The sequence below is a fragment of the Esox lucius genome, chromosome 24 (genome assembly GCF_011004845.1).
Source record: "Esox lucius isolate fEsoLuc1 chromosome 24, fEsoLuc1.pri, whole genome shotgun sequence".
Taxonomy (NCBI): domain Eukaryota; kingdom Metazoa; phylum Chordata; class Actinopteri; order Esociformes; family Esocidae; genus Esox; species Esox lucius.
In genome coordinates this window covers 575536-701441 of record NC_047592.1, presented here as the reverse complement: position 1 = coordinate 701441, position 125906 = coordinate 575536, and the positions used below count along the sequence as shown (strand labels likewise).

Genomic DNA, 125906 nt, shown 5'->3' with positions numbered 1-125906 from the left:
TGTTTTTATCCCATTTTTAATCTTTATATGTTTTCTTATTGTATTTTTTATTATTATGTTTTCATTTGTTTTGATGTTTTCATTTGAGTATTTGTTATTTGTTTTTATGTTGTTGTACTTTCATATATTTTTCTTTGTAAAGCACATTGAATTGCTTTGATTTATGAATTGTGCTATATAAATAAACTTGCTTGCTTCCTTGCTTTAATGCACACAAACACCCACACTACTGTTTACATTTTTGGGGTCACTAAAAATGTGTTTGTTTTTGAAAGAAAGCACATTTTTTGTCCATTAAAATAACATCAGATTGATATGAAATACAGTGTAGAAACTGTTAATGTTGTACATGACTTGTAGTTGGATACGACAGATTATTAATGGAATATCTACATAGGTGTAAAGAGGCCCATTATCAGCAACCAGCAGTCCTGCATGGAATGTAATAATTTTAGGGGCAAGGTCATTTGGCATTCATTGTCACAAAAATGTTTAGGGCACAAAGGCTACAAACCAGGGTACAAAGGCCGCAAATCAGGGTAAAAAGTCCACAAACCAGGGTACAAAGGCTACTAACCAGGGTACAAAGGCTACAAACCAGGGTGCAAAGGCCACAAACCAGGGTACAAAGGCTACAAACCAGGGTACAAAGGCTCCAAACCAGGGTACAAAGGCCACAAACCAGGGTACAAAGGCTACTAACCAGGGTACAAAGGCCACAATCCAGGGTACAAAGGCTACTAACCAGGGTACAAAGGCCACAATCCAGGGTACAAAGGCTACAAACCAGGGTACAAAGACTACAAACCAGGGTACAAAGGCCATTGAGTAAAATTGGAGCTTACAAATAAACACTTGAATTGTTGATAAGAAAAAACACACAGGATATAAAACATACATTATTCACATTTTAATATCATACTTTGAATAATAACATTATATTTTTCCACATAAAAAGTAAAATTATCATGTTTTAATCCTTGAATTTACATCTACTCCTCCCACAAAATGTGTTTAGATTCTGGAATTTTATTTTCAGAAGTTGTAGTTGAGAGTGTTCATATGTCCACACCAGACAAGCAATGGTATTGACAGTTAGGTAACGTTTAGGCTAGCTATCCTTCATTTCTCAGCACAAGAATAGACTGATGAGTTTCAGAAGAAAGTACTTTGTTTCTCGCCATTTTGAGCCTGTAATCGAACCCACAAATACTGATGCCCTAGATATTTAACTTGTCTATAAATGTCCAGTTGTATAGGTTCTTTAATCAACACAACAGTTTCCAGCTGTGCTAAAATAATCGCAGAAGGGTTTTCTAATTATACCTTTTAGAATTATACAATTTACGTCAAGGCAGAATGTTTTTGGTTTTCTATTGTGATGAGACACCATATTGTCAGAATTATTCAGAACAGTTTATAAAAATATATTGTTATGATATTCATATGTATGACCAATTCATATTTGACCATATGTGAAACGACAGGTAAGATTCAAATGACACAAGATATTAAAGTCTGGCTATAAGACCTAAGAACCTCTGTGTGGAATACTGTGAATGTACCTCATTTGAAGACAGAGGAAAATGGATTGGATTGGCACATGGAAACATGTCATTTTGAGAAAAGGAATGATGAAGGCTAATGCAATTAGAATGTAGAATTATGCATCTTTCAGTACAAAACACCACATCTACAAAGGATATAGACATGTATGAACTAGCTAACAAAATGCTCTACTGCCTAATGTATAATATGTTAATCTGTTTAAACTATATAGAACCTACTTTATTTGTTCATCTATTTAAACTATATAGAACATACTGGATATGTTGATCTGTTTAAACTATGTAGAACCTACTCGATATGTTGATCTGTTTAAACTATGTAAAACTTATTGGATATGTTGATCTGTTTAAACTATGTAGAACCTACTGGATATGTTGATCTGTAAAAACTATGTAGAACGTACTGGATATGTTGATCTGTTTAAACTATGTAGAACCTACTGGATATGTTGATCTGTTTAAACTATGTAGAACCTACTGGACATCTTCATCTATTTAAAATACATAGAACCTACTGTATTTGTTCATCTGTTTAAACTTTAAAATACCTACTGTAGGTTCATCTGTTTAATCTATATAGAACCTACTGAATATATTCATCTATTTACAGTCTTTGTTAGTCTCTCTCTTCCTTTTTACCGTTTCTACACCACCTGTTCCTCAGAACAAACAATATATTTATGGAAACTCTCTTCAGCAGTTGATAACCACAAACCCTCTCTGTCCATCTCTCTATACTTCTCTCTCTGTCCATCTCTCTCTGTCCATCTCTCTCTAACACTTCTCTCTCTACACTTCTCTCTCTGTCCATCTCTCTCTGTCCATCTAGCTCTACACTTCTCTCTCTGTCCATCTCTCTCTACACTTCTCTCTCTGTCCATCTCTCTCTCTATACTTCTCTCTCTGTCCATCTCTCTCTATACTTCTCTCTCTGTCCATCTCTCTCTACACTTCTCTCCCTCCATCTCTCTCTGTCCATCTCTCTCTATACTTCTCTCTCTGTCCATCTCTCTCTACACTTCTCTCTCTCCATCTCTCTCTGTCCATCTCTCTCTACACTTCTCTCTCTGTCCATCTCTCTCTCTGTCCATCTCTCTCTGTCCATCTCTCTCTACACTTCTCTCTCTGTCCATCTCTCTCTACACTTCTCTCTCTGTCCATCTCTCTCTCTGTCCATCTCTCTCTCTCCATCTCTCTCTGTCCATCTCTCTCTATACTTCTCTCTCTCCATCTCTCTCTGTCCATCTCTCTCTACACATCTCTCTCTGTCCATCTCTCTGTCCATCTCTCTCTACACTTCTCTCTCTGTCCATCTCTCTCTACACTTCTCTCTCTTTTCGGTCTGTCTCACTCAATCCCTTTTTTACACTTTTTAAGTCCATTTTTCATCATTGACCGCTATCAGAAACGGAGGTTAAAAAACATCATCAAAAGAGAAGTGTGAAGTTTCCACAACATCTTTCATGTTCATCACATTATCTCACTAGTGGAACCAGTTCATGATATTGCCTAAGCTGTTTCACACTGTGACGGGGAGAGTTATATTGTTATGTCCATGATAAATGTTTTCAAGACTTTAACTTGTTTTAAAGAGCAGCCAAATGCCTGGTGGTGATATGCTGATATGTCCACTAGATGGCAGGACATTTCTCAGATCATAACTAAAATTCTCAAATGTTTTGTTCAACCTCCACATCATCTAGTCACTTTTGCACATCATGAAAGCAGTTTCTCATTCTTTTGAGCAAATTTTCAATACTTTGATACATTCATGCAATTGATTATGTTCACTTGTTTCCTACATTATCAATTGTTTATGTCATGTTGATCTAAAGATATGATACTTGTTCATCAATTGTTTTGGCTCATTTCTCGAATGACAATTATTTTTTTCAAAACAATAAGTTCAAAACTCTGAACAGTTAGTTTCTTGTTCACACCAGATTAGAATTTCTCATAAATTTAAGGAAATTGCACATGTTTTTCCACGTGTGTAAAAGTGTAAGTACAATTGTCTACAATAGGTACAATACCTACATGCACATGGTTTTCTGATCAAAACTGATGAGTTCATACTCAGTGAAATAGTGTGAGCCATCACATGCAAAATGATCCATTCAATTATCAAAATCTGTCAGACATACATGTATATTCCATAAATATCTATGACATTAAATGTTTGTGATATCTGCTATATTTGCTACATGACCAGCCAGGTGACACAGTAATGAAATAAGGATCGTCGGGACATTTTCCCCGACTGCATCCCAAGGGAAAACATCAGATGTGATGTTGATGAAGATCTCTGGACAGACCAACAAGAGCGACAGGATGTCCACCATGAAGACTGGAACTTGTGTAGTGTTACATACAGTGAGGAGGCACAATTCAATGTTTTTTACAGAACTACCAAGGATTTTTCATTGCTGTAGTTCTTTCATTTTCATGGATTTCATTTTGTGGCGAAATTTCAGCTCACTATATATTAACTTGAACCTACTGTATATTATGCAAAAGTGAATTTTCTGTTAACATTCTAAATTTACTATCTACATACAGATGTGCATATCCTTTTTCTGTGTAATGCAGTGTTGTACATTATTCACTTTTCCCAGTAAACTTTTCCCACTGTTGAAATTGGTATCCAAAAAGCTCAATCTAATACACACTAGCATTCAGCTAGACAAAAAAGTAGAACAAAACAGACATTTGTATATAACAAACATTTACAGGGTTGACTCCCATCGTGAAAAAACATCTAAACATTTTGATCAGTATAGCTCACACGATTAGAAAAATACTTTTCATTTTGGTGGCACTGGCCAATTTGCTGACACAGTAACTAGGTTTTGAAGCATGAATTAAATGTTTTGGGTGAGTTACTACATTTTACAGACATGCAATAGAGTTGTGATGTCCCATGAATCAGTTATGATGATTGTACAGTTTAGAGAATCTTAAAGCGAAAAACTGTAATCATGGCCTTACAAGGGCTAAGGCTGGTCGAAGGGTGCAGCCGAATGTTAGGAGAACAACTGTCCTCAAACATTCAAATGTATGTAATCCAACAATGTGCACTCCACTGTAGTACTGTAGGCTTCATATTACAATAATCCAGCTGTATTTTACAGTACATTGTAAATATACTTTATACAGATACATACTGCAACCCACAAACAGGCACATATACATACTGTATATACAGTATATATATATACAGTTTGCAAAGTGACCTTTTTTAAATGTTCCTCGATCTTGTGTTTTGCATCACTGTATTCTTCCCACATATGACTGCAAGACTACCTCAACAGAGTTCACTCTGTCACCCCTCTGTCACCACTCTGTCACCACTCTGTCACCCCTCTGACACCCCTCTGTCACCCCTCTGTCACCCCTCTCACCCCTCTGTCACCCCTCTGACACCCCTCTGACACCCCTCTGTCACCCCTCTGACACCCCTCTGTCACCCCTCTGTCACCCCTCTCACCCCTCTGACACCCCTCTGTCACCCCTCTGTCACCCCTCTGTCACCTCAGCAGGATGATGCTATTTGCACCATTGTCAGAGTCAATAATGCCATTAGACTAAGGGAGATACAGAGTGCCATTAAAGAAGACAACAATGCCTTTGAAAACATCCAATCTGTTAGCGTCTCAACTATCAACAGGGTGCTGAAAAAACACCACAAGAGCATTAAACAACTGGACCATGTAGCATTTGAAAGGAATGATGTGATGGAGCTTTCGGTACCGGTAGGTACAGGTAAAACATCTATGTGCATACAGCCACTACTTTACAGTAAACAGTACAGTAAGTGTGACCTGTACATATTTGCTAAGCCTCTAGAAAAAAACAGACAATATGTACACATTTGATGTAACTGTATCTTGTCCAAAATGAAAACACATGTAATTCATAAAACACATTTTGTATCTTCTTGGATGTAGCGTAAAATGGAACTGGAATCCAGACTGGTACTAGTTAGCACATGAGGCTATGCCCAGGATCCAGACTGGTACTAGTTAGCACATTAGGCTTAGGCCAGGATCCAGACTGGTACTTGTTAGCACATGGGGCTATGGCCAGGAACCAGACTGGTACTAGTTAGCACATGGGGCTATGTCCAGGATCTAGACTGGTACTAGTTAGCACATGGGGCTATGGCCCGGATCCAGACTGGTACTAGTTAGCACATGGGGCTATGGCCAGGATCCATACTGGTGCTAGTTAGCACATGGGGCTATGGCCAGGATCCAGACTGGTACTGGTTAGCACATGGGGCTATGGCCAGGATCCAGACTGGTACTAGTTAGCACATGGGGCTAAGGCCAGGATCGATGTTGCAATGTAACCATGAACAGGATTATTTTAGGGTTACTATAACGCAGCAACTGAAGGTTGTGCTTTGACTGTGACAAGAGTCATATAGCCTATGTCAGTCACATGGGCAACGCCTAGCAGGAGGTATGGACAGGATGTGTGGGGCCCATCAGTAACAGGCAAAACGTCCTATCTATGGTCCTTTGTTCAGTTAGTCAGCCCATCTGTGTTGTGTTAAGTTTCTCATGCCCAATTCCTATCACAATGCAGCACAGAAACATTATCTTGGAATGTCTTATCAGCCTCTACGGGTGTCTGCAATGATGTCCTCACATGCTGCATCCAAGGTAGCCAGCAGGGTCATCTGAGTATTGACCTTTGACCTTGCACCTCCATGCTGTGTAGAACTCCTCAGTTCGGATGAGGAATGGGGATACAGGTTGGTTAGGGTGAGTCTGTCAGAATAGACTGCCATGAGGAGGACACCTGTCTGATACAGGTTGGTTAGGGTGAGTATGTCAGAATAGACTGCCTTGAGGAGGAAACCAGTCTGATACAGGTTGGTTAGTGTGAGTTTGTCAGAATAGACTGCCATGAGGAGGACACCTGTCTGATACAGGTTGGTTAGAGTGAGTCTGTCAGAATAGACTGCCATGAAGAGGACACCTGTCTGATACAGGTTGGTTAGAGTGAGTCTGTCAGAATAGACTGCCATGAGGAGGACACCTGTCTGATACAGGTTGGTTAGAGTGAGGATGTCAGAATAGACTGCCATGAGGAGGACACCTGTCTGATACAGGTTGGTTAGAGTGAGTCTGTCAGAATAGACTGCCATGAAGAGGACACCTGTCTGAAACAGGTTGGTTAGAGTGAGTCTGTCAGAATAGACTGCCATGAGGAGGACACCTGTCTGATACAGGTTGGTTAGGGTGAGTATGTCAGAATAGACTGCCATGAGGAGGAAACCTGTCTGATACAGGTTGGTTAGAGTGAGTCTGTCAGAATAGACTGCCATGAGGAGGACACCTGTCTGATACAGGTTGGTTAGGGTGAGTCTGTCAGAATAGAGTGCCATGAGGAGGACACCTGTGTGATACAGGTTGGTTAGCATGTCTGTATATGCATTTGATCCCTGACAGCAGAGTAGTAATTTAATCTGTCACTAATTTGGATGTGGATGGTTTAAAAAATATAATGCTCCCTCAGATGGACAGTACATTTAAATGGTGATAGACTCATCATTCCTCTTTCCAAATTCTAATTTTCCCCCATTACTGTATCAATTACACTAATACATGACTAACGATAGCATGTTAATTAACATAAACATTAGACAGATGTTTTAATAACTGAGCAAGAGAAGCAGAGAAAATGGGAGAAGGTGCCACTGGCATCTGCTATGATGTCCTCATAGCAGACATGATGCATCCATGTCTTATCCAGCCTCTGTAGGCATCTGCTATGATGTCCTCACATAATGCATCCATGTCTTATCCAGCCTCTGTAGACATCTGCTATGATGTCCTCACATGATGCATCCATGTCTTATCCAGCCTCTGTAGGCATCTGCTATGATGTCCTCACATGATGCATCCATGTCTTATCCAGCCTCTGTAGACATCTGCTATGATGTCCTCACATGATGCATCTATGTCTTATCCAGCCTCTGTAGGCATCTGCTATGATGTCCTCACATGATGCATCCATGTCTTATCCAGCCTCTGTAGACATCTGCTATGATGTCCTCACATGATGCATCCATGTCTTATCCAGCCTCTGTAGACATCTGCTATGATGTCCTCACATGATGCATCCATGATTTACAATCTGAAGTGATTACATTTTCATCTCCTCTGTTCACAATTGCATTTCGCTTCACTATGTCCACCAAAACGAAACAATTTAACATCAGAATATCTGATTTTCAGAAACTGCCTTAGCATGGAAAATAATTGGAGTCATAGTTGTTTCAGGCAAATCTGAACGACATTGTTCTCAGAGTGCTTGTCACATCTCTAGTTGTGTTGATGGCATCAGTAACAGCAATTAGACCAATGATAGCCATCTTAAATTCTTTCACAATCTTACATTTTTCGATAATCTTAAATTCTTCTCCAGGGCAGCAGATAGGCCAGTTGTAGGCTTCACATGTAATACTTCTGAAATGGGTCTGAGCCAAGTCTTTCCTGCCTCTAAAAGAATCACTGGCCATCACTCCAAATAATCTGTTTTAAATTACGAAAAAATACATGCCACAAGAGGACTGATAAAAAAAAGTTGTTTAGGTCATTTTGGTAAAGAATTCTGGAACTACTGTTATAATCCAATCAACTATGGGAGCAGTTGTCCTCTCATTTTATCTTATTGTTTTGACAAGGTGTAACTGTACAGTTGGAAGGAGATTTCAGAGGGATGTTCATGTGACTGTAGTTCCCTTGTTATTTTGGAACGTATGTTTTAATCTGCTTTCTGTCTCGTGCTTTACCAACTCTACAATCTCTATTCCTCAGAATAAAGGATGTGTTTTAAGAAGCTCTTTGTGAAGTGGTTATTAACCACAAACCCTCTCTGTCCATTTCTCTATTTTAGACTTCTGTCGGCTCTCCCTCCATCTCTTTCTTCACATGAACACTACGTTCTTATTTTTAGATGTTCTGGCCTTGACCGCTATCAACGACATCAGAGAATTGAAACGGCATCATCAAAATAGAAGTGTGAAGTTTCCACAACAGAGTATGAAGTGTTTATCATGAGAACATACAGACATCACTGGTGGACCCAGGTCAGAGTATCACATTATCAGCTACACTCGTCAATGTGTCATTACTAACAGGAGCGATTTGGTCCCATGTAGCTTAGTTGGTAGGGCATGGCTTTTGCAAATCAAGAATTCAAAAGTTTAATTCCCATGGGGCCAAGTTGGAAATAAAAAAAATTCTAAATAATCACAAAAAAAAGGTTATAGAGATTTATAGAAAATGTAATTTGTGGTAATATATTTTTTATCATTACGATGTATTCATTTGCTTTGATGTTTTCATTTGAGTATTTGTTTTTATGTTATTGTTTCATACATTTTTCTTTGTAAAACACATTGAATTGCTTCGATGTTTGAATTGTGCTATATAAATAAACTTGCTTGCTTGCTAATAGTGGAATGCTGCCTCTCCAATGTTTTGTTTACAAGTGTAATTTTACAAATACTCAATCAACTTTATTTTATTTGAAGCCTACCAATTACAATGCCTTGATTTCTGTTGTTTATTTATTGTCACCTCTATATCAGCAAATGCAACATACTGTAACTCTGTAACACCTTCAACTGCTGTACTTACAAACTGCTCCACGAACCATAGATATTTCATGTTTTGTTTTAAACTAAAACACCTGATCTAATGAGTCAATGAATCATCATTGATGTATTTTCAGGGTTGACACAAAAATAGTAGTTTAGAAGACCCTGGTCTACACAAAACATACATTACTTGTATTTAGTGTCACACACTGACAGAGAGACTCTTTATGTGGGAACATCTTAAAACTAGCAGCTTTACACCCTAATGGTGAATACATATGCTGGTATTTGTGGTTGTTTAATTTTCCCCTTATTAACAACATTTTGTTAAAATGGTTCTTTGCACTATGGTGCAGATTTGTCCTGTTGATAAAGACAAAACTTTGATAAAGGTGCCAGCAAATATGACCATAAATTAGAACAATAAGCATGCAGTAAAAATATGATTTATTTAGATTACAGTATATCTGTGTGTACAATAAAATGAATAAATAACTTAATATAGTAAAATTTAGATTGATATAATTTAGTACAACAGTATTGTCATATAGTGCTACTAGAATTTCTGTTGACTCCAAATTATTATTTTGGTTTTGACATATTACATTTCTCATGGAAAATGTCTTACAGGCAACTACATGTTCACCCATGTGAAAACTTGACTTTGACCTCAAGTGCACATTAAGGACTTTATTAAAATATACGTTTTTGCCGGATCGCGTAAGCGGAGCCTCAAATGTAATTAGGCAAATTAATAAAATTTTCACTTTAATACTTTGTCGAGAATCCTTTGCAGGCAATGACTGCTTGAAGTCTGGAACGCATGGATATCACCAAATGCTGGGTTTCCTCATATGCGATGCTTTGTCAGGCTTTTACTGCAGGTGTCTTCAGTTGATGTTTGTTCGTGGGTCTTTCTGCCTTAAGTTTTATCTTCAGCAAGTGAAATGCATGCTCAATTGGGTTGAGATCAGGTGATTGACTCGGCCATTGCAAAATATTCCACTTCTTTGCCTTAAAAAACTCCTGAGCTGCTTTCGCAGTATGTTTTGGGGAATTGTCCATCTGTTAAGTGAAGAGCCATCCTATCAACTGAATTTGGCTGAATCTGAGCAGACAATATATCCATATACACTTCAGAAATAATCTCGTGGCTTCTGTCTTCTGTCACATCAATAAACACTAGTGACCCAGTGCTACTGGGAGCCATGCATGCCCATGCCATCACCCTGCCCAACCCCATGTTTTACAGATGATGTGGTATGCTTCGCATCATGAGCCGTTCCAAGCCTTCTCCATAATTTGGTCCAGGTTAATCTTAGTTTCATCTGTCCAAAGAATGCTGTTTCAGAACTGGACTGGGTTTTTTAGATGTTGTTTGGCAAAGTCTAATCTGGCCGTTCAATTCTTGAGGCTAATGAATAGTTTGCACCTTGTGGTGAACCCTCTGTATCTACTCTTGGGAAGTCTTCTCTTTATGGTAGGATAATGACATGCCTACCTCCTAGAGAGTGTTCTTCACTTGGCTGGATTTTGTGAAGCATTTTTTCTTTCCGTAATGGACTGGATCCTATGAACATCCACCACTGTAGTCTTTTGTGGATGTCTATGTTTTTTGGTGTTGCAGAGCTCACCAGTGTGTCATTTTAGGGGCAAGGTCATTTGGCTTTTGGTATCACAGAAATGTTTAGGGCACAAAGGCCATTAAGTGAAATAAGAGGTTTTACAAAGAGGATTTACAAATAAACATCTTGAATTGTTGATAAAAAAAACATGCACAACATAAAAAATTGTTAGTTGAGAGCATTCACATGACGACAACAAACAGGCTACGGTATTGACAGTTGTAACGTTAAGGCTAGCTAGCCAGAAGGATAACATTACATCAGTTAACCAAAAGAAAACCACTAAGTATCCTTCAACACAATCACCTGCGCTAAAGAGTACGACCTAAATAAACAAATATATTGAGTCATTTGTCTTTTAATCTTTCACCACAAACACTGCCATGTCGAGTAATGTCAAACTTAAAGGAACCGTATGTAAGAAAACTATTTCAATTAATCATAAAATGGCCCTGATGTGTCACTAGACATTAAGAAATCATGTTCATTTCAAATACTTAAGTAAACAAACCACAAAAGACAATGTGGTATTTATATTTCATTAAAAGTACCAAAGATGCTGACATTGATTAAACTGTTGACATCTTATTACAAGCCCTAATTTTACTGGAGTCTATCAAATGTGTAGCATACTCTGGAAACAAACCTCTGTCCGAACCCTTCGGTCATTGTGGATCATCTGAACTCTGTTCTCTTCCTCTGCATCTCTGCCTCCTCTCCCTCTCCTTCCTCTGCCGCCAACTCCTGCACTTGGATCTGCATTATCTCCTCCTCTTCCACCTCTCTGGTCTCGTCCACCTCTCTGGCCTCTTCCAACTCTCTGGTCTCTTCCACTTCTCTGGTCTCTTCCACCTCTCTGGCCTCTTCCACCTCTCTGGTCTCGTCCACCTCTCTGGCCTCTTCCACCTCTCTGGTCTCTTCCACTTCTCTGGTCTCTTCCACCTCTCTGGCCTCTTCCACCTCTCTGGTCTCTTCCACCTCTCTGGTCTCTTCCACCTCTCTGGTCTCTTCCACCTCTCTGGCCTCTTCCACCTCTTCCACCTCTCTGGCCTCTTCCACCTCTCTGGTCTCTTCCACCTCTCTGGCCTCTTCCACCTCTCTGGTCTCTTCCACTTCTCTGGTCTCTTCCACCTCTCTGGCCTCTTCCACCTCTCTGGTCTCTTCCACCTCTCTGGTCTCTTCCACCTCTCTGGTCTCTTCCACCTCTCTGGCCTCTTCCACCTCTTCCACCTCTCTGGCCTCTTCCACTTCTCTGGCCTCTGTCACCTGGTGCAAGGCCCACACTCTCTCCTTTTCCACCTGATCCATCTCCCACCTCTAAATTCTCTCCTTCTCTCTGCTCTGTGTCTCCTGGACCAAGACCTGCACGCTCTCCTCTTGTCCCTCTCCCTTTTGCTCTTCTTTTCCTTTGCCTGCGCCTCCTCTCACCTTCCCAGCTCTCATCAGCCTCACTTAGGACAGCGGGCACCTCATAACTGAGGTCTGAATCAGGCTGAAACAAGTGAAAGCAGTACAAGTGCTAACTCAAAATAAACATTCTCTACCTTTTGGGCTATGCACTATGTTAGTGTTGATTTGGAAGCACTAGTCGCAAATACAAGGTAAAATAACTTTTTCTAATGTCCATAACACTAATGAAAAGCACAGTGTAGCCTATGATGTTAAACAAATTTGGCCCACTTGGAATGTTTTGTAGCCTACTTGTTTTTCATGCAAGTTCTACAGGCAAAAATAGTAGAATGTCATGTAATCTTTCACATCACATATTTTAGCGTTATGGACGTGTGCTGCAGGGTAAGTAAAAAAATACAGCTGGCCGCTTTCACTTATAGCGTCAGCTAAATGAATAGCTGTATCTTTGATATCGGTTACACATAGTGACATAGGCTTGTGCTTGTACTTACGTTAATGACAGATACCTAACGTTACAAGTTAGACTAACAACTACTGTTCTAACAATGTACTGTCACATACGAGCATACATCTTTACGATTATATTTGACTAATGACAAATAGTAAATTTTTGCAATACATAATTACTAAGCAAAATATCTCTTTTTATGTTAATTAAGCATAAACATAATTAACAGGAAAAAAAAATTACTGAGTACGAGTCGTTGTAACTTGCCATTGGAAGCTCGTAGAAGCAGCCTACGTTTCTGCCCAATCCTGCAGCTTGTCTGGCAACCTCGAGCCAGGGGGAGGGGGAGGGGATACACCGCTCTACAGTATTTTTAAAGTGATTGCAGTACCAGTTTTGGCCACAATCCTAAATACGGTTCCTTTAAAGTTTCTTCTCAGAGTTTTCAAAAAGCGTTCAAGTATATTTTTCTACTCTGAGGTTGGATCTTCCCCATTAAGTCAGCAAACTATCGATAACTAGCTAGCTTGCTTACCTGCATGTAGTCCGTTCTTGTTGTTGTTCTCAGTTGCAAACTATAAACAAACTGCTGACTGTGAGATTTTGACTGTAGCAGGGGCACAAAGGCCGTAGGGTAGGGCGTACAATGATTTTTGGTGCATTACGGCCAGAGCGAAGGGCAATGATGCCCATGGTCATCGTGGCTGTTGACAAATTCCTACGCTGTACCAAAATGTGGATTTGTCCACTCCCAATGTTCCTGCTATCTCTCTGATGGATATTTTTTGCAGCCAATATCCTCAATCGTGCCTCATTCACATTAGATTAATGCACTCCATTACGTTGGAGTGCGTTATCTTTCATTGTCATTCATTCAAATGAAGTCCATCACAACGGCTTAAGTCTCCGTGGAGAAACGGACACATCATACTTTGAAATATTTTGGGTTGTCTTCGCAGCAGCAGAATCCGTGAGGAGGGTATATCTGCAGACCACAAGTCGGGGGCATAACTTAATATGGGGGTTCCTTAGTATTAAGTTATGCCCATTGACGGTTTCCATTGGTGTGGTGTTTTTGATTTAGTGCATGCATTTATGAAGGAAGAATTACAGGGTCAAATACGAAGATTTCGGGATGTGCTACCATATGACAACCTCTAGCTATATATTAAGGAATAGGTACGTGTTCACTAAGATCGCTTATCTTCTAAATTAGGGCCCAACAGGCAGGAAATCAATCCACCCACATTGCCAGGCATCAACCAAAGGGACACCCACCAACCGCAACCCCCCTGAATGAGGGCATATTGCCAGCAGCGTACAGCCCAATGGCACAAGTGCGCAACAGAGAGTGGCGACGAGATTCCCACCTGGCAAGACAGCAAGGGTGGACAGTATCAAGCCTACTGGTCACCTTCACGCCCCCGGTCCAGGCTACACCTAATTATAAACCGTGCTGTAGAGATGAGTTTTTAGTAGACACTTGAAAGTTTGCACTGAGTTTGCATTTCTAACCTTAATTGGCAGATCATTCCACAGTAGTGGAGCTCTATGAGAAAAGGCCCTGCCGCCAGCTGTTTGTTTAGAAATTCTAGGTACAATTAAAAGGCCTGCATCTTGCGATCGTAGGTTACGTTTCATTTCAGCAAGGTAAGTAGGAGCAAGTCCATGTATTGATTTATAGGTTAAGAGTAAAACCTTAAAATCAGCCCTAACCCTAACAGGCAGCCAGTGTAAGGACGCCAGGACAGGAGTAATGTGTTAAAAAAAAATGGTTCTAGTTAGGATTCTAGCAGCCGTGTGCAGCACTAATTGAAGTTTATTTATTAATTTGTCTGAATAACCAGAGAGAAGAGCATTGCAGTAATCTAGTCTAGAAGTAATGAAAGCATGGATAACTTTTTCTTCATCAGTTTTTGATAGAGTTTCAAATTTTTGCAATGTTTTGAAGATGAAAATAAGCAACTCTTGGGACATATTTTATATGTTCTTCAAAGGAGAGGTCAGGGTCAAGGGTAAAGCCAAGATTTTTTACAGTTTTTTGGGATACGACCATGCAGCCGTCGAGGTTCACAGTGAGATCTGCTAACAACGCTCTTTGTTTCTTAGGTCCTAAAATGAGCATTTCTGTTTTCCTTGAGTTTAAGAGCAAGAAATTCTCTGTCATCCACTTCCTTATATCTGAAATGCATTCTTCCAAAGTAGCTCATTTAGGGGCTTCTCCATGCTTCATTGAAATATTTATTTCAGTGAAAGTTTACATTGTGATTTCGGATTACATCGCCCAGAGGGAGCATGTATAGTGAGAACAATAATGGGCCCAGAACCGAGCCTTGAGGAACACCAAAGCATACCTTTGACCTGTCAGAGGATATGCCATCCACACTAACAAACTGATATCTTTCAGATAAATAAGATTTAAACCAGGCTAGAACATGTCGCCCAATATGGGTTTCCAGTTTCTCTAAGAGAAGGGAGTGATCAATAGTGTCAAAAGCAGCACTAAGATCAAGAAGCAACTGGATGGATGCGGAACCTTTGTCATAGGCCATTAGAAGGTCATTTTTTACCTTCACGAGCACAGTCTCAGTACTATGATGGGATCTGAAACCGGACTGGAGTATTTCATAAATGTTATTTGTCTTTAGGAAGGTATTCAGTTTCTAAGATTTTTGAGAGAAATGGTAGGTTCTGTTTTGGCCTTGGCTGACTTAGCACAGAAAATAGCTCCTTAAATAATTTTGTTGGAATCGGGTCTAGCTGAGAGTTGGTGGGTTTAGAACTCATTACAAATTTAGTAAATGTGTCGAGCAATACGGTATCAAAAAAAAAAGTGTCCCCATTGACACCTAGTCAGGGAGGTTCAGGACATTTTTGGGACAACTGAGATTTTGAGGACCATAACTATTTAAGGAGGAGTCAGTTATTTGTTTTCTAATGGTGATGATCTTTTCATCAAAGTAGTTCATGTATTCATTACAACTAAAGTGAAGACCCACAGGTTTCTTGTTGTGTATTTTTTTTGTTTTCAGTGGTGCATACATCTAATGTATTTCACAGTGTTGAGTTTAGATCATCAATTTGATCGTTTACAGATTTATTTACTCTGTCATTAATGAGCGAATATCAAGGAATTTATTTGTACTCCGAGAATTTATAGTACAGCTTTTGAAACTCATTGTTTGCGGAGCAAGTGGATTTCTTGTTTTAACGGTAAATGTAATAAGACAGTGATCCGATAATTTGGACATTTAATGGCAGTTTGGATGGTCTTTTCCTTGCGTTTCTCATTTCCCGTAGGCTGATTTTCATTGGAAGTTGATTGCTTTTCTGAAGGAATGATTTCATCAGCTGAAGTAGTGCTGTAATGCTGTTTTAGTTTGCACCATCGGTTTGCTCGCTACTGTAGCTCTGCAAATGTATCTATTGTATGTGAACCCTATCAACATAAAAGAAACGTACTGAATTAACCTCACGTTAGCTACGTGCAATGAGTGCCTTTCAGACAGTAGACTTTGTCACCTTTCAGAATACATACACAGCACTGTAAGCTCCGCTCATTTACTCAAAATCCAACTGTTGCAAACACTGTTTGAATTCTGTAGCTTGCTAACAAAGTTAATCTAACCACTAGCTAAACTCTGACCTGTAATTCAATGCAGCGTAAATGAAGGCTGGTCATGTTTAAAAATGATTTTTATTGTATTGAGTGGTAGAAGTAAAGAAATGTCTAACATATCCTTTGTGTGAAGTAGTTACTGAAAGTCACTCACCAACTACACTGTCAGATTCCCGCCCATGCACTGTACCTGCACAATGTGCCGTGGGTCAAACCATTGTGAGTCTATAGACTGGGGGACGCAATATTTAGAAATGTAAAAACGTGCTATTAAGTGTCTATAATCAGAACAAGTGCTTTCGTTGCATCTTATTAATACTGAAATTGTATGATTATGTTTACAGTGATAAATTGGGGGGGGGGGGGGTTTGGGGTCATCGCCCCCCGAGCCTCCCCGGGATTTCCACTTATGAGTCTATGTTAATTTGCTAGCTAAGCAAGCAAGTTTATTTATATAGCACAATTCATACATAGAAGCAATTCAATGTGCTTTACAAAGAAAGAGAAAGCTAACTAAAAAGCACAGAGCAGGAAAGTGTAACTCCATAGAAAGGCTACAGTAACCCACTCAACAGATTCAACCAACCTCTTTACGTTCTGTGATGACGGCATAAATTAAAATATATTCATATTTGACATATTCTAGTTGTATTCCCCTTATATGCAGTATAGTAGTTAAAAAAATGTACTTTAATTTAAATGTATTTATTCTTGAAATCATCTTGTGACCCCAAAAATCATCTGGTGACCCCCCGGGGGGGTCACAACCCCCACTTTAAGAACCACTGCACTAGAGGATGTCATCATCCAGCTCTCCTACTCCGCTAGGGTGTGTCATCATCCAACTCACCTCCACTAGGGGATGTCATCTTCCACATCTCCTTCTCCTCCACTAGGGGGTGTCATCTATCACCTCTCCTTCTCGTCCACTAGGGGGTGTCGTCTTCAATGTCTCCTTCTCCTCCACTAGGGGGTGCCATCTTCCACCTCTTATCCTCTACTAGGGGGTGTCAGTGTGTCAGAACAGGAAGGAGGAGGGTCTAGAAGTCTAGTAGAGCTGCTGTAGATCACAGAGAATCACTCATCATCAACCCAGGATGGAAGTGACACCACTCTATTGGATACTCTGTAAGTACTCCTCTTCCTTAGTTTACTCAACAGGAGGTTTAGGGAAATCAAGCAATATTACTCTGTTCATGTGTACAGCACAGTAATGGTTCATTCAAGAGTTTATATTACCAGAAATATACAAGTTCATTACATTTCCTATATACAATATATGTGGTTTAAGTCATTTATATTTACACTGATTCCCCATAACTACACTGTTTGGACTCATTCCATGATTTTAAGGTTCTGGATGTAAATGTGGAGCTGTTGAGCCAAAACATGTTTGCAAAGATTGTGTTAAAAAAACTTTTTGTCAGCTATTTTGAATTACTTGTATACCAGCATTAATGCCTCCCAAAATACAATAGGCTCTTCGTCTTGAGCCGTAATAAAAGTGTGTTTTAACAAACAACACATAAAAATGTTTACTCTTTATTCGAACAAACTGCATAGGCTGGAAAATGATGTGAACCTCTAGGATATTGACTTCTATCAAAGTGGGTAACTGAAGTCAATTGTTCCAATCAATATGATGACATTCAGGTGGGGGTTAGAGGTTCCCTGTCATAAAAAAACCCACAAAGTTCATTGACCAACCATGTCTGCCCCTAAAAACAGAGATCTGTTGAAGTGGAATACGACCCAGTCAAAATAAATATCAGCAGACCTCAGAAGAGATGTTGAAGCTCATGTTGTATAATGGTCAAGGAGGTGACAAAGAACACAAAGGTGACAACTTGGGATATTAGAGATTGGAAGAGATCAAGTGTCTGTTTTGTTTAATGTCTTTCACCACAATAAGAAAGACACTAATTGACAGTAAGATTTATTATACTGCTCTCCAAAAAAAACATTGATTTCTAATTTCCAAAATGCCACAATTTCCAAATGCCTGAAGGTACCACGTTCATCTGTACAAACAATAGTACATGAGTATAACCACCCTGGGATCACACAGCTGTTATACCACTCAGGAAGATGTATAACCACCCTGGGATCACACAGCCATCATACCACTCAGGAAGATGTATAACCACCCTGGGATCACACAGCTGTCATACCACTCAGGAAGATGTATAACCACCCTGGGATCACACAGCCATCATACCACTCAGGAAGATGTATAACCACCCTGGGATCACACAACCATCATACCACTCAGGAAGATGTATAACCACCCTGGGATCACACAGCCATCATACCACTCAGGAAGATGTATAACCACCCTGGGATCACACAGCCATCATACCACTCAGGAAGATGTATAACCACCCTGGGATCACACAGCTGTCATACCACTCAGGAAGATGTATAACCACCCTGGGATCACACAGCCATCATACCACTCAGGAAGATGTATAACCACCCTGGGATCACACAGCTGTTATACCACTCAGGAAGATGTATAACCACCCTGGGATCACACAGCCATCATACCACTCAGGAAGATGTATAACCACCCTGGGATCACACAGCTGTTATACCACTCAGGAAGATGTATAACCACCCTGGGATCACACAGCCATCATACCACTCAGGAAGATGTATAACCACCCTGGGATCACACAGCTGTCATACCACTCAGGAAGATGTATAACCACCCTGGGATCACACAGCCATCATACCACTCAGGAAGATGTATAACCACCCTGGGATCACACAGCTGTTATACCACTCAGGAAGATGTATAACCACCCTGGGATCACACAGCCATCATACCACTCAGGAAGATGTATAACCACCCTGGGATCACACAGCTGTCATACCACTCAGGAAGATGTATAACCACCCTGGGATCACACAGCCATCATACCACTCAGGAAGATGTATAACCACCCTGGGATCACACAGCTGTCATACCACTCAGAAAGATGTATAACCACCCTGGGATCACACAGCCATCATACCACTCAGGAAGATGTATAACCACCCTGGGATCACACAGCCATCATACCACTCAGGAAGATGTATAACCACCCTGGGATCACACAGCCATCATACCACTCAGGAAGATGTATAACCACCCTGGGATCACACAGCTGTCATACCACTCAGGAAGATGTATAACCACCCTGGGATCACACAGCCATCATACCACTCAGGAAGATGTATAACCACCCTGGGATCACACAGCTGTTATACCACTCAGGAAGATGTATAACCACCCTGGGATCACACAGCCATCATACCACTCAGGAAGATGTATAACCACCCTGGGATCACACAGCTGTCATACCTCTCAGGAAGATGTATAACCACCCTGGGATCACACAGCCATCATACCACTCAGGAAGATGTATAACCACCCTGGGATCACACAGCTGTCATACCACTCAGAAAGATGTATAACCACCCTGGGATCACACAGCCATCATACCACTCAGGAAGATGTATAACCACCCTGGGATCACACAGCCATCATACCACTCAGGAAGATGTATAACCACCCTGGGATCACACAGCCATCATACCACTCAGGAAGATGTATAACCACCCTGGGATCACACAACCATCATACCACTCAGGAAGATGTATAACCACCCTGGGATCACACAGCCATCATACCACTCAGGAAGATGTATAACCACCCTGGGATCACACAGCTGTTATACCACTCAGGAAGATGTATAACCACCCTGGGATCACACAGCTGTCATACCACTCAGGAAGATGTATAACCACCCAGGGATCACACAGCCATCATACCACTCAGGAAGATGTATAACCACCCTGGGATCACACAGCTGTTATACCTCTCAGGAAGGAGATGTGTTCTGTCTCTTAGAGATTAATGTACTTTGGTGCGAATAGTAAATCACAGAACAACAGTAAAGGACCTTGTGAAGATGCTGGAGGAAACCGGTACAAAAGTGTCCATATCCACAGTAAAACGAGTCCTACAATGACAACCTGAAAGGCTGCTCAGCAAGGAAGTAGCCACTGCTACAAAACCATCATAAAAAAGCCAATCTACGGTTTGCAATTTCATATGTACTGTAAAAAAAAATCTGTAAATGTATGGTATATTTTTGTCAGCTGGGACACCAAAAAAAGACATTTAAAAACAGATTCATAATGTTAAACAAAATGACATTATTAATCTGTAGGAATACAGTATAATAAATAAAGTATATTCCTGTAATTTCACAGCAAATTCTCCCTTTTGTTCCTGTCATTCATTGCTTTTAAAAATGTTTGTCTTTCAAGTTCATTGTATTTATACATCAGTTATTACTATTTTGATGACGTACCAATGTCTACCAGGCACATGGTTGGCAGAGATATGCAAGAGTCAGAGCGCCGCTTGGTTAGAAATCACAAAGCAATTTCTAAAGCAGTGAGGCACACCAAACAGAATCATCTTCAGTTCTATGTTCAAGAGGTTTTGAATCAGAATTTTGGAAATTAATCTGACTGCATCCAAAAAGTCATATGCAGTATTGACTGTATTGAAACTCAATATATATGTATTTAATTTTTATTAAAATGTAAATTGAATTTTCCTGTACACTTATCAGGGTACATACAAAATCCCAGCAAACTGGTCTCCCTGCAAATATTTTATATGTTAGTTCACTGCCCTTCAATCCCACATCAGGTCTTGATAAAGAAAATATTTTAAAGATGAAACTCTTTAATGTACATTGTGTAATTTACCTGGAACAAAATGACGTAACAACAGTTAATGGAATCCAAAATCACCAACCCATTGAGGGCTGGATTCAAACTCACTCTGAAAATCAAACAATTGAAATCACAGGCTGTTCCAACTTGCGTGAATTTTAACAGGGCAACTCAATTTGTGACTCAGTAGTGTGTATGGCCCCCATGTGCCTGTATGCACTCCTGACAACGTCTGGGCATGTTCCTGATGAGACGGTGGATGGTGTCCTGGTGGATCTCCTCCCAGACCTGGATCAGGGCATCAGTGAGCTCCTGGACAGCCTGTGCCACACCTTGGTGGCGTCGTATGCACCGATACATAACGTCCCTTAAGTTTTAATTGGATTCAACTATGTAATGGCAAGTCAATGGCATCAATGCCTTCTTCATCCAGGAACTGCCTACACACTCTGGCTACATGAGGCCGGGCATTATCCTGCACCAGGGGGAACCCAGGGCCCACTGCACCAGCGTAAGGTCTGACAATGGGTCTGAGGATTTCATCCCGGTACCTAACAGCAGTCAAGGTACCGTTGAATAGCATGTTGAAGTCTGTGCGGCCCTCCAAGGATATGCCTCCCCAGACCATAACTGACCCGCTGCCAAACTGATCATGCTGGATGATGTTGCGGGCAGGATAATGTTCACCACGGCATCTCCAGACACTTTCACGTCTGTCACATGTGCTCAGTGTGAACCTGCTGTCATCTGTGAAAAAGGCGCCAATGACAGACCTGCCAATTCTGGTGTTCTCTGACGAATGCTAATCGAGCTGCATGATGCTGGGCTGTGAGCACAGGTCCCACTAGAGGACGTTGGGCCCTCATCCCACCCTCATGGAGTCTGTTTCTGACAGTTTGGTCAGGATAACATGCACACCAGTAGCCCACTGGAGGTCATTTTGTAGGGCTCTGGTCGTGCTCCTCCTGTTCCTCCTCACATAAAGGAGCAGATACCGGTCCGGCTGCTGGGTTGATGCCCTTCTATGGCCCTGTCCAGCTCTCCTCGTGTAACGTCTCCTGGTATCACCTCCATGCTATTGAGACAGTATTTGGAGACACAGCAAACCTTGCGACACCATGTATGGATGTGTCCTCCTGGAGGAGGTGGACTACCTGTGCAACCTGAATGGGCTGCAGGTACCGCCATCATGCTACCAGTAGTGACAAGGACACTAGCAAAATGCAAAACTAGAGAAGAATCAGTCAGGATGGATTAGGAGAGAGCAACTGTTGGCCACTACCTGCAAAACCATGGATTCACAGTGGTTTATTCTTCCTAACTGGACAGATTGATATCCCTGAGGTTTAATTTATTTGGTGTAATACTGTGATGATTATGTGTTCCTTAAATTTTTTTGAACAGTGTATATTGCTGTCCAAATAGCCTCTAAATGCATTTCTCTCATTGAAAATGAATAGGAGGTGGACTCTTGCTAATGTATCTTAACTAAAACAACAACACTGATCCAGATGAAGAACCTTTCACTATTATATCTTCTTTCTAGATGAATTGTCTTACAACCAGCTAGTTTAATGTGTTAGGTATGGAAAAAGATTTCAACACTCACTCTGAATTTCTCTGTATTTCAGTGCTTTTCATCTCCAGAGTGGCTGCAGGTGATTATTTACAGTATTTTTGTTTCCTCTCTCAGATCATTGTCATGATAATATACTATAAACTATTTACTACTTACTAATTACTCTGTCATTGTAATGCAGATGTGAAATCCACTCAAATCATGTTCACAACTCAACTGGGAGTGTTATTTTTGCAGTGCAGGAGAAAATCATATCTCTATGAAGATTTGTATAATTGACTGAATATAATCCCCTCCCCTTACAATCTGTTTTCTTCTCAGGTCAGTCTCCAGGTTCTCTGATTGTCAGACCCAACAGATCTCAGTTCTTTGAATATGAGTCTGTCTCTCTGAGCTGTGAGGTTCAGGGTGGTTCTACTGGAAGGAGAGTGGAGAGGAACCCAACAAGTGGAAAGCTTACAGAGTGTGGTGATGGATGGGGAAGGTTTGATGGAACCAACTGCATCATCTCCTCAACCAAATCAACAGACAGTGGAGTTTACTGGTGTGGCTCTGGAAAACACAAAAACACTGTCAACATCACCGTAACTGGTATGTTCATTACAACTAAATGTTTTTTAATGTTAACAATATGTTGACATCATGAATATCTATTATTTGACATGTTAAAAAAATGACACCTACTGTGTGAAAGGAATGACTATATATTCTGTAGTGTGAAACTACGGCGTAGGAGCTGGGGGGTGGGGACGGAGGAGGGTGGTATGTCCCACCCAATATTAGAAATGGTTTAGTGTCCCCACCAATAATGTTAGGGTTTTTTTATTGACTTTTATTTTGAAAAAATGACGCTTTGGAACTTTTCACGTCTCAGTCGCAACCGAATCCAACACACTCCTTCATTCTTTCATGACAAGCAGTGTGTGTAGGCAGGCTAAGTGGATTACTGTAGCTGTAAGTTTTGTTTTCACAGTTAGTACATCGTGTATAAATGTCAATACCTATTCATAGCTAAAGAACGAACAAACGTTATAAAATATAAACATTCAATTGGCTAAAACAAGAAACCAGACAAGCCTAGTTCAGCTGGCCCGCAATAGAAAGAGTTGACGTCTCCAGATTTGAACCCAGGTCGCCTACGCAAAAGGCTGCCTTTTTAACCACTACACCACAGATGTGAATATTTGTGTGGCATCTTGTGTCTATCCTGAACAAATCCTCTTTTGCCACTGGCCATTTTAACAGTTCATTGGACATTTGTGAATGAAATTGATACAGTTAAACTAACTTTTCTTACTAATTTTACCTCCACCACAAATAGCGGCTATGTATGGCGTTTGCCACGGGCCGTTTTAACAGCTTATTAGCCAGTAACATGCTTTACCGGTATCCACTAACTTACTGGAATAGTCACAAGAATTGAGCAATTGCTAGCGAGTCTGACAAAGCTATTTCATTTTAAGGCATAAGAAAAAATAAATAAATAATGGCATTTAAATTATTAAAATTTAGAGTAGGTCAAAAGTATGAGCAGATAGCCAAGGACCCCCAAACCAGGTACTCTGCAGGTGTGGACCAGGACCTCATGTCCTCCTAAAGAGACTGGGAAAATTCAGAAAATGCATTCCTCATATCAACAATGATTTATAGTGGAGAAGGAGAACTTAGTGGGGAAAAAGAACTGACCCAATCCCCCAGCACAATAAAATAGCAGCGTAAGACCTTGGAACTGAGACGGGGGGGTCCAGCGACACTGTGGCCCTACCCGGGGGAGACCCCGGACAGGGCCCAACAGGCAGGAAATCAATCCAACCACATTGCCAGGGCATCAACCAAAGGGACACCCACCAACCGCAACCACCCTGAATGAGGGTCGAGTATTGCCAGCAGATTTGCACAACTGCGCAACAGAGAGACAACAAGAAGCCAGTGACTCTTCCCCCGAAAGGCATTGGAGGGAGGGCATCCCAGTGGCGAAGAGAGCACACCTGGCAAGACAGGTGTTGGGATCCAGATTCGACATTTTTAGAAGAGGCTTAATTACTGTGAGTTTGGTACACATCCGGAGGAAAGGGAGCAATTTATTATGTTCAACATTGGCTGATCTAGCACAGGAAATAGATCCATCCATCCATCCATCATCTTCCGCTTATCCGGGGCCGGGTCGCGGGGGCAGCAGTCTAAGCAGGGATGCCCAGACTTCCCTCTCCCCAGACACTTCCTCCAGCTCTTCCGGGGGGACACCGAGGCGTTCCCAGGCCAGCCGGGAGACATAGTCCCTCCAGCGTGTCCTAGGTCTTCCCCGGGGTTTCCTCCCGGTGGGACGGGACCGGAACACCTTCCCAGGAAGGCGTTCCGGAGGCATCCGAAATAGATGCCCAAGCCACCTCAGCTGACCCCTCTCGATGTGGAGGAGCAGCGGCTCTACTCTGAGCTCCTCCCGGGTGACCGAGCTTCTCACCCTATCTCTAAGGGATCGCCCAGCCACCCTGCGGAGAAAGCTCATTTCGGCCGCCTGTAACCGGGATCTTGTCCTTTCGGTCATGACCCAAAGCTCATGACCATAGGTGAGAGTAGGAACGTAGATTGACCGGTAAATCGAGAGCTTCGCCTTACGGCTCAGCTCTTTCTTCACCACGACAGACCGATACATCGACCGCATTTCTGCAGAAGCTGCACCGATCCGTCTGCCAATCTCCCGTTCCATCCTTCCCTCACTCGTGAACAGTACCCCTAGATACTTAAACTCATCCACTTGAGGCAGGCACTCTCCACCAACCTGAAGTGGGCAAGCCACCCTTTTCCGACTGAGGACAGGAAATAGATCCTTAAGTAATTTTGGATTGTTTTTGTTCACCTCAATCAGGTTGGAGTGTCACGGTTAGGTGAGCAGCAGCGCACCCGGACAGTCACGTTTCCAATCTTTCACACCAGGTCCCAATTGACATAATTTGTATGTGTATAAATGTTTCCCCTCTGCTCCCCACATTGTTGCTGTTAGTGTCTCGGTGTGTGTTGCTTGTTTGTACTGTCTGAAAATTACCTGTTAAGACGCGTTGTTGCGCACTTTGATTTCATTCAGTCTAGAGTTATCGTTTTCCGTTCGTGTTCGGTTTGTTTTGTATGTTTATTAAACCCCACGAACGCGATATATGCCTGCGCCTGGTTCCTTGCCAACACTACACCACACGACATCATTACATGGAGAGATAAGCTGATCGAGCTGACGTGAGTGATTTTCGGTATTGTAGTGTACTGTCTATCCAGGCTAGTCTAAATACTTCCAACTTGATGGAGCGCCCCTTTCGATCCAATTTTCTGGAGGCTTGCTTAAGTGCTCTAGTATTGTCTGTACCAGGGAGCAAGTTTATTGTTGCGTATTTCTTTTGTTTTTAGTGGTGCAACCGTGTCTAATGTATTACGCAGTGTTGAATCCTCGATTTGATCGTTTACAGGTTTATTTACTCTGTCGTTAATAAGCGAACTTAAAACTCATTGTTTGCGGAGCAAGTGGATTTCTTGTTTTAACGGTAAATGTAATAAGACTGATCCAATAATCCAGAATTTAGAGAGAGGGGGGGTTTATTAGATCTACAATATCTATTTCTCGTGACAGGACTAACTCTAAGGTGTGATTGTGGCAATGTTGGACCTGAAACATGTTGGATAAAACTCAATGAGTCAATTATTGCTTCAAAGGCTTTTTGAGGAGGATCATAGGACTTTTCCATATGAATATTGAAATCGCCAAAAATGTGAATATAATCTGCCATGACTCCAATGTTAGACAAGAATTCTGGAAACTCATTGAGGAACATTGTGTATGGCCCGGGGGGGCCTGTAAATAGTAGCTATGTAAAATGATTTATCTGCCTGGTTAACTTTCATGAACCTGCTTAACTTTCACATAAACCAATAACTTCTAGTTTATGATCAGAGATTAATTTATTTACCGCAACTGCCTTTGGAGCAATTAATCTAACATTTAGGAGTCCCATTTTGAGATGCGAGGTGATAATCATTTTTATTTGTGACCGAGGCGGAGGAAGGCTTTATCTTAATAAGGTGGTTTTTGTTAGCACTACCTTGTTTAACTTTTCTCAGCCTGGAACGAGTCACAGTGGCAATAGGTAAAGCTGTACTAAGTACTCTGGCTATGCTATCGACAGACTCCACTACGCTAGCAGGCTGGCTAACAGCCTGACCTGCACCCTATCTCATGTTAAGGCTATAGGAGTGAGACTCCTGTCAATGTTCCTAGGTAAAAGAAGAGCACCACTCCAGCTAGGATGGAGTCTGTCGCTCCTCAGCAGATCAGGCCTGGCCCTATTTCTGGGAGAGTCCCAATAAGAGAGCCAGTTATCTACAAACTCTACCATCTGTGATGGCCAGAACTCCGTTTTCAGCCAGCGATTGAGTTGCGCAAGTCTGCTGTAGAGCTCGTCACCACCCCTAGCTGGGAGGGGGCCAGAGACAATTACTCGATGCCGACACATCTTTCTAGCTAATTTACACGCTGATGCTATGTTCTGCTTCGTAACCTCTGACTGTTTCATCCTAACGTCGTTGGTGCCAACATAAATAACAATATCTCTGAACTCTCTATACTCGCCAGTTTTAGACTTCGCTAGCACCAACGCCAGATTTGCGGCTCTGCCCCCCGGTAAACAGTGTTCGATCGCCGGCTGATTCTTTAGTCTAATACTGCGGGTAATGGAATCGCTGATGACTAAAGTTTTTAGTTTTTCAAGGCCACCAGTAGAACATGCCTGCCAATCATTCCCCTCTTAAGACGGCTCTAGCCTTGACTCCGACTCCAGTGGGGAAAACCATAGACTGTATATAAAATGGACGACGCCCTTTCGCTCTTTTCCATTGGTGAAAAATGAAGCCGCCAGTGTCCCGATACGACGCTGACATCTTGGACTTGCGTCTGCGCAGATAGCGATCTTGGGACCAGTTCTGCGCAGTAGTTATGCGCAGTAGCGAGCAGGAAGTAAAGCCGTAAAGCAGCGAAATCAACGGCCCCACCCCTGTGCCCCGCCCTCACTCTCCCTCGCAGAATGCGCATACCGTAATCAATCGCAAGTCCAAGTACAGTACAACCCTTGCTTGTTAAACCTAGACGATATGTTATAGCCTAACTTACATCATGTTTAACCTTAATTTAGAATAGGCCTAATACAAAAATAATTGGTAACTTCTAGCTAACAATCCCCTGATAGCTATTAACATGGCTATTAATGAGGCTTGTTGTCTTTTAGCTAACGTTAGTTAGCCCATTACATTTATTTACTAATTAAATAGCTTATACATTTAACTTACCGAAAAAAATTCAAAGATCGATTGGAAATGCCAGATCGGTTAGCACAATGTACTGCAGAAAAACCCATTATGTCCGTGTGAAATTATATCAATTATAGAAATTTAGAGATTAAATGTAAAGTTCCAATCTCCTCAGTCCTCCGAAGATTCAGTGGCTCCTCGGCTCAGATAGCTGTCAATCACAGCTGTGAATCACGACGTCACACCACCGTTTTTAGAGCATTAAATAACTAACTAAAAACAAACTCTTGAATTTACATTAGCGTGATACAAACTACAGTAAATGACAGAAACCAGCTTCGGAAAAAAGATATTTGAAGGGTAATTTAATTGTTTAGTTGGTCTTGCGTCCCATTAAATAACATGGGGAGGGCGGGGTTTATGACCTATACTGGGACCACTCACCAGGGGGCGATCGAGACGTTTTGGCTTCACTTTTCAGGGCTTGTGCGGCACGCTTGGGGAAATCCTGTTGAAAGTCTCAGTTGGTTTTAGCAATGATTCGGGTTTAACTGGTCGACGGCATTTCTTCCCAGTGACCAAGAGAAAGTTCTTGCCCGGCTGCAGGAGCTGTCCCGGGGGGCTAAAAAGACTATTGTTTCTACCTGGTGGCACAGACGCAGTTTTTCTCATTTCTACACTAACATAATCCTTGCCTGACATTTGCATCTGAAGCCGAGACTCTAACTCTGCTATCTTTAACTGAAGACGATAGTTCTCCTCCGTGTTGTTGCTAAAACAATTACAGTGATAAGGCATTGTAATGCTACTTAGCCTCTGGTGTTCAGGGGTGAGTAGTTCTGTTAATTATGTCCAAAAAGAGTCCTGGTGTAGTTAAGTTGGGTAAGAGGTCAACAGATGAAAAATATGGCATTGGTAAACTCTTATAGTAGAATTTGATCAGGTAGGTAACAGCAGGCAGCGTACAGCACGTCAACAATCCCACAATTCAATTGGTAAGTCACGTTGATTTACCCTAATACATTAACATTCACACTAGTAAAATGTGTCCCCCAATATCAGTCACTCCTACACCCTGAAACTGCATTGTGTGAAACTACACTGACGTGCCAGAAAAACTGGTACAGCAGTCTTATACTTGGTAGGCCTCCAATGGGAGTACTGAAGAAATATGACGGGGCATGGACTATGAATGTATTACTGTATATTGTTCTGTGTGTAATACTGGACATGTCATCTACCTGCTCCTGTGTTGTACAGATGGTCATGTGATCCTGGAGAGCCCCGCCCTTCCTGTGACTGAGGGATTTAATGTGACTCTGAAGTGCAGAAATAAGACCAATCCCTCTGACCTCACAGCTGATTTCTACAAAGATGGATCCCTCATCAGGACTGAGTATACAGGAGAGATGACCATCCCTGCAGTATCACAGTCAGATCAAGGACTTTACAGCTGTAGACACCCTGAACTAGGAAGATCACCAGAGAGCTGGATGACTGTGACAGGTGAGAATATGAACTAGGAGAATCACCAGATAGATGGATGACTGTGACAGGTGAGAATATGAACTAGGAGAATCACCAGATAGATGGATGACTGTGACAGGTGAGAATATGAACTAGAAGAATCACCAGATAGATGGATGACTGTGACAGGTGAGAATATGAACTAGAAGAATCACCAGATAGATGGATGACTGTGACAGGTGAGAATATGAACTAGGAGAATCACCAGATAGATGGACGATTGTGACAGGTGAGAATATGAACTAGGAGAATCACCAGATAGATGACTGTGACAGGTGAGTCATATTTAAATTTGTTGTTATTTAATTATATTAAATAGAGGTATACAGTATCTAAGGCATGTGTTGCATCCTGTGTAATGGTATATTGAAAATACAGTGTTAAGTCACTATAAAAAAAAGTAAATTAATTGTAACGTAAATGTAGTATTCAGGAGCATCTTTTTAATGGATATATTTACTCTGGCTTCCCAGTTCAGATCTCATTATATTCACCACCATCTCCTGGACTACATTGTGGTGTCCTGTTTCCTCCCTAATTCCAGTTGAACTACAGATGTGTTTGTGTGAATTGTAATGGTTATGTTGTGTTATTCTGTCCCAGCTGCAGCTCTGTCTCCACCCCTCTAACTCTCCTGACATGTAATCCAGGACCTCTTGTGTCAAAAAGTCTATCTGCTCTGAGTGTGTTGTTGTCCTGTTATTCTTTCCCCAGCGGCAACCCCATCTACATCTCCATCTCTACCTCCACCTCCTTCTCCACCATTTATCTCTCCGTCCAGACTGTTGTGTAGTCTACTGGTGGTGTCTCCATACCTGGTGGTGACCACTGTACTGATGGTGAAATACAGCAGGAACAGGAACAGAGCTTAAGGTGAGAACCCTACTTTTATACAGCAAAGAAAAATAATTATTGGAAAGAAGGTCCAACCAAAATCCAACTTCCTCTTTAAGGTTGGAGAAGCTTGTCAGGGCATTAGGAGTTAATTGATCAAATTCAGAAAAATAATATTTGAATTACCTCTTTGGCTCTGGGATTTCATCCAGAAGTCTTTTGGTTCAATTCTCTCTGGTTTGCTTAATTTAAGAGACAATAATATTCCCATATTTGTAACATCACAGCTCTATCTAAAGAAGAGAACTTTTGATGTCATCACAAGATCAGGTGACTAACAGTCACATGTAAAGTGTTAGTAGAGATGAGTGGGACAGTCACATGTAAAGGGCTTTAGTAGAGATGAGTGGGACAGTCACATGTAAAGGGCTTTAGTAGAGATGAGCGGGACAGTCACATGCAAAGGGTAATTTAACTTTAGCAAAATCAGTGTATTTCTGAAATCGAGTCAAATAAAGCTTCCAAGACCTAGCGATTCTATGTGTAGCTCCTGATTGGTCCACTAGATGTTCCATGTGTTGTCATGATTTAGTATTGAACAATAATGTTTTGGATATTCTATTGTAATGTTAAACTATCACACTACCTGGCTGTAGAAATGGAGGATATATTAAATAGATATTGCTGCTAACCAGAGATGTAGGATCAGATTCCTCCAGTCTTAAAATGTGTTGGCATTTTATATAGTAAAACTAACACACACATAAAAAATGACTTAAATGCTGAGAATCATAATTCATCCTCAGTGTGAAATGGTTTTCTTAAGGTCAGAAGACTGTGAAGGCCACTCCAGATCCTTCAACTTCTTCTGCTGTAACCACTGGAGGGTCAACTTGGCCTTGTGCTTAGGGTCACTGTCATGATGGAAAGTCATAGTGTCCCATGCACAGCTTTTGTGCAAAGGAAAGCACATTTTCACAAGATTATCTGGGCCTCTAGAGCGCATACCCACCCCACCTCCCAAAACATCAGTGGGTCACCACCATCCTTCACAGTGGGGATGGTATTCTTTTGACTATAGGCCTTGTTGACCCCTCTCCAAACAAAGCACATATGGTTGTTACCATAAAGCTCTATTTTGGTCTCATCACTCCAAATTACAGTGTGCCAGGACCTGTGAGGCGTGTCAAGGTGTTATTGGGCATATTGTAACAGTCTATGTGGGAAATTCCCCTTTTAATTGCCATTTTAACCTGTGTGTGTCACCTTGTGTGTCTGTAACAAGGCCAAACATTCAAGGGTATATACACTTTTGATCAGGGCCATTTAGGGTAATTTCTCTTACCATTATTATTTATGGAGCCCAACAACTGTGATAATAAATGGCTTCATATGATCACTATCCATACATAAATGTTTTTATGCATGATCAGTCATATTTTCAATATCAATGCTAAAATTTCATAATTTCTTCCAGGGTATGCAAAGTTATGAGCACAACTGTACATACACAACCCTCAACTGGACAAATCTATAACCCCTCCCCACATACACACACACACACACACGCGCACACAACCCTCAACTGGTCAAATCTATAACCCCTCCCCACATACACACACACACAACCCTCAACTGGACAAATCTATAACCCCTCCCCACATACACACACACACACACACACACACAACCCTCAACTGGACATAATCTTGCACCTTACATATACTTTTTAGTTATTTTTAGTAATTAATGCACAATCTACTATTTTCATACTCAGTTCACTGTTCTTATTAGACTTTATTTCCCTTATTCCTTTTGTATTAATTGTTGCACCAACAGCCAGAACAAATTCCTTGTTTGTTGTGAAACTTAGTTGGCAATACATCTCTGATTCTGATATAAGGTCACACACACTGAAATTCAAAACTACTGTGGTTTGCTCCTTTGGGTTTAAGGCCAAGTGTCTCTGTAAAGCACTTTGTGACAACTGCTGATGTAAAAAGGGCTTTATAAATACATTTGACTTACCAAATTCCTGTCATTCATCTATCAACATGAGGCAGGTCAGAGAACACAGAAATGAAATGAGACCGAAGGTTGTAGACTTTCATAAATTCGGTGACAGCTATAAAAAATAACTAAATTTAATAACCTTTTCAACTATTAGTTTCTAATTAGGAAGTTAAGATCAACTGTAGCTGTAATGTCTTCACATGCAGTGAGGAGGATGATTTCAGAGTTATCAAGTGCAAGGATCACTGTCAGCAAACTGCATAAGTTGGTGGATTCTTCCAGTCAACACGTCTCCAATAGTACAGTTAGATGCAACCCTGGCTTGAAGACACCCTCTCATCAAGATATAATTCATTAGCACCTGAACGAAAACCTGTATTGGACTTGATGTGAAAAGAGTCATTGTTATTCAGGAAAAAAAGTATCCCCACTGTGAAGTTTGTTTGCGGGTCTGTGATGTTGTGGGGCTGCTTTGCTTCCAAAAGAACCGGAAACCTGGTTATGATACATGGCATCAAGAAATCTGACCCAAGCCAATCGGCCTCTGTCAGGAGGCTAAAACTAGTGTGGAGAAAACATAATCAGCAACATTTTAATTATCTCCTGACCCTTAACCCTAACCCAGATCCTAACTTTTACCCTAAACCTTCTAAACGTAATTCTAACCATAGCAAGCATTTGCTAATCAGTCATTAAATCTGCCGGTAGAACAATGATCAAAAGCATTCCACACAAAACAATTTAGTCATTCTGATGCTTATCATATCCTGTTGTAAAATGTGGATATTGGGACAAAAAGTATCCAAGATGGTGTTTGCTGTCCTGTGAATGTTGTGGCACAGACCTTAAATATAGAGGTAACCTTGAATGACTACTGCTTTCTGTCAATCTCTCTTTCACTTCTCTGTTCTTTTGGGCTCAAATGTTTCTTTTGAGACATCAGTTCCTCAATCTAGATGTGTTAGACTTGACAACAGAGTGATGCAAAAGAGATGCAAAAGTTTTCTCATCAAAGTTAGATGTTTATGTTAAACTTTACTGGTAGAACCAGATCATAGCATCAACTGAGTTAGTATTAGATCATAGTATCAACAAAGTTAGTATTAGCTTGTAGTATCAAAGTATGAACAGAGTTAGTATTAGATTATAGTATCAACAGAGTTAGCATTAGTTTGTAGTATCATACTCTCAAGAGAGTTAGCATTAGGTTGAATGATCAAATCAGTAATGTTTAATTAACAACAGGATGTTAGTGTTACATTCATGATATACATGCTTGTTTTGAATGGCACTGTTAATTTATTTTGATCTTTAAAATATATTTCTGTGCAAATATTTTTTATTAGAATTTTTATTGTAACATTTGTAACACCAGTAAATGGGTGAAAACCTGTCAATTAAACACATACTTGGTTCTGGTTCTGTGTGTTTTATCTTGAATCATCCACTAGATGGCAGTGCTCCATGTGTTGTTTCAGTTGTAATGGTCTGATAAAACAATAAATTCAAACAATATTAAATGACCTGGCTGTAGACATGAATGTTACATTAATTAGGGTTCAGACTGCACCATTCATAAAATGTGCTGTGATTTCTAAATGGTCAAACACATACAGAAATGTTGTAAAATAGAATCAGAAAATCTTTGCTATATATCCTCATTATGTGAAATACATTTAAAGATAATAACGTAAACGTAAGCACATTTCCCTGGAGGCAATGACATCCGAAAGATTTCCTCAACTCCTTTGACATTTTAACATGCACTGTGAAGTTCTTCTTCTCTGACATTGTTTTATATTTAACGTTGGCGACACGTCACATAGTTGAATGTTTGTTTTTTGTGTCTACGTAAGTTATTATAGATACTTCTTGTACATCCAGCTCTGGGTCCTACCACCTTGAAAAGAATGTTACACTTTCGGTCAAAACAACATGTCTATCCATGTCCAACATTTATTATTTATTTATTGACGGTCACATCAGGGGCATCCTGTGATGAAATCCTCATTTCCTGTCTTCTGACGTAATTTTGTCTCCTGACGTCTCGCATTTTCTTCAAACTTTTTTCTAGCTCACATTTTCTCTCTCATCTCATCTTCCGCTATCGGGTCGCGGGGGCAGCAGCTCCAGCAGGGGACCCCAAACTTCCCTTTCCTGAGCCACATTTGCCAGCTCTGACTGGGGGATCCCGAGGCTCACATGGTTATATTATTCAGTTAGATCACGGCTGCTCAGTCCTGTTCCTGGAGAGCTACCATCCAGTACCTTTTCACTCCCACACTGATCTTACACACCTGATTCTAATAATGAACTGCATGGGTCTTAACTCAGGTTAGTCACAACTGGGTTGGAGAGAACACCTGGAACAGGGTTGAGCAGCCCTGAGTTTGATTATCTAACTGTTTAATTCAAAACTTTGATTTGTTACAACCTGAATGCAAAGCTCCAATGCTTCATAACAAATAGTTTAGAGTGTGAATATCACTGTGAAACTGAAGTCTCTGTCATCAACACAGACTAAGTTTTGTCCCACAGAAATTATATCCTACTAACTTCAGGATGATTTTAGGGCCATAGAATCTTACACTAAGCCTTTTTCTTTTGCCATCGAGGACAAGGAAATGAACTTCAGTTCCCAGGAAGCCAAGCGGCTGTATTTAAATCTCTAAATAGGCTTAACTCCACGTCCTGCCGAGAATATCAACGGCCAGCAGGAGAAAGTAGAGAAGAGCATCTACCGAACAACATGCCGCTGAAAAGAGAGGGTGAATCTATCAAAAATATGTGTGTGTGGGTGTTGTTTCAGTGTGCTGTGTGTGAGTGTTGTTTCTGAGTGTTGTGTGTGTGTGGGTGTTGTTTCTGAGTGTTGTGTGTGTGTGTGTGAGTGTTGTTTCAGTGTGCTGTGTGTGTGTGGGTGTTGTTTCAGTGTGTTGTGTGTGTGTGGGTGTTGTTTCAGTGTGTTGTGTGTGTGTGGGTGTTGTTTCAGTGTGTTGTGTGTGTGTGGGTGTTGTTTCAGTGTGTTGTGTGTGTGTGAGTGTTGTTTCAGTGTGCTGTGTGTGTGAGTGTTGTTTCAGTGTGCTGTGTGTGGGTGTTGTTTCTGTGTGTTGTGTGTGTGGGTGTTGTTTCAGTGTGCTGTGTGTGGGTGTTGTTTCTGAGTGTTATGTGTGTGGGTGTGTTGTTTCAGTGTGCTGTGTCTGAGTGTTGTTTCTGAGTGTTGTGGGTGTGGGTGTTGTTTCTGTGTGTTGTGTGTGGGTGTTGTTTCAGTGTGCTGTGTGTGAGTGTTGTTTCTGAGTGTTGTGTGTGTGGGTGTTGTTTCAGTGTGCTGTGTGTGGGTGTTGTTTCTGTGTGTTGTGTGTGTGGGTGTTGTTTCTGTGTGTTGTGGGTGTGGGTGTTGTTTCTGTGTGTTGTGTGTGGGTGTTGTTTCAGTGTGTTGTGTGTGTGGGTGTTGTTTCTGTGTGTTGTGTGTGTGGGTGTTGTTTCTGTGTGTTGTGGGTGTGTTTCAGTGTGCTGTGTGTGTGGGTGTTGTTTCTGTGTGTTGTGTGTGTGGGTGTTGTTTCAGTTTGTTTTTGTGTCTGCTTGTATCGATAAGTCTGACAGCGTCACAGAGATAATAACATGCTGTAAATGTTTGGCTCATCTTCAGAACAACAGCTGAACTCAATATGATTTCACTGAGTTAATGTGACACCAGCAGGAATCTCTCCCCTGTAATGTGGGTTAGAATGGCCCATAGGGCAGGAGTCTATCCCCTGTTCTGTAATGTGGGTTAGAATGGCCCATAGGGCAGGAGTCTATCCCCTGTTCTGTAATGTGGGTTAGAATGGCCCATAGGGCAGGAGTTTATCCCCTGTTCTGTAATGTGGGTTACAATGGCCCATAGGGCAGGAATCTATCCCCTGTTCTGTAATGTGGGTTAGAATGGCCCATAGGGCAGGAATATATCCCCTGTTCTGTAATGTGAGTTAAAATGGCCCATAGGGGCAGGAGTCTATCCCCTGTTCTGTAATGTGGGTTAGAATGGCCCATAGGGCAGGAATCTATCCCCTGTTCTGTAATGTGAGTTAGAATGGCCCATAGGGCAGGAGTCTATCCCCTGTTCTGTAATGTGGGTTAGAATGGCCCATAGGGCAGGAGTCTATCCCCTGTTCTGTAATGTGGGTTAGAATGGCCCATAGGGCAGGAATCTATCCCCTGTTCTGTAATGTGGGTTAGAATGGCCCATAGGGCAGGAGTTTATCCCCTGTTCTGTAATGTGGGTTAGAATGGCCCATAGGGCAGGAGTCTGTCCCCTGTTCTGTAATGTGGGTTAGAATGGCCCATAGGGCAGGAGTCTGTCCTCTATTCTGAAGTGTGGGTTAGAACGGCCCCCAGGTAATGAGATTGAGTACTACAGGAATATTCTTTTAACCCCTTGTCTTCACCCAGACACTTCACGAGCCCTTCAGGCCATGGAGGCCTGTCAAAATGGAGCAGATGAGGGTTTCAAGATCAGAGCTGAGAAACTCCTCACCATCTTCCAGAGTGACCTCTTCCAGGCTTTACTGGGTGAGATACACATTAACGTTTCTCTAAGCCTAACCTTAATAACCTAATGTCTGGTTAAACTTAATCTTTATTTTACAGTTTTCTTCAGGCGCTTTGGTGCTATTATCAATAGTATGGTGCAGTGTACTAAACTCCTAGTACAAGACTCCAAACAGATCGTATTCTAAATCATTATATCTTGCATTTAAAACAATGATTTTGCTTTCATTTGGTTTGTAAACATCTTTCACCACAAGATCTGTGATTCAACCAAGTTTTTGGGAAAATACAATGAGTACATTGGTTATGACGTCAAAACATAACATAGTGCAATTCTTTCAGGTGAGTCATCAAGACCAAACAAATCGTTGACAAACTGACTAACTCTGAAGTGCTAAAGGTAATCTGACAAACTCTGAAGTGCTTAAAGTAATCTGACTAACTCTTTGATGTGCAATTTGTGTCAATTCTGTATTTGGCATTGGCAATGATATTTTGTCCTTGTCATAATGAATATCGTCGTTTTGCCATGCACTGCAGGAATAATCTTCTGGCATGGCAAATCCAAACCTAGCATTGGGTTAGGGTTAGTGGTTAGGGTTAGGGTTAGTTTTTGGACATTGTCGAGTTTTGGCCAGGTAGAAGCCTGCTTTATCAACAAAGATGTACTTGTGATGGTTCACAGCAGTTCAGTTTGTAGTTTTGACCCTGTCCAGGGGCTCTGTGATTCATTTCTCTGCCTTGCTGTCTATCCTGCTCCATGATGAAAGACAGTGTCATTGTTCACATGGTTTATATGGTTTCTATGGTTACCAGCTGTGGTACTACTATGGATGGAATCATGTCCTGTTTATGACAGTTTGTATTGTACATAAGCAATTCAGTGGTCTGTTGTGGTTCACACTACAACAGCAAGGTTGTGGGTTTGAATCCCACAAAGGTCACATACAAATATATGGCCTTAGAGAGGTGATTCAGTACTTTTCAGTCTGAACCTAGCAGACAAATCACTCAAAAATACATACAGTATATTTACCAAATGGTTTGGTGATGATCCATTAGGAACAATGAGCGTTGTGATCGTTATAAGTATTTTAACAAGAGAGTCTTATCAATATGTTGCATGTACTTTGTATGAACATAATGTATTCCAATGTGAAACAAGTCTTTATATATGTTTTTATGTAATCAGTCAATGTCACATTGTACTTTTTGATGATGAAAGGTATTTTTTGATGATCTGTTGTGTTTTCTGTATTGAGTGGTGAAATATTACCACGTGTGAATAGTACGTCTGGGAATAGTATGTCTTCTTAAACTTAACCCTTATCCTAACCTGAACATTAATAACCTAACATGTCTTCTTAAACCTAAACCTTATCCTAACCTGAACATTAATAACCTAACATGTTTTCTTAAACTTAACCCTTATCCTAACCTGAATATTAATAACCTAACATGTTTTCTTAAACTTAAACCTTATCCTAACCTGAACATTAATAACCTAACATGTCTTCTTAAACTTTATATCCTAACATTCATCTTCAATTTAACTCTAATCCTAATCATAATAACATCACTTGTTGCCAAAACTGTAATCCTAACCATAACCTTAGTTATCTAACATGTCTTCTTAAACTTAACCCTAATCCTAACCTGAACATTAATAACCTAACATGTTTTCTTAAACTTAAACCTTATCCTAACCTGAATATTAATAACCTAACATGTCTTCTTAAACTTAACCCTTATCCTAACCTGAATATTAATAACCTAACATGTTTTCTTAAACTTAACCCTTATCCTAACCTGAACATTAATAACCTAACATGTCTTCTTAAACTTAACCCTTATCCTAACCTGAACATTAATAACCTAACATGTTTTCTTAAACTTAACCCTTATCCTAACCTGAACATTAATAACCTAACATGTCTTCTTAAACTTTATATCCTAACATTCATCTTCAATTTAACTCTAATCCTAATCATAATAACATCACTTGTTGCCAAAACTGTAATCCTAACCATAACCTTAGTTATCTAACATGTCTTCTTAAACTTAACCCTAATCCTAAACTTGACCTAAATAACCTAACATGTCTTGTTAAACTTAACCCAGCACAAAATGCCTAAACTAAAGGTTTTAACATTATACCCTATTGTATATGTTTTTCCTTAAACTTTAACCCTAAACCTAGGCCCTGAAGATTAACCCTGAGCCAAAAAAGGGACCTTAAAAAAAACAGGACCTGTTGTGGAGGCAGATTTGTCAGGTTTTAATATCTTTGTGGGGACCTCTGGACTGTACTGTTCAACCTGGTTCAAATGCAACCACACACACACTCGCACGCATGCACACGCACACTCACTCACTCACTCACTTACACACTCACTCACACACTCACACACTCACATACACACTCACACACTCACATACACACTCACTCACTTACACACTCACTCACTTACACACTCACTCACTCACTCACACACTCACTCACATACACACTCACTCACATACACACTCACTCACGCACTCACATACACACTCACACACACACACTCACTCCCACACTCACTTTCACACTCCCTCACACACACACACTCACTCACTCACTTACACACACACTCACTCACACACTCAGTCATTCACTCACTTACACACACTCACTTACACACATACAGAAATTGTGAAATTTTGGCATTGATTTTGAAAATATGACTAATCATGCAAAAAAAGATGATGACCAAAGACCTTGCATGACCTGGAGGCATTTTGCCAAGATGAATGGGCAGCTATACCACCTGGAAGAATTCAGGGCCTCATAGACAACTATTATAAAAGTCTGAATGTTGTCATTGATGCTAAAGGGGGCAATACAGTCTGCCTGTCTGTCTGTGTGTGTGTACTGTAGTACCTGGGCCCAACTTGCATTTAATCCCACACACACACATACACCCAGACACACACACACACACACACACACACACACCCAGTCACTCACACACACACAGCAACAACACAAATGCATCCTCATAATGTCATTCTGTGTTACTGTCCTTGTCAGGATACCATATACAGGAACAAATTAAGAGACCACTGCACCTTTTTCTTTCCTTTCCAAAAAAGTTGAGTGAGAAGTTTTGAGTGAGGAAAAGCAGGGTTAAAATTAAGAGACCACTGCAAATTGAACACATCTGTTCCTCACTAAAAACTTTCCTTTCCAACTTTTTTTGAAAGGAAAGAAAAAGGTGCAGTGGTCTCTTAAGAGCTGTATAATTTATAACCCCTTAATTTAACCCCTAACCCCTCTCTTCTCTCGTTTCTTCTTTTCTCGCTCTCTTCCTTACTGTCACTTGCTTCCATCAATTAAATGTTCAGTTTCAATTAACTACATTAATTTGAAAAACCTAAAAATATAAAATGTGCACCTAAGTACGCATTACAAAGCAAGGCTTTAAAATGGATAAATGCATTACAAATGTGGTTTAGTAGTTATATACAGCGTGCCAAATAATGAATGTATGAATGGTAAGAAAGTAAATAAACAGGTAAATATTGGTTTTGTAAATCATGATTTTACTCCACGCCACTTTTTATGGAAAGGGTCATAAATGTTGTATTTTCTGTGCATCATTGAATTTACCAAATGTAGGTTTTCTTTACGAGTCATTCTCTGTGTGCATGTGGGAGTATCAGTTCCTTTTGTAAATTCTTTCTCCTCTTTCACATTATTCTCCTCCTTCACATTACTCTCCTCTTTCACATTACTGTTCTCTTTCCATTCCTCTCTTTCTCCTCTCTCTCCTCCTTCACATTACTCTCCCCTTTCCTATCCCTTCTCTCTCTCTCATCTTTCACTCTCTTTCTCCTTCTCTATCTCCTCTCCTCCCCCTCTCAGCTAGTAATCTCTGGGATTGGGATTATGTGTGACATCACAAATGACAAGCAGTCCTCTGATTGGATACACTCTACTCCACATGTCCAGATTAGTCCTGTCACTTTGCTGTGTTTTTCTGTTAGTGTCTGTTTGTGTGTGTAGAAGACAACACTGTTGCTAGATATTTTCCACTGTCCCACTCAATCAGGTTCCAACCACTGGTCCTATGAAAACCGAAGCACCTCCTTCACAACAAACCAACCACTGGTCCTATGAAAACCGAAGCACCTCCTTCACAACAAACCAACCACTGGTCCTATGAAAACAGGATCACCTCCTTCATAACCAACCACTGGTCCTCTATTAACAGGATCACCTCCTTCATAACAAACCACTGGTCCTATGAAAACAGGATCACCTCCTTCATAACCAACCACTGGCCCTCTGATAACAGGATCACCTCCTTCATAACCAACCACTGGTCCTCTGATAACAGGATCACCTCCTTCATAACCAACCACTGGTCCTCTGATAACAGGATCACCTCCTTCATAACCAACCAGTGGTCCTCTGATAACAGGATCACCTCCTTCATAACCAACCACTGGTCCTCTGATAACAGGATCACCTCCTTCATAACCAACCACTGGTCCTCTGATAACAGGATCACCTCCTTCATAACCAACCACTGGTCCTCTGATAACAGGATCACCTCCTTCATAACAAAACATGTCCGACAGGGTTTTCCATAAAGGAGCTGGAATGATAAACCCTGTCTCTTTCTCTCTAACCCTGTCTCTTTCTCTCTAACCCTGTCTCTTTCTCTCTAACCCTGTCTCTTTCTCTCTAACCCTGTCTCTTTCTCTCTAACCCTGTCTCTCTCGCTAACCCTGTCTCTCTCGCTAACCCTGTCTCTTTCTCTCTAACCCTGTCTCTTTCTCTCTAACCCTGTCTCTTTCTCTCTAAACCTGTCTCTCTCGCTAACCCTGTCTCTCTATTTAACCTTGTCTCTCTCGCTAACCCTGTCTCTCTATTTAACCCTGTCTCTCTATTTAACCCTGTCTCTCTCTTTCTGTAGCCCTCTCTCTCTCTCTCTCTAACACTAGCACTAGCACAAGTGTGTGTGTGTGTTCTAACTGTGTGTGTGTGTGAGTTCTATATATGTGTTCTAAGTATGTGAGTTCTAAGTGTTTGTTTGTTTCCATCCAGATATCCAGGAGTTCTATGAGTTGACTGTCTTTGAGAACCAGATGAATGATCCACCACACACGCCTGGATTGGTAGGACACACACAAACACCAATCACACCAACACCAAACCACACACACAAACACCAAACCATACAAACAACAAACCACAAACACACCAAATCACACACAAACACCAAACCACACACACAAACAGCAAACCACAAACACACCAAACCACACACAAACTTCAAACCACATACACAAGCACATAAACACCCACACAAACACACACACACACACACACACACCAAACCACACACAAACATCAAACCACATATACAAACACTAAACCACAAACACAAATGTTAAACTCCAAAAACAAACACAAAAGTACACTCACAAACACACCAATAGCAAACCACACACACACAAACACCAAACCATACACTAAAACATAAAAACACCAAACTACACACACACGGTTTTGGCTCTTTGCCTGCCCTGATCCACATGGCAACACCCCTCATGGTATCCTAGCAACAGCTGCACTATCACTGGGGCAACAGCTGCATAATGCCATGGCAACAGGACACCAATCTCTTTATTTCTTTCCTTCTCCTCCATCTTTCTCCTTCTTCTCTATCTCTCTCCTTGCTCTCCTCCATTCTTTCTCCTTCCTCTCCTCCTTCTGCCATCTCTCTCTCTCTCTCTTTTCCCACTCCTTATCACTCTCTCCTTCTCCATCTTTCACTCCATCCTTTCATCTCCCTCAATCTCTATCTCCTTTCTATCCTCCTTTTCCATCTCGCATTCCTTGTTCTCCTCCTTCCCAATCTCTCTCTCTCTCTTCATCCTCTCATTTCCCACCATCTTTCTCTCTTTTTTTCCTGTCAAGGAAACAGAATGCTGGAGGCAGGGTGTACAGGTCCCAGGGCTGTGTTGATGGGGTTAGTGAGGGTGGGTGTACTGATCCCAGGGCTGTGTTGATGGTGTTAGTGAGGGTGGGTGTACTGATCCCAGGGCTGTGTTGATGGGGTTAGTGAGGGTGGGTGTACAGGTCCCAGGGCTGTGTTTATGGGGTTACTGAGGGTGGGTGTACTGATCCCAGGGCTGTGTTTATGGGGTTACTGAGGGTGGGTGTACTGATCCCAGGGCTGTGTTTATGGGGTTAGTGAGGATGGGTGTACTGATCCCCGGACTGAGTTGATGGGGTTGGTGAGGGTGGGTGTACTGATCCCAGGGCTGTGTTGATGGGGTTGGTGAGGGTGGGTGTACTGATCCCAGGGCTGTGTTTATGGGGTTACTGAGGGTGGGTGTACTGATCCCAGGGCTGTGTTGATGTGGTTGGTGAGGATGGGTGTACTGATCCCAGGGCTGTGTTGATGGGGTTAGTGAGGGTGGGTGTACTGATCCTCGGACTGAGTGTATGGGGTTACTGGTGAAACGTCTGGAGTTTTTAGTTGTATGCGGTGTGATGTTTGAATTATGCACTGTGGATGGGGAGGGGGTGTTGTTTCTAACTTTTTAAGGAGTTGTGTTGATGACCCTGGTTGGGGGTTAAATGGGGGGTTGGGGGGTATTGTGTGGTAAAAATAATTATGATATTAATGTATGTATATGTAATTTGACTGAATATTTTGTGGAAATTATTTGTTTGTTTTTGATTGGCAAATATTTACTTCCTCTAATTTCCCACCATCTCTCTCCCTCTCTTCTTCCTCTAATTTCCCACCATCTCTCTCTCTCTCTTCCTCTAATTTCACACCATCTCTCTCCCTCTCTTCTTCCTCTCTTCTCCAATCCCTTGCTTTCTGTCATGGTAATCAAGTATCTGGTGAGTCAGAGACCCTCGCTTTTCTCCTCTCTCTCTTCTCTCTCTCTTTGTTTCTCTTTTTCTCTCTCCTCTTTCTGTCATATACCTCCGTTTTCTTGGTCTCCCCTCTCTCTCTACTTCCTCTCCTCCAATTTCTCTTTCTCCAATCATCCCTCTCTTCCTGATATTTCCGTTAGCTCGCTCTGTTTTTGGAGTGGGCACAATCTCTCTTTCTTCCCCCGGTACTTCCTCTCTCCCTTCCTCAAATGTTCTCCCTACTTTTCTCATCCGTCTCTGTCTTTCTCCCTCCCTCCCCCGTCTCCCTCTCTCTCCCTTTATCTCACTCCTCTGTCATTACACTCTGATCCCACCTCCTCTCTCTCCCTCCTCCTCCCTCCTCTTCATCTCTATCTGGTTTCCTGTCTTTTTGGCGTTGGCTCTCAGGCAGGCTGAGAGACGGAAGGATTGAGGAGAGGAGAAAGGGAAGAAGGGATAGACAGGCAGGCAGACGGACGGAGAGGGGTAGAAGAGGGGGAGGTTGAGGGGGGGAGAGGAGGAGAGGGGGGAGGACACCTGTGTGTGTGTGGCGATGGACTGTCTTTGTATTGTGACCACCAAGGTAAGGACCTGCTCAGTATGTGTGTCTGTCTGTGTGTGTGTGTGTCTGTGTGTGTGTGTGTGTGTGTCTGTCTGTGTGCGTGTCTGTCGGTGTGTGGGTGTGTGAGTGTGCGTTTGAGTGTCTGTGTTTGTGTGGTGTGTGAGAATGAAAGAAAGACACGTGTGTTTCTGTCAGTGAGAGGGAGAGAGGCACGTGTGTGTGTGTGTGTGACTACGTGAAGAAGATGCATTCATGTTGATGCTGTATGTGAGCATATAATGAGTGGGTGTGTGATTTTATTTTGTTTGTGTGTTTGAGGAGTGTGTATTTGTGTGTTTGGGGAGTGTGTGTTTGTTTTTGTATGTGCTGTAAATAAAGGCTCGTATTTCATTAGAGGAGTAACTGCCATTGTTGTCACATTTCTAGTTGGATAAGTTTCCAAAGCAGAACCTCTGTCTCCCCATATGTTTTTTTGGAATCAAATGTAAGTATTATCTATGGTCATTCGAAGTTATCATTCTACAAGACATTGATTTTCCATTAGTTTACTCAGATTTCAATAAGCCTAGTGCTGTGAGCCTAACACTGAGTAAGCCTAGCGTGAACTTAACCCAGCATCGCTTAGCCAAGCCAAAGATACTGTACAGTGTGAATATTTACATACTCCTCCAATTGAAATTTCCAATCCCTCTTGTAGGCGATGTCATGGCAACGTTAGCTTGCAGATGTGCAGAATAACCTCAGTGAGTTTAACATTGAACTGAGCACGTGCAAGCCTGTCAAATTATAGGAACTCTTTTGATTTAAGGTATTTTCCAGCACCCAATATTAATACATTAAATTAATTTCTTGGTAAAAATGTAGTATCTTTCAATGATTGCATTCAATTAAAATGGAAATGTATCAGTTCATTATTTAATCAAGAATCACAAAGAAATGTTTTGCTAATACATTTCCAGAATATTTTCTGTGGTGTTATGGACGTTGGTGGCAGAAAACATACTGGGACAGATTCCAAAAATCTACATAAATGATGGTTGACCGGTGTTGTTCGCTTGAACTAGTTCTGGGGTGATAGTGTTTAAATAGTTCTGCGGTGATAGTCTTGAACTAGTTCTGGGGTGGTGGTGTTGAACTAGTTCTGGGGTGGTGGTGTTGAACTAGTTCTGGGGTGGTGGTGTTGAACTAGTTCTGGGGTGAAGGTGTTGAACTAGTTCTGGGGTGGTGGTGTTGAACTAGTTCTGGGGTGAAGGTGTTGAACTAGTTCTGGGGTGAAGGTGTTGAACTAGTTCTGGGGTGGTGGTGTTGAACTAGTTCTGGGGTGAAGGTGTTGAACTAGTTCTGGGGTGATGGTGTTGAACTAGTTCTGGGGTGGTGGTGTTGGACTAGTTCTGGGGTGGTGGTGTTGAACTAGTTCTGGGGTGGTGGTGTTGAACTAGTTCTGGGGTGGAGGTGTTGAACTAGTTCTGGGGTGGTGGTGTTGGTGGTGTTGGTATCCTCTTTCTATCTTGGGTTGTCGAGGTGTTGTGAAGAGGAAGTGGAGGGGTAGACAAAGGATATGTTGATAGTGTGGTCTTAAGATCAGTTGGCTCTGAATGTAACCTAATAGGTCGAGGGAGGCATCCTGTGGAGGGTGCTTGAGGAGTATGGGGTCCTGGGTCCTTTGCTAAGGGCTGTCAGGTCCCTGTACGACCGAAGCAGGAGCTTGGTTCGCATTGCCGGCAGAAAGTCAGACTTGTTCCCAGTGCATGTTGGACTCCGGCAGGGCTGCCCTTTGTCACCGGTTCTGTTCGTAATTTTTATGGACAGAATTTCTAGGTGCAGCCAGGGGCCGGAGGGTGTCAGGTTTGGGGACCACACAATTTCTCTGCTCTTTGCGGATGATGTTGTCGTGTTGGCCCCTTCAAACCAGGACCTTCAGCATGTACTGGGACGGTTTGCAGCCGAGTGTGAAGCGGTGGGGATGAGAATCAGTACCTCCAAATCCGAGGCCATGGTCCTCAGTCGGAAAAGGGTGGCTTGCCCACTTCAGGTTGGTGGAGAGTTCCTGCCTCAAGTGGAGGAGTTTAAGTATCTAGGGGTCTTGTTCATGAGTGAGGGACGGATGGAACGGGAGATTGACAGACGGATCAGTGCAGCTTCTGCAGTAATGCGGTCGATGTATCTGTCTGTCGTGGTGAAGAAAGAGCTGAACCGCAAGGCGAAGCTCTCGATTTACCGGTCAATCTACGTTCCTACTCTCACCTATGGTCATGAGCTTTGGGTCATGACCGAAAGGACAAGATCCCGGATACAGGCGACCGAAATGAGCTTTCTCCGCAGGGTGGCTGGGCGATCCCTTAGAGATAGGGTGAGAAGCTCGGTCACCCGGGAGGAGCTCAGAGTAGAGTCGCTGCTCCTCCACATTGAGAGCGGTCAGCTGAGGTGGCTTGGGCATCTGTTCCGAAAGCCTCCTGGACGCCTCCCGTCCCACCGGGAGGAGACCCCGGGGAAGACCTAGGACACGCTGGAGGGACTATGTCTCCTGGCTGGCCTGGGAACGCCTTGGTGTCCCCCCGGAAGAGCTGGAGGAAGTGTCTAGGGAGAGGGAAGTCTGGGCATCTCTGCTTAGACTGCTGCCCCCGCGACCCGGCCCCGGATGAAGCGGAAGAAGATGGATGGATGGGTAGAGGGAGGAGTCAGTGCCGATTTTAAATAGATGAGAGATGACAAGGGGGTCTGAAGTTCCTGGGACTCAGAGAGTTAAAGGAAGCGAGGTGGGGGGGCTCAGGGGACTGATTGGCTGGAAGGATTGGAACTCTTGATTTTATTTTACCTCCAATTTCTATACCAATTTTGTGGTTTCCAATTTGTGGTTATTGTCTTGTGATGAACACTTTCCCCAGCCAACGGCCGTGATGGAACTTCAGCCTACCACTAGGAGTCGCTAGAACACGACATGACAGGGTAGCCCGTCTTACATCCCACCCCTCTACCCCAGGCACTGGCTGTTTGTTATTCTACACCCTGCTGATGTTATGGTCATTTCAGGCAGGACACATTTCCAACCCAACCCAACCAAACAGGCTAAAAGTCTGAGGCAGTATTTTCTAACTGCTCTTATACTAAACAGTTTAATCATAGTTTTCTCATTTTCAGTATCATTCCAACAAAAATATATCTATACATAGGGCGAAATAGTTCACAAACTAAAGATAAATGTTAAGCTCCCATTGACTTGCCAAACAAATGTCTGTTCTGTTGATTTGGTTTGAGCAGGCCTCGCAGTCAAGTGAACAAACTTAGTATTTTTTTAGCCCAGCTGTCATTTGTTTAGCCCAGCTGTCATTTGTTTAGCCCAGCTGTCATTTGTTTAGCCCAGCTGTCATTTGTTTAGCCCAGCTGTCATTTGTTTAGCCCAGCTGTCATTTGTTTTGCCCAGCTGTCATTTGGTTAGACTAGCTGTCATTTGGTTAGACTAGCTGTCATTTGTTTAGCCCAGCTGTCATTTGTTTAGCCCAGCTGTCATTTGTTTAGCCCAGCTGTCTTTTGGTTAGACTAGCTGTCATTTGGTTAGACTAGCTGTTATTTGTTTAGCCCAGCTGTCATTTGGTTAGCCTAGCTGTCATTTGGTTAGCCTAGCTGTCATTTGGTTAGCCTAGCTGTCATTTGGTTAGCCTAGCTGTCATTTGGTTAGACTAGCTGTCATTTGATTAGACTAGCTGTCATTTGATTAGACAAGCTGTCATTTGATTAGACTAGCTTCCATTTGGTTAGCATAGCAATCTTTCTTCCTCTCCATTCTGATTTTCCTATATCCTTGTATTACTGATGCTGGTTAGAAGGCTGTGATCTGCTGAATGGTGGGGTTAAGGTTCAATGATCTGCTGAATGGTGGGGTTAAGGTTCAATGATCTGCTGAATGGTGGGGTTAAGGTTAATGGATCTGCTGAATGGTGGGGTTAAGGTTAATGGATCTGCTGAATGGTGGGGTTAAGGTTCAATGATCTGCTGAATGGTGGGGTTAAGGTTAATGGATCTGCTGAATGGTGGGGTTAAGGTTAATGGATCTGCTGAATGGTGGGGTTAAGGTTAATGGATCTGCTGAATGGTGGGGTTAAGGTTCAATGATCTGCTGAATGGTAGGGTTAAGGTTAATGGATCTGCTGAATGGTGGGGTTAAGGTTAATGGATCTGCTGAATGGTGGGGTTAAGGTTCAATGATCTGCTGAATGGTGGGGTTAAGGTTAATGGATCTGCTGAATGGTAGGGTTAAGGTTCAATGATCTGCTGAATGGTAGGGTTAAGGTTAATGGATCTGCTGAATGGTGGGGTTAAGGTTAATGGATCTGCTGAATGGTGGGGTTAAGGTTCAATGATCTGCTGAATGGTGGGGTTAAGGTTAATGGATCTGCTGAATGGTGGGGTTAAGGTTCAATGATCTGCTGAATGGTGGGGTTAAGGTTAATGGATCTGCTGAATGGTGGGGTTAAGGTTAATGGATCTGCTGAATGGTGGGGTTAAGGTTCAATGATCTGCTGAATGGTGGGGTTAAGGTTAATGGATCTGCTGAATGGTAGGGTTAAGGTTCAATGATCTGCTGAATGGTAGGGTTAAGGTTAATGGATCTGCTGAATGGTGGGGTTAAGGTTCAATGATCTGCTGAATGGTGGGGTTAAGGTTAATGGATCTGCTGAATGGTAGGGTTAAGGTTCAATGATCTGCTGAATGGTAGGGTTAAGGTTAATGGATCTGCTGAATGGTGGGGTTAAGGTTAATGGATCTGCTGAATGGTGGGGTTAAGGTTCAATGATCTGCTGAATGGTGGGGTTAAGGTTAATGGATCTGCTGAATGGTAGGGTTAAGGTTCAATGATCTGCTGAATGGTAGGGTTAAGGTTAATGGATCTGCTGAATGGTAGGGTTAAGGTTAATGGATCTGCTGAATGGTGGGGTTAAGGTTAATGGATCTGCTGAATGGTAGGGTTAAGGTTAATGGATCTGCTGAATGGTGGGGTTAAGGTTCAATGATCTGCTGAATGGTGGGGTTAAGGTTAATGGATCTGCTGAATGGTGGGGTTAAGGTTCAATGATCTGCTGAATGGTGGGGTTAAGGTTAATGGATCTGCTGAATGGTGGGGTTAAGGTTAATGGATCTGCTGAATGGTGGGGTTAAGGTTAATGGATCTACTGAATGGTGGGGTTAAGGTTAATGGATCTGCTGAATGGTGGGGTTAAGGTTAATGGATCTGCTGAATGGTGGGGTTAAGGTTCAATGATCTGCTGAATGGTGCGGTTAAGGTTAATGGATCTGCTGAATGGTAGGGTTAAGGTTCAATGATCTGCTGAATGGTGGGGTTAAGGTTAATGGATCTGCTGAATGGTGGGGTTAAGGTTAATTGATCTGCGGTAGGGTGGCGTTACAGTTTTTTTTTAATCGCTTTGGTACTATTTTCACAAGTAAGGTGTACATTTTCAAAACTCTTAGTACAAATATCCAAACTGATCACACTTGTAACGCAGCTAGTCATTCTTTCAAAACCTGATGTAATGTTTTCAGTCCACATGATCATCGTTTCAAACACAAGATTATTGTAATATGTAATGAGAACATTTGGTTTAATCACCGAAACACAACAGTATGATCTTCTTTCAGTTTAGGACTTTTAACAGTCAGTTCATCCAACAGCAAACAATGCAAGATACATGTTTCAAATCAGCCTTAGAAGTGCTGAAATTAATATGCTATAGTACTATAAAATACATATTACACAGTTACACATTAGGCAATACACTTACATTACTTACATTTACATAATCTATCATTTCCAAAATATCTCTCCTATGTGTAATCAAGTGAAGGATCAATGAAGACATCCTCAATCATTTGGGCAAATTAGTTTTTATTTTTCAGATATAATTGTAACATAGTTATATTTTCTATAATGTAACTAAATGAGAACAAAACATAACAATTAGTGCACACATTACATTAATTTGGCTCAAGCCTGTCTTGAGCATTTGGCCATAGATTCTCTTCCACATCACAATGAATGTTTTCATTGTTCAAGCACCTTGGAAAAAATCTTTTGGCATGACGAATCCATGCTTGACATTGGTCTACATTGATGTCATTACATGCATCATCCATGGCCTGAAGGAGGGTGGCACGCTCAAGGGGATGACGATCATAGACCTTCCACCTCCATGCTGAAAAAAATCCCTCAATAGGGTTGAGGAAAGGAGAGTATGGAGGCAGGTAGAGGGTCATGAATCGAGGATGGGTCTGAAACCATGCTTGAACTACCTCTGCGTGGTGAAAACTGACATTGTCCCACACAATTACATATGTGACCCCTTCACCTTGACAGGCCAGCTCAATTTCATTGAGAAACTCAATAAGATGTGTAGCATTATAGGAGCCAAGTAATGGCCTACGTCCTAGGACACCATCTTCAGAGATAGCTGCGCACATAGAGATGTTTCCTCCACGTTGTCCAGGCACTTGGACAGTGGCCCGTTGGCCGATAACGTTACGTCCACGGCGACGAGTTTTGGCAGGGTTAAAGCCCGCTTCATCAACAAAAACGTACTTGTGATGGTTCACATCAGCGTCAAGCACCATAACCCTCTAAAAAATATAATTTGGTTAGTTCTTTTTACAGTGTTGTTCCAATATACATATGATGCAAGTGATGCTTCAAATAGTAACAGTAAAACAATATACAGTATAGTGCTGTACCTGAACATACTCAGCCCTTAGTTGTTTCACCCGGTCATTGTTTCTCTCAAAAGGCACCAGGTAAATGTGTTTCATTGATACCTGGTGCCGCTTTAAAAGGCGGGCTACTGTTGGTAGGCTGATGGATGCCACATTGGCAAAGGTGTCATTGTTCTCCTCAATTGCCTGCTTTATTTCTGACAGCCGTATTTCATTCCTGGCCCTCACCATTTCCACCACTGCCAACTCTTGCTGGTCGGTCAGCACACGGCCACGACCACCACTATGGTGTTTTCTGTTAATTCTAAGCATAGAACAGAGAATACTATCAATAGATCATGCTGTACAAATACTGTAACATGTTACTAACATGCATTACAATTTACTGTGAATGTAATAGTATACATCTTCCACACTTACCGGTTTTCTTGGCGAAAGGTTCGGATGATAGAATTGACAGTTGATCTTTTTAGATTTGGCTCAACTAATCTGGCAGCTTCTGCCATAGTAAGGCCTCGGTTCACCACATGATCAACGATGATGGCCCGGACTTCATTAGAGACAACAGTTCTGCCTCCCCCTCTCCGATGACCAACCCTTTGATGGGCCCCATGCCCACCTCTCTGACGGATCCCATGCCCACCTCTCTGACGGATCCCATGCCCACCTCTCTGACGGATCCCTCGTCCACGAGCTCTTCCAATTCCTTGCTGTCTATCCTGGTCCATGTTGAAAGAAATTGCCAGTGTTTAGACCCTCACTTTTATATCTAATGACCAATTGTGGTTACCCCATCTGAAATCAATTAGCAATAACGAGTTTTCATCAGGTGTGGTTATTTTATATGTTCTTACAAACACATATTTTATTTCTATAGTTCTCAAAATCCATATACTGTATTGCTGAAATGGAAATATATAGGTTTACCAAATGGTTAAGTGATTAACCATTAAGATCAGTTGGATTAAGTGTTGGTCAAATGTATTTGCACGAATCAGATGAGAAGCATATCAAAAGTATTGTGAGCATTGCATTGTGAAAGACAATTACTTCATATGAAAGGTAAGTCTTGATGACACACTGGTTAGGTGTGGTGAAAGAGTGAATGTGTAATTTTGTGCGTTGTACTTAGTCAATTGAACATGTGATTACATGTTTGAAAAAAAAAACTTTTTGATGATCTGCTTTGAGGTTTGTACTAACAGTTGTGAGGTTTTACCACATACTTGCGATAATAGTACCAAAGCGAATAAAAAAAAACTGTAATGTTCAGTGATCTGCTGCAGGGTGGGGTAATGTGTGATTTGTCTGCTGGAAGGTGGGGTTATGTGTCATTGGTCTGCTGCAGGGTGGGGTTAAGGTTCATTGGTCTGCTGGAGGGTGGGGTTAAAGTTCACTGATCTGCTGGAAGTTGGGGTTATGTGTCATTAATCCGCTGGAAGGTGGGGTTATGTGTCATTGGTCTGCTGAAGGGTGGGGTTAAGGTTCATTGGTCTGCTGGAGGGTGGAGTTATATGTCATTGGCCTGCTGGAGGGTGGGGTTAAAGTTAATTGGTCTGCTGGAGGGTGTGATTATGTTTCATTGGTCTGCTGGAGGGTGGGGTTAAGGTTCATTGATCTGCTGGAGGTTTGGGTTATGTGTCGTTGGTCTGCTGGAAGGTGAGGTTAAGAGTCTGCGATCTGATTGGAAAATGCAAACTTCTACCTTGTGTCTCACACTAACACAGCAGGTAGAAGTCTGATCTGAGGCTGATTACGTAAGAAAGAGAGGGAAAGAGGGTTAGGGAGAATGATGAAGGAGAACGTATTGAAATATTTCTGCTTCAGACACTGAGAGGTAAAAATAGAAGGCCTATATTTGGGATGCAACTCTCCCTGTCACAATGTCTAATGCTGTGATCACACATAGGCCCTGCTCACATCACCACATTACTACATTACCATATCGACGCTTTATCACACCGAACCAATTTGATCACACATAGGCCCTGCTCACATCACCACATTACTACATTACCATATCGACGCTTTATCACACTGAACCAATTTTAACACACATAGGCCCTGCTCACATCACCACATTACTACATTACCATATAGACGCTTTATCACACCAAACCAATTTTATCACACATAGGCCCTGCTCACATCACCACATTACTACATTACCATATCGACGCTTTATCACACTGAACCAATTTGATCACACATAGGCAGTTCACACATTTTACCATATGGACATTTTATCACGCTGAACCAATCTCATCCCTCTTTACACTCTCTTTCTCTAAATCCATTTCTCTCTCACACTTTCTCTCTTTTATCCCTCTCTTTTCTATCTCTTTTTCCCCTCCATTTATCTGTCTCTGTTTCTCTCACACTGTCTCTCTGTCCCTCCACTCTTCCCTTCTCTTTACCTGGAGGCAAAATAACGATTATGTAAATCACCAATTAAAATGAAGAAACTTATGTTGTGCAGCTCTGTGTGTGTCTGTGTGTGTGTGTGTGTATTAATTAAACTGCATTACTCATCCTACAGTGTGTAGGGGTGTACAGGTGTACACACCTACACACACACCTACACACACACACACCACACACACCACACACAAGCACAAACAATAATCCTTTCATACCTATAAGTAGTGTAGAGGTCCTGAAGCAGCTTCAAGGGTCAAATTGAACCTTTTCACTCTCCTGTTTAATTCTCTCCAATCTCTTGTTATATTCTTTCCACTCTCCTGTTTTATTCACTACACTCTCACTCTCCTGTTTAATTTTCTCCACTCTCACTCTCCTGTTTAATTCTCTCCACTCTCTTGTTATATTCTCTCCACTCTCACTCTTCTGTTCAATTCTCTCCACTCTCACTCTCCTGTTTAATTCTCTCCACTCTCACTCTCCTGTTTTATTCTCTCTCTTCTATTTCAATCTGTTGTTTTATTCTCTGTCCTCTCTCGGTTCCTTTTGTTATTCTAGATCTCCCTCTCAAGCTCCGGTTTATTCTCTCTCTCCCGTTATGGTCTCTTTGATTCTCTTACTCCTCAGTCTCTTGTTTCATTCTCTCCCTCTCTTCCTGTCTCTCTGTTCTCCCTCCATTTCTCTCTCATTAGTATGTGACATGTTGAATAATTGATTGGTGTGTGTGTGATCCAGGTCTGTGTACATGTTGGGATTTGATGTTTCCGAAAAAGATACAAAGGTAAAACCTGGTCCTCGCAAGGTTTTTTGACTGGTCCCACAAAGGAAAATAAGGGGTTAACTTTAGTAAAATTACCAGATTTTTACAACCTAACTGAAGTTAGCATCTTCTCCTTCATGAAGCTTTGGATTATAACCAAATCAAATCCAAGTTATTTGTTAAATGCTCCATATACAACATCTATACATTATTGACATTGTTTCTTGGATGCTGTTTACCAGCAATGCTGTATTAAAAATAAAATATAAGGGGAAATAATATGTATATGACACATTCTCTACAATCACTGGAACAATATTATTAACTTGCTACTGTTTATACTTTGTCACCGGTTCTGTTCGTAATTTTTATGGACAGAATTTCTAGGCGCAGCCAGGGGCCGGAGGGTGTCAGGTTTGGGGACCACACAATTTCGTCTCTGCTCTTTGCAGATGATGTTGTCGTGTTGGCCCCTTCTAACCAGGACCTTCAGCATGCACTGGGACGGTTTGCAGCCGAGTGTGAAGCGGTGGGGATGAAAATCAGTACCTCCAAATCTGAGGCCATGGTCCTCAGTCGGAAAAGGGTGGCTTGCCCACTTCAGGTTGGTGGAGAGTGCCTGCCTCAAGTGGAGGAGTTTAAGTATCTAGGGGTCTTGTTCACGAGTGAGGGAAGGATGGAACGGGAGATTGACAGACGGATCGGTGCAGCTTCTGCAGTAATGCAGTCGATGTATCGGTCTGTCGTGGTGAAGAAAGAGCTGAGCCGCAAGGCGAAGCTCTCGATTTACCAGTCAATCTACGTTCCTACTCTCACCTATGGTCATGAGCTTTGGGTCATGACCGAAAGGACAAGATCCCGGATACAGGCGGCCGAAATGAGCTTTCTCCGCAGGGTGGCCGGGCGATCCCTTAGAGATAGGGTGAGAAGCTCGGTCACCCGGGAGGAGCTCAGAGTAGAGCCGCTGCTCCTCCACATCGAGAGGGGTCAGCTGAGGTGGCTTGGGCATCTTTTTCGGATGCCTCCGGAACGCCTTCCTGGGAAGGTGTTCCGGTCCCGTCCCACCGGGAAGAGACCCCGGGGAAGACCTAGGACACGCTGGAGGGACTATGTCTCCCGGCTGGCCTGGGAACGCCTCGGTGTCCCCCCGGAAGAGCTAGAGGAATTGTCTGGGGAGAGGGAAGTCTGGGCATCCCTGCTTAGACTGCTGCCCCCGCGACCCGGCCCCGGATAAAGCGGGAGAAGATGGATGGATGTTTATACTGGCTCAGTATCATCAGAATTGTTAATGGTATCCATATCACTGTATAAAGAGTATAACTACATTTGTCAATAAATATATTGTTAAATACACTCACCTAAAGGATTATTAGGAACACCATACTAATACTGTGTTTGACCCCCTTTCGCCTTCAGAACTGCCTTAATTCTACGTGGCATTGATTCAACAAGGTGCTGAAAGCATTCTTTAGAAATGTTGGCCCATATTGATAGGATAGCATCTTGCAGTTGATGGAGATTTGTGGGATGTACATCCAGGGCACGAAGCTCCCGTTCCACCACATCCCAAAGATGCTCTATTGGGTTGAGATCTGGTGACTGTGGGGGCCATTTCAGTACAGTGTACTCATTGTCATGTTCAAGAAACCAATTTGAAATGATTCAAGCTTTGTGACATGGTGCATTATCCTGCTGGAAGTAGCCATCAGAGGATGGGTACATGGTGGTCATAAAGGGATGGACATGGTCAGAAACAATGCTCAGGTAGGCCATGGCATTTAAACGATGCCCAATTGGCACTAAGGGGCCTATAGTGTGCCAAGAAAACATCCCCCACACCATTACCCCACCACCACCACCAGCACAGTGGTAACAAGGCATGATGGATCCATGTTCTCATTCTGTTTACGCCAAATTCTGACTCTACCATCTGAATGTCTCAACAGAAATCGAGACTCATTAGACCAGGCAACATTCTTCCAGTCTTCAACTGTCCAATTTTGGTGAGCTTGTGCATATTGTAGCCTCTTTTTCCTATTTGTAGTGGAGATGAGTGGTACCCGGTGGGGTCTTCTGCTGTTGTAGCCCATCCGCCTCAAGGTTGTGCGTGTTGTGGCTTCACAAATGTTTTGCTGCATTCCTCAGTTGTAATGAGTGGTTATTTCAGTCAAAGTTGCTCTTCTATCAGCTTGAATCAGTCGGCCCATTCTCCTCTGACCTCTAGCATCAACAAGACATTTTTGCCCACAGGACTACCGCATACTGGATGTTTTTCCCTTTTCACACCATTCTTTGTAAACCCTAGAAATGGTTGTGCGTGAAAATCCCAGTAACTGAGCAGATTGTGAAATACTCAGATCGGCCTGTCTGGCACCAACAACCATGCCATGCTCAAAATTGCTTAAATCACCTTTCTGACATTCAGTTTGGAGTTCAGGAGATTGTCTTGACCAGGACCACACCCCTAAATGCATTGAAGTAACTGCCATGTGATTGGTTGATTAGATAATTGCATTAATGAGAAATTGAACAGGTGTCCTTTAGGTGAGTGTACATTAATCCATGGTTCATACAACAAACTACATGATCTATTTGCAGCTTCAGCCTGTTATTAAGGAGAGTTGGTCATTTTCTTTGAGGTCTTATAGCTCTGTGAATTGCACACTACTTATAAAGCTTTCTTGAGTAAAATGCCACTGTGCCTTAATTTTCTCAGTTTAATTTCAATACGAGTTAATTCTGGAAGGTCCTTTCTTCCTCTTTTAAGTAATTTAGTAGAACTGCTTATCCAGGGCAACTTACATTAGTCAGTGAATCAAACTAATAACACTGCCTTGGCAAAAGTGGCATGATTTCACATCACATTCTACATTACCATGGAAATCAGTGCATCACAATAACAGACAGCCATTGATGTGTTAAGGAGGTCAATGGAAAGCAGGGGATAGAAGAATAACGTTGTCAATGCCACATGAATACTCAGAAGAATCTGTGAGAATGTATTAATGTTATAAGCCAACAATATGGATGCTCAAATCCAACTTTTATATATATATTTGGTGGTTTTAGCTGAATAGCATCACAAGTTAATTGCATGTGTAGAAGTGACTGTTAAATAGCTAGCCTACACAAACCAATGGTTGTAGTAAAGTCATTATTAACCAAGTGAATTGGTGATAATAATAAATATAGATGTTGACACCAGCAACATAATAGACTTTCTATGACATTTTCATCATACGGATGTTTGTATTATGTAGAACATTTGCATTGTAACCCATAATATGTTCCAACACAGAAAGGGAAAGGCTATCATGTTAGCATTATATGTTAGCTTTACCTGGACGTTGATATGCATGTTAAGTTTACCTGGACGTTGATCGGTATGTAAAAAAACCTGACAGTTTAATTTACAATTGAATAAGGAAAGAAAAGTAAACTACAGGAAATATGATATGTGGAATGATGTGTATAATTTAACCATATAATTTCCCCTGCAAGTGTAGACAGAAACCAGAGAGTGTATGTATTATAATGTCCAAAAGAATTGGCCTACACAAAACTACACACTGGATGGCAGGTGGGTGTACCTAAGAATGGGATGGCAGGTGGGCATACCTGAGAACAGGGTGGCAGGTGGGCATACCTGAGAACGGGATGGCAGGTGGGCATACCTGAGAACAGGGTGGCAGGTGAGCATACCTGAGAATGGAATGGCAGGTGGGCATACCTGAGAACGGGATGGCAGGTGGGCATACCTGAGAATGGGATGGCAGGTGGGCGTACCTGAGAACGGGTGACTGAATGCTCTATGAGAGAGCAGCAGTCAGTGTCAGAATGAGGTGTGTGTAAATGTATGTTCCTGTATGTGATTATGAATGTGTTTATGCATGTTCCCATGTGTGTGCATGTGTGTTGATATTTGTGTGTGTGTGTGTGTGTGTTGATGTTTGTCTGTGAGTGTATGCTTAACCCGACAGGTGGGAATCGATAAAGTGTATGATTATGTGGGACGAGCAGTGGCGTAAAGTACCTGGTAGGCACAGCAACAGACTGCAGGTATCAGCTAATGATGGCTATTCAGCATTCTGATGGCTGGATGAAAAAGCATTCCCATGCAATCTCTCATCCTCTGCCCTGAAGTTCTCCGCCTCTTTGGTTGACCCAAAGACAACAGCCAGCCGCGAGGCTTTTTTCTCTGCAGTATGTTCAGATGAGCCGGCCAATCATGGACCATGTAGTTAAACTAGCCTGTAACCTGACAGGATGCTTTAAATGATGAAGACGTTGTGTAGTGAGTTTGGGAAATATTTCTTCAGCCACTATATCTATCTTACCGTGTAATAGGACCCATCCAAGAATCAAACAAACAACCAATTCAAATGTATTTATAAAGCCCTTTTTACACCAGCAGTTGTCACAACATGCTTTTACAAAACACCCAGCCTGAAAACCCAAGGAGCAAACAACACTAGTGTTGAAGTACAGTGGTTGGGGTGGGGGGTGTCAGCAGAGGGGCAGCTGGAATCGTCAGGTTTCTTGATCTGCAACTCAACCAGGAGAACTTTGGACAGGGACAGCTATGAGTCTTTCAAGACTGGTACTACGAAGGTGTGTGCCAAGACCTCATGTATCAAGCCTTTCTGTTTACCTTCACGCCCCTGGGCTAGACAGCACCTAATCATAGACCATGCTGTAGAGATGAGTCTTTAGTAGACACTTGAAAGTTTGCACTCAGTCGGCATATCTAACCTTATTGGCAGATCATTCCAAATAGTGGAGCTCTATGAGAGAAGGCCCTGACTCCGGCTGTTTGTTTAGAAATTCTAGGTACAATTAAAAGGCCTGCATTTTGCGATCTTAGGTTACATGTAGGTGTGTATGGCTGGATCATTTCAGTGAGGTATGTAGGAAAAAGTCCATGTATTGATTTATAGGTTCACAATAAAACCTTAAAATCAGCACTAGCTTTAACAGGCAGTAAGTGTGAAAAGGCTAGTACTGGAGTGATGTGTTAATTATTTTTAGTTCTAATTAGGATTCTAGCAGCCATGTTCAGCACTAATTTAAGTTTATATATTGATTTATCTGGGAAACCAGAAAGAAAAGCATTCCAGTAATCTAATCTAGAAGTAACAAAAGCTTGGATTTGTTTTTCCTCATCAGTTTTTGATTTTTGGAATGTTCCAAAGATGGAAAAAAGCAACTCTTGAGATATATTTTATATGTTAATCAAAGAAGAGGTCAGGGTCAAAGGGTAACGCCGAGATTTCTCACAGTTTTTAGGTGTAAAACCATATAACCGTTGAGGTTCATCTGCTAACCAAACTCTTTTCTTGGGTCCTAAAACAGAACAGGAAATATAACACTGCATAACTTTGGGAGAGATGAAACAGAGTCGCCAGTGAGGGGCAGGACCATAATGATGTGCCGGCAAAACACTGTGCTGTTGATCTAGTCCATGAACAATACTGTGCTGTTGATCTAGTCCGTGAAGAACACTGTGCTGTTGATCTAGTCCGTGAAGAACACTGTGCTGTTGATCTAGTCCGTGTAGAAAACTGTGCTGTTGATCTAGTCCGTGAAGAACACTGTGCTGTTGATCTAGTCCGTGAAGAACACTGTGCTGTTGATCTAGTCCGTGAAGAAAACTGTGTTGTTGATCTAGTCCGTGAAGAAAACTGTGCTGTTGATCTAGTCCGTGAAGAAAACTGTGCTGTTGATCTAGTCCGTGAACAAATCTGTGCTCTTGATGTAGTCCATGAACAACACTGTTGATCTAGTCAATGAACAACACTGTTGATCTAGTCCATGAACAACACTTTGCTGTGGATCTAGTCCATGAACAATACTGTGCTGTTGATCTAGTTTATGAACAACGCTGTGCTGTTGATCTAGTCCATGAACAACACTGTTGACCTAGTCCATGAACAATGCTGTGCTGATGATCTAGTCCATGAACAACACTGTTGATCTAGTCCATGAACAAAGCTGTTCTGTTGATGTAGTCCATGAACAACACTTGATCTTGTCCATGAACAACGCTGTGCTGATGATCTAGTCCATGAACAACACTATACTGTTGATTTAGTCCATGAACAAAGCTGTTCTGTTGGTGTAGTCCATGAACAACACTGTTAATCTAGTCCATGAACAACACTGTGCTGTTGATCTTGTCCATGAACAACACTGATGATGTAGTCCATGAACAACTCTGTGCTCTTGATGTAGTCCATGAACAACACTGTTGATCTAGTCAATGAACAACACTATTCTGTTGATCTAGTCAATGAACAACACTGTTGATCTAGTCCATGAACAACACTGTTTATCTAGTCCATGAACAACGCTGTGCTGTGGATCTAGTCCATGAACAACACTGTTGATCTAGTCCATGAACAACACTTTGCTGTGGATCTAGTCCATGAACAATACTGTGCTTTTGATCTAGTCCATGAACAATACTGTGCTGTTGATCTAGTCCGTGAAGAACACTGTGCTGTTGATCTAGTCCGTGAAGAACACTGTGCTGTTGATCTAGTCCGTGAAGAAAACTGTGTTGTTGATCTAGTCCGTGAAGAAAACTGTGCTGTTGATCTAGTCCGTGAAGAAAACTGTGCTGTTGATCTAGTCCGTGAACAAATCTGTGCTCTTGATGTAGTCCATGAACAACACTGTTGATCTAGTCATGAACAACACTGTTGATCTAGTCCATGAACAACACTTTGCTGTGGATCTAGTCCATGAACAATACTGTGCTGTTGATCTAGTTTATGAACAACGCTGTGCTGTTGATCTAGTCCATTAACAACACTGTTGATCTAGTCCATGAACAATGCTGTGCTGTGGATCTAGTCCATGAACAACACTGTGCTGTTGACATAGTTCATGAACAACACTGTGCTGTTGATCTAGTCCATGAACAACACTGTTGATCTAGTCCATGAACAACGCTGTGCTGATGATCTAGTCCATGAACAACACTGTTGATCTAGTCCATGAACAAAGCTGTTCTGTTGATGTAGTCCATGAACAACACTTGATCTTGTCCATGAACAACGCTGTGCTGATGATCTAGTCCATGAACAACACTATGCTGTTGATTTAGTCCATGAACAAAGCTGTTCTGTTGGTGTAGTCCATGAACAACACTGTTGATCTAGTCCATGAACAACACTGTGCTGTTGATCTTGTCCATGAACAACACTGATGATGTAGTCCATGAACAACTCTGTGCTCTTGATGTAGTCCATGAACAACACTGTTGATCTAGTCAATGAACAACACTATGCTGTTGATCTAGTCCATGAACAACACTGTTGATCTAGTCAATGAACAACACTATTCTGTTGATCTAGTCAATGAACAACACTGTTGATCTAGTCCATGAACAACACTGTTGATCTAGTCCATGAACAACGCTGTGCTGTGGATCTAGTCCATGAACAACACTGTTGATCTAGTCCATGAACAACACTTTGCTGTGGATCTAGTCCATGAACAATACTGTGCTTTTGATCTAGTCCATGAACAACGCTGTGCTTTTGATCTAGTCCGTGAACAACACTGTTGATCTAGTCCATGAACAACACTGTGCTGTTGATCTAGTCCATGAACAATACTGTTGATGTAGTCCATGAACAACACTGTGCTGTTGATCTAGTCCATGAACAATACTGTGCTTTTGATCTAGTCCATGAACAACACTGTTGATCTAGTCCATGAACAACACTGTTGATGTAGTCCATGAACAACACTGTGCTGTGGATCTAGTCCATGAACAATACTGTGCTTTTGATCTAGTCCATGAACAATACTGTGCTTTTGATCTAGTCCGTGAAGAACACTGTGCTGTTGATCTAGTCCATGAACAACACTGTTGATCTAGTCCATGAACAACGCTGTGCTGTGGATCTAGTCCATGAATAACACTGTGCTGTTGACATAGTCCATGAACAACACTGTTGATCTAGTCCATGAACAACGCTGTGCTGATGATCTAGTCCATGAACAACACTGTTGATCTAGTCCATGAACAAAGCTGTTCTGTTGATGTAGTCCATGAACAACACTGTTGATGTAGTCCATGAACAACACTGTGCTGTTGATCTAGTCCGTGAACAACACTTTGCTGTTGATGTAGTCCATGAACAACACTGTTGATGTACTCCATGAACAACACTATGCTGTTGATCTAGTCAATGAACAACACTGTTGATCTAGTCCATGAACAACACTGTTGATGTAGTCCATGAAAAACACTATGCTGTTGATCTAGTCCATGAACAACACTGTTGATGTAGTCAATGAACAACACTGTTGATGTGTGTTTGAATATGTGTGTGTGTGTGTGTGTGTGTGTGTGTGTGTGTGCGCACACCTGTGTGGGCGAGTTAATGTGCTTGGAATGTGTGTGTGTACCCGGAATATAAACTTGACCAAATACTCACTAGGGATAGCTTGTCTAGCTGTAAGAGCATCTCTCCTGTCACAGAACGGTTGATAGATCATATACCTGAGTAGTCTTTTTTCTCTGAGGAAGACAGTTTGGCCTAATTTGAAGATGTCGGATTGAAAGTGGAAGTCAGTGTTGGGTTATAAATTGTAAATGGACAGGTGATTGAACAGAATATGAGCACCATAATTTATGTCTGGGAGGGGACTCTGAAGTGTAGGGAATGCAAAAATAAACAATTCAGTAAAAAACGAAGCTGAAGTTAGAGGTAACATTTGTTTAATGCTGTTTTCATTCAGTCACTGGCCATGTCAAAAGCCTCTCTTGGTTTACCCTGAATAGACTGTTCGTAAACATGCCATTCGGAAGTTGTTTTTGGGTTTCATAAAATGGGTATTCTCTTTTTTGCAGGAGCCCTGTTTTATTTTTATTAATTTTGTATTCACAATTGATTGAGGTACCACATTTAATATTCCAGAAAGAAGTCCATACCTGAGAGGTACCACATTTAATATTCCAGAAAGAAGTCCACACCTGAGAGGTACCACATTTAATATTCCAGAAAGAAGTCCACACCTGAGAAGCGCTGCATCCTGTTGTGGGATCCTGTTCTCCTCTTCTCTACCCCTCTCTCCTCCCCTCCCCTCTGCATCGCTCCTTTCTGTTTTCTTTCTCATTCCCCCTCTCCTGCTCTCCCATCTCCTCCCCTCCTCTTCTTTCTTCTCCTGTCCTTTCCTCTCATCTTCTTTCCCCTCTCCTCTTGCTCTCTCTTGTTCTCCCCACACCTCCTCCAATTCCCCTTTCCTGTCCTCTCCTCTCCCCTATTCTACTCCTCTCTCCTGCTCCTCTCTTCCTCTCCTCTGTCCTGCTCCTCTCCTTTTTCTAGTGCCTCTGAGGTATAGTTTCATTGTGTTCTGTATTTACTCCTGCCGGACAGGAACTTGTCTTACAACACACACACAAATGCACACACACAAATACACACACACAAACACACATACATACGTACATACACTCACACACGTACACATAAATACACACACAAAAACACACGTACATACATACGTACATACACTCACATGCGCACACACACGAGACACACAAACATACATACATACGTACATACACTCACACAAACACACACATAGATACGTACATACACTCTCACACACACACACATACAGATACATTCATAAATCTGGGATGGCCCCTCCTTCTCTGCTCTTTTGACTGGTGATGTCAGTTGCTTGGCAACCGAGCTATCAGGCCTGATAGTTATCATGGCAACAGCCTCTGCTTCAGTGTACAGCAGAAGAGGATGGATAGAGGACGAGGAGGGAGGAAGAGGATGGAGGAAGAGTGGAGGAAGTAATGTGGACTGATCACTTATGGAAATTAGATGGATGGATTGAGAGATGGAGAGGTAGAGAGCAAGGCATGGAGGGAAGGATGGATGAGGAGAGATGGATGAGGAGAGATGGATGAGGAGAGAGATGGATCAGGAGAGATGGATGAAGGGAGAGATGGATGAAGGGAGAGATGGATGGAGGGAGAGATGGATGAAGGGAGAGATGGATGGAGGGAGAGATGTGGGATGAGGGAGATGTGGATGGAGGAGGGATATATGAAGGAGTGTAGGGGGAAGGAGGTGTGGGCAGATTTGAGAGCGACAGAGCGTGGGAAAGAGAAGCACCGTGCTCCCTCCTCCTCCTCCTCCTCCTCCTCCTTCTCTTCTCAGCTGCAGTCGATCCTGAGTGGAATACTGAGTGACTTTCTGGCGCCTCTGAGTGGTTGTCGGATGCCACTGCACTGTGAGGGTGTGTGGGTGTGTGTGTGTGTGTGTGTGTGTGTGGGTGTGTGTTCCTGTCTGTGAGGGTCTGGGTTTGTCTGTGTGTGTGTGTGTGTCTGTGTGCCTGTCTGTGTTGGTGTGGGTTTGTGTAGGGGTGTCTGTGTGTGTGTGTATCTGGGTGTGTGTGTCTGTGTGGCTGAGTGTGTGTGCGTGTGTGGGTGTGTGTGTGTGAAGAAAAACATGACCATTAAAAACAGGGTTGGGGTAACTGTTAAAATGTGAGATATTTTTTGGTTAAAGCATCAGGTGTTAGGTATACTTTTAAGGTTAAATTAATGTTAGGGTTAGAATAACGGGTTCTGATTAGGTATACTTTTAATGTTAAATTATTGTTAGGATTAGAATAATGGATTCCGATTAGGGTTAGGATTTGCTTTAGGAAACAGAGCAAATAGATGTTCTGTTATTTGTGCTCTGCTAGTTGCCCTTCACAAATCTTGCTGCTCTGAGATGTTATGTGTATCTGTGGGAGATGCTGTGGTATCTGTGGGAGATGCTGTGTGTATCTGTGGGAGATGCTGTGTGTATCTGTGGGAGATGCTGTGTGTATCTGTGGGAGATGCTGTGTGTATCTGTGGGAGATGCTGTGTGCAGTGCCGGCCCGTGGGGTTGTGGGGCCCTAGGCAAGATCATGAAAATTGGCCCCACTCGAGTAAAAAACTGTCATTACAATTTTATGAAGGAAGAGAAAGCACATGAGATGACAATTTCAATATTTAAGTTTATAAATGTGTATTAAGTGTAGCAACAGCCTACACATGAAAAAATATTTACACGATGAAACTCAAATGAATAAAATAAAATGTATGAATTGTACATTAAAAAAATAATATAAATTATATACACCACAGTTCAATAGTTTTAGATTGGTTAGGATTTTTTATGTTTTTAAAATAACTCTTTTCTGCTCACCAAGGCTGCATTAAAAAATAAATAAATAAAGAAAACAGTAATATTGTGACATATTATGAGCGCCATTTCCACCAAATTCTTTTGGCACAGTCTGTCTTTTCTCTAGAGCCATAAATGCCAATAGTCAAGGCCATGATCACTGAGTCTGTACATAGTCAAGGCCATGATCACTGAGTCTGTACATAGTCAAGACCATGATCTCTGAGTCTGTACATAGTCAAGGCCATGATCACTGAGTCTGTACATAGACAAGACCATGATCACTGAGTCTGTACATAGTCAAGGCCATGATCACTGAGTCTGTACATAGTCAAGACCATGATCACTGAGTCTGTACATAGTCAAGACCATGATCACTGAGTCTGTACATTGTCAAGACCATGATCACTGAGTCTGTACATAGTCAAGGCCATGATCACTGAGTCTGTACATAGTCAAGGCCATGATCACTGAGTCTGTACATAGTCAAGGCCATGATCACTGAGTCTGTACATAGTCAAGACCATGATCACTGAGTCTGTATATAGTCAAGACCATGATCACTGAGTCTGTACATAGTCAAGACCATGATCACTGAGTCTGTAAATAGTCAAGACCATGATCACTGAGTCTGTACATAGTCAAGACCATGATCACTGAGTCTGTACATAGTCAAGGCCATGATCACTGAGTCTGTACATAGTCAAGACCATGATCACTGAGTCTGTACATAGTCAAGACCATGATCACTGAGTTTGTTTAAGTCCTTTTGTTTTCCATCACTCCCCTCTATCCCTCCTTTATCTCCCTCCCTCCCTCTCTCCCCTCCTTCCTTCTCTCCCCTCCCTCCCTCTCTCCCCTCCCTCCTGTCTCTCTTTCTCTGGTTTAGAATGGAAGAGAGACGTAACACATGCTAGAGGTGACCTTGAGTGTGTCTGTGAATGGACTTTGTGTGTGTAAAGGTGTGTGTGTCTTGTTTTAAATGATGTTGCCTATTCATTATGGTGACTCCTTAATTATCGATGTGGGATGTAATTAATGTGGTTATTAACACGTATCTTAAGGAGCCCCACCACAGGATAATAGAGTGTCTTCTGTTATCTCTACACGGAACTTTAACTTATGTAGATTAATTATGCAGGAACTTGGGGTTTACTATTTAAGCAGGATTAGGTTTAAAGTACATATCATGCAGTAGTTGGTTTTCTGACAAAATAGGTTGACAGCAGAATTTCAACTGGAACCCATAATGACCCCTTTATCTGAACAGATCCAGCTTGATGGAGGTTTTGTTTCAGATTGTGTAGCTTGGTGGTATAGTTTTGTTTCAGGCGGTATAGCTTGGTGGGGGCCAGGAATGTGTTTGTCTGATTCTTTGCAAGCAGATTTCTAAATATTGAGACTTTGAGGCTTGTGATGCAAATTCAAGTCTTCATTACCGTTCTTCTAGCAGCAGGATATTATGCTAGCAGCGCTAACCCAGATTTTCTTATTCAAAATGAATATATTTTTCATTGAAATATATAAGATAATATAGTTGACAATCTATTCTGTCATTTTATATTTGATTGTCCATTCCAATGTTATTCTTGTCTGTTCTTTTTCAACAACTAGATTGTTAACTATATTGCCTTATACATTTCAGTGATGGCTTTTATTGTGATAAAGAAAATGTGAGTGCTGCTAGCATAATATCCTGCTGCTAAAATAACTCTAATAAAGCCCTGAATCACTATAGCTCCGGAAAAAATTAAGAGACCACTGCAAATTGAACGCTTCTGTTCTTCACTCAAAACTTTCCCTTTCGACTTATTTGTAAAGGAAAGAAAAAGGTGCAGTTGTCTATAATTTATTTTTTTTTTGCAGCACTGTATTTGAGGGAGACACAGATTTGTCCATCTTCTCTGAGGTACTGGAAGTCTCTCTTTCCGGACCGGGGACAGCTATTAGAAGTCACGTCTCTGTTGCTCCACTAGAGGGAGAAAAACACACAGCATCCTCTGTTTCTCTGTGTTTCTGTGTGTGTGTTTATTTGCTTGTGTGTGTACTTGCAACAAGATCTCACAGTTTCACTTCGCATTTTAAAGTGTTACCAAAATAACATCCTACCTTGCCAATCATTTTGAGTGCATTCATTCCAGCTGGTTGATGTTGAGGTTCAGTCACACCAGGAGTATTAACACTGTCACCTTCAGTCACACCAGGAGTATTAACACTGTCACCTTCAGTCACACCAGGAGTATTAACACAGTCACTTTCAGTCACACCAAGAGTAATAACACTGTCACCTTCAGTCACACCAGGAGTATTAACACAGTCACCTTCAGTCACAGCAGGAGTATTAACACTGTCACATTCAGTCACACCAGGAGTATTAAAACTGTCACCTTCAGTCACACCAGGAGTATTAACACTGTCACATTCAGTCACAGCAGGAGTATTAACACTGTCACCTTCAGTCACAGCAGGAGTATTAACACTGTCACCTTCAGTCACACCAGGAGTATTAACACTGTCACCTTCAGTCACACCAAGAGTAATAACACTGTCACCTTCAGTCACAGCAGGAGTATTAACACTGTCACCTTCAGTCACAGCAGGAGTATTAACAGTGTCACATTCAGTCACACCAGGAGTATTAACACTGTCACCTTCAGTCACAGCAGGAGTAATAACACTGTCTCCTTCAGTCACAGCAGGAGTATTAACACTGTCACATTCAGTCACACCAGGAGTATTAACACTGTCTCCTTCAGTCACACCAGGAGTATTAACACTGTCACCTTCAGTCACAGCAGGAGTATTAACACTGTCCCCTTCAGTCACAGCAGGAGTATTAACACTGTCACATTCAGTCACAGCAGGAGTATTTACACTGTCACCTTCAGTCACACCAGGAGTATTAACACTGTCACCTTCAGTCACACCAGGAGTATTAACACTGTCACCTTCAGTCACAGCAGGAGTATTAACACTGCCACATTCAGTCACACCAGGAGTATTAACACTGTCACATTCAGTCACACCAGGAGTAATAACACTGTCACCTTCAGTCACACCAGGAGTATTAACACTGTCACCTTCAGTCACACCAGGAGTATTAACACTGTCACCTTCAGTCATACCAGGAGTATTAACACTGTATCCTTCAGTCACACCAGGAGTATTAACACTGTCTCCTTCAGTCACAGCAGGAGTATTAACACTGTCACCTTCAGTCACACCAGGAGTATTAACACTGTCACCTTCAGTCACACCAGGAGTATTAACACTGTCACCTTCAGTCACACCAGGAGTATTAACACAGTCACCTTCAGTCATACCAGGAGTATTAACACTGTCTCCTTCAGTCACAGCAGGAGTATTAACACTGTCACCTTCAGTCACACCAGGAGTATTAACACTGTCACCTTCAGTCACAGCAGGAGTATTAACACTGTCTCCTTCAGTCACACCAGGAGTATTAACACTGTCACATTCAGTCACACCAGGAGTATTAACACTGTCACCTTCAGTCACAGCAGGAGTATTAACACTGTCTCCTTCAGTCACACCAGGAGTATTAACACTGTCTCCTTCAGTCACACCAGGAGTATTAACACTGTCACATTCAGTCACAGCAGGAGTATTAACAATGTCACCTTCCACTAGGACCTGGACAAACATCTCACTTTGCACTCTACATCTTGTGATCTGTGTGTGTGTGTGTGTGTGTGTGTGTTTGTGTGTTTGTTTGTATGTGTGTGTTTAGGTCTTAATGAAGGGAGTGTGTTCCTGACGTGTGATCTAGTGCTTAAGTAAACCAAGGAAACAAGACATTAGGGAGAGAAATAGGGAGAAATAAAGGAGAAGACGAGGGAGTCAGAGAGGAAAGGGAAGGAGGGAGTCAGGGAGGAAAGGGAAGGAGGGAGGTGACTGTAGAGAGAACCGGGACAGACTACAGCCAGACGACCTTCAGTCTACAGAGAAGAGAGACATGGTGAGAGACGCTGCTCTATATTGAATGCATGGGTTAGCACTGCATGTGCATTTGTGTGTGTGTGTCTGTATGTATCGAGTGTGTGTGCGTATGTATTGAGTGTGCGTGTGTGTGTGTGCATATGTATGGAGTGTGTGTGTGGCGGGCTGGGGGGATTGACCCCCTTTCTACCATGGTCTCTTCGGGGCAACCATCCCACCTCCTCTTCCCCTCCACTCTCCTTTCTTCCTCTCTTCCTCTTTCATCTCTCTGTCTCTTATTCCGCACGACTTCACTGGTGCTGCTCAGGATTTAGCAAGTGTACTATGAGCTTTACGGTAACGTTGTATTCTGTGCTCTGAGCTTTACGGTAATGTTGTAGTCTGTGCTATGAGCTTTACGGTAATGTTGTAGTCTGAGCTCTGTGGTAATATTCTGCCCGGATCCCGCTCACACTGTCAATGAAGAGAGAGTGAGAGAGAGAAAGAGAGAGAAAGAGAGGAGGAGGAGAGCGGTCAGGAGATGCTGGGAGATGAGGAGAGGGGGATGAGAAGGTGTGTGTGTGTGTGTGTGCACGTGTGTTTGTGTATAAGTGTGTGTGTGTTTAACGTAAAGATGACAGAAAGCTTTTAGTAAGAGACCTGGAGACCTGTATTGACCAGAGACTCTGGTTCGCTTAGTTGGTTAGTTGTGTTTGTGTGTGTGTGTGTCTGCGTCTTTTTTTGTGACTTAGCATCTGTGTCTGTGTGTGTGTCTGTGTGTACGTGTGTGTCTCTGTCTGGGTGTGTGTGTGTGTCTGTGTGTGTGTCTGTGTGTGTGTGTGTGTGTCTGTGTTTGTGTGTGTGTGTCTGTGTGCCATGCCTCCGCCTAATAGAGGCAGCTGTAGTAGGTGCTGCCATCCACCCCTGGTGTGTCATTGTAAACTAGTCTGTAGCAAGAAGAGGCTTTCCCTCAGGTTCGGGTGCAAGGTAAGAACATTTCCTCTGTCTCTCTCTCAGTCCTGCTTTATCCTTTTTGATGTAATGTTGGTTTCAGGTGGTTGTAGTTTGAGGTGTAGTTATGGGAGAGAAGGTTGTGTTGGAGTTGGAGGTGTAGTTGAAAGAAATCAGGTTACATTGTAGATGGAGGTGTAGTTGTGTAAAAGAAAGTTGGGTTAGGGTTAGGGTTAGGAGGTGGAGGTGGAGGTGTAGTTGTATAACAGAAGGTTGTCTTGTATTTGGAGGTGTAGTTGTGTTAGAGAAGGTTGTCTTGTATTTGGAGGTGTAGTTGTGTTAGAGAAGGTTGTCTTGTATTTGGAGGTGTAGTTGTGTTAGAGAAGGTTGTCTTGTATTTGGAGGTGTAGTTGTGTTAGAGAAGGTTGTCTTGTATTTGGAGGTGTAGTTGTGTTAGAGAAGGTTGTCTTGTATTTGGAGGTGTAGTTGTGTTAGAGAAGGTTGTCTTGTATTTGGAGGTGTAGTTGTGTTAGAGAAGGTTGTCTTGTATTTGTGTAGTTGTGGAGGTGTAGTTGTGTTAGAGAAGGTTGTCTTGTATTCGTGTAGTTGTGGAGGTGTAGTTGTGTTAGAGAAGGTTGTCTTGTATTTGTGTAGTTGTGGAAGTGTAGTTGTGAAGTCATGTTTCTTGTACTAATCTCTTATGTTCTCTAATAAGATCATTTCCAGCAGTCATTTTGAGTCCATTAAGGTTGAGGTCGAGACTTATTTGTGTGTCTGCACCACTACATAATGCATGTCTTGCCTAGGCAATATCATTTTGTCATGAATACACACACACAAACAAATACACACACACGTACACACACACACAGATACACACACATATACACACACACATATACACACACACACACACACAGATACACACACACATACACATATACACACACACATATACACACACATACGGATACACACACACACACAGACACACATTCAAACAGAGTCACATGCTTGTGTAAACACATACACACGTACCCCTTGTCACCTCATTACTGTGATTCTCTGCCCAAGCATAACTTCTGTCATTTTTCCCCTCTCCTTAACCCTGGGTCACAGGTGGCCCTGGGTCATAGTTCACCCTGGGTCATAGGTCAGATGAAACACAAGGACAGAGAGGGGAGAACTAGTCTATTATATTATACAGGATATTACTATATTATCAGTATTTAACTGCTGGTTTTAAATTGTGTATTAACCTGGCTCATTGAATGTTAATGTAATCATTCTAACAGCAAACCAATCCATTATTTTTGCTTTTCTAAATATATACTTTAATTCCTGCCAGTCTGTAACATCACAGCAGACCCTACTATTATGTCATCAGCACAGGGACATCACAGTAGAATCAGCCATTATGACATCAGCACTGGGACATCACAGTAGAATCAGCCATTATGACATCAGCACTGGGACATCACAGTAGAATCAGCCATTATGACATCAGCACTGGGACATCACAGTAGAATCAGCCATTATGACATCAGCACTGGGACATCACAGTAGAATCAGCCATTATGACATCAGCACTGGGACATCACAGTAGAATCAGCCATTATGACATCGGCACTGGGACATCACAGTAGAATCAGCCATTATGACATCAGCACTGGGACATCACAGTAGAATCAGCCATTATGACATCATCTTATCTTTGACAATAATGACAGTAGAACACCAAATCTACTTAGTGTTCAGGGCCATTATGACATCATATCATTATTACATCACAGCATTTTCTTTGTTATCATAATTAGCCTATCCTCCATCAATCAGTCCTTCATCATCGTCATCATCATCACTCTACACTCTTTGAACCTTTCAATCCTCTACTTTCTCCTCCATCCTTTCTGCCTCCATCCCTTCATCTCTGTCACCCATCCTTCCATTTCTGTTACCCATCCCTCCAACCCTCCATCTTTGTCACCCATCCTTACATATCTGTAACCCATCACTCCATCTCCATTACCCATCCCTCCATCTCTGTCACCCATCCCTCCATCTCTGTCACCCATCCCTCCATCTCTGTCACCCATCTCTCCATCTTTTTCACCCATCCTTACATCTCTGTCACCCATCCCTCCATCTCTGACCTCATCCCTCCATCTCTGTCACCCATCCCTACATCCTCCAACTCCGTCACCCATCCCTCCATCTCTGTCACCCATCCCTTCATCGCTGTCCCCATCCCTTCATCGCTGTCCCCATCCCTCCATCTCTGTCACCCATCCCTCCATCTCTGTCACCCATCTCTCCATCTTTTTCTCCCATCCTTACATCTCTGTCACCCATCCCTCCATCTCTGACCTCATCCCTCCATCTCTGTCACCCATCCCTTCATCGCTGTCCCATCCCTCCATTTCTGTCACCCATCCCTCCATTTCTGTCACCCATCCTTCCATTTCTTTCACCCATCCCTCCATCTCTGTCACCCATCCCTCCATCTCTGTCACCCATCCCTTCATCTCTGTCACCCATCCCTCCAATTCTGTCCCCATCCCTCCATCCTTTCCCCTTCCATCCCTCCATCCTTTCCCCTTCCATCCCTCCATCATTTCCCCTTCATCCCTCCATCCTTTCCCCTTCATCCCTCCATCCTTTCCCCCTCATCCCTCCATCCCCCTTCTTGCCTGCAGAGTGTCAGTATCAGTTAGTAATATCTGGTGCTAAAACAGCACAAATACCTACCAGACAAATATCAGTGCTTTCTCTCTCTGTGTCTGTCTCTCTATCCTGTTTCTTTCTTTATGTCTCTCTCTCTCTCTTTCTCTAGACTAGGTTTCTCCATCATCAGGTCATTTGGATTCGAAAGAAGAAAATAGGGAGAAAATAGATAGTGTGCGTGTGTCAGTGTCTGTGCGTGAGACAGAGTGTGTGTGAGACAGAGTGAGTGTGAGACAGAGTGAGTGTGCGTGAGACAGAGTGTGTGTGAGACAGAGTGAGTGTGCGTGAGACAGAGTGTGTGTGTTCTCTCTTCCCATCCCCCTCTTCTTCTCCCCTCCTCCTGTTCTTCGTCTCCTTTAGTTAACATCTAATCCATCTGTCTCCCTTTTCTCTCTCTTCCTCTCCTCTCTCCTTCATCCCTTCATGTTCTTCCCTCTTCCTCTTCCTCATCATCACTGTGCATCACATCCATAAATCAGTCTCTATCTGTCTCTCTCTCCAATCTCTCTTCATATGATTTTCCTATGGTCACTAGATAATATTGTATTACTATTTTGAAGAGTCTTGGGATCAGTAATGTGTGGTACCTTTCATATTCAGGGCCCCTGTGGGAATAGAACCAGAACCTAGCTTTTTCTATCAAAATGTCACATGTCACATTTTAGGACTTCATGTTCTGTCTATAAGTCCAATTCTAAGAGAGGGAACGAGGTACATCCCAAAGAACTTGATACTCAAACACCTTCAATCACCTTATACATTCATTCCTTCACGCTTCAATGACCAGAGGAGGAATCCCTGGGTTCCATGACATCCAGCTGTTGTAAATTAGAGGCTCAACTCTTTGATCCAGAGAAGTTCTTCATCACACACAGATGGTGTCATACCTGGTTACATCCCTCAGGGAACCAGGGTTATGGGCATTACCCTGTCAGATGGTGTCATACCTGTTTACATCCCTCAGGGAACCAGGGTTATGGGCATTACCCTGTCAGATGGTGTCATACCTGTTTACATCCCTCAGGGAACCAGGGTTATGGGCATTACCCTGTCAGATGGTGTCATACCTGTTTACATCCCTCAGGAAACTGGGGTTATAGACGTACCCCTGTCAGATGGTGTCATACCTGGTTACTTCCTTCAGGGAACCAGGGTTATGGGCATTACCCTGTCAGATGGTGTCATACCTGTTTACATCCCTCAGGAAACTGGGGTTATAGACGTACCCCTGTCAGATGGTGTCATACCTGGTTACTTCCTTCAGGGAACTGGGGTTATAGACATTCCCCTGTCAAATGGTGTCATTCCTGGTTACTTCCTTCAGGGAACCGGGGTTATAGACATTCCTTGGACACTAATGGTCCAAACTGGTCCCAACAGACACCAGACCAGAACGTCCAAGAGAAACAAATCTAGGAGCAGTAATGGGCTGGGTCGTGTGCCAGCAGGGTTCCTTCTCACAAATCCCAGCCGACAGCAGGAGGTGTAGCACCTCCTCACCGCACATCTCCTCTCTACATCAGTAATATCACACCTTTAACCATCTATATCTCCTCTCTACATCAGTAATATCACACCTTTAACCATCTATATCTCCTCTCTACATCAGTAATACCACACCTTTAATCATCTATATCTCCTCTTTACATAAGTAATACCACACCTATAACCATCTATATCAGTAATACCACACCTTTAACCATCTATATCTCCTCGCTATATCAGTAATACCACACCTTTAATCATCTATATCTCCTCTCTACATCAGTAATATCACACCTTTAACTGTCTATATCAGTAATACCACACCTTTAACCATCTATATCTCCTCTCTACATCAGTAATACCAAACCTTTACCCCTCTATTTGTCCTCTACATTAGTAAAACCACAGCAATAACCTTTCATATCACCCTCTCTACATCAGTAATACCATGTTATTTAATGTTGTATTAGTTATAACAGTCTCTTATCCTGTTCTTTAATGTTGTATTAGTTATAACAGTCTCGTATATTGTTCTTTAATGCTGTATTTGTTATAAGAGTCTCTTATCCTGTTCTTTAATGTTGTAGAAGTACCGTTATCAAGATGAGGAGTCTCCGCCCCTGGACCATAGCCCTGCCCACCTGACCTCTGGACGCAGCGGAGAGTTCAACCAATCACAGCTGGACGGATACACAAACCTGGCACCTATCATGGTACACAAACACACACACACGTCTGTTGGCCTGTCTGACTGTAATGGGATTTGTAACGGTGCGTTAGCGCCCTCCAGTGTTCAGACAGAGAACTGCAGCATCGAGATCCTACTGGCTACACAGACAGATGGATGTACAGTATAGGAATATGGATGGGGGGTAGTATGTGTGTCGGGGGTATTACCCTGAGGTAGCCAGCACTTCCATCTGCCCTTCACCCTACAGGCAGAGAGAGAATGAGAGTGGAGGAGAGCAGATTGAAGGAGGAGGACAGGAAGAGAGTGGAGGAGAGCAGATTGAAGGAGGAGGACAGAAAGAGAGCATTGGATGGATGAATAGAGGGATGGATGAATAGAGGGATGAAGGAGAGAGAGTGTCAGAAAGAGAGCGAAAGGGTAGAATGTCTTTTTACAGACACACGCACACACGTTCGTTCTTTGGCTGAGCTATCGCCATAGCAACCATCAGGATGTTGGTGACCATGGCAACAGCGCTACCCATTGAGGGTTTTTTGGGAGAGAGGGATTGAGGGAGGAGAGAGGAGCAAGGGAACGAAACGAAACGGAGAGGAACAGAAGAGAGAGAGAAGAACAAAATGGTGAATTTAAAAAGAAACTGACTGCTTCACAGTTAGTGTGTGTGTGTGTTGTGTACGTGTGTGTGCATAATAATGTATGCATGTATATCTATGTACGTATGTGCGTGTGTTTGTGAATATATGTTTATATATGTGTGTGTGTGTGTGTGTGTGTCTGTCTGTCTGTCTGTGTGTGTTGTACTGGAATAATTATGTGTGTGTGTGTGTGTGTGTCTGTTATACTGGAGTAATTATGTCTGTGTGTGTGTGTCTGTTGTACTGGAGTAATTATGTCTGTGTGTGTGTGTATTCCCTAAGGCTCCATCTGTTTCTATTATAATATACTCTATACAGCTCTTCCTCTCCTCCCCTTTACCCCATCTTCCTCTCTTCTTTTTATTTAGTGAATCAGTGAGTTGATTTCAATTTGACAGAAACGTTGTTACAGAGAGGAAGATTCTAAACCGAGGGAGAGAGTGAGGAGAGAGATGGAGTAAGAGAGGGAGTGAGCACAAGCAAGAGAGAAGCTGACAAACATTTACCGTGTAGGAAAGAGAGGAATCGCCATGAGCGCCGAGAGATGTATGAGGGGAGAGATGGAGAGATAGCGCGCGCCAGCTGAGAGAAGAACAGAATAAACACCCTCCGTCACCATTCTCTGTCCGTGAATTAATGGCAAGCTCAAAAGGAATAAGGAACCAGCCGGGGAAAGACAGCAACCTCGCTGAAGGATGAACGGGTTAACAGCAGTGTGAACTCAGGTTGTCTGGGAGAATCTCATCGTTTACGTCACTACACAGACGGTCAGTCCGTCCGTAGGTCTGCTGAGCACGGTAAAGGAAGGCGGAATTGATTTAACCTACCTACTCCGCTCTCTGTCGCCTCTCATGCGCCCGCGGTACTGGAGAGCAGAGGACAGTCAGTCACGACCAGGGTGCCGGGGACAGTAGGTCGGTTGAGTGGAGTAGGAACACGGATTTACCCAGACGACATCAGACTATTGTAACCGCGAGGCTCGAGGGAACAAATGACTGAAGAAAGGGCACTTTGCGCGTCATCCGTTCTTAATTAACCCACCAATTTTTACTGATCCGTTTCTTATTGTCTGCGCGCAGCGCGTTACCAACCGAGACTCCAGTGTCAGTTGAATCGGAAGCTGTTATTTATGTCATATATAGAGTTGGTAACGAGCATCCCCCTGGCGCCCTTTCCCCGGCAGCTGAAGTGCGGTTAGTTTGGTTAGCCAATCTCCGGCAAAACCCTGGTTGGCGGGATGTTTGTGTCCGTGTGGTACGCTAAGAAGATGGGCCGCCGGTTCATTCAAAACGTTAGGAAGGCCAAGAAACAACGACAACGGATGCTGGTAAGACAGAGAAAGAGGTGTGGGTGTGTGTGGTACAGCTAGATTAATAGAGGTTTCTATATACACAGTATATTCAGTTAGCTTTTCTATGTATTTCTCTCTCTCTCTCTCATTCTCTCTCTCTCCATCCTGTCCCTTCTCTCTCCCTTGAAAACAGCAGCATATTCAAAATCACACTCCAGTTATTCACAGGCACAAAGTGTGTGTATGTATATATGTGTGTGTGTGAGTGTGAGTGTACGTGTGTGTGTTGTTTATGAGTTCATGCCCAGGAGGCATCCCTCTAAGCTGATTGGCCAGCGATCTCCATGATCTCATCAGCGTCTGTTGCAGCGTGGGAACACATACACACCTTGTGTGTTTCCAAACTGTCTCCCAGAGGATCAGTGGAGTGGATAGTTTTCTTATAGATTCATCACAGTTATTCTATACTACAGCATGTCGCTCTCTCTCTTTCTCTCTCTCTCTGTGTGTGTGTGTATAAATGCATGTTTGTCTGTGTATGTGGTTCTGTTCAATCAAACACACTTCATTTAGAGCAGAGAAGAAAAATATAATTGCAGTTTCCTTTCATTATACTTTTGAGAGTTTGTTTGCTTGCTGTCAATAATTCCACCAGGATATTCTATCGCCCAAGTCATAGACTATCCTCTATACTATAACATGACTACACCCAAGTCATAGACTATCCTCTATACTATAACATGACTACACCCAGGTCTTAGACTATCCTCTATACTATAACATGACTACACCCAAGTCATAGACTATCCTCTATACTATAACATGACTACACCCAAGTCATAGACTATCCTCTATACTATAACATGACTACACCCAAGTCATAGACTATCCTCTATACTATAACATGACTACACCCAAGTCATAGACTATCCTCTATACTATAACATGACTACACCCAAGTCATAGACTATGCTACCCAAATTATGGGCAATATTTTTCACATTGAAAATCCCTGAGAGCATTGCAGGCCAGATTACCTTTTTAACCAACATGCTTAAAAGATCACCGGCATTGCAAACTCTGTTTACTTGCATATTATATTTATTAATATTTCTATTCTATGCAACACCATTTTCATAATCCAACTTAATTTACCTTAAAAATGTTTTTTTTGTATTATACTCTGTTAAGAGCTGTTATTATGGCAGGCAAAGGCCTAAGAAATCCCTTTTCAAGGTTACTCAACGGATGCAAAACACATTTGCCTTAAAACGTAACTTTAAACTTGACAGAGTGGGCTATATTACATGAGATATATAACAGCAGTTATTAGGGCAGACATAAGTCTATGAAATTACTTCTGAAGATGTTCACTCAAAGCAAATGTTGGTATAATTGCTGTCATCTAACTTCATACAGTATATTTTTTGTACTACGTGCTTTTAACGACAGCGATTCCAACAGCCCAGACCCAAGAAATAAATTTTAGGGCCACTCGCTCAATATGAACAGGAGAGCCTCGTATGGGTGTTGACAAGTGAGGTGAAGTCAGGAGTCATTTCTGTTGAAGTAGTGTGCGGTTCTGTTAAAGCGGTGTGTGGTTCTGTTGAAGCAGTGTGTGGTTCTGTTGAAGCAGTGTGCGGTTCTGTTGAAGCAGTGTGCGGTTCTGTCGAAGCGGTGTGCAGTTCTGTCGAAGCGGTGTGCTGTTCTGTCAAAGCGATGTGCGGTTCTGTTGAAGCAGTGTGCGGTTCTGCTGCAAGATGTTCGTCAGTGAGGCTGGATATGTGCTTGGGCTTTTTGAATTTTAGCACCGGGTGACAGTTTTTTGGATTTGGCGGCATGCTTGCTCTGGAAGTGCCTCTACAGTTTGTAAAAACTGCAATGTTTGCTTTACATATTAAACAAGTTGCTTTATCTGCGACATCTGTAAATAAATATTTTTTCCGTCCATTCTTTTTCAAATGCCCTGTTTTCGTTATCAACGTTTCTTATACAGGCTCATTTTAGCCAGCAAATGATAACTTACATGCATGGATTGTGGTGCTCGTCCATAGTTACATATCATAGCAACGTAAAAAGGCTTTTTTTCAGCTTAAAAGTATTTTATACAGACTGTTTGATACTACTATACTTATTACTGGGAGTGCCACAGGACTTTTAATTTGAAATAAAATAAATACGGTGCAGTAAAGTAATCTGCAGAGCTTGTCAAATATTTGTACTTTGTATTATTTGTAATGTTTTGGATGAATCGTGGCCCGGATAGAATGACTCAACGGGCCGCATTCAGCCCAGGTACCAAGTCAAAGACTATCCTCTATACTATCACATGACCCCACCCAAGTCATAGACTATCCTCTATACTATCACATGACCCCACCCAAGTCATAGACTATCCTCTATACTATCACATGACCCCACCCAAGTCATAGACTAACCTCTATACCCTCACATGACCCCACCCAAGTCAATAGACTAACCTCTATACCCTCACATGACCCCACCCAAGTCATTGACTATCCTCTATACTCTCACATGACCTCACCCAAGTCATAGACTAACCTCTATACCCTCACATGACCCCACCCAAGTCATAGACTAACCTCTATACCCTCACATGACCCCACCCAAGTCATAGACTAACCTCTATACCCTCACATGACCCCACCCAAGTCATTGACTATCCTTTATACTATCACATGACCCCACCCAAGTCATAGACTATCCTCTATACTCTCACATGACCCCACCCAAGTCATTGACTATCCTTTATACTATCACATGACCCCACCCAAGTCATTGACTATCCTTTATACTATCACATGACCCCACCCAAGTCATAGACTATCCTCTATACTATCACATGACCTCACCCAAGTCATAGACTATCCTCTATACTATCACATGACCCCACCCAAGTCATAGACTATCCTCTATACTATCACATGTACCTCCAGTCTGTAATCCTCCCAACCCCCAGATCATATGATGGTTAAACAAGGCTGTCAAATATAAGAGTATCAAATGTCAGTGGTTATCAAAGCTCTCTGTTTGGACTGTCCCTTCAGTATTGAATGTAAGCACTGCCCACACACACTTATACATTTTTACACACACCCATATATTACCACACACAGTCCCGCTGCTACTGTTTATCCCCTAGTGGCTTCTCCATCAACCATACGCCATAAACCCAAATGACCCACGGTCCAACCCACTACTCAACCCGCTACCCAACCACTACTCAGTCAGCTACCCAACCCCCTACTCAACCCACTACTGAACCCACGGTCCAACCTACTACTCAACCCACTACTGAACCCGCGGTCCAACCTACTACTCAATCAGCTGCCCAACCACCTACTCAAACCACTTCTGAACCCGCGGTCCAACCCGCTAGTAAACCCACTCCTGAACTTGCTACTCAACCAAAACCACTACTCAACCCGCTACACAACCCAACGTAATATTGTTGATTTGTTGAAGTGCATGCTAAATGAAATTAAACATTGGAGTTTAGGTTAGATTTATGGTTAAGAATGTGTTTTGGGGGTCAGGTTAGATTTAGGGATAAGAATGTGTTTTGGGGGTCAGGTTAGATTTTGTTCATATAAGGTTGGTGACCCTTCACTTATGGAACACTGCCAAACGAATCACACTCCACCAACACCATCACTGCCAAACGAATCACACTCCACCAACACCATCCCTGCACAACACATCACACTCCACCAACACCATCACTGCCAAACGAATCACACTCCACCAACACCATCCCTGCACAACACATCACACTCCACCAACACCATCACTGCCAAACGAATCACACTCCACCAACACCATCCCTGCACAACACATCACACTCCACCAACACCATCACTGCCAAACGAATCACACTCCACCAACACCATCCCTGCAAAACACATCACACTCCACCAACACCATCACTGCCAAACGAATCACACTCCACCAACACCATCCCTGCAAAACACATCACACTCCACCAACACCATCACTGCCAAACGAATCACACTCCACCAACACCATCCCTGCAAAACACATCACACTCCACCAACACCATCACTGCCAAACGAATCACACTCCACCAACACCATCCCTGCAAAACACATCACACTCCACCAACACCATCCCTGCAAAACACATCACACTCCACCAACACCATCACTGCCAAACGAATCACACTCCACCAACACCATCACTGCCAAACGTATCACACTCCACCAACACCATCACTGCCAAACGAATCACACTCCACCAACACCATCACTGCCAAACGTATAACCCTCCAACACCATCCCTGCAAAACACATCACACTCCACCAACACCATCACTGCCAAACGTATCACACTCCACCAACACCATCCCTGCAAAACACATCACACTCCACCAACACCATCCCTGCAAAACACATCACACTCCACCAACACCATCACTGCCAAACGTATCACACTCCACCAACACCATCCCTGCAAAACACATCACACTACACCAACACCATCCCTGCCAAACATATCACACTCCACCAACACCATCACTGCCAAACGTATCACACTACACCAACACCATCACTGCCAAACGTATCACACTCCACCAACACCACCCTGCCACCACACAAATTACACTCCACCAACACCATCACTGCCAAACGTATCACACTCCACCAACACCACCTTGCCACCACACAAATTACACTCCACCAACACCACCCTGCCACCACACAAATTACACTCCACCAACACCACCCTGCCACCACACAAATTACACTCCACCAACACCACCCTGCCACCACACAAATCACACTCCACAAACACCACCCTGCCACCACACAAATTACACTCCACCAACACCACCTTGCCACCACACAAATTACACTCCACCAACACCACCCTGCCACCACACAAATCACACTCCACAAACACCACCCTGCCACCACACAAATTACACTCCACCAACACCACCTTGCCACCACACAAATTACACTCCACCAACACCACCTTGCCACCACACAAATTGCACTCCACCAACACCACCCTGCCACCACACAAATTGCACTCCACCAACACCACCCTGCCACCACACAAATCACACCCACCAGACTTACATAGCCTGACTGACAACAGTCCAGGCTTTGGTTTTGTTTTACTGGCATCACTAATCGATTGTTAAGTGCAACAAAGGCACTTAGGGATGATTTGTAAATGATGTATGAATAATTATAACATTGTTACTTTAAGTTATTTTTAGAACAAACATATTCAGTTCAGTCCTCTTCCATTTCATTATAGTACCGGATGATTTCAGTACGCAGTATCCTTGATCTTTGCTATGAGATCTCCTGCTTTCATTGTACATTATTTATTAACTCTCTCCCATTTACTCCTTCTTAATCAAAGAAAAAGTCCTTAATAACCCTTTGACTCATATGATCACACCATGTGATGACCCTACATTGATCACCCTACAGTGATCACCCTACAGTGATAACCCTACAGTGATCACCCTACATTGATCACCCTACAGTGATCACCCTACAGTGATCACCCTACAGTGATCACCCTACAGTGATAACCCTACAGTGATCACCCTACATTGATCACCCTACAGTGATCACCCTACAGTGATCACCCTACATTGATCACCCTACAGTGATCACCCTACAGTGATCACCCTACATTGATCACCCTACAGTGATCACCCTACAGTGATCACCCTACAGTGATCACCCTACATTGATCACCCTACAGTGGATTAGAGAGCATCTTTAGAACCATCAATAGACTATTTAGTTACGAGTTACGCAACAATCTCTGGTCTGTCTGAACACACTGTAATTCACTCACGTTTAACCCAAACAGTCATAACTACATGTCCTCAATGTGAGAAGTTCATTTCATATGATGTTTGAATCCATGATTCCTATAAAAACTTACGTTCGTCCTGGCTCTGATTGCATCTACCTGTGGTAAGGTTTTGCCTAAATAAATATAATACGGCACATAAATGTATGAACTTAGTGGCTCGTATATATAACTTACCATGTCAAAATAATTCTGTAAAAACTCTCTAGAAGTTACTTAACCCAAAGGTTGTGAAGGTTGTGGGCACTGCCATGTTTGTTTATCCAAATCAACCAAAGATGGTGATGGTAAGATGGACACTATGAGACCCTGGATAGTGATTATAATTGATCGTCTCCTGGACAGATTTGTGAATTGTCTGTTGTTTACAGCTTTGTTTGGATAAACCTTATGACTCCTTGTGCAATTTAAATAAACATATCTGTGCTGTGCATATAAATAGTCTTTTGCTAAAATAGCTTAAAAAAAGAAAAAAAATTTGGATTCATTATTGATTCTTCTTTATCATAATCTTCTGACAACCTGTGAATAATACCGTAGAATAAGACATGATTTACACACGACCCATTGTCTGGTAATTAGCATGTGTTTTACTGATGCATCAAGCCTGCCAGGACCTTTACGGCCGATACTCATGAAAAGCACAACATTTTTGACTGTTGCTCTATAATTATTCATTATGATAAGGATGTGATGGTTGACAGAATAAAAGTCCTTAGACTTGACAGAATGTCATTTAGGACCCTCTAGTGATGTGGATATCCAGCTGTGACCAGCTCTGAAGCCTGACTGAACTGAAAACACTGTGGGGACTCCAGATGGTGTGTTAGCTGTTTGCTGACAAGGCATTCATCAATTCCTTGTACATTCGTATGACCTGTGGGAAACATGCGCATGTGATGTGGTGAAAGCTTTGACAGGAGCTCTGCCTTTGTGTAGCTGATGGACCTCTGGTTTGGTTCTCTTCTCCTATATGTCTTCTCTCCCCTTTCTCCTCGTAATCTATAATCTATATATCTATAATCTATATATCTATAATCTATATATCAATAATCTATATATCTATGCATCTATATATCCTCTCTCTGTCTGGTTCTCTGTTTTTTCTCTCTGTATTACATAACTAGAACACTATTTCTTCTTTCTCTCTTTCACTACTGTTCCCTCCTCCACACCTCCTCTGCACTCACCTCTTTCTTTCATTGTGTGTGTGTGTGTATCATCATCCATAATGTGGTGTGTGTGTGTATTATCACGGTAACATGGTGTGTGTGTATCATTATCGTAACGTGGTGTGTGTATCATCATCCATAACGTGGTGTGTGTGTGTATCATTATCGTAACGTGGTGTGTGTATCATCATCGTAACGTGGTGTGTGTGTATCATCTTCGTAACGTGGTGTGTGTATCATCTTCGTAACGTGGTGTGTGTATCATCTTCGTAACGTGGTGTGTGTATCATTATCGTAACATGGTGTGTGTATCATTATCGTAACGTGGTGTGTGTGTGTATCATTATCGTAACGTGGTGTGTGTATCATCACCATAATGTGGTGTGTGTGTGTATCATCACCGTAATGTGGTGTGTGTGTGTATCATCACCGTAATGTGGTGTGTGTGTGTATCATCACCGTAATGAGGTGTGTGTGTGTATCATCACCGTAATGTGGTGTGTGTGTGTATCATCACCGTAATGTGGTGTGTGTGTGTATCATCACCGTAACATGGTGTGTGTATCATCACCGTAATGTGGTGTGTGTGTGTATCATCACCGTAACATGGTGTGTGTGTGTATCATCACCGTAACATGGTGTGTGTGTGTATCATCACAGCTTTAAAGGGTGCGCTGCACCCATGATAGCCAATCACAGGGGCCCACAAGAAGTTTATCCTATGGTTAAAAAAATTATAGCAATCTGAATAAAAGTATATGATGATTAATTTAGTAGATACTATTTAGATGATATTGAAGTGAAAAACATATTTTTGCCTGTGCGTAAGCGGAGCTACATAATAGGAAGGCTAAACTAAAATGGTTCTGGTGGATATTAGGATTTGTTCAGGATAGACAAACACCTCACAGGCTTCACAGTTCTCTCGTCTTTTCACTTGACAAAATGTATTGATTGTGAGTGATGCCCATTTGAGGCCATTACCGTTCTTCTAGCAGCAGGATATTATGCTAGCAATGCTAACTCATCCATCATTGAACTATATAAGTTAATTTAGTTAACAATGTTGTCTGTGCATTTTATGTTTAATGTCCGTTCCAGTGTTATTCTTGTCTGTTCTTTTTCACAGACTAGATTGTTAACTATATTGCCTTATACATTTCAATTATGGCTTTTATTGTGATAACGAAAATCTGAGTGCTGCCAGCATAATATCCTGCTGCTAAAATAACAGTAATGAAGCCTCGAATGGCCATCACTAGTTATCGTCACCTATATTGATAGATACTATATCTATGTCATTCACAAATGGCTAATTATCTGTTAAAACGGCCAATGCTTAGGGTCATTGCGCAGCTTTCGTGCAGAAGAATGCAAAGTGTATGACAGTATTTTGTGATAACATGCTGCATTCATCTTGCCATCAATTTTCACAAGATTCCCCAACAATTCTTCTGGCAGTTTTGGCTGAAATCTTTCTTGGTCTACTTGAACTTAGAATTTTCCCAGAATTTTCCACTTCTTAATAAGTGATTAAATAGTACTAACTGGCATTTGCAATGCTTTGGATATCTTTTTATATCCTTTTCCATCTTTATAAAGTTCCATTACGTTGTTCTGCAAGTCTTTTGACATTTATTTTCTGCTCCCAATGGCTCTGTATCTAGGCTGGTCAGTGCCTCCACGTGTGAGCGAACAAACTCATTGACTATTTATACACAGACACTAATTGCAATTTAAAAAGCCACAGGTGTGGGATATTAACCTTTAATTGCCATTTTCACCTGTGTTTCACCTTGTGTGTCTGTAACAAGGCCAAACATTCAAGGGTATGTAGACTTTTGATCAGGGCCATTTAGGTGATTTCTGTTATCATTATGATTTAAAAAGGAGCCAAACATCTATGTGGTAATAAATGGCTTTATATGATCACTATCCTTAAATATGTTTTTTTTTTTTTTTTTTTTGCATGATCAGTAATATTTTCAAAATCAATGCCACAATTTCAGCCAGGGTATGCAAACCTTCGAGCACAACTGTATAATGATATGTGCCCTTGAAAAACATATTTTGTTGAGCAGCAGAAGCAAGAGAAAATAGATAGATCTGATGTTACAATGACAGGAGCAGCATCACAGTTTATAGCAAAAGAGGATTACAGTTATACAGTTATGATCCAGGTCCAAAAGCAGCTAAGTTAAGCTAAGCAAAGTTTTGTAACTGCAGGTACGTTTTGTTTGAACCTAATAACAAGCTTCTGTTCATCATGGTACGTGAAATGTACGTAGATTTTTAGGAGAATAGTATTAAATATTTATATTATCCTCTGTCTTTTAGTTGGGAAATCAGGCACCTATAGTAAGCCTTTTGCGTTGGGGAGGTAGCATGGGCCTCTACTGCTAAGGTTCTCACCCATGTATCACCCATAATGTGGTGTATCATCATTTGTATCAGCAGTATAATCTCTAGTATCATCAGTAGTATCGTCAGTAGTATCTGTAGTATCATCAGTAGTATCTGTAGTATCATCAGTAGTATCTGTAGTTTCATCAGTAGTAACTGTTGTATCAGTAGTATCATCAGTAGTATTTGTAGTATCATCAGTAGTATCTGTAGTTTCATCAGTAGTATCTGTTGTATCAGTAGTATCATCAGTAGTGTCTGTAGTATCATCAGTAGTATCTGTAGTTTCATCAGTAGTATCATGCTTATATGTGGGGTTGGATATTTATACATACATTTATGCTAATTGTGTGTGTGTTTGTGTGTGTATGTGTGTATTAAGCAGAATGTTGTGGCACGATATGGAGATGGTTACTATGGACACCGTGGTTGCCTAGGTAACTGTGGCCCCTGAAGGGATCAGCAGCTGTTGCTATGAGAGTAGTCATGGTAACGAGTGGCCAGGAGAGAGAGGGATGACAGTGGAAGTTGTATGTATGAAATGGCCTGAAGTTGATCTGGCTACTGACCTAAAAAACACACACACACACAGAAAAACACGCACACACACACACATAGAAAATGTGCACACATACAAACACACACACACACAAACAGAAATTGTGGAAACATGCAAACACATACACACACAGACAGAAAAATGCGCAGACCCACATGCACTCACACACATACACAGAAAAAATAGCACACACACATCCACACACACACACACACACACACAGAAAATGCGGAAACATACAAACACACACATAATTTTCTCTTTTTCACTTCTTTGTCTTTCTCAGTCCTGTTCTCTTCTCTCTGTGTTGTTGTTCTGCTACTTCTTCCCACATCTCTTTCATTTCTCTCTTCTCCTCTCTCCTCTCTTTCTCTTTTTCTCTCTCTCTTTCAATACCTCTCTCACCCTCTACTCTGTCTCCCTCTGTTTCTTTCTCTCTCACTCCCTCTGTTTCTTTCTCTCTCTGTCTCCCTCTGTTTCTCGTCAGTGTCAGACAGCACCATGGATGATTTCTAGTATCTTTCTGTCCTGTCCTGTCTCATCCCCTCAGCTCATCCTCATTTCATCCCCATTTCATCCCCTTAACTCATCCCCTTAACCCTCTGAGTACTGCGCTTAAAATGTTTGGGTGTCACTACTTTTATATTTGGGCTTATAAACAATATGTAATGTGAATCGATCATTGTGTATTTGGCATCAAATTATTCCAAATTACCTCAGCTAATATAAGCTTGCATGTTAATGTTCTTATAAGGTAGTGTTTTAGGGAAAAATGCACCATTAAGTAAATAATTTCATAAGCAAAATCAGATTTTTTCTATATATCATTGAATTCTGACCATAACACACTCATATGGAGTGATACTCCCAATACAAATGTTCTGTGCAAACACAATGCACATTTGTGTAAGAAAAGGCTTCACAATGAATGTGAACAGAAAAATGAAATAATTTGCCTTTTGTCCAACATGTTTTTGACACAATTTTTCATTGAAATCAACCACCCCGGTACCTCAACCCAAAAACATTCCAAAAACACTTTTCAAACCCTATTTCTTACACAAATATGCATTGTATCACAATAAAAGTGAACAGAACAATTAAATAATAATTCACCTTATGTGCATACAGGACAATATGATTATGACACCCATAATTATTTTCTATATGATTGAATTCAGACCACACACAGCCATGTGAAACAGATCTCCCATTCCAAATACGCAAAGCAGACAATATCTATAATGATCACATTTGTATTACATTATTTCATGATAAATAGGTTATTAGATGTTACTTACCAGACTGTACTTGCGTTAGCATTAGCCTGTTGTTAGCATTCGTCCTTTGTTGTCTGGTAACTCAGCTATCCAACGTTTGATAACCATAACGGACTATGGCAACATTTAGTAAAAGTGTTTTTACGTTTTGCCATTTTATACTAATAATAATACTTATAAAGCTGTTGAAAACACAAATCCTTTCTTTGTCTTTTCAACAAGTTAGCGTTACGCAAGGACACAATGCTAAAACGTTCGCTAATGCTAAGTTAGCATGCTAGCTAAGCTGACATACTGCTACAACCTCTTCTACAGTCAGAATGAGCAAATGAAGAAAACAAAACTTACGTCCCACCCAGCAACCTTATGATTGGATCAAATACGCAACAGAAACCTTCCCCAGATTGGGTAAAATAAACTATTCTGCATGGCAACAGCCTTCCATTGGATGCTGTCACTCAACAGCCCATCCATTGGTCAGGTGCACAAGGTTTTGGTTTCATTTGGATAGGATGACAACAACAAGGAAATATGCCAAGTAAACACAAAGCGCATCTGCGTTTTCATCGGACTCTCGTTGAAACAGCAAATTAAACAGAATCTCTCTATTACAAACCGTTTTGAAAATATGTAATACTATGTAATTGTTATGCAAATACGCCCCGGGCGTGGGAGCTACCGCCTAATCCGTCCTCAGAGGGTTAACTCATCCCCATCTCATCCCCCATCTCATCCCCTATCTCATCCCCTCATCTCATCCCAATCTCATCCTCATCCCCTTAACTAATCTCCATCTCATCCTCACCTCATCCCCTCATCTCATCCTCATCTCATCCCCATCTCATCCCCTTAACTAATCTCTTCTCATCCTCACCTCATCCCCTCATCTCATCCCGATTTCATCCCCTTAACTCATCCCCATCTCATCTCCTATCTCATCCCCTCATCTCATCCCTTCATCTCATCCCCATCTCCTCCCCATCTCATCTCCTATCTCATCTCCTATCTCATCCCCTCATCAGATCCCTTCATCTCATCCCCATCTCATCCCCATCTCATCCCTTCATCTCATCCCTTCATCTCATACCCATCTCATCCCCATCTCATCTCCTATCTCATCTCCTATCTCATCCCCTCATCTCATCCCTTCATCTCATCCCCATCTCATCCCTTCATCTCATCCCCATCTCATCCCTTCATCTCATCCCTTCATCTCATCCCTTCATCTCATACCCATCTCATCCCCATCTCATCTCCTATCTCATCCCCTCATCTCATCCCCTCATCTCATCCCCATCTCATCCCCATCTCATCCCCTCATCTCATCCCTTCATCTCATCCCATAATCTCATCCCTTCATCTCATCCCCATCTCATCCCCATCTCCTGCTGTCCTGCAATGAGGGTGAGGTGGATGACAGAAGAGAGGGAAGGTGGAGGAGTAGAGGAAAGACTCTTTAAAATCGTGTTTCCATATTTCTATGAAATATTGAATCAGTTGTCCTTCTATAAATGGGTAATTCAGGTTGGTACAAAGCAGGTCTTTCTGTTTGCAACAGCCTAACGCAGTTAATTTGAGAAAATGCAGTTATTTTAGATGCAAATTATATTTGTTTATTAATGTATTTGTACCTAATGATTTTTATCTAGACACTCAAAAAGTAAGACAAAGGAAATAAAATTTTAACTCCTGTAGCTGAGCTCAGAAGAAATCACAAGACACTTACATCTGGTTGATGTATTTTATAATAGTTCACCCTTTGGCTTTGTTAGTGAATGTTGCCAGTCAGTTCTTTTTGAAACTGCAAAGCAGAAAGTAATTGTTTAGACAGATGAGCTGTTGAAAGATAGATCGGCACGTGGTCGGAGTTCTACTTTGTGTGTGTAGTTTTGAATAAAACATTGACAACGTCTTTGTGATTTTTCTTGGTCGACATATATTTTAAAAAGCTCCAGATGGTGAGTTGACTCACCTATACATTTTAATATATGTTGTTTTTGTCACTGTTTTTTAATGAATTTCATGATGCAATAGTGAAGTAATTTTTTGGCGTAGAAAGCAACGATTCAGGAGGCGTGTAATTTGTTGGGGTGTAATGTGGGAGGACTCTAACACCAGAATGCTGTGGCCGTGTAATGGAGCTTTTAATTATGAATGTGAGTGGGCCGCTGTTTGGCCAGCTCATCCCTGTCAAGAGACTTGGATGAGGAAAAGGGCTTTCTGAGTCAAGTTTAGATAGTGTGATTGTGGGTCTTTGAAGTGTTTTCTCTCCAGGTTATGTGTTAGCCACAAGAACAAGTACAAAATGAGTCAACAACATTTAATGGTCGAAGGAAAGGTACTTATATTTCTCCTGTAAAAGTGTTGTGTTTTTCATATCCCAGTCTGTCGGGATTAGACTCTGGATTCTTTAGGGTTCATAGTTCAACACATTGACAGATTACTGCATTAGAGTCACTCAGGGATTAGACCCTGGAGTCTTTGGGGTTCATAGTTCAACACAATGACAGATTACTGCGTTAGAGTCAGTCAGGGATTAGTCCCTGGAGTCTTTGGGGTTCATAGTTCAACACATTGACATATTACTGCGTTAGAGTCAGTCAGGGATTAGGCCCTGGATTCTTTAGGGTTCATAGTTCAACACATTGACAGATTACTGCGTTAGAGTCACTCAGGGATTAGGCCCTGGATTCTTTAGGGTTCATAGTTCAACACATTGACAGATTACTGCTTTAGGGTCATTAAGGGATTAGTCCCTGGAGTCTTTAGGGTTTATAGTTCAACACATTGACAGATTACTGCATCGGCTCTGGGATGTGAATCAGCAAATCTTCCATTCAACTCTTTAACCGGTAAACTACCAGTCAAGTTTGAGATACAATAATATCTGTTAACAGTGGTCACAACGTTAATCTCTGTTCTCTCTATGTAGATGAATGGATCAGAAGGAGAGGTGGAGTATGAAGAGATTACACTGGAGAGGGTGAGACTCTTCACTATTAATATAATACTTTACTGTTACTATAGTTACTACTCATACACTGTTACTATAGTTACTACTTCATACTGTCACTATAGTTACTACTCATAAAACTGTTACCATAGTTACTACTTTAACTGTTACACTAGTTACTAATCATACGTTACTATAGTTACTACTCACACACTGTCACTATAGTTACTACTTATACACTGTTACTATAATTACTACTCCATGGTGTTACTGTTTATATGTGTGTATATGTGTGTGTGTGTGTGTGTGTGTGTGTGTGTGTGTGTGTGTGTGGATGTGTGTGTGTAGGGTAATGCTGGCCTGGGGTTCAGCATAGCAGGAGGAACAGACAACCCCCACGTTGGAGATGACCCATCGATCTTCATCACCAAGATCATACCTGGAGGAGCTGCCGCACAGGACGGGAGACTCAGGTATACACACACACAACACATATACACCCATACAACACATATACACCCACACAACACATATACACCCACACATATACACCCATACAACACATATACACCCACACAACACATATACACCCATAAAACACATATACACCCACACATATACACCCATACAACACATATACACCCACACAACACATATACACCCATACAACACATATACACCCATACAACACATATACACCCACACATATACACCCATACAACACATAAACACCCACACATATACACCCATACAACACATAAACACCCACACAACACATATACACCCATACAACACATATACACCCATACAACACATATACACCCATACAACACATATACACCCATACAACACATATACACCCACACATATACACCCATACAACACATAAACACCCACACATATACACCCATACAACACATATACACCCATACAACACATATACACCCATACAACACATAAACACCCACACAACACATATACACCCATACAACACATATACACCCATACAACACATAAACACCCATACATATAAACCCACACATATACACCCATACAACACATAAACACCCACACATATACACCCATACAACACATATACACCCATACAACACATATACACCCATACAAAACATATACACCCATACAACACATAAACACCCACACAACACATATACACCCACACAACACATATACACCCATACAACACATATACACCCATACAACACATAAACACCCATACATATACACCCACACATATACACCCATACAACACATAAACACCCACACATATACACCCATACAACACATATACACCCATACAACACATATACACCCACACAACACATATACACCCACACAACACATATACACCCATACAACACATATACACCCACACAACACATATACACCCATACATATACACCCACACATATACACCCATACAACACATAAACACCCACACATATACACCCATACAGCACATATACACCCACACATATACACCCATACAACACATAAACACCCACACAACACATATACACCCATACAAAACATATACACCCACACAACACATATACACCCACACAACACATATACACCCACACATATACACCCACACAACACATATACACCCACACATATATACCCACACAACACATATACACCCACACATGTACACCCACACAACACATATACACCCATACAACACATATACACCCATACAACACATAAACACCCATACAACACATATACACCCATACAATACAAATACACCCATACAACACATAAACACCCATACAACACATAAACACCCACACAACACATATACACCCATACAACACATATACACCCACACAACACATATACACCCACACATATACACCCACACAACACATATACACCCACACAACACATATACACCCACACAACACATATACACCCACACATATACACCCACACATATACACCCACACAACACATATACACCCACACATATACACCCATACAACACATATACACCCACACATTTACACCCATACAACACATATACACCCACACAACACATATACACCCATACAACACATATACACCCACACAACACATATACACCCACACAACACATATACACCCACACGACATATGACAGTGTCATACTAGTGAATGTTATAATCATGTTGTTTCAAGGTTAATGACAGTGTCATACTAGTGAATGTTATAATCATGTTGTTTCACGGTTAATGACAGTGTCATATTAGTTTATGTTATAATCATGTTGTTTCAGGGTTAATGACAGTGTCATACAAGTGAATGTTATAATCATGTTGTTACAGGGTTAATGACAGTGTCATACTAGTGAATGTTATAATCATGTTGTTTCAGGGTTAATGACAGTGTCATACTAGTGAATGTTATAATCATGTTGTTTCACGGTTAATAACAGTGTCATACTAGTGAATGTTATAATCATGATGTTTCCGGGTTAATGACAGTGTCATACTAGTGAATGTTATAATCATGTTGTTTCAGGGTTAATGACAGTGTCATATTAGTGAATGTTATAATCATGTTGTTTCAGGGTTAATGACAGTGTCATACTAGTGAATGATGTTGATGTGCGAGAGGTGACACACAGCATGGCGGTGGAAGCTTTGAAGGAGGCAGGGCCTGTTGTACGACTCTACATCCTGCGGAGGAAGCCACCCATGGAGATGGTTACACAAATGAAACTGGTTAAAGGACCCAAAGGTAGGTTAGGTTTAAGGCGAGGGATTAGAGTTTGGGTCAGAGGTAACCACCCATGGAGATGGTTACACAAATGAAACTGGTTAAAGGACCCAAAGGTAGGTTAGGTTTAAGGCGAGGGATTAGAGTTTGGGTCAGAGGAAACCACCCATGGAGATGGTTACACAAATGAAACTGGTTAAAGGACCCAAAGGTAGGTTAGGTTTAAGGCGAGGGATTAGAGTTTGGGTCAGAGGAAACCACCCATGGAGATGGTTACACAAATGAAACTGGTTAAAAGACCCAAAGGTAGGTTAGGTTTAAGACGAGGGATTAGAGTTTGGGTCAGAGGAAGCCACCCATGGAGATGGTTACACAAATGAAACTGGTTAAAGGACCCAAAGGTAGGTTAGGTTTAAGGCGAGGGATTAGAATTTGGGTCAGAGGAAACCACCCATGGAGATGGTTATACAAATGAAACTGGTTAAAGGACCCAAAGGTAGGTTAGGTTTAAGGCGAGGGATTAGAGTTTGGGTCAGAGGAAACCACCCATGGAGATGGTTACACAAATGAAACTGGTTAAAGGACCCAAAGGTAGGTTAGGTTTAAGGCGAGGGATTAGAGTTTGGGTCAGAGGAAACCACCCATGGAGATGGTTACACAAATGAAACTGGTTAAAGGACCCAAAGGTAGGTTAGGTTTAAGGCAAGGGATTAGAGTTTGGGTCAGAGGAAACCACCCATGGAGATGGTTACACAAATGAAACTGGTTAAAGGACCCAAAGGTAGGTTAGGTTTAAGGCGAGGGATTAGAGTTTGGGTCAGAGGAAACCACCCATGGAGATGGTTACACAAATGAAACTGGTTAAAGGACCCAAAGGTAGGTTAGGTTTAAGGCGAGGGATTAGAGTTTGGGTCAGAGGAAACCACCCATGGAGATGGTTACACAAATGAAACTGGTTAAAGGACCCAAAGGTAAGTTAGTTTTATGGCGAGGGATTAGAGTTTGGGTCAGAGGAAACCACCCATGGAGATGGTTATACAAATGAAACTGGTTAAAGGACCCAAAGGTAGGTTAGGTTTAAGGCGAGGGATTAGAGTTTGGGTCAGAGGAAACCACCCGTGGAGATGGTTACACAAATGAAACTGGTTAAAGGACCCAAAGGTAGGTTAGGTTTAAGGCGAGGGATTAGAGTTTGGGTCAGAGGAAACCACCCATGGAGATGGTTACACAAATGAAACTGGTTAAAGGACCCAAAGGTAGGTTAGGTTTAAGGCGAGGGATTAGAGTTTGGGTCAGAGGAAACCACCCATGGAGATGGTTACACAAATGAAACTGGTTAAAGGACCCAAAGGTAGGTTAGGTTTAAGGCGAGGGATTAGAGTTTGGGTCAGAGGAAACCACCCATGGAGATGGTTACACAAATGAAACTGGTTAAAGGACCCAAAGGTAGGTTAGGTTTAAGGCGAGGGATTAGAGTTTGGGTCAGAGGAAACCACCCATGGAGATGGTTACACAAATGAAACTGGTTAAAGGACCCAAAGGTAGGTTAGGTTTAAGGCGAGGGATTAGAATTTGGGTCAGAGGAAACCACCCATGGAGATGGTTATACAAATGAAACTGGTTAAAGGACCCAAAGGTAGGTTAGGTTTAAGGCGAGGGATTAGAGTTTGGGTCAGAGGAAACCACCCGTGGAGATGGTTACACAAATGAAACTGGTTAAAGGACCCAAAGGTAGGTTAGGTTTAAGGCGAGGGATTAGAGTTTGGGTCAGAGGAAACCACCCATGGAGATGGTTACACAAATGAAACTGGTTAAAGGACCCAAAGGTAGGTTAGGTTTCAGGCGAGGGATTAGAGTTTGGGTCAGAGGAAACCACCCATGGAGATGGTTACACAAATGAAACTGGTTAAAGGACCCAAAGGTAGGTTAGGTTTAAGGCGAGGGATTAGAATTTGGGTCAGAGGAAACCACCCATGGAGATGGTTATACAAATGAAACTGGTTAAAGGACCCAAAGGTAGGTTAGGTTTAAGGCGAGGGATTAGAGTTTGGGTCAGAGGAAACCACCCGTGGAGATGGTTACACAAATGAAACTGGTTAAAGGACCCAAAGGTAGGTTAGGTTTAAGGCGAGGGATTAGAGTTTGGGTCAGAGGAAACCACCCATGGAGATGGTTACACAAATGAAACTGGTTAAAGGACCCAAAGGTAGGTTAGGTTTAAGGCGAGGGGTTAGAGTTTGGGTCAGAGGAAACCACCCATGGAGATGGTTACACAAATGAAACTGGTTAAAGGACCCAAAGGTAGGTTAGGTTTAAGGCGAGGGATTAGAGTTTGGGTCAGAGGAAACCACCCATGGAGATGGTTACACAAATGAAACTGGTTAAAGGACCCAAAGGTAGGTTAGGTTTAAGGCGAGGGGTTAGAGTTTGGGTCAGAGGAAACCACCCATGGAGATGGTTACACAAATGAAACTGGTTAAAGGACCCAAAGGTAGGTTAGGTTTAAGGCGAGGGATTAGAGTTTGGGTCAGAGGAAGCCACCCATGGAGATGGTTACACAAATGAAACTGGTTAAAGGACCCAAAGGTAGGTTAGATTTAAGGCGAGGGATTAGAGTTTGGGTCAGAGGAAACCACCCATGGAAAAACTACAGAAACTGGTTAAAATATGCTTTCACCTTTACCTTCATCTTTATCTTGACCTTTACCTTTATATTGACCTTTACTTTGACCTTTTCTTCCTTATGGAGATAATGTATAATATATTGATGCATCTGATGGGTTCTGTCTGTTTTTAATTATAGATCAGATTCCTTTCAAGCTTTGTTTTATTTGTTTTGATGACTGTCTCTCTATGTATTAGTGGTTGTTACTTTGTTTTAGTTACAGTAATCCCCCAGCTATCTGCGGTTCCACATACGCAAACTGAAGTATCCACAGACATTTTTCAAGAAGTCGGAAAATTCTAAAAACTCGCTAATTTCAGCCATCCAAGCGTCGATCCGGTTTTCTATAAAAACACATTGTTTTATGTATATTTAATGGATTTCTAAGTGTTTTATATCTTCTATATGCTAATCAAAAAAATAATAAAGTGAAAAATATAAAGAAAATATAAAGTAAACTGTCCTTTACATAACGATTATGCAAATAAACGGTCCCGCAAAAAATATGTTGTTTTCCTAGATGCGATTGTATTGAATTAATACGTACATGTACAAACTTTCTCCGCTTATCCGCGATTTTCCACATGGGCGAGGGTTGGCAGAACCGATTTCTGGCGGATACGGGGGCGTACGGTATCTGATAGTAATGTAGCTTGTGTTTGTGTGTCAGGTCTTGGCTTCAGCATTGCAGGAGGAGTGGGCAACCAGCACGTCCCAGGTGACAACAGCATTTACGTGACCAAAATCATAGAGGGAGGAGCGGCGTTTAAAGATGGACGCCTGCAGATAGGAGACAAGATCCTGGCTGTGAGTTTGGGCCTTTGTGTTGGTCTGATGATACCTGATGATATAATATTTTTTAAACATAAACACTGACCTGAGGGCCTCAACATGGAAAATAAGGAGATAGTTTTGCATTGACCTGCATTGCCCCCTTGCACTGTCTTGCCCATTTTAGGAACGGGGGGGGGGGTCACCTTTCCCATAGTTGTAGTAGTTATAGTTCCCTGTACTGGTTCTGTCTTGAATTGCAGAGATTGAAGCCATGTTGTTGCCAGAACAACATATCTCACCATTGGTTATCTCACTCAGTGATTTGTTATGGTGACATCTATGTCCTGTATATGCCACCCCCAGGTGAACCAGGTGTGTCTAGAAGATGTGATGCATGAGGACGCTGTAGCAGCTCTGAAGAACACGGGAGAGGTGGTTTACCTCAGAGTGGCCAAACCATCCAACATGTTACAGTATAGCCCCCCTGATATCACCTGTACGTACACACACACCTGAACTCACCTGTACATACACACCTGACCTCTCCTCTACACACACACCTGACCTCACCTCTACATACACACCTGACCTCACCTGTACACACACACCTGACCTCTCCTCTACACACACACCTGACCTCACCTCTACATACACACCTGACCTCACCTGTACACACACACCTGACCTCACCTCTACATACACACCTGACCTCACCTGTACACACACACCTGACCTCACCTGTACACACACACCTGACCTCACCTGTACACACACACCTGACCTCACCTCTACACACACACCTGACCTCACCTCTACACACATACCTGACCTCACCTCTACACACACACCTGACCTCACCTCTACACACACACCTGACCTCACCTCTACACACATACCTGACCTCACCTGTACATACACACCTGACCTCACCTCTACACACACACCTGACCTCACCTCTACACACACACCTGACCTCACCTCTACACACATACCTGACCTCACCTGTACATACACACCTGACCTCACCTCTACACACACACCTGACCACACCTGCATGTACACACACACCTGACTTCATCTGCAAATACACACACCCACTTCCCCAATCCTAGCGAATCAGCCTCACTCCCATAAATGCATCTAGGGGTCCAAGCTACTGAATGTGTGTGTTACATGTCATGATGAAATACTGAGGTGATGTGCCAAGAAACTGTTCTCTGTGTCTCTCTCTCCCTCACTCTCTCTCTCTCTCTCTCTCCCTCACTCTCTCTCTCTCTCCCTCACTCTCTCTCTCTCTCCCTCACTCTCTCTGTCTCTCCAGCATACATGGACCCAGACATGGGCCCTAACTACCTAGATTACCCCCAGTCCTCTTTGCCTCCACCTTCACCAAGACGCTACTCCCCCATTCCACATGGCATGATGGGAGATGACGACATCCCCAGGTAATGTGATGTTCCAGTGGTAACAGTGGCTCCGTCTGCGTAGTCCACTTCTGAAATTACAGCTTTACAGTATCAATCACTTCTAACATCACAGCTTTACCATATCAATGACTTCTAAAATGACAGCTTTACCGTATCAATGACTTCTAAAATGACGGCTTTAGAGTATCAATTACTTCTAAAATGACGGCTTTACAGAATCAATGACTTCTAAAATGACGGCTTTACAGTATCAATCACTTCTAACATCACAGCTTTACCATATCAATGACTTCTAAAATGACAGCTTTACTGTATCAATGACTTCTAAAATGACAGCTTTCCCCATATCAATGACTTCTAAAATGACAGCTTTCCCCATATCAATGACTTCTAAAATGACGGCTTTACAGTATCAATGACTTCTAAAATGACAGCTTTACTGTATCAATGGCTTCTAAGATGACAGCTTTACTGTATCAATGACTTCTAACATTACAGCTTTACAGTATCAATGGCTTCTAACATGACAGCTTTACTGTATCAATGATTTCTAACATGACAGCTTAACTGTATCAATGCACCATCATACCTACGTCATTTAATGATCAAACACTATACGATCAATAAAACATTTGGCCACAAAAGTGACATTTCTTACCGATGTAGATTGAACACCAGTGGTATTCAAATTCCAATAAAACCCTGATTGGGGGTTGGAGTGGAACTGGCTCTGAGGGCCAGATTTGAATACCATTGGTTTACACATTCCTGAACAGCTACATGGGAGTGAGTAGACGTGGATGACTTTCACTCCACCTCCACCCACACACCTGAGCAGTTACCAAATAAATGCCACAGATAAACCTCCACATGTTCACGTTGGGATGTATTGTTTGACCTTCCCAACAGCCGAGAGGCTCGACGTGTTTGTATGTTCTGGTCTCTCAGCTGTGCGAGACCAGGCGTGTGTGACTATATGTAAAGCCGGGATGTATCGTTTGACCTTCCCAACAGCCGAGAGGCTCGACGTGTTTGTATCCACCGAGGGTCAACCGGTCTGGGTTTTAACATTGTGGGAGGTGAAGATGGAGAGGGGATCTTCATCTCCTTTATCCTAGCTGGAGGGCCTGCCGACCTCTCAGGGGAACTACATAAGGGAGACCAGATCATGAGTGTGAGTATTGTTACATATTTTTATGTAGTATAAGCTTTGTTTGATTTTTGGTATGTCATGGTATATAGTTTATGTGGTATGGTTATAGTCTGGAGAGGGGTTCTGTAGTGTTTTCTAATTTTATGTCATGGTTATAACCATTTTGTGCAGGTGAATAGTTATGTAGCGTTTTGTAGTGTTATGTCACTGTTGTAACATTTCAATGCAGGTGAATGTTAATGTAGTGTTATGACATGGCAATAACATCTCTATGCAGGTGAATGGTAATGTAGTGTTTGTAGTGTTATGTCATGGTTATAACATCTCTACGCAGGTGAATGGTAGTGTTTTGTAGTGTTATGTCATGGTTATAACATCTCTCTGCAGGTGAATGGTGTGGATCTGAGACATGCGACGCATGAACAGGCTGCAGCAGCTCTGAAAAACGCTGGACAGACTGTCACTATCATCGCACAGTACAGACCTGAGGGTAGGACAACTGATAAAAGACTACAACTACAGACTACTAAAGGACCTGTACTATAGACTGATTATAGATAACTACTACAGACTGATAAAAGACCACAGAATGAAGGAAGACCTAGTCAGTAGTTTACCACACCCGGTAAACTACAATCGACTGATTTAGACTTTTATAGTCTGTTCATAGACCACTGTTATACTGACTGTTAATGAAAGATTATAAACTAGTACTTCAGAGTGATTATAGATCACGAGACTACTGTTAAAAGAACAGCTTTGTGTGGGTGTGTGTGTGTGTCTGTGTGTGTGTGTGTGTGTGTGGGTGTGCAGAGTACAGCAGGTTTGAAGCTAAGATTCATGACCTGAGAGAACAGATGATGAACAGCAGCATGACTTCTGGAACCCTGCGGGCCAACAGAACATTCTATGTCAGGTAAAGTAGTGTTAGTGCAGTGTTACGACTCCTCTGTGATCACAGCAGACTGCGGCCAGACCCGGGAGCCAAGTAGCCAGTGTTACTGTACGTCATGCCAATGTATCCCTCTGTCGTGCCTATGCAGGGCCCTGTTTGACTATGATAAGACGTCCGACTGTGGCCTCCTCAGCCAGGCTCTGGGGTTTAACTTTGGAGAGGTTCTCCATGTGACGGACTGCAGTGATGAGGAGTGGTGGACTGCCAGGAGGCTGGGACCCCAAGGAGAACTGGAGGACGTGGGGTACATACCCAGCAAACGCAGGTATATAACACACACACACACCCAGCAAACGCAGGTATATAACACACACACACACCCAGCAAACGCAGGTATATAACACAGACACACACCCAGCAAACGCAGGTATATAACACACACACACACACCCAGCAAACGCAGGTATATAACACACACACACACACCCAGCAAACGCAGGTATATAACACACACACACCCAGCAAACGCAGGTATATAACACACACACACACACCCAGCAAACGCAGGTATATAACACACACACCCAGCAAACGCAGGTATATAACACACAGACACACACCCAGCAAACGCAGGTATATAACACACACACACACACCCAGCAAACGCAGGTATATAACACACACACACACACCCAGCAAACGCAGGTATATAACACACACACACACACCCAGCAAACGCAGGTATATAACACACACACACACACCCAGCAAACGCAGGTATATAACACACACACCCAGCAAACGCAGGTATATAACACACACACACACACCCAGCAAACGCAGGTATATAACACACACACACACACCCAGCAAACGCAGGTATATAACACACACACAGCAAACGCAGGTATATAACACACACACACACACAGCAAACGCAGGTATATAACACACACACACACACACACAGCAAACGCAGGTATATAACACACACACGAACACCCAGCAAACGCAGGTATATAACACACACACCCAGCAAACGCAGGTATATAACACACACACAAACACCCAGCAAACACAGGTATATAACACACACACACACACCCAGCAAACGCAGGTATATAACACGCACACACACACCCAGCAAACGCAGGTATATAACACACACACACACACCCAGCAAACGCAGGTATATAACACACACACACACACCCAGCAAACGCAGGTATATAACACACACACAAACACACCCAGCAAACGCAGGTATATAACACACACACACCCAGCAAACGCAGGTATATAACACGCACACACACACCCAGCAAACGCAGGTATATAACACACACACACACACCCAGCAAACGCAGGTATATAACACACCCACACCCAGCAAACGCAGGTATATAACACACACACACACACACCCAGCAAACGCAGGTATATAACACACCCACACCCAGCAAACGCAGGTATATAACACACACACACCCAGCAAACGCAGGTATATAACACGCACACACACACCCAGCAAACGCAGGTATATAACACACACACACCCAGCAAACGCAGGTATATAACACACACACATACACCCAGCAAACGCAGGTATATAACACACAAACACCCAGCAAACGCAGGTATATAACACACACACACACCCAGCAAACGCAGGTATATAACACACTCACACACCCAGCAAACGCATGTATATAACACACACACACCCAGCAAACGCAGGTATATAACACACACACACCCAGCAAACGCAGGTATACAACACACACACACCCAGCAAATGCAGGTAGATAACACACACACACACCCAGCAAACGCAGGTATATAACACACAAACACCCAGCAAACGCAGGTATATAACACACACACACCCAGCAAACGCAGGTATATAACACACACACACACCCAGCAAACGCAGGTGTATAACACACACACACACACCCAGCAAACGCAGGTATATAACACACACACAAACACCCAGCAAACGCAGGTATATAACACACACACACACCCAGCAAACGCAGGTATATAACACACACACACACCCAGCAAACGCAGGTATATAACACACTCACACACCCAGCAAACGCATGTATATAACACACACACACCCAGCAAACGCAGGTATATAACACACACACACCCAGCAAACGCAGGTATACAACACACACACACCCAGCAAATGCAGGTAGATAACACACACACACACCCAGCAAACGCAGGTATATAACACACAAACACCCAGCAAACGCAGGTATATAACACACACACACCCAGCAAACGCAGGTATATAACACACACACACACCCAGCAAACGCAGGTGTATAACACACACACACACACCCAGCAAACGCAGGTATATAACACACACACAAACACCCAGCAAACGCAGGTATATAACACACACACACACCCAGCAAACGCAGGTATATAACACACACACACACCCAGCAAACGCAGGTATATAACACACACACACACACCCAGCAAACGCAGGTATATAACACACACATATACACCCAGCAAACGCAGGTATATAACACACACACATACACCCAGCAAACGCAGGTATATAACACACACACACACACACAGCAAACGCAGGTATATAACACACACACATACACCCAGCAAACGCAGGTATATAACACACACACATACACCCAGCAAACGCAGGTATATAACACACACACACACACCCAGCAAACGCAGGTATATAACACACAAACACCCAGCAAACGCAGGTATATAACACACACACATACACCCAGCAAACGCAGGTATATAACACACAAACACCCAGCAAACGCAGGTATATAACACACACACACACCCAGCAAACGCAGGTATATAACACACACACATACACCCAGCAAACGCAGGTATATAACAAACAAACACCCAGCAAACGCAGGTATATAACACACACACACACCCAGCAAACGCAGGTATATAACACACTCACACACCCAGCAAACGCATGTATATAACACACACACACCCAGCAAACGCAGGTATATAACACACACACACCCAGCAAACGCAGGTATACAACACACACACACCCAGCAAACGCAGGTATATAACACACACACACACCCAGCAAACGCAGGTATATAACACACAAACACCCAGCAAACGCAGGTATATAACACACACACACCCAGCAAACGCAGGTATATAACACACACACACACACCCAGCAAACGCAGGTGTATAACACACACACACACACCCAGCAAACGCAGGTATATAACACACACACAAACACCCAGCAAACGCAGGTATATAACACACACACACACCCAGCAAACGCAGGTATATAACACACACACACACCCAGCAAACGCAGGTATATAACACACACACACACACCCAGCAAACGCAGGTATATAACACACACATATACACCCAGCAAACGCAGGTATATAACACACACACATACACCCAGCAAACGCAGGTATATAACACACACACACACACACAGCAAACGCAGGTATATAACACACACACATACACCCAGCAAACGCAGGTATATAACACACACACATACACCCAGCAAACGCAGGTATATAACACACACACACACACCCAGCAAACGCAGGTATATAACACACAAACACCCAGCAAACGCAGGTATATAACACACACACATACACCCAGCAAACGCAGGTATATAACACACAAACACCCAGCAAACGCAGGTATATAACACACACACACACACCCAGCAAACGCAGGTATATAACACACACACACACCCAGCAAACGCAGGTATATAACACACACACACACCCAGCAAACGCAGGTATATAACACACACACACCCAGCAAACGCAGGTATATAACACACACACACCCAGCAAACGCAGGTATATAACACACACACACACACCCAGCAAACGCAGGTATATAACACACAAACACCCAGCAAACGCAGGTATATAACACACACACACCCAGCAAACGCAGGTATATAACACACACACACACCCAGCAAACGCAGGTGTATAACACACACACACACACCCAGCAAACGCAGGTATATAACACACACACAAACACCCAGCAAACGCAGGTATATAACACACACACACACCCAGCAAACGCAGGTATATAACACACACACACACCCAGCAAACGCAGGTATATAACACACACACACACACCCAGCAAACGCAGGTATATAACACACACACATACACCCAGCAAACGCAGGTATATAACACACACACATACACCCAGCAAACGCAGGTATATAACACACACACACACACCCAGCAAACGCAGGTATATAACACACACACATACACCCAGCAAACGCAGGTATATAACACACACACATACACCCAGCAAACGCAGGTATATAACACACACACACACACCCAGCAAACGCAGGTATATAACACACACACACACACCCAGCAAACGCAGGTATATAACACACACACATACACCCAGCAAACGCAGGTATATAACACACACACATACACCCAGCAAACGCAGGTATATAACACACACACACACACTCAGCAAACGCAGGTATATAACACACACACACCCAGCAAACGCAGGTGTATAACACACACACACACACCCAGCAAATGCAGGTATATAACACACACACACACACCCAGCAAATGCAGGTATATAACACACAAACACCCAGCAAACGCAGGTGTATAACACACACACACACACACCCAGCAAATGCAGGTATATAACACACACACACACACCCAGCAAACGCAGGTATATAACACACACACACCCAGCAAACGCAGGTATATAACACACACACACACACCCAGCAAACTCAGGTATATAACACACACACACACAGCAAATGCAGGTAGATAACACACACACACACAACAAATGCAGGTAGATAACACACACACAGCAAATGCAGGTAGATAACACACACAGCAAATCCAGGTAGATAACACACACAGCAAATGCAGGTAGATAACACACACACAGCAAATGCAGGTAGATAACACACACAGCAAATGCAGGTAGATAACACACACACAGAGCAGTAAGACAGGCACACAGAACACACACAGGCAAACACATACAGAGACAGACACACACAGAGACAGACACTTCCATACATCCTCCCTCTCCTCTGCAGGGTGGAGAGGAAGGAATGGTCACGTATGAAGAACAAGGACCGCAGCAGCTTTGTTCAGAGTTATGAGGCTGTCACACAGATAGAAGGTAGGTCTGACCTTTAACCCCAGAAGCTTTGTTCAGAGTTATGAGGCTGTCACACAGATAGAAGGTAGGTCTGACCTTTAACCCCAGCTTTGTTCAGAGTTATGAGAAATGTTCAGAGTTATGTCAAAAACTTGCAACCGCAAAAAAAGATAACGAGAGCAAAATCCAGGACAACGTAACCAAAGATAGAAAAAAAATGCAGCCAAAAACATTTGTTTTAACCCAATCGAGTTGTCAAGAAAAAAGATTCCCTCTCAAAGAATTAGAATGCATCAGTTTTCAATAAACAAATTTCGCATTTCAAAAGATTTAATTTGCAATATATATATTTTTGATCTAAATACTTTTTAGTTGATATTTTGCTTTCAATATAAATTATTTTGTTTGCAATACTAATAGTTTGTTTGTTCTTATTGAAACAAAAGTATCTACATACCTTTCCTCCTCAAATATCATAATAAACTCTGTATAATGTTTTATCTTGAAGGCAGCACCATGTTACAGTGATCTAACAGTTGTCTAATCTTCTAAACAATTCCTGTCTGAGAAAGATGCTACTCCAGGTAGGCTTATCGCCTATCATTGTTCTGAGTAAGATGCAACTCCAGGTAGGCTTATCGCCTATCATTGTTCTGAGAAAGATGTTACTCCAGGTAGGCTTATCGCGTATCATTGTTCTGAGAAAGATGTTACTCCAGGTAGGCTTATCGCCTATCATTGTTCTGAGAAAGATGCGTCAATAGTAGATAACTAAATTACATTTTATATGGGTTGGCTAATATTACCTCTGTTTTTACCAGCCATTCAACCAACCAAAATAGGAGAACATTCAACTAGTGCTTCATCTGTCACTAAACTGAGGCGCACAATTTTTATTTGGGTTTAATTATTATAATAATACTTTTTTTCTGTTGAAGCGACCAAGAAGTAATCATACATATTTTCAAAAGAATCTGTAATCCGATTACAATATTTAGTTGGTAACGTAACGGATTACAGTTACAGTTAGGCTCAGTTTCTCCCCAATTCTGGAGATACCACAGGTTTATCAGAGTTAGAGGGAAAACTAATGCCTTGTATGTTTTAGTTCTACTCCGTCCAGTGTCTCACGGTAATGAGAACAGATATTGGAGGGGGTGTCTTCTACTCTGACATGCTTTTCCATCCTCTCCAGTTCACTATGCCAGGCCCATCATTATCCTGGGACCGACTAAGGACAGAGTTAATGATGACCTTCTCTCTGAGTTCCCCGACAGGTTTGGCTCCTGTGTTCCCCGTGAGTTCATGACCTACAACTGAAACCTATGTAGATTATGTTGAAATAATATTATGCTGATAATGATTCAGATGAATAATGAGGATTTTCAAATGATAATGATGCAATGATGTTGATATACACATATAGTTCAACAATATTAAATGTAATATACATAATGAATGTTAATTGATAATGTTAAATGACAGCACTCTAATTTTAATGCCATTTTAATAAAAATGATTAACATGTATAATAGTGAAGGAAAAATGATAATGTTCTTTACATAGTGATAATTTTATAATGATAGTGGTGCAGTTCTAATGATAGAATGATAATGCAATATGCATAAAATTATAAAATGACAGTTAAATAATAAAATGCACATTCCCAGTGTGTAATTGTGTGTGTCTTTGTAGATACAACCCGTCCCCAGAGGGAGTATGAGGTGGATGGGCGGGACTACCACTTTGTGTCGTCACGGGAACAGATGGAGAAGGACATCCAATCCCATCGCTTTATAGAGGCTGGTCAATACAATAGCCACCTGTATGGAACCAGCGTACAGAGTGTCCGCATGGTGGCAGAGCAGGTGAGAGATGACTGACACTCCCACAGGCACTGTGATTGGACAAAAGAAACATGCAATCTCATGTATTTATAGAGCAGATCATTTTAATTTGTATATTTTTACAACAGGATTTGTGCTTTAGTTTTCGTTTTTGTGAAATTACATGCTAATTTATTCAAGAGAAATTAATTAACAGAGTGAAAATGTACTAAGTCAAATAATGTTGTCAAATTGTAATTATTTGTAGTAGTATTATTATTAGCATTGCGTGTGTTTGATGTGAAGTACCTGTGTACAGTTAATATTCCTATATATTTGGACACTGACACAATGTTCATTTTGTCTCTGTACGCCACCACAATGGATTTGAAATGAAACAACCGAGATGCACTTGAAGTGCAGACAATTGGTTGAACAAAAATATTGAACGTTTAGGAAATGCATCCATTTTCATACACAGTCCCCTTATTTCAGGAGGGGTTCAAATGTAATTGGACAAATTAACATAAGCATATATATTTTATTTTTATACTTTGTCAAGAATCCTTTGCATGACTGCTTGAAGTCTGGAAACACATGGATATCAAGCAGGGGCTACATATTAAAGAGCTGTAATTCCTAAACCCTTCCTCTTATTTGGATGAGAATTCCCTCAAATTAAAGCTGAGAGACTTTAAGCCCATATTCATTATTTAACTGTAACTGTAACAGCCAAAATAACAAAACTTCAATTATTTCCGAACCTAACTGTGTGTGTGTGTGTGTGTGTGTGTGTTAGCAGGGGAAGCACTGCATCCTGGATGTATCAGCCAATGCTGTCAGAAGACTTCAGGCGGCTCAGCTTCATCCCATTGCTATCTTCATCAGACCACGTTCCCTGGAGAATATACTGTATGTCAGTGTGTGTGTGAATATACTGTATGTCAGTGTGTGTGTGAGTATACTGTATGTCAGTGTGTGTTTGAATATACTGTATGTCAGTGTGTGTTTGAATATACTGTATGTCAGTGTGTGTGTGAATATACTGTATGTCAGTGTGTGTGTGAATATACTGTACGTCAGTGTGTGTGAGAATATACTGTATGTCAGTGTGTGTGAGAATATACTGTATGTCAGTGTGTGTGTGAATATACTGTATGTCAGTGTGTGTGTGTGTGTGTGTGAATATACTGTATGTCAGTGTGTGTTTGAATATACTGTATGTCAGTGTGTGTTTGAATATACTGTATGTCAGTGTGTGTTTGAATATACTGTATGTCAGTGTGTGTGTGAATATACTGTATGTCAGTGTGTGTGTGTGTGTGTGTGTGTGTGTGTGTGTGTATATACTGTATGTCAGTGTGTGTGAGAATATACTGTATGTCAGTGTGTGTGTGTGAGTATACTGTATGTCAGTGTGTGTGAGAATATACTGTATGTCAGTGTGTGTGTGAATATACTGTATGTCAGTGTGTGTGTGAATATACTGTATGTCAGTGTGTGTGTGAATATACTGTATGTCAGTGTGTGTGTGTGAATATACTGTATGTCAGTGTGTGTGTGAATATACTGTATGTCAGTGTGTGTGAATATACTGTATGTCAGTGTGTGTGAGAATATACTGTATGTCAGTGTGTGTGTGAGTATACTGTATGTCAGTGTGTGTTTGAATATACTGAATGTCAGTGTGTGTGTGAATATACTGTATGTCAGTGTGTGTGTGAATATACTGTATGTCAGTGTGTGTGTGTGTGTGTATACTGTATGTCAGTGTGTGTGTGAATATACTGTATGTCAGTGTGTGTGAATATACTGTATGTCAGTGTGTGTGTGAATATACTGTATGTCAGTGTGTGTGAATATACTGTATGTCAGTGTGTGTGAGAATATACTGTATGTCAGTGTGTGTGTGTGTGTGTGTGTATACTGTATGTCAGTGTGTGTGAATATACTGTATGTCAGTGTGTGTGTGAATATACTGTATGTCAGTGTGTGTGTGAGTATACTGTATGTCAGTGTGTGTTTGAATATACTGAATGTCAGTGTGTGTGTGAATATACTGTATGTCAGTGTGTGTGTGAATATACTGTATGTCTGTGTGTGTGTGTGTGTGTGTGTGTGTGTGTGTGTGTGTGTGTATACTGTATGTCAGTGTGTGTGTGTGTGTGTGTGTGAATATACTGTATGTCAGTGTGTGTTTGAATATACTGAATGTCAGTGTGTGTGTGAATATACTGTATGTCAGTGTGTGTGTGTGAATATACTGTATGTCAGTGTGTGTGTGTGTGTGTATACTGTATGTCAGTGTGTGTGAATATACTGTATGTCAGTGTGTGTGTGTGTGTGTGTGTGTGAATATACTGTATGTCAGTGTGTGTGTGAATATACTGTATGTCAGTGTGTGTGTGAATATACTGTATGTCAGTGTGTGTGAGAATATACTGTATGTCAGTGTGTGTGTGAGTATACTGTATGTCAGTGTGTGTTTGAATATACTGTATGTCAGTGTGTGTGTGTGTGTGTGTATACTGTATGTCAGTGTGTGTGTGAATATACTGTATGTCAGTGTGTGTGTGAATATACTGAATGTCAGTGTGTGTGAATATACTGTATGTCAGTGTGTGTGTGTGTGAATATACTGTATGTCAGTGTGTGTGTGTGTGAATATACTGTATGTCAGTGTGTGTGTGAATATACTGTACGTCAGTGTGTGTTTGAATATACTGTATGTCAGTGTGTGTGTGAATATACTGTATGTCAGTGTGTGTGTGAGTATACTGTATGTCAGTGTGTGTGAATATACTGTATGTCAGTGTGTGTGAGAATATACTGTATGTCAGTGTGTGTGTGAATATACTGCATGTCAGTGTGTGTGTGTGTGTGAATATACTGTATGTCAGTGTGTGTGAGAATATACTGTATGTCAGTGTGTGTTTGAATATACTGTATGTCAGTGTGTGTGAATATACTGTATGTCAGTGTGTGTGTGAATATACTGTATGTCAGTATGTGTGAATATACTGTATGTCAGTGTGTGTGAATATACTGTATGTCAGTGTGTGTGTGAATATACTGTATGTCAGTATGTGTGAATATACTGTATGTCAGTGTGTGTGTGAATATACTGTATGTCAGTGTGTGTGAGTATACTGTATGTCAGTGTGTGTGTGAATATACTGTATGTCAGTGTGTGTGTGTGTGTGTGTGAATATACTGTATGTCAGTGTGTGTGTGAATATACTGTATGTCAGTGTGTGTGTGAATATACTGTATGTCAGTGTGTGTGAGAATATACTGTATGTCAGTGTGTGTGTGAGTATACTGTATGTCAGTGTGTGTTTGAATATACTGTATGTCAGTGTGTGTGTGTGTGTGTGTATACTGTATGTCAGTGTGTGTGTGAATATACTGTATGTCAGTGTGTGTGTGAATATACTGTATGTCAGTGTGTGTGTGAATATACTGAATGTCAGTGTGTGTGAATATACTGTATGTCAGTGTGTGTGTGTGTGAATATACTGTATGTCAGTGTGTGTGTGTGTGAATATACTGTATGTCAGTGTGTGTGTGAATATACTGTACGTCAGTGTGTGTTTGAATATACTGTATGTCAGTGTGTGTGTGAATATACTGTATGTCAGTGTGTGTGTGAGTATACTGTATGTCAGTGTGTGTGAATATACTGTATGTCAGTGTGTGTGAGAATATACTGTATGTCAGTGTGTGTGTGAATATACTGTATGTCAGTGTGTGTGTGTGTGTGAATATACTGTATGTCAGTGTGTGTGAGAATATACTGTATGTCAGTGTGTGTTTGAATATACTGTATGTCAGTGTGTGTGAATATACTGTATGTCAGTGTGTGTGTGAATATACTGTATGTCAGTATGTGTGAATATACTGTATGTCAGTGTGTGTGAATATACTCTATGTCAGTGTGTGTGTGAATATACTGTATGTCAGTATGTGTGAATATACTGTATGTCAGTGTGTGTGTGAATATACTGTATGTCAGTGTGTGTGAGTATACTGTATGTCAGTGTGTGTGTGAATATACTGTATGTCAGTGTGTGTTTGAATAAACTGTATGTCAGTGTGTGTTTGAATATACTGTATGTCAGTGTGTGTTTGAATATACTGTATGTCAGTGTGTGTGTGAATATATTGTAAGTCATGATCACTGCCCCTTTTTCTTTCATTTCCAAAAAAGTTGAAAAGCCTAGTTTTGAGTGAGGAACACAAGCGTTAAATTTGTAGTGGTCTCTTAATTGTTTCTGGAGCTGTAAGACACATTCATATGGTGTTGGACTACAGGACACATTAATACATGTTTGTGGTCAATATGTGTGTGTGAATGTTTTTGTCTTTCTGTGTGTGTTTATGTTTTTGTCTATTTATGTGTGTGTTCCAGTGATCTTAACAAGCGACTGACAGAGGAACAGGCCAGAAAAGCTCTGGACAGGGCAGTTAAACTGGAACAGGACTTTATAGAATGCTTCTCAGGTAACATATTTGTGTTATGTACACACAACATTGAAATCCCTTACACACACACACACACCCTAAAACTAACAACCCTCACATTATGACAGATCTGTATCACAACCCTCCCAATATGACAGGCCTTTATCACAACCATCCCATTATGACAGGTCTCTATCAAAACCCTCCCATTATGACAGACCTCTATCACAACCCTCCCATTATGACAGGCCTCTATCACAACCCTCTCATTATGACAGACCTGTATCACAACCCTCCCATTATGACAGACCTGTATCACAACCCTCCCAATATGACAGACCTCTATCAAAACCCTCCCATTATGACAGACCTGTATCACAATCCTTCCATTATGACAGGCCTCTATCACAACCCTCTCATTATGACAGACCTGTATCACAACCCTCCCATTATGACAGGCCTTTATCACAACCCTCCCATTATCCCAGAACTTTATCACAAGCCTCCCAATAGGACAGACCTCTATCACAACCCTGTCACTATGACAGACCTCTATCACAAGCCTCCCATTCTGACAGACCTCTATCACAACCCCTCCCATTATGCCAGACCTGTATCACAACCCTCCCATTATGACAGGCCTCTATCACAACACTCCCATTATGACAGGCCTGTATCACAACCCTCCCAATATGACAGACCTCTATCACAATCCTTCCATTATGACAGGCCTGTATCTATGACAGGCCTTTATCACAAACCTCACATTCTGACAGACCTCTATCACAATCCTCCCATTATGATAGACCTGTATCACAATCCTTCCATTATGACAGGCCTCTATCAATGACAGGCCTTTATCACAACCCTCACATTATGACAGGCCTCTATCACAACCCTCCCATTATGACAGGCCTCTATCACAACCCTCCCATTATGAGAGGCCTTTATCACAAACCTCACATTCTGACAGAACTGTATCACAACCCTCCCATTATGACAGGCCTCTATCACAACCCTCCCAATATGACAGACCTCTATCACAATCCTTCCATTATGACAGACCTCTATCACAACCCTCCCATTATGACAGACCTCTATCACAACCCTCCCGTTATGACAGACCTCTATCACAACCCTCCCAATATGATAGACCTCTATCACAATCCTTCCATTATGGCAGGCCTCTATCTATGACAGGCCTTTATCACAACCCTCACATTATGACAGACCTCTATCACAACCTTCCCATTATGACAGACCTGTATCACAATCCTTCCATTATGACAGGCCTCTATCAATGACAGGCCTTTATCACAAACCTCACATTCTGACAGAACTGTATCACAACCCTCCCATTATGACAGGCCTCTATCACAACCCTCCCAATATGACAGACCTCTATCACAATCCTTCCATTATGACAGACCTCTATCACAACCCTCCCATTATGACAGACTTCTATCACAACCCTCCCGTTATGACAGACCTCTATCACAACCCTCCCAATATGATAGACCTCTATCACAATCCTTCCATTATGACAGGCCTCTATCTATGACAGGCCTTTATCACAACCCTCACATTATGACAGACCTCTATCACAACCTTCCCATTATGACAGACCTGTATCACAATCCTTCCATTATGACAGGCCTCTATCAATGACAGGCCTTTATCACAAACCTCACATTCTGACAGAACTGTATCACAACCCTCCCATTATGACAGGCCTCTATCACAACCCTCCCAATATGACAGACCTCTATCACAATCCTTCCATTATGACAGGCCTCTATCTATGACAGGCCTTTATCACAACCCTTCACATTATGACAGACCTCTATCACAACCCCCCCATTATGACAGACCTCTATCACAACCCTCCCATTATGACAGACCTCTATCACAACCCTCCCATTATGACAGACCTCTATCTCAACCCTCACATTATGACAGACCTCTATCACAACCCTCCCATTATGACAGACCTCTATCACAACCCTCCCATTATGACAGACCTCTATCACAACCCTCCCATTATGACAGACCTCTATCACAACCCTCCCATTATGACAGGCCTCTATCACAACCCCCCCATTATGACAGGTCTCTATCACAACCCTCCCGTTATGCCTGGCCTGTATCACAACAGTCTTACCCTACCTCTATCTCTTTGTGTATGTAGCTATCGTAGAAGGGGGGAGTTTTGAAGAGGTCTATCACATGGTGAAGACTGTGATCGAGGAGCAAAGTGGACCATACATATGGATACCAGCTAGAGAACGTCTATAGAGGAGGAGACAGAAGGAGGAATGGAGAGGAGAAGAGGAGAGCAGCAGAGGAGTTCATACACCTGGGTTGTATAAAAAGACTCATGAGACCACCACCTTGACTACTGTTTATAAGGATACTGTCACCACAATTGCTGTGGATACCATCTCCCAGACAACGACAGAGAGAGAAAGAGAGAGGGAGATAGAGCTACTGTAAGAGAGAGAAGATCCACATTCTCTGCCTTCATGTCTCTTGTCTGGATCTGGGAAGAAAGGACTGTTTCTAAAGGACACTTACCATGCAGTCAACCTCAGACAGAGGATGAGAGAGTATGCTTTTCTCTCTAAATAATAGATTGAGAGATAGAAGGACGAAAAATATATTTATAAAAATGCAAAAAAAGTATTCTGTAATATGTTCTCTATCTCTGTCAGAGTGCATCCCAATGAGGGCCTATTCCTGATGTAGTGTACTACTTCTCACCCTACTCCCTTTGTCTCACAACCTACTCCCTATGTCTCACACCCTACTCCCTTTGTCTCACAACCTACTCCCTTTGTCTCACAACCTACTCCCTATGTCTCACACCCTACTCCCTTTGTCTCACAAACTACTCCCTTTGTCTCACAACCTACTCCCTATGTCTCACAACCTACTCCCTATGTCTCACACCCTACTCCCTATGTCTCACACCCTACTCCCTATGTCTCACAATCTACTCCCTATGTCTCACAATCTACTCCCTATGTCTCACACCCTACTCCCTATGTCTCACACCCTACTCCCTATGTCTCACACCCTACTCCATATGTCTCACACCCTACTCCCTATGTCTCACAATCTACTCCCTTTGTCTCACACCTTACTCCCTTTGTCTTACACCCTACTCCCTATGTCTCACAACCTACTCCCTATGTCTCACAACCTACTCCCTATGTCTCACACCCTACTCCCTTTGTCTCACACCCTACTCCCTATGTCTCACAACCTACTCCCTTTGTCTCACACTCTACTCCCTATGTCTCACACCCTACTCCCTATGTCTCACACCCTACTCCCTATGTCTCACACCCTACTCCCTATGTCTCACACCTTATTCCCTATGTTTCACACCCTAGTCCCCATGTCTCACACCCTATTCCCTATGTATCACACCCTATTCCATATTTATTTTGCCCATTCCCAGGGTCTGACACCTTATTCCCTTTGTCTCACTTCCTATTCCCTATGTCTCACACCTTATTCCCTATGTCTAACTCCCTATTCCCTATGTCTCACACCTTATTCCCTATGTCTCAGACCTTATTCCCTATGTCTCACTCCCTATTCCCTATGTCTCACACCTTATTCCCTATGTAGTTACTATGTAGTACTTATTTTCATTCTATTCCCTTTGTACTGCACTACTTTGGGACACTACAGATTATTAGAGACAGTACATTTATATTTCTATCAAATTAGAAATTATTATAGACCTTTTGTTATATAACTGTGTGTGGTGTGTGTGTGTGTGTGTGTGTGTGTGTGGGAGAGAGAGAATGTGTGCCTGTGTATGTGTGTGTTTGTGTGTCTGTGTGTGTGCTAGTTAGGGTTAAAGGTTGTATAGGGATGGAGGTACTGAATACTGAGGAGTATTTGGGTTTATGTGTCTATTTGGGAATTATTATTTATTATATTTATTTGTGTGTGTGTGTGTGCGTGTGTGATTTTGTAAATACAGACATATCTGACTGTAATCAATCTATGGGGCTCAAAACATCTATTCAGGACTACACAATCCACAATCCCTAGCTTTCTGTTAGAACCAGACAACACTACCCACAACCTACTACTTCCTGTCAGTCAGGACTGGACTACACTACCCACAACTCCAAGCTGTTTGTCAGGACTGGACTACACTACCCACAACTCCAAGCTGTCTGTCAGGACTGGACTACACTTTGTGTAATAGAAGAACAAACTCTAGAGGTGAAACGGTTTGTTTGTCATGGTTACACACATCCTCTATGTAGTAGTCATGGTTACCGACTCAGTTCTCTTGGTTTAGAACATATCAGGGTCTAAGAATGGTCTATCCATAACACACACACACAAACCCATGTACACAAATACACACACACACACACTCACTGCCCCACCCCCCCACACACCCACTGACAAACCCCCACCCACACACACACAGACACACCCCCCCCACACACACACAGACACCCCCCTCCCCACACACACACACACACACACACACACACACACAGAGATGGGATGGCAGTGTAGTATTATTATCTGTTCTGCTCACGTTGAGGCACGTGTCATGAAACAGGTTCACAGCACGTGGATGCACTATGTAGGGGCAGGACAGACCCTGTCTCCCACCAGATTTAATTATCATTCAAAGTATTTATTATTCTGTAACAGCGAGATTAACCTGCTTTGTTTCAGTGAATTAAATCTCTTGTTGTAAATATACTATAAATTATTGAAATAAATTCTATAGAAAAGCCTGTCTGGGGTTTGTGTTTGATTGTTCTTGTGACTTCGGATTAGGAATTTTATCAGACAGATGTTTGAGTCAGACCACAGATAAAAGCAGTCTGATGATTTTGCTGTACTATGAAGACACACACACAGACACACACAGACACACACTGGCACAAACACACACACACACACAGCGACAGAGACACACACACACACACACACAGACAGTCTATAATGAGTCAACTGGTAGATGGGGTCAACAAGGAGGTGGATTTATAACATAGGTGGAGTCACCATAGAGGTGGAGTCAAAACGTAGGTGGAGTCACCATAGAGGTGGAGTCAAAACGTAGGTGGAGTCACCATAGAGGTGGAGTCAAAACGTAGGTGGAGTCACCATAGAGGTGGAGTCAAAACGTAGGTGGAGTCACCATAGAGGTGGAGTCTACATGAAGGATGTATTTTCTGTTCTGTCCACTAAAGGGAGCACCAAGACAACCTGATTGAACACACATACAACATCTCTCTCTCTCCTGTTTCTAAATCTCTCTCTCTCTCTCCTGTTTCAAAATCTCCCTCTCTCTCTCCTGTTTCTAAATCTCTCTCTCCTGTTTCTAAATCTCTCTCTCTCCTGTTTCTAAATCTCTCTCCAGTTTCTAAATCTCTCTCTCTCTCTCCTGTTTCTAAATATCCCTCTCTCTCTCCTGTTTCTAAATCTCCCTCTCTCTCTCCTGTTTCTAAATCTCTCTCTCCTGTTTCTAAATCTCTCACTCTCCTGTTTCTAAATCTCTCTCCAGTTTCTAAATCTCTCTCTCTCTCTCCTGTTTCTAAATCTCCCTCTCTCTCTCCTGTTTCTAAATCTCTCTCTCTCTCTCTCCTGTTTCTAAATCTCTCTCTCTCCTGTTTTAAAATCTCCCTCTCTCTCTCCTGTTTTAAAATCTCCCTCTCTCTCTCCTGTTTCTAAATCTCCCTCCCTCTCTTTCTCTCTCTGTCTCTTCTTTTCTCTCACTCCTCTATTCATTCTACTAACATTTCATTTTAAATTAAAGGGATTTATTTGTGTGGGAAACATCTGAGTTCATTGTGAAATCAAGTAGAAAATACAAAATATTAATAAAAACATTAGAGTAAGCATTAGATAGAAACCTTTCAAAGGGATAAATAAATACTGTCTACTTTTAAAATGTTATTTTGTGCTCCTGTTGCCTTTTCACTGGGCAGCAGGGCCCAGCACTTATTGCTGTGGTAGTTTACCTGACAGAAATGGGAGTTTATTTATGTTTTATTTGAATTGTATTTTGGAATGATTTGTGGATCTGTTTGATCGGTTGGGGTAATGTGTCTGTACATAGTCAAGGCCATGATCACTGAGTCTGTACATAGTCAAGGCCATGATCACTGAGTCTGTACATAGTCAAGGCCATGATCACTGAGTCTGTACATAGTCAAGACCATGATCACTGAGTCTGTATATAGTCAAGACCATGATCACTGAGTCTGTACAAAGTCAAGACCATGATCACTGAGTCTGTACATAGTCATGGTTTTTCTTAATTGGTCCGGTATTCTGCCACTGTGTACTCTTTGTTTATTTGCTCCGTGTTTTTTGGGTTGGTTCTTTCCAGTAAGTGAAATAGTTTTTTTCTCTCTGTGTCTCTCTCTGTCATTCTAATACAATAGAGTATTTCTCCTTCCCTCTGTCGTTCTAATACAGGAGTATTTCTCCTTCTCTCTGCTGTTCTAGTTCAGTTTTTTTTTCTCTTTCTCTTTTCTGTTCTCCCCCTGAGATCCCTCCCACCATCTTTCCTCCAGGAAGTCCTCAACAAAGACACTTCCTCACCAAACCAACATGTGTGTCTGTCTCTCCATGTCTGTGTTTTCCTTGTTTTAATATACATGTGGGGACCAGAACTGTCTACAAAGACAGTAAAATCCAACAATCCAGCCAATCATTTTTGGCTGAGGTGTTAGGGTGAAACTTACAAATGGGAATGGTGTTACTATCGGGTTTTGTTTTAGGTTCAGGTATTGGGAGTTTGGTTTAGGATTAGGCATTAGGGTTAGGTTATGTTGGTTAGGGTACAGGTTATAGTTAGGGTTTAGGGTAAGTGTTAGGGTAAGTGTTAGGGTACGGGTAAGTGTTAGGGTAAGTGTTAGGGTAAGTGTTAGGGTTTAGGGTAAGTGTTAGGGTACTGGTAAGTGTTAGGATAAGTGTTAGGGTAAGTGTTAGGGTTTAGGGTAAGTGTTAGGGTACGGGTAAGTGTTAGGGTAAGTGTTAGGGTACGGGTAAGTGTTAGGGTATGGGTAAGTGTTAGGGTAAGTGTTAGGGTAAGTGTTAGGGTTTAGGGTAAGTGTTAGGGTAAGTGTTAGGGTTTATGGTAAGTGTTAGGGTAAGTGTTAGGGTTTAGGGTAAGTGTTAGGGTACGGGTAAGTGTTAGGGTAAGTGTTAGGGTACGGGTACGGGTAAGTGTTAGGGTAAGTGTTAGGGTTTAGGGTAAGTGTTAGGGTACGGGTAATTGTTAGGGTAAGTGTTAGGGTAAGTGTTAGGGTTTAGGGTAAGTGTTAGGGTATGGGTAAGTGTTAGGGTAAGTGTTAGGGTACGGGTAAGTGTTAGGGTAAGTGTTAGGGTACGGGTAAGTGTTAGGATAAGTGTTAGGGTAAGTGTTAGGGTACGGGTAAGTGTTAGGGTACGGGTAAGTGTTAGGGTAAGTGTTAGGGTAAGTGTTAGGGTACGGGTAAGTGTTAGGGTACGGGTAAGTGTTAGGGTAAGTGTTAGGGTAAGTGTTAGGGTAAGTGTTAGGGTTTAGGGTAAGTGTTAGGGTATGGGTAAGTGTTAGGGTAAGTGTTAGGGTACGGGTAAGTGTTAGTGTACGGGTAAGTGTTAGGGTAAGTGTTAGGGTAGTGTTAGGGTTTAGGGTAAGTGTTAGGGTACGGGTAAGTGTTAGGGTAAGTGTTAGGGTACGGGTAAGTGTTAGTGTACGGGTAAGTGTTAGGGTAAGTGTTAAGGTTTAGGGTAAGTGTTAAGGTTTAGGGTAAGTGTTAAGGTTTAGGGTATGTGTTAGGGTTTAGGGTAAGTGTTAGGGTTTAGGGTAAGTGTTAGGGTTTAGGGTAAGTGTTAAGGTTTAGGGTAAGTATTAGGGTTTAGGGTAAGTGTTAGGGTTTAGGGTAAGTGTTAGGGTTTAGGGTAAGTGTTTGAGTTTAGGGGGAAATAGTGAATGATTTTTACGCTCCCTGCAAGGATTAAAAAACAAACATGAGTGTGTGTCAGAGTGTGAAGGTGTGTCAGAGTGTGAGGGTGTGTCAGAGTGTGAGGGTGTGTCAGGGTGTGAGGGTGTGTCAGGGTGTGAGGGTGTGTCAGGGTGTGTCAGAGTGTGAGGGGGTGTCAGGGTGTGAGGGTGTGTCAGGGTGTGAGGGTGTGTCAGAGTGTGAGGGTGTGTCAGGGTGTGAGGGTGTGTCAGGGTGTGAGGGGGTGTCAGAGTGTGAGGGGGTGTCAGGGTGTGAGGGTGTGTCAGAGTGTGAGGGGGTGTCAGGGTGTGAGTGTGTGTCAGAGTGTGAGGGTGTGTCAGAGTGTGAGGGGGTGTCAGGGTGTGAGGGGGTGTCAGAGTGTGAGGGGGTGTCAGAGTGTGAGGGGGTGTGTGTGTGTGTGTATGTGTGTGTGTGGCTGACCTGACGTGTATGTGTATCTTTGGACACAAAAGTGAGAAATCAGGTGGCCGTATTAAATTAGCACAGTAAAATATTATTATAGTAGTTATTTGTACAGTAAAATATTATTATAGTAGTTATTTGTACAGTAAAATATTATTATAGTAGTTATTTGTACAGTAAAATATTATTATAGTAGTTATTGTTACAGTAATATATTATTATAGTAGTTATTTGTACAGTAAAATATTATTATAGTAGTTATTTGTACAGTAAAATATTATTATAGTAGTTATTGTTACAGTAATATATTATTATAGTAGTTATTTGTACAGTAATATATTATTATAGTAGTTATTTGTACAGTAACAGGCCTAGAAAAAACTATGGACGGCTCAGTTGAATGTCACCTGCACGTTTCAATCTCATCATCTCCAGGCCTTCAGACAGCACTAACAAGGCACAGGTCCATTTAACATCTCATCATCTCCAGGCCTTCAGACAGCACTAACAAGGCACAGGTCCATTTAACATCTCATCATCTCCAGGCCTTCAGACAGCACTAACGGTGTGTGTGGGGTTAAATATGGTTGTGTGTGGTTGTGTGTGTGTGTGTGTGTGTGTGAGTGTGGGGTTAAATATGGTTGTGTGTGTGTGTGTGTGGGGGGGGGGGGTTAAATATGGTTGTGTGTGTGTGTGTGTGTGTGTGTGTGTGGGGTTAAATATGACTAGTAGAAAGGTGATTGGATAATGTTTGTTCCAATCACCTTTCTACCAGTCATATTTAACCCCACACTCACACACACACACACACAACCACACAACCATATTTAACCCCCCCCCACAAACACACACACACACAACCATATTTAACCCCACACTCACACACACACACACACACAACCACACAACCATATTTAACCCCACACTCTCACACACACACAACCACACAACCATATTTAACCCCCCACACACACACACACAACCACACAACCATATTTAACCCCCCCCCCCACAAACACACACACACAACCATATTTAACCCCACACTCACACACACACACACACACACAACCACACAACCATATTTAACCCCACACTCTCACACACACACACACAACCACACAACCATATTTAACCCCACACACACACACACACACACACACACACAAACACAACCACACAACCATATTTAACCCCCCACACACACACACAACCACACAACCATATTTAACCCCACACACACACAACCACACAACCACATTTAACCCCACACACACACACAACCACACAACCATATTTAACCCCACACACACACAACCACACAACCATATTTAACCCCACACACACACACAACCACACAACCATATTTAACCCCACACACACACAACCACACAACCACACAACCATATTTAACCCCACACACACACACAACCACACAACCATATTTAACCCCACACACACACACACAACCATATTTAACCCCACACACACACACAACCACACAACCAAGTTCCACCCCCGTCTGTCTCCCCCCCATCTGCCCCCCCTGCCCTGTCTGTCGTTCCACTCCTCAACAGGCATACTGTCAGTGTTCCAGCCAGGACATGAAACAGGCCAGCCTCAACACATCTCAAGGTGTGGGTGTGTAGTGGGAGTGGCAGAGATCACATTCCACCTCTCTCCTCTTCCTTCCCCCTTCTGTCTGTGGTGTACATAAATCTCTGTCTCCACCTCCTGTGCCCTGGCCACACACACACACACACACACACACACACACACTACACCTCTTACACACACACACACACACACACACACACACACTATCTCTCCCTCCACCCTTCTATCTCCCCTCCACCCTTCTATCTCTCCCTCCACCCTTCTATCTCTCCCTCCACCCTTCTATCTCTCCCTCCACCCATTCTATGCCCATCTTCTCATCTTTCTCCATATCCCTCTGTCTCCTACTCCTTTCTTCTTTCTCTCTCTCTGTCTGCTTTCTTCCCTGTTCATACCTCCAACATTCTTCTTCTATTATTCTATAAATACGTTAATCCAATCTTTCATCCTTCTCTATTTCTGTCTTTCATCTTTCTCTCCTACTCTCTTTGTTAGTAATGTTAGAAACTCCATTCTCTTCTATTCTTACAAATCCATCATTAATATCTATGTTGTCCTTTAAAATGTCTCCTGGACAGTATTTGAGCTACAGATTAATCAACATGACAGGGCAGTTGGAGAGCTACAGGTTAACCAGCATTACAGGACATTTGGTGAGCTACAGATTAACCAGCATTACAGGACAGTTGGTGAGCTACAGGTTAACCAGCATTACAGGCCATTTGGTGGGCTACAGGTTAACCAGCATTACAGGAGAGTTGGTGAGCTACAGGTTAACCATCATTACAGGACATTTGGTGGGCTACAGATTAACCAGCATTACAGGACAGTTGGTGGGCTACAGGTTAACCATCATTACAGGACATTTGGTGGGCTACAGGTTAACCATCGATACAGGACATTTGGTGGGCTACAGGTTAACCATCATTACAGGACATTTGGTGGGCTACAGGTTAACCATCGATACAGGACATTTGGTGGGCTACAGGTTATCCAGGAATACTCAATAGAACGAGCAGTGATCTATAGTTTATGCAGCTTGTCTTTGTTGGGTTGACCAGGGTCAGACAGTCATCACATCCTGTTCACTGATGAAGGACTCTTTCTCTGTGTGTGTGTGTGTGTGTGTGTGTGTATGTACATATGTTTGTGTGTGTGTGTGTGTGTGTGTGTGAGTAGTGTGTGTGCTGGAAGGTCATTTGTCGTCCTTATCTCTATACTTTGTGACACTAAGAGCCTCATCAGTAACAGGCAGACCCTGAGGGGTCTATGGCTCTCATGTTGGGTCTGGTCTGTGTCTATCAAACAGTCACTCAATCAGTCACTCAGACAGTCACTCAAACAGTCACTCAAACAGTCACTCAGACAGTCTACAGGCAATCTATTAAACTACACACACTGAAAGGGTCATGGACCACACACACACACACACACACACACACACACACGCACACACACACACACACACACGCACACACACACACACACGCACACACAGACACTCCACTCCTCTCTCCCACATCTCCATCTACACTCTCTCCTTAACCTTTTTCTTTTTCTCTCACTCTGTCTTTTGAGTTTATGACTCATGGAGTCTCTCACATCTTGAAAGTTTAATGTGTATTGTGGTGTAAAATACTACAGTACAATGTTATTATATAGAGGTGTGGTGTGTGATACTACAGTACAATGTGATTATGTAGAGGTTGTGGTGTAAAATACTACAGTACAATGTGATTATGTAGAGGTTGTGGTGTAAAATACTACAGTACAATGTGATTATGTAGAGGTTGTGTTGTATCAAACTGCGGCAGTATGTGATTATGTAGAGGTTGTGACACTTCATGCAGTTTTAGGGAAGAGTGTCTGGTAAAGTATTAAGGGTTAGGGTTAGGGGTTGGGGTTCAAGGGTTAGGGGTTGGGGTTCAAGGGTTAGGGTTTAGGGTGTTTAATATCATTCAAGTAAAACATATTTAATATTTTATTTCTCTGTTTCCCACCAACACCACTTTCAGGGAACAGATTTCTTGATGAAAAAAGACTTTTGTTTTGGTCTCCATCTCTCAACATATTGAGCAGTGACATCATGCTAAAAGCATCTTCTCTCTAAATGAGTTATTGTGTCTTGGGATCATCCCCAACAACCATCCCCACTCTACTTAGTTCTACACACCCCAGTAGCTACACACTCACTGGCACACACACACACACTCTGACACCCACTTCCTGTCCATCCAGTGAGTGTGCGTGTGTGCTGGGACATCTCATTGTCCAAGGTCTAGCTGGAGCCAAGCAGGAAGTGGGTTGGTCCACGTGGATCTCTGCCATGGTGTTTGTGTGTGTATGTGGATGTCTTTATGTGTGTGTGTTTGTGTGTGTTTGTGTGTGTTTGTGTATGTGTTTATGTATGTGTGTTTATGTGTTTGTGTGTGTGTGCGTGTGTTTATGAGTGTGTGTGTGTGTGCCGGCGTCGGCCCACTCGGCTGTGGTTTCCTCTGAGTCTCTGCGTCTAGTGACTGTGATGTCACACCTCTATGATGTCACAGCTTTGTCTGGTGGCCTTCTACTGTCCCCACAGACGACAACACAAAGACGTATTAAAAGACAGAACATGTGTGTGTTGATCTTTAAATAATTCAGCTTCACAGAGGGACATGGATAGAAAAGGACAAAGAGAAAAACAGGGTGGGAGGGACAAAAGTAGGGAGAGGGACATAAAGTTGTGGTATTAAAAGGACAACCACTGAAGATCAGCAGAATAAATAGCATTGTATGGGAGAGGGGCTCCATGTTTGTATGGGAGAGGGGCTCCATGTTTGTATGGGAGAGGGGCTCCATGTTTGTATGGGAGAGGGGCTCTATGTTTGTATGGGAGAGGGGCTCCATGTTTGTATGGGAGAGGGGCTCCATGTTTGTATGGGAGAGGGGCTCCATGTTTGTATGGGAGAGGGGCTCCATGTTTGTATGGGAGAGGGGCTCTATGTTTGTATGGGAGAGGGGCTCCATGTTTGTATGGGAGAGGGGCTCCATGTTTGTATGGGAGAGGGGCTACATGTTTGTATGGGAGAGGGGCTCTATGTTTGTATGGGAGAGGGGCTACATGTTTGTATTGGAGAGGGGCTCTATGTTTGTATGGGAGAGGGGCTCTATGTTTGTATGAGAGAGGGGCTACATGTTTGTATGGGAGTTGGGCTCTATGTTTGTATGGGAGAGGGGCTCTATGTTTGTATGGGAGAGGGGTTCTATGTTTGTATGGGAGAGGGGCTACATGTTTGTATGGGAGAGGGGCTACATGTTTGTATGGGAGAGGGGCTCTATGTTTGTATGGGAGAGGGGCTACATGTTTGTATGGGAGAGGGGCTCTATGTTTGTATGGGAGAGGGGCTACATGTTTGTATGGGAGAGGGGCTACATGTTTGTATGGGAGAGGGG

The 125906-nt window shown here is 42.2% G+C and overlaps 2 protein-coding genes across 12 annotated transcripts; both read left to right on the top strand.

The window, feature by feature from the left end:
• Positions 1–17315: 17315 nt before the first annotated feature.
• Positions 17316–31343, top strand: LOC105008541 (low affinity immunoglobulin gamma Fc region receptor III-like). 5 transcript variants are annotated; one of them, XM_034290412.1, is made up of 6 exons: positions 17316–17416; positions 22654–22680; positions 22923–23192; positions 29247–29393; positions 30129–30287; positions 31075–31343. In XM_034290412.1, the coding sequence occupies exons 1-5, from the start codon at positions 17386–17388 to the stop codon at positions 30284–30286; spliced, it is 633 nt and encodes a 210-aa protein (XP_034146303.1). In that variant the 5' UTR covers positions 17316–17385; the 3' UTR covers position 30287; positions 31075–31343. The 5 variants fall into 5 exon arrangements, with proteins under 5 accessions (XP_034146303.1, XP_034146306.1, XP_034146304.1 ...); XM_034290415.1 differs by having other exon boundaries at positions 29148–29393; positions 30196–30287; positions 31080–31343; XM_034290413.1 differs by having other exon boundaries at positions 29148–29393; positions 30196–30287.
• Positions 31344–34927: 3584 nt separating this feature from the next.
• Positions 34928–115676, top strand: dlg4b (discs, large homolog 4b (Drosophila)). Of its 7 annotated transcripts, none has more exons than XM_029117592.2 (20): positions 34928–35029; positions 36690–36809; positions 41881–41951; positions 75034–75159; positions 91290–91340; positions 91659–91783; positions 93886–94055; positions 97370–97506; positions 97837–97969; positions 98795–98918; positions 99915–100074; positions 100441–100543; positions 100867–100969; positions 101097–101273; positions 106101–106186; positions 107361–107462; positions 107861–108033; positions 108794–108903; positions 112403–112494; positions 114644–115676. In XM_029117592.2, exons 1-20 carry the CDS (start codon positions 35011–35013, stop codon positions 114748–114750), a joined length of 2289 nt encoding a protein of 762 aa, XP_028973425.2. In that variant the 5' UTR covers positions 34928–35010; the 3' UTR covers positions 114751–115676. The 7 variants fall into 7 exon arrangements, with proteins under 7 accessions (XP_028973425.2, XP_012986773.3, XP_034146390.1 ...); XM_013131319.4 differs by having other exon boundaries at positions 108791–108903; XM_034290499.1 differs by lacking the exons at positions 34928–35029; positions 36690–36809; positions 41881–41951 and adding an exon at positions 44231–44293 and having other exon boundaries at positions 108791–108903.
• Positions 115677–125906: the final 10230 nt, after the last annotated feature.

Bases quoted from the DNA above. Each gene is read 5' to 3' on its own strand.
- dlg4b (XM_013131319.4), top strand. The intron at 41,952-75,033 runs GTAGGACACACA...TTAATGTTGTAG, and splicing joins CACCACACACGCCTGGATTG to AAGTACCGTTATCAAGATGA. The intron at 100,970-101,096 runs GTAAAGTAGTGT...GTGCCTATGCAG, and splicing joins AACAGAACATTCTATGTCAG to GGCCCTGTTTGACTATGATA.
- LOC105008541 (XM_034290411.1), top strand. From the start codon at position 17,386: ATGGAAGTGACACCACTCTATTGGATACTCT. The intron at 17,417-22,653 runs GTAAGTACTCCT...TCTGTATTTCAG, and splicing joins ACCACTCTATTGGATACTCT to TGCTTTTCATCTCCAGAGTG. The intron at 29,394-30,128 runs GTGAGAATATGA...TTCTTTCCCCAG, and splicing joins GAGCTGGATGACTGTGACAG to CGGCAACCCCATCTACATCT.